The following is a 138,445-nucleotide window of genomic DNA, read 5'->3' as shown; positions in this document are numbered from 1 at the left end:
GAAAACAACAGTAGCAACTACAACAGAAGTTGAATACCCAACAACAATCCTAAGGGTGCATACCCAAACAGTAGCTAAGCTCCCACTCGTGAAATTTTCTAAATATTGTTTGGCAATTTTGGCTTGGAACGCATTTTATTTGGCAATTTTATAAATGTTAAATACCATTGAATGGGTTACCTTCTGTTGGCATTGAAAGCATATTACATTTTGGCAGGTTAAATACCATTGAATGGGTTAATGTTTCACAATTTAATGAATATTTCACTTATTTGATATTAAGAGATTATTTATGGTTAAACTCTTCACAACGAGATTAGAGGCGGGTATGAAATGCTTTTCAAAATACACCATTTTGGGTGTTGGGCCTTATTCCCTTGCTCAGTTCTTAGCCTGGCTTCTCATAATGGGGCATGTCAATACTCTGGATCAATGTCAAAAATAGGTTATTTATATTGTAAATAGATGTTGCTTATGTGAACAGGATTTGAAATCAACTGTGCACCTTTTCTGGTTCTGCCCTTTCATCCAGTCTTTGTTTAAGCCAGCTTGGTCGAACCTTACACTATAGTCTTGAGGATGCTCATCTTGGTACTTCCTTTTGTGAAATTCTCTTAGAAATGGTGTTGGGCTTCGAAGTGTTGGCTCATTTCAGTGTGGTGGCAGATTTCGAAAAAGAGAAATGGTAGACCTTTTAATGACAGAAAATCTGACGTTCAAATTGTGCTCTAAGCTATACAGTGTGACCTATATCATTCTGCTCGTGCGGTTTGGCCTAAGGATGATATTTCTTGGTTGGGGTTCGGTCGGTTAGGACCCTTTGTTAATATAGCTGCAACAGCTTCCTCCCTCATGTAAACTGCTTTTCTCTAGAAGATTTTTCATTGTCTATGCTGATTTCTAATAAAAAAATTCTTTGATTTTTAAAACAAAGGTTTCCTCCTAAAAAAATGCAATGTATTAGCGAGGAGTTTTGCTAAAAAATGGCTATGAATTTTAATGAATAAATCACCAAAGCTACTTCAATTTATAAAATGATACTCAAATTTATCTTCTTCTTCTCTTTGTACTAGTAGGAGTCTGCCTAACCTCAGCTTGCTTATCTTAGAAAACGAAAAATACCATAAAAAGACTATAATTAAACTTATATAATAAACCACTACAGCGGCATCAGTTCATAAATTATATGCAAATTTATCTTGTTCTTCTTCTCTATGTACTAATAAGGGTCTGCCTAACCCCAGTTTGCTTATCCTACAAAAACTAAAAATACCATAAAAAAAACACTAACTTTAAACTTAAATGATATGCAAATTTGTCTTCTCTTTGTACTAGTAGGGTTCGGGCTAACCTCGCTTTACTTATCCTAAAACACAAAAAATACTATGAAAAGAATAACATTAGACTTTTATTTTTAAAATAAATAGTTTTTATAAAAGTAATCAAATCCATCTCATTTTTCTCTAAATATGTGACTATGTCCTAACTTCTTTATATGCAACAATAACTCTTAACAAATCTCTTGTGCAAGCCTAAGCGTGGTGACTCTATGGGGGCAAGGAGTAAGCTCACAGAGTTTTACACTGTTGGGACAGCGATCATAAGTATAACAGGCAGAGCCAGCGCAACTAGGTCTCTGATTCTGGAGTGGTTTCTCCATGTAAATATTAGAAAAATATGAAAACCTCATTTTTTTTTAATGATATCGATTTTCATTAGATATAGAAAAATAAATTTACTTTGATCATAAAGAGAAAACTGTGCATACCTTAGTAACTTATTTTTACAACTTTAACTCCAAGTAATGTTGTTAGGGCGATAACGGTGTTTGCTTAATTGTGACAACTATTTTGGAAAAATGTTAAAACTTTAGTAGGTACATTAATTGGATAAAAAGTTTGATAGGTAATTTGAAATTTTCTCCCCATTTTATTTAGGGCTACTCGGTTCTTGTGTCAGGAGAAGCTAGGATCCTTTGGAGTCTATTAGATCTTTCTGGAATAGAATTTTTTTATTTATTTACACGGAAAAAAAAAACTCCTAAGACCAGGTCTGGCCTGCCGTACTTATGATCACTATCCTAGCAGCATAAAACTCAGTGGGCTTACCCCCTTTCTCCTAGGAAATCGCCACACTTCAGCTTGTACAAGGGGTGACGCCCATGGGATTCGAACCTACACCGCCTAAGTGCCTAGGCCCCATCCCAATACAGCAAACTGAGGGTTTGTGGTAGGGATGGCAGTGGGGCAGGGTGGGGGACAAGGTCTCCACCCCTGCCCCGCCTCAAGATTAGAACCTCCATCCCCGACGGGGATGGATTTTAACCTCCACCCCCGCCTTCATCCTCGTTTCATGTCCTCCATCCCCGGTTCAAACAGGGATATTACGGGGAAAAGTGACGGGGACGGGTGGGGATGGGGCGGGGCGGGGAAAAGTGTACATCCATCCCTGCCTCCATCCCCGAACGGGGATGGATTTTAACTTTCGTCCCCGCCTCCATCTCTGTTTCATACCCTTCATCCCTGGTCCAAACAGGGCGAGGCGGGGCCCGCTTTCCCCCCGTCCACTGCCATCCCTAGTTTGTGGAATAGAATTGCCAATAGTAATAGTCCACTCTGCCTTCCATGTAGTCACACAAATCTGGGAAGCTGGCTTCCAAGTTCATAGTGCATACAGATATGCAACGTAAATCTGTGGACCATGTCCAACTTTGAATGTGACTTGACGCCAAGTGGTAGGCCCGGGTCTGAAAAAATAGTGTGGCCAGTTGTATTAAAATGTTCTCATAAATGCAGTTTAATGCCATTTCCTTGTTGGATCCTGGTCACATGTAGTGATGAATAGGGATGGCAATGGACCCGGTCTCCACCCCTGCCCCGTCTCCACCTCCACCCCTGCCTCCATCCCCGTTTCATGCCTTTCATCCCCAATCCAAATGGGGCGAGGTGGGGCGGGGCCCCACCCTACTTACCTCTCACCCTTTTATATACAAGAGAGTGGGGGGCACCGACATCTCTTTCTGAATGATATGGAACTAAACTCCCGTTCATATGCGTTTGAATTTCAAACGTTCACCCAACAGAGTTTTCACCCAACTCTCATTCATATGGGACTAAACTCCCCTTCATATGAGGATGGGATGAGGCGGGGTGGGGCAAGGCGGGGATTGTGACCGGGTTGGGGCGAGGCGGTGGGAAAGCCTTAGTCCATCCCTACCCCCATCTCCGCATGGGTATGAATTTTAACTTTCATCCCCGCCCCTTCATCCCTGGTCCAAACGGAACGAGGCGAGACGGGGCCCCGCTTTCCCCGGTCCACTGCCATCCTTAGTGATGAACTGATGATCAAATCATATTACAAATATCGTTTTTTTTTAAATCTAGTGATTTTGCTATCATATTTTCAAAAACCGAATAATTATGAAAAAACCCATGATATTTTTAATTTTTGTTTATTTAAAAACTATCATATTTATTGTGATTTTTGTTTTTTTATGACGAGGAAACCTTGCCAAAAACCGGGTTGCTTAATGGGCTCACCCATGTGAGGTAAACCCCGAGTGGGGTTACCAACACCCAAGCCCTTACCGCATCCACCAGCTTTTGAATTATCAAGACAATATGTGTAGTTTCTGATGTTCATATGTTGCAATGGGAACTCAAAAATATGTTTTTTATTGTGATGTTATCATGTTGTTAATGTGCCTACGTGGGCTATGCTTATCTCGGCGAAGCAACTTGTGAATGTCACCGAAGTTGACGGGTTTGAAACCTGCCATAGGGTCGAAGCTAGGTGTACTCTCTAGTAGGGGTGGCAAACGGGTGGGGTTGGCGGGTCATCATACCTCAACCCGACCCGTTTATTAAACGGGTAACCCGACACGATCTGCCAACCCGTTTAATAAACGGGTTGGGTCGGGTAAACGGGTTGGTGGGTTAGCAGGTCAGGTTGGCGGGTTGACCCGCCTGCCTAACCCATTTATTAAACGGGTCAGCCGGGTTGTCAAAATCCCTAACACGAACTTGATCTGTTTAATAAACGGGTTAGGCGGGTCAACCCGTTTATTAAACGGGTTCATTTTTGCCAAACCCGAACCCGCCTAAGAGGCAGGCGGGTCGGGTCAGGTTTTGCCACCCCTACTCTCTAGTGGGTAGGATAACCTCAAACGTTTTACCAACCGGAGGCTAGCCAATGTATGTTCAGTGTTGGGGGGTTTGGTTGGACTATAAAAAAAAAATTAATGTTAATGTGACAATTTTATTTTGTAGGTGTTTATATTTTAATGTGTTTTTCTTTTATCTTATATATTTTTAAATTTAAAAACTGTTTTCTGATATCTTTTTGAAAAAATAGTTGTTTTTAATTTGTTGCAAGATTTTCCTTGGACAAGTAAATCCCAATAGTGAGATTTGTGACTATGGATTGAACTTGATTATGGTCCATGATTTCTTAAGGCCAGCTTGAACCTCACCTCTTGTTCTCCAAATCTGTTTTGAAAGGGGTTAGTTGGGAAGACGAATATATCAAATCCAACCACATCAATATCACTAGCTAGCTATTTGATGTTGGGGTTATTTGGAATACTTTTTGGATTTTCAGATTTTCTAGCTATTTGATGTTGGGGGTTATTTGGAAAACTTTTTGGATTTTCAGATTTTCTCAAGATTCTGCTACGGTTGATTACCAATGACAACACTTTCTGGAGGTTAGTGAAACATTAAAAAAGTATAATTTGTAATTATGATTGCCAACTGTGATTGTTTTTGCCATGAATGTTATGAAAGTTGGTCACAAGATTGAACTGTGATCAAACATCCAGAACTTTTACTTTCTCAGTTGTGATTGTTCATCTACGTGTTCTTTGAGTGCATGTGCTCATGCAATTAGTGATCATATGTGATTCAAAATCACAAGGTGAATATTGTTGGCATGTGATTTTGAATGTTGGGGTTGTTTGGAACATTTTTTGGATTTTCAGATTTTCTCAAGATTCTGTGACTGCAGATTACAATGACAACACTTTCTGGAGGTTAGTGAAACATTAAAAAAGTATAAATTGTAATTATAATTGCCAGCTGTGATTGTTTTTGCCATGAATCCTATGAAATTTGGTCACAAGACAACTTCTACTTTCTCAGTTGTGTCAGTTGTGATTGTTCATCAGCATGTTCTGAGTGCATGCGTTTACCTCTCATGCAAATCACACGGTGAATATTGTCACTCTGAATTGCTTGAGGGATTCTACCTCACGTTTGTTTGCATGTGAGAAATGGGGTAAAAGAGAATCATTGTCTTTCTATTGTAAAAGAAAAAATTTCATTTGCGGCCAAGTAAACATTTCCATTTATAAAGAAGCAGATTGCCTTTTGTGCCTCTTGCTACCAAAAATTGAGAAAGCAAGATGTTATAGCCATAAATCTCAGAATCCTGATTTTTTAGGAAAGGAAAAATCTTGCACGAAATTGAAAAACTTTTTGTTTAGAAAATATCAAGAAATTCTTGGCGTATTCAAAATCAAGAAAATATACTGAAAAAAAAAAAGTATGATGGCATAATAAAATTAGCGACCATCACAAAATTAAATTAACCTGGTTTCAGTGCAACAGAGCCAGGTTTAATTTTGTGATATCTTTAATTTATTGCACCTTCAAATATACAAAATAAAAATATGAAGGTATAATAAAATGAAAGATCACACAAAGACAAGTTATTCTAATAATATTGAAAAGGGCTTCATTTTCACTCTATCACGCTTTATCAAGGTTTTGTGGCACCAACCACCAAGGTGGTATCCCATGTGGTAAGGTGGTAAGTGGGGTGCTGTGTCAAGCTGAAGGCCCAGGATCGAATCCCTCTGCCGCACAGAGTGGCTGTTGTTCTGGTAGGGGTCCCCATAACCCTAGCTTGCCTTTCAAAAAAAAAGGGGTTTTGTGGCACCAACCAATGGGGGAGCTCTAGGAGCAGTTAGTGCACATCACCTTGTGTTAGGTTGTTGCAGGTTAGAATCCTAATGATATAGTTGTATAACTGGTAGGGGTCTGCCTAACCCCAACTTTAGGTGGGGGAGGGGGGGGACTCCCCTTGTTTGGTAAGAGTTGTTAATGCACGCTACCTTTGCGTTGGCAGGTTGCAAGTTCAAAACTCAATAGTGCAGTTGTATAACTGGTGGGGGGTCTGCCTAACCCAGCTTGTCTATGAAAAAGAAAAAAAAAACTTATTTGTAGCAATATCATCGTACTAAATAGTAAATACAAAAATATCAGTGGTAGTTGTGAATCAATTATAATATAGTCTAATTTGGTAAACTTTTTTTATGACAAGGAACCTTTGATGAGAATCGGGTTACTTAATGGGTCCCGCTCCAGGTAAACCAAAGGTGGGATCACCGACACCTACCTGACGGATAATTTGATAATATTTTAATAATAATACCTTTTCATAATAACCCTCAATGGAAGTAGGCCTTCGTCACAGATGCAAGATTATTTGTAGACAGTGGAAAAGTATTTTTTTCGTGCACTCAATATATTCACACGTTGGTAGTTAAGAAAAGTGCTTGTTAATTCTTCCCATATATCCCACCAAGCTCAACGGCCATCCCCATTGCGCATCTGGCATCTTAGGTATGATATCACGCATGAATCTCTCTCTCTCTCTCTCTCTCTCTCTCTCTCTCTCTCTCTCTCTCATGTAGGGTTTGATTCACAAACATGCAATAAAGTATAAAAAAACTGAAGAGGACTATATAGGGAATGACAATTTTTTTTTTTGAAAGGCAAGGTTAGGTTTAGGGGTGGCAAAATCTGACACTACCCGCCAACCCGCTTCTTAGCCGGGTTCAAGTTTAGCTTAAACGGGTTCGTGTCGTAAACGGGTCAACCCGCCTAACCCATTTATTAAACGGGTCGGGTTCGTGTTAGGGGTATGCCAACCCGCCTGACCCGTTTAATAAACGGGTTAGGCGGGCGGGTCAACCCGCTTACCCGAACCCAACCCACCAAACCGTTTACTCGACCACGACCCGCCCGTTTACTCGAACCCGACCCGCCAACTCGTTTACCCAAACCCGACCCACCAACCCGCCAACCCATTTACCCGACCCGACCCATTTATTAAACGGGTTAACCGTGTCAGGTTAACCGTTTAATAAATGGGTCGGGTTCGTGTTTGCCACAGCCAACCCATTTAATAAATAGGTCGGGTTCGTGTTGAGGTATGCTGACCCACCTACCCGACCGATTGCCACCCCTACTTGGGTTAGGCAGACCCCTACCAGTTATACAACGATAACATTGAGATTTGAACGTGCATCATCCCAACACAAGGTGACGTCCACTAGCTGCTGCTACGAGACAAGCCGAGCCGCATTGGTAAGGAATGACAAAGTTGGTGAGCGCAAACCAATTACACACTTTCTCAATAAATATATATATATATATATATATATATATATATATATATATATATATATATATATATATATATATATATATATATATATATATATATATATATATATATTAGTTTATATTTGGTATAATAGATTGTACCTATAATATAGTTTGAATCTCATGATGCACAATCTACCTCATAAATGTCTTCAGCAAGTTCTAGTAGGAATTGACTCTTGGATCTTGTTTTTTGACGAAAAAAACGTTGTTACCAGTAGTGAAAAAATGATGCCTTCATAGCCGTTGTTTTCTGGATCATCAAAAAAACTTGTATATAGGTTAGATTCCAAAGATCCAAAAGTCAGCTCTCAGTAAACAAGATATGTGGATAAAATCTACGGTGTTAGATGTAAGAAAAAGAAACAAAAAATGGGGCTTCACCCCATTTGCTAGGTTGTTTGCACCTGCCAAGGATTGTAGCAAATTTTAACCCCATATATATATATATATATATATATATATATATATATATATATATATATATATATATATATATATATATATATATATATATATATATATATAGTGAGAGTGTGTGAGTAATGAAATCATGTTAAATGAGTTTTTTATACTATTTTTATAATTATGAACCCATAAATGCGAGATAATCAATTTACAAGAAATTGACACATGAATCATGTGTTATATATATAGCCTAAATATTTATGAAGATTTTGGGCCTTCAATTTTTTGTAAATCTTATAAAAATCTACCCATGCATTAGAATCAAAGACAACAATAACTGATACATATGAAAATCAAACACTAAGATCACTTCTATATGATCAAAATAAAAAATAAAAAACCCAAAAAACTCATTTAGCATGTTTATATATATATATATATGGTCTAATTGAGATGATGCAATCTACAACTATGATTTCTAATAGGTGGGAGTAGGTGCTCCAGGTGTGATATATATATATATATATATATATATATATATATATATATATATATAGTTAACATGGTTTATTTGATAGGAATCGTGTTTTGGACCATATTTTTTTTACATAAAAATAAGATTTTTTAAATCATAAAATTTTAATACATTGTGAGCCATTGATTTTTGAAGATCATAAAAAACATGCATGTATGTCATAATCACATGATCCAAAACTTGTTTTCTATAAGGTCTGATCAACAAAAAATTCACAAAGTTTTTTAAAATTTAAATTTTTTTTTAAGTGAGAGTAGATGCTCCAGGAGAACCCTGTCATTATATAATATATATAGGAAAGTGCATATGGCGAAACGCTTTGAAGGTCAGACAAACATCCATTGTTGAGTTCATACCCAGGTCTAATCGGACCTACCATAAGAAAAACCATACCCAGATTTTATAAAAATCACATGAACTAGACCCGAACCATACGACATAAAACAATATTTTTATCATTTTTACATTGAAAAATTACGGATCTTAATCAAAACTCGGGTTGGGCCCGGGTCTGGTATGAAATTTCTCAAACCATACCCTGCTCCATATATTAATCCCCTAACTGAAACTCATGAGAAGCATATTTTTGTTGTTACTCTTTGGTGGACAGGAGGGACCTCAAGTCGAAGCTGGTTGTGCTCTTCGATGGAGCTCTTCGATGGACATGAGATGAGATGCATATTTTTGGTTTTTTTGTGCATGATTTTTCATGCTACTGGGAGGGCAATAAATTGAGAAAGGGGAAGATGGAAAAAAGAAAAGGGTTCTTTTTGGCCAGACAGAGTGCGACCTTCTAAACCAAGACTTGGGCTTTGCCGAGGAACCAAGGAAATTTCATTTTTTTTTTTTCTTTTGCCTTCTTTTATCCAATGAGACGGTAGTTTGCTTGAATGTAGTGCTCTCTCTACGGTAATTTGTTTGATTGTAGTGCTCTCTCTCTCTCTCTCTCTCTCTCTCTCTCTCTCTCTCTCTCTCTCTCTCTCTCTCTCTCTCTCTCTCTCTCTGTGTGTGTGTGTCCAGATGTGCTCTTGGTTTCTTAATTGCTCGACTTGTAGCACAAACTACATAAATTAAAATGTGGTTCACATTGAGCACAAATTACACATTATACAAACAATGTTCCAGTTCTTTATCCTCAGTCTTCTGGTCTTCTAGCTCTGTTTAGTGACGACAACCTTGATCAATAACACAACCCAAAAGTTTTCCAAATTTACCTTTAGATTTACATCCTGCAAATCACAGCAATGCATAGCCGCTGCATCAGTATCATCAATTCCCAAAGCTTTTGGCCAAGATGCCTGCAACGTAATGTAGACTGATGGGCAAGCACCAAAACCTTTGGATTCACATCCTATAAATCACAGCAATGCACAACAACTGCATCATGATCATCAATTCCCAAAGCATTTTTTCATTTAAAGGACTGCAAAGTCCAAAAGAGATAAAACATGGTCATAATATTATCTGATGTCACCTAAACCATGCTTATACTATCACATTTAAAAAAAAAAAACATTTTGGACAAAAAGACGTATTTCCCACATGAAGTAAATCAGTAAAAATTAAACGGAAAAATGCATAAAAAAACAAATGTATGCAAAAATTATAATCACCTGATTCATGTCAATTGTCTGAATTGCATTTCCTCTAGTAAATATAATTGCATGATTCTGGTCTTTGGTCTTTCTTTCAGCAGGTTTTGGTTTGATATTGTGCTTTGAGTTCATTCTCCATATGGATGCTTTCACAAATGATGCCACATGTTTTAGTCATCATGTTGGGAGTTTGAATGTATGATTAATGTATATATCATTAGAGGCTTCAAGATGAATGTTAATAATTTCTTCACTTTCTGTACAATTGTTTTCAAGAAGATGGCAACCAACATTTGGCACAACAGGCATATTTTCTGGCAGATTTAAATGCAAAATACTCAAACCTTTTCTAGATTGCAGATAAATGTGTATCATACAATAATCTTGGAACTTTATACTCATAAGTACTTTGGTAGACCTCAAAGAGGGCCTAATGAGACATCACAGTGGCTGGGGAATTGTCACAGTGGGATCAGCACCCCTAAACAGTCGGTTGGACCTTGTCTGAGTTCAATAACAGCTCCAAATGTAGAGAGTTGTGAGCATGTCCCCCACTTTCCTTTGTTAATGTTGGATCATATTTCGGATCACACAGTTTCACAATCGCCATCATGATATAAAACACAATATAAATCAGGAAATATAACAGTGTAATTAGCATAATTATCAGACGACCGAAACAATAACAGGGAGCAAGCATGACAGGTTCCGCATAAAACCAAAATCCAGACAGCAGCATATGAACAAACATATACATAGAACACAATAAACATAAGAGAAGCATGTTAATACTGTGCAACAGGCTAAGGCGTACGGAAGTACTCCACTTAGAGAAGATTTGCCCCCACATACAGTGCAAATCAGGGTCCAGCGTCTGTCTCTCAGCATGTCCATAACCTCAGCCCTTACCACGCTTTTATAACCCACGGACGGGTATGAAACGTGTAATGAGCCCGCTACGGAATCCGAGGGGACGTGACCCGTTAACGGACTTCGAAAGATCGAGATCCGTTACGGAATCTGAAGAGCCATAACGGGCACGGAATACGAGGAGTCGTGACCCATTATCCTTTCCCATAACCCGTTACAGAATCCAAATATCCAAAGAGATTTGGGTAAAAAGGTACTTTGTCTTGATTGGATATGGCCCTAAAGGGCCAATTACCCGAGCCCCAGCCCCAGCCCGGCCCGGTTCGGCACGACGGGCGCGTGTGTGTGGTGGTCATCCCACTCTCTTGTTCTCATGAACAAGTGTATGAGTTTACATGTGGCTTATAAAGCCCACAACAAACTCATGCACAATCAATATAAGACTATTCAAAACCAAAGCCTTTTTCCAAAATGTAGAAACAACCCACGTTTCTTCTTGGAATTCTCTCTCCCTCCCTTCTTACACCTAACAGTTAAATCACTGCTCCAGGATAATGCATAGGGGCAAGGTTAGAACGAACTACACATGATCTTAACATTTTCATAAAGAAACTTTTATAATCATTATAAAAAACCCTTTTTAGAAGCACTCACAATTTTGTTTAAATCTGTAATGAATGTGAAAAAATCCATAATGTTAAGATTTAAGATTCACCTTTGCATGGGAGTTACCTAGGAGAAGACATTCATATGGTATATGATGAAACATGTCTAGATCACTATTCAAATGTCCACCTTCACTAACCTGCAAGACTACCAGCTAATCAAGTCATCATATGAACATGGGGCTATTCACAGTGTTCTTATATTCAGATTAATAAAGCAACCTATTATTTGTATAACAGAACCTTCAATTCAGGAAACAACCCATAAAGCAAGCCACTTAAAACAAACAATATTAATGAGAATGGAAAAAAATAATGAAGAGATACCAATGTTGCTAATGAAGAATTAAAGCCCAACTGATAAACTAGTTACAACCAGTAAGGACCCCTTAAACAAAATCAATTAGAATAATAACCTTCATCTCTATTGAACCATGAAAACTCCATCGCATTACCACCAACCAAAAAACGAACGAAAGAACAGACCTGAACCCCAGAAATGCTCTGAAAAACATCACAATTGAACTTTTACATTTAGTGAGTGCTACCTCACATTGACATCAAACTAAAATGAGAACAAAAGAACAAAACTGGGCATAAGAAAAGCTCATAAATGCATCACCATTGAACTTTCCAATCAAAGGAAGAAAAAATACGAAATTGAACCTCGAAAACACTCTGAAAAACACCCACAATCCTGTGACGGTTTAGATTAGATAGAAAATTATGGTTCTAAACAAAAACAAGCAGAAAAAAATGAAAAATCAATATCATAAATCATAATCTTAGTAAATTTGGATTAGAAAATCATAAACAAGCAGGATGAGCTCTTGATACTGGTTCGAGAGAGAGATAGAGGACGACAACTCAAGATTCGGCCTGAGGGAGAGAGTCACGATCTTGGTTCTCTCCTACCGTTCATGGCGGGTGCGTTTTTTTTTTGTTTTGAACCAGCATATATAGAGAGAGAGACCCGAAAGGCACCTCGTCTTTCGGGGTCTCTACATAATTTTTGATTGTTTGTTTTTAACGTTCAAAATGTGTTAACGATGTCGGTTAACGAAAAGGGTAAAACAAAAAGAACACGTGGCACTCATCGGCAATCCGTAACCAAGGGTCACAATATTCGGATGAGCTCTAAAGTCATTTTAGAAATGACCTGATCTGCTTCCATTGGTGATGGGGTAGTTTTTCCCTTAGATTATCCAAAAAAAAAACCTATCCATCGAGCTAATTCTCATCCCAAGACAAAGAGTTTGCACCCTAGGATATTAAGTTTCTTTCTAAGCATCTCTTGCACAAGACCAAGTGTGGTGACTAGCTAGGGGAAAGGAGTAAGCCCACAAAATTTTAGGATGCTAGGGCAGTGATCGTCCCTGATTTAGGTGAGGGTGGTGTATGTTCCCCCTGATGATTCAATGAATCCCACGTCTGTGTTCGGGGCTTTGAATGAGCACCACATATACAAGCACATGGGGCTCGTATTCTCGTGTATGTTGACATCACTAAGCATTGAAGTCTGGTGTGGTTGCAAAGACTTCAGTACCCTTTCTTGCTATTCTTCTCATAAAGTGATTGTTTGAGAAAATAACAAAAATGCCCTTCATTCAAAAAAGAAAAAACAAACAGTTTAAAAAAAGGACAAACATGTTCTCCATCCAGAAAATTGATGATGATGTTGACTCTTCAAAGTCTTCTTCTTCTTTCTCCGTAAAACACTATAAAACCCTCTCTCTCTCTCTAGAGAAGAAATCAAGGGAGGCAAAGAGTTCTCCTTGAAGAAGGCCATGAACATCAACTCTCTCACTCTTTCTCCCTTCTCTCTCTACTTCTGTGCACATCCAACAGACGATCCTACATTGCTCTATCAAACACCGACTGACCTGCACACTGACTGTAGCATCGTTCAACTTGATGAGTTGTGGAGCTTGATTCGTAGTTTTTGCCCTTACAGGAGGGGGTTTGGGGGCTCCTCCCAGCGTGGGTAACATCATTCAACTTGATTCGTTGTGGAGCCTAATTTTGAGTTTTTGCCCTTACAAGAAGGGGGTCCGACCGGCGCGGATTCCGCTGCGCGGTCAGCGAGCGGGGGTCCAGGGGGGGCCGCCCCTGGCGGGGCTCGGGGGGCAGCGCCCTCCGGACCAAATTTTTTTGGAGCCTTCCAACAACGATTTGTAGTATTATAGGGCTTTCCTACATCGATTTGTAGTATTTTCGGGTCTCCAATGAGCCCCACAACGATTTATAGTGTTATTCGGCTTTTCAACAGCGATTTGTAGTGTCTTTCGCAAATCGCTATAGCGATTTATAGTGTTTTTGGATCTCACTATAGCGATTTGTAGTGTCTTTCGCAAATCGCTATAGCGTTTTATAGTGTTTTTGGATCTCACTATAGCGATTTGTAGTGTCTTCCACAAATCGCTATAGCGATTTATAGTGTTTTTAATCTCACTATAGCGATTTGTAGTTCACTATAGCGAATTGTAGTGTTATTTATTAAGCAAATCGTTGTAAATCGCTACCCGAATTAGGACAAACTTTTCAGGGCCATATCTCCCTAACCAAAGGTCATATTTCAAATCCGTAAAAAGTGGTGTCTTTGTTATTGAGTCTAGTTTATTCTTGTAAATTTTAAGCAATTTCTATTTTCATTTTATTCCTCATTTTAACTAAAAACCAAACCCCTGTTATTTTGTGTTATTTGAGTTTCACAACATCATTCTCGCTTGACATCCACATCTTGATTCTGGCATGCTCCTTGTTGGATTTTCCATTGATTTCTTCCATATGTCTTTCTCACCACGACACCTTGTGCATTTTTTGACCACGACATCTGGGACCCGTGCCGGGGGGAGCCTCCGGACCCCCCTCCTGTAAGGGCAAAAACTCTAAATCAGGCTCCACAATGAATCAAGTTGAACGATGGTACCCACGTTGGGAGGAGCCCTCAAACCCTTCTCCTGTAAGGGCAAAAACTCTGAATTAGGCTCCACAACGAATCAAGTTGAACGATGCTACCCACGCTGGGTGGAGCCCCCAAACCCTTCTCCTGTAAAGGCAAAAACTCTGAATCAGGCTCCACAATGAATCAAGTTGAACGATGTTACCCACGTTGGGAGGAGCCCCCAAACCCTTCTCCTGTAAGGGCAAAAACTTTAAATCATGCTCTACAACGAATCAAGTTGAACGATGCTATCCACGTTGGGAGGAGCCCCCAAACCCTCCTCCTATAAGGGCAAAAACTCTAAATCAAGCTCCACAACTCATCAAGTTGAATGATGCTACCCACGCTGGGAGGAGCCCTCAGACCCCCCTTTCTGTAAGGGTAAAAACTCTAAATCAGACTCCACAACTCTTCAAGTTAAATGATGTTACTCACGCTAGGAGGAGCCCCCAGACCCCTCTCCTGTAAGGGTAAAAACTCTGAATTAGGATCTACAACTCATTTAGTTGAATGATGCTACCCACGCTGGGATGAGCCCCCAAACCCTCCTCCTGTAAGGGTAAAAAGTCTGAATCAGGCTCCACAACAGTCAATGTGCAGGTCAGTCGGTGCTTGATGAAGCAATGTAGGATCTTCTGTTGGATGTGCACAAAAGCATAAATAGAAGGGAGAGAGAGTGTGAGAGGGTTGATATTCATGGCCTCCTCCATGGGAGATTTCTTTCTCGGATAATCCTGCAGTGCAGAGACTGGGTCTTAAATAATCATCTTTGGGGCACTTAAGTTTTTACAACCACTCTTTTTCGAGAATCGTCATTTTTTTTTTGCACCAATGGAGGAGAGGGTACTTAAGTCTTTGCAATCGCATCAAACTCCAACGCTAATTATTGCTGACAAACATGAGGATACGAGATGCACATGCTTACATATGTGGTGCTCTTTGGGACCCCCGAACATGAGATGTAGCTAACTCCCCTGTTCGGGGGGGAACATATAACCTGCTTCGCTGATTTAGGGAACAATTTCTTCCTGAAAATATTTAAAAAATTACTAAATTCATAAAATCAAGGGTTTTTTTTTTTGCAAATTAGTCCCTGACTTTTCAGCGACTTGCAAATTAGTCCCCCGCCTTTTGCTTTTTTGCAAATCCGACCAGGCCATTATATCGCATAATCGTCATCTTGTTAGCATGTCGTCGTCTTAACCATGGTTAGGATATAACCATAGTTTAATGTCATTTAAAATGGTGATCCTACCCCTACTTACAATACTAACCCTATTCTCACAGTCTTGACTTGACTATATGGATATAATCTCCTTAGCTGAGAACCTAAGAATCAACCCTTGGTTCAAAAAAAAATTAATGAATAAGATTTTATAATGTCCTGTAGTTCAAAAATTTTAAATTTTTTTAGATTATAAAAAATTTACATACGTATCAAACAAATGTGTACTAAGGATCGGTTCTTAGGTTTTCAACCATGGAAATTAAGAACACTTCTACACACTACAAGAAATTGTACCTTTACTGGCGCATCCAGTGGTAGCGCCAGTGTAAAACTTTTTTCACCGGCGCAGTTTAACTTGCGCCAGTGAAAGTCTATTTTTTGGCGTAATCCTACAGTACGCCAGTAAATTCAAAGTGATGTTTTTTCTTTTTCTGTAACAAATTTTGTTGTGCACATGTCCTCTATTTATTCAGAGTGGTCACCTGTGGTATAGATGAATGTGTACTGTAAAGATGGCTTTCAAGAGTTTTTTTGTATGACAGGGACTTGTTTTTATGAACTGTTATGGATACTCTTTTACTACCTCTTCTTTTGCAGTATAAGTGCTCTTAAATGTTAAAATTGAATGAATACACAAGTTGAATGCCAAAGCCTGGATAGTTACTGATTATATGCAGTTTTAAGAAATGCCCATCTTTGCATAATTTAGGTACTGGGGCTTCTTAAAATGCTATTCTCTTTGGAATTCGGACCTTGTTGAAGTATCTACGCTTTTGTAGATTAATGGATATTCCAAAAATTTTAGATTTGCTTGCATCTAAAAGAATATTTTGCATGTTAAGGACATTGTATGTTGTCATCACGTATTAATATCAAATTTCTATTTCCTGTTTCACATTTCACAATCTTGAAAAGGTTGACTCATGTGCCATGGTTCTTGATCTGCATATCAGGTAAGAGGTGAAGCTAGCATCTCATACATTTGGAGCTACAGAGTATACCACTTGCATTGATATATGGTCAGCAGGAAGCGTTTTAGCTGAGCTACTTGGACAGGTTAGACTATGTCTTGTTTAATTTTTGCTTCCTGACAATCGGTTTTTATATATCTGCATTTTGATAGCTTTTATTTAATTTTTCTCTGTTTTAGCCACTGTTTCCTGGAGAAAATGCAGTAGACCAGCTTGTTGAGATCATTAAGGTAGCTATTCTTATTTTGTCCATTAACAATCTGCCTTCCTGTAAGTCAGACTCAGTCATCAAAACTTGTTCAGGTGCTTGGCACACCAACCCGTGAGGAAATTAGTTGCATGAACCCTAATTATATGGAGTTCAGATTTCCACACACCCTTGGCACAAGGTATGATCATCCATTTGCATGACTTTGCTTCTCACTGAATTAGTGGGAAAGTTTGATCTTCCAAACATTAGCATAGATTGAACAAAGGGGTTGCTGGTCAAATATTCTTCATGTTAAAGACAAAAATTATATTGAAACATCGACTTCTTGGCCTGCAAATAACAAGAAACCCAGTTCCTCAACAAATCCGGGCACTTCCTCAGGTCATTAGCTGCATCTTGGTGCTGTGGAAGCAAGGCTTCAAGCAAATGTCATGTACCTTTTCCAACTTCAGGTCCACTCCAGTTTCACAAGGGAATTTAATTGTGTCAATCAGAAGGAAAAGTGTTACCCCTATACCCTGTAATTTTCTTACAAAAACATGTGAAAATCAGGTCCATCAGTTGTATAATCAATCTGATCATTTCAGTAGTTGTTAAGTGCCATTACTCTCAAAATGCTGCAAACTATAATACATTGTTTGATCCAATTTTTGGGAGACTCCTCTTGTTTGATAATTTGATATGCTAACTGTGAATAACCTATAGGAGTAACAGGAAAATATATTAAAAAATATATATGCAGTTTTTGTTGGCGCAATATTGCGCAAGTAAAGCTTTTTTACTGGCACAATATTGAGACAGCAAAAGTCCTTCCCTTTTGGGACAAGATCCTTACCGGCGCAATTTTGTGCCAGTAAAGATCCTTCTGTTTTATGAAATATCTTTACTGCTGGCCCAAGAAGTGCGTCAGCAAAAATTACATTTTCTGGTGGTTTAAAGTTGCGCCAGCAAATGCATTACCGGCAGCATTTTGCCTGGCGCTACTACTGGCACAATATTGCGCCAGCAATTGTTTTCACCGGGGCAATTAGTGCGCCAGTAAAGACGTGATTTCTTATAGTGACAATTGATATATAAAGGTGGTGCGGATAGTTTGTCCTCCTTGGCTTTTCTTTCTCCTGATATATATATATATATATATATATATATATATATATATATATATATATATATATATATATATATATATATATTGTAAAGTGTTTGATGATGGTTGGATGACTATCCGCCGCTGATCTGTGTGATCAGCGCAGAAAAAATGCTGTTTTTTTATTAAAAAATGTCTTTAGCCGCAAGCAAAACTGCCTCTAAAGACCAAAAAATTTAAAAACTGAAAAAAAGCAAAAAAAATGCTGAATCGGAGCGTTCGATGATACATGTTTTCCTATATATATATATATATATATATATATATATATATATATATATATATACCAAATCATATTCAAACATATTGGATTCAATTCATTTTTTTTAAATCAATTCAATTTAAAAACTGACTCTGACAGCATCGGTCATATCACAAAAAACTACAAAAACATGGAAAAATTAAATAGCTAATGAAGTTGGCCAATATTGACTTCTCTTTTTCCCTACTTTGGTGTACGATCGTTCACCACTTTTGGAGTTTCCAACATTTTATGACTTTATGCTACATTTTAATAGAAAGCCACATCTTTTTAAACAATATCCCATTTAAAGTAGTTCATCATGTGAGAATTGATTTTCCACTGCAAAACAAAGTGTGACATCACATGTCCACAATAATAAAGTTTCCTCAAGTCACTTTCTGCCGTGGAAAATGTTTGCCTTCTATCTTCAATCCCACCACCTTTTTTTACTCCGAGAAACCATCCCAAGCGAAGAGACCTTGCCGTGCTGACTCAGCCTGTCGTACTTACGATCTCTGTCTATGTTGGCATAAAACTCCGAGGGCTTACCCCTCGACCGCAGGGAGTCACCAAGCTTGCAGAGGGTGATGCCCATGAGATTTGAATCTAGACTGCCTGTCAAACGGTCTAGGCCGCATCCCACTATTTCAAACCCCTTGGGTCTCTTCAATTCCACCACTGCTTTAGTCGAAAAACTTGTTAAGAGGATCGTTCTAGTTTCTCACCATGTGCAGAATGCTAGGTTTAGTTTCAACAAGCTTTTTCTCTTCTTCATCAATTGGATCCCACCCAGGGTTTGCCCTGTGGCGGCGAGTCCATTAAGTGGTCTGGTTCTCAGTGAGGGTTCTTCGCCATAAAAAAAAAAAGAAAAAAAAGATCACCTGGATCCATGTACCTAAGGCCCTAACACCTCAAATCACTTCAGAACTGAGATCCGGACAATCAAATGCAATGTAAAAGATTTGGCTCGAGCCAACCCAATCTGCAAACTTGATTTCTTCAAAATAATAGACCATCTGGATTTGGAAGAAGGGCTATTTGTATGTGTGGACAAATAGTCAGCTGATGCCATTTGTCCTGATTTTGGCATCCCATGGACATTATAGTCTTTTTTTTGAAAAACTGGGATAAAGAGTCTTGCCCTTTGGTGTCTGACTTTTTTTTTTTATCATCTAACGGAAACACCCTCCATCACCAACTACACATTGACAGGCTTCCATCACCCAGTGCTCTCGCGTTCTCTGTTGTTTGATAGCAGTGATGTTGCCAAAGCACTCCATTAGAAATGGAGTTGACAGCCCAACACCAAATATATTTCAACATCATTCACAAGAAGATATTTTTGGCAACTTCATTCATTCTTTCTTTCTTTTCTTTTTCTTTTTTTAGATTTATAACCCCAAGAACCTGCACCCCGACCTGCGGAAGCAGATCAGGTCACACTGAACATGAGCTTTTTTGCTCATGCCGACATCGTGGCCACCAGATTTGCATTTTAAAAAGCTCAAAAGTCAACAAAACCACGTGGCATTCATCCAAAATGCAAACAGATGGTCACGATGTCAGCATGAGAAAAAATGCTCATGTTCAGCATGACCTGATCTGCTTAAATGGCGTGCTGGCTCAACCTGCCATACCTTTCGGCAACATAAAACTCCAAGGCTAGGACCCCTTCACCTGGAGCCTATGCAATGCGTTGGCTTGTGCAGAGGGGTGACACCCATGAGTATTGAACCCTGACTGCCCGTCTAGCAGCCAAGGCCCCCACCACACTACGCCAACCCTGGCAACTCCATTCTTGATATCACATTTTGGCAATGCCATATTTTGACAACACATTCAAATTGTCACGGGCTAACTTTCCAAGGCCAATTTTTTCGCATTTCAAGCCAAGGAAGCCCCGTGTGGCACTAGGCCTCACGACCTAGTCAGCCTCACAGCACGTGTTTCCCACACGTAACTTTCTTACCCAGCGGAACGTCAACTTAACAAGCTCTTCTTTTCAAGAGATCCTTCCGAACATGGTCCATCGTGCATCTGATAGCCACTTACGTGCATAGCCGTCCCATGTCGGCTAGCACCTTCAACCACCAAGCCAAACGTGCCTTACCGCTCCCACAAGCAAGCGCACGTTGACAAGGGCTGAAACGTGCCTTCGCAGCACTACCGACTTAACCAACATCCAACGCGGGTCATGGGGAGCATAACACATCCCAAAGCCTTTACCGATGCATGTCATGTCTCCAACCATCATGACAAGCCACCTTTCCTCAAGCCCAACCATCCGAGCCAACAACGCACGGATGCCTTAGCCTCGCGTGCCATGGAGCAGATAGCAGCCCCATGGGCACGCCTCCAACATAACCTCACCATAGAAGGGACAAGATCTTTCGACCCCCAGTCCGCAGACCAGTTGATGGTTATCTGCCATAGCGAACAGCACCACCCAAACTCGTTCGCCAGCGTTGTGCACTCACTTGCACAACCCCATGCCACTTGGCATGGTTGGGACCGCATCGCCGCACCAAGGGCCGCCTGCCTACGCACCCAAGGTCTTTGCCTATGCCCCATGGGGGATTTGAACTACACACGGACACCCCCATGCACTCCCAGTGTTGCCCGTGCGATATAGGGGGTGCCTATGCCAAATTGCGGCAACATGTGCCAGACAGCTCAAACAGGAGGCCCCCTATATAGGTGTTTTAGGAGCCAGGCCCCTGCCAGCAAGAGGAACCCGAATAACACTTGGGGAACCATAAATTTCTCAACTTCGGAATTCTTCAAATCCGCCTTCACCCACGTGTTCCCCATAGTCCATTTACACGGTGAATCTTCGATCTTGGCCCCAAACAACTTCAAATGCTCATTGGATTATCGCCTCAAAGATTGTGCACGCAACTGTGCCCACACTGTGCACATTGCTGCACATGCCAAGCTCCGACCATGCTCACCGCAACTACATGCCCACCGCATGCTGTGCTTCGCACGCCACATGCACCACGCACAACAATGGTCTGTGCAACACACGACACCACTGTCATGCATGTGCACCAAACTCTGCACACATGGGCAAGGCCTGTTTGTCACGGGGTTGGCCCGACTGCCTCATGCACGCCGCAACCAACCAATCCATCACTCTTGGGGCACTTCCACCGCACTTCACACACATCCATGCATCTGTTGCCGCATCTGCACTGCACCACACCAGGCACATGCCACACTCCTTGCACAGCCCTGTGCCCCACTCCAGCACACGACACCATCTGTGGCATGCACGTGCCTCTTATGAATGTGCACTGCACCTTGCCAGTGCACATGTCACACACTCCTTCCACTGTCTAGTGCCAAGCTCAGGCACATGACGCAATCAGTGACATGCATACACCTTTTTCAGCACCTGCGTTGCACCAACCCGTGCACACGCCACACCCCTTTGCACAACCCAGTGCCAAGCTCAGGCACACGGCACTATCAGTGGCATGCACACGTCTCTTCAACCCCATGCACCGCACCAAGTCCCATACCTATGGCACGTTGCAAGGCTCTCCGAGATTTTGGGTGCAACACAAATGGTGTTTCCCTTAATACAAGGCTCCCAAAAAGATTCTTAACGATACTATTTGCCTTAATACATAGTTTCTTTAAGTTATTTAATTTTTCCCTAGAATTTGTAGCCCCCAACTTCTTTAACTTTGCCCCTTGTGATAGGAACACAAATCAAATAATCGGCAAATCTGTTCCACTCATTCCCTATGTTGTCCCTATCTTTATACCCTTCTTTGAGATTTCATTGATGCAAGTTGTTTTTATCAAATTAGACTCTACAGATGAGATCTAGATCAACATCATGCATTTAGTGAAAATCGAAATTCAAATAAGCAAAATCTAACTTTGTGCAGGGCTTTTTTGGCTTTTCAAAATTCAATCATTGATAAAACAAAACAAAAATTGTGATTTAAAAAACATATTTTTCCATAAAAAATACAATCCAGAAATCTATTCTTACTAAATCAACCGTGCCAAATTCATCTATAAAGATCATGGCTAATCAAAGCAACTTGCATGATAAGATTTAAGAGAGGCATGAAAATGAGGGATGAGTAGAGCCAAACCGAGTAATTCAAGGAGATCACTTGCGAGGTGATCACCCCCTCTAAATGCCAATGCATATCCCCTTTTAAAAGGTTGATAGTAAGTATGGCAAGCATAGGTGTCTGATTTTGGGAATGGTTTCTCCGTGTAAATATATATATATATATATATATATATATATATATATATAAAAACTAACACCATGGCTTTTACCTATATATATTCTTATGAAACTTGTTAAATGAAAAGGGGTAAAATTAACAAGCTAGACAAATAGATGATTTTGAAATAAATCACTTCGTGAATGGTAAAATTTTACTAGCTAACACGAGTCGCAATGTGTTCACAGTCTGTTCATACGAAACTCACATAGATTGAAAGGAAAGTAAAATAGCCATTTAAACAAATAGGTAAGAAGGTTATGTTTTGGGTAGGGGTGGCAAAATCTGACACGACCCGCGACCCGCTTCTTAGCCGGGTTCGGGTTTGGCTTAAATGGGTTCGTGTCGTAAATGACTCGCCTAACCCGTTTATTAAACAGGTTGGGTTCGTGTTAGGGGTATGCCAACCGGCCAACCCGGCTGACACGTTTAATAAACGGGTTAGGCGGGTGGGTCAACCCGTTTACCCGAATCCGACCCACCAACCCGTTTACCCGACCCACCCACCAACCCGTTTACCCGACCCACCCACCAACCTGTTTACTCGAACCCGACCCGCCATCCCGCCCGTTTACTCGAATCCAAACTGCCAACTCGTTTACCTTACCCGACCCATTTATTAAACGGGTTAACCGATTCTTGTCGGGTTACCCGTTTAATAAATAGGTCGGGTTCGTGTTGAGGTATGCTGACCCGCCAACCCGCTGACACGACCCGCCAACCCACCAACCTGACCCGATTGCCACCCCTAGTTTTGGGATGGTATTTAATGAGTGTGTAATTAATACCACCAACCACCACAGGTGTTTGGGAACACTGTTTTGGGAGATGAGAATGATGTTGGGAGCAATGTTGTCAATATTGGTATCTGCCCCGAATCATTTGACCAACGATTCAGGTGAATCGGTGCCAATACCGATTCTCAAGTGAATAGGCTAAAAAATAGTTAAAAAGTATTCCATATCAACCAGAACATGGCACATGTTAAAACCATTAAAACAGTATTAAAATTTTAATTTTAAGCATTTTTACCTTTATTAAAAAATAGTTGATTCAGGTTAGTATCGTGTCGACTTTTTTTTTCGATACGACACATATCGTCGGACACAGGCAGATACGCACCAATACTGACAACATTGGTTGGGAGTGGAGATGGGTCATTTTCAACTACATCCTCCAGTCTCACCTCTCATTTTCGGAAGCAAATCAGGTCATGCTGAAAATGAGCGTTTTTGCGGACATCGTGGCCGTCTGTTTGCATTTTGGATGAATGCCACGTGGTTTTGTTGACTTTTGAGCTTTTTAAAATGCAAATCGGATGGCCACGATGTCAGCATGAGAAAAAACGCTCATTTTCAGCATGACCTGATCTGCTTCCCTCATTTTCATCTTCACTCCCATCACCCCTCTCATCTCCTCTCAAACGGCAGCTCCAAAACAGAGCCTAAATGTCAATTATAAATGACATATTTGGCTTGTAAGTTTTGTATACATGAACCGATAATGTTGACACAGTCACTGATTCTTGCGAAGAAGACATACATTCAGTTTATCACTCTAGTTACTTGATTTCATATGCAAGTCTGGGAAACAAACAAAGCAGCTCGTGGCTTGGTAGGACTGTGAAAGGGTCTGATACCCGACCCGACCTGAACCCAAATGCCTCCGTTTAGGCATGAAAGTTTTTTACCCGGAAAAATTCAGGTCAATCCAAACTTGACCCGAGTAACATGTAGACCGGGTTAGGGATATAAATTTTTTTTCTAGAGACCCAACCAGATCCGGCTGACCTGATTATTTTACTTTTACTTTTAGTGAAAATATGTATTTAAACACCCTTTAAATAATACGAATCAGGTTTGGGATTCATTTTCTTCACCCCCACATAATTCGGATTGGGTACCCAAACCCTCTTGGTTATTAATTATTCGGCTGGTCCCGGTAAACCCTGGCTACAGGAAAGCCTGACCAATTGACAGCTCTATGGGTCGGCTCAGTTCAGCTCTTCCCAAGCTCGTTCAAGTTTGGTTCTTCTAAATTGTGAACCATCATTATAGACATGAGTAGGGACTTGCCTCTCTAGGTTGTATAGGCTTGTTTATATGGCTTATATAGTATTTCCTAAATATTAGGAGAGCAGCAGCAAGGGTATCATGTGGGAAAAATTGAACTTTTTATAACTTTTTTTTAATTGAAATTGTTATCATGCGTCTTAAAATTGTTATTTTAAAATTGTTTGGGCATTTGTCTATCATATCTTTCAATAAACAAAAGTGTTACTAAAATGGCACTTTGTAATTTCTTAAAAACCAAAAAGGTTACTTTGTAATTTCTTGAAAAAAAAAAAACCTCTTTACCCTTTTAATAGCTACAAATTATGGAAACACTATGACTAGGGGTGTCAATGAGTCGGGTTTCACCGGAACCCGACCTGACCCATACCAAACCCTGTAGAGTCAAGGTTTGGGGACAAATAAGAAGGTCTGATTAGAATCTGGATTGGACCCTTCATCTTATTAATATATGAAGTCGAGTATGGTTTATGAAATTTTATACCAGACACTAGCCTTACTCGAGTTTCGATTAAGATTCATAATTTTTAATGTAAAAAAGATAAAAAAAAATGTTATTTTATTGAGTATGGTCTGGGTCTGATTCATATAGTCCTTATATGATCCAGGTATGGTTTCTCTTAGGGTGGGCCTGAATAAAACTGAGTTTGGACCCGGTACCATCATCTCAAATCAGGTCTGGTTTCACCTAAGTCCGAACCAAACCCGACGGATTGACACCCCTAAATTGAACGCCTTGATTCTTCAGGTAAGTTTCGTTTGTCATCCTTCCCACAAACTTTCTTTGGTCGAAAAAGTTGTGAAGAAAGTATGTTTTTAACTTGAAGGGACAATTGACAGCACTTCATTATGTGCATGCTAAGTCGGTAGAACTGCGTAGGAATTAGATTTGATACTCTCTTTTTTTTAAAGGCAAGCTGGGGTTAGGTAGACCCCCCACCAGTCATACAACTATACCATTGGGTTTTGAACTTTCTACGCCTCAACACAAGGTGACGTGCATTAGGTGCTCCTACCAGACAAGCGGAGCCCCGTTGGTAATTATATTTGATACTTCCTTTTGTATATATCACAACACGCTTTGTGGAGTTTTGCAGTGTTAACTAGAGGACGTATGACTAATGGGGGCTCCGCTTGTCTGGTAAGTGCAGCTAGTGCACGTCACCTAATTGTCGTGGGACATTGCAGCTTCAAAACCCAATGGTATAGTTGTATAATGGTAGGGGTATGCCTAACCCCAGCTTGCCTTTAAAAAAAATAAACTAAGGGGTGTTTGAACACACCCAGTAGTCCTAGAAGATGAGATAAGTTGAAATGTTAAATTCGTCCTCATAATGATATCCAAACTAATTTTAATTTGAGTGGTAGACAATTTGATGACTCAATTCTAAATGAGCTTTTATACTGCAATAAAAAGGTCTTTGCTTATGATTTTAGGTGAGTTTATATATATATATATATATATATATATATATATATATATATATATATATATATATATATATATATATATATATATATATATATATATATAAGGGAGACCACCCAACCAAAAAAAAATGCATAATCTACAATTAATGATAATCGATTGTGTTCCTTCTCTAACGATAAAGTTTTTCATCAATCAAACTTTATATATTGGATTTTTATCATTCATTTAGTGAACATGTTTTGGATTATGAATTTTTGATGTTTAGATGTGTTTATGAAAGCGCTAAAAATCAACAGCCCATAATACTTTGTATTATAAAGTTTTAAATGCATTGTGAGCCATTGATTTTTTCACGTTTTGAAAAATATATCTGTATGTTATAAAGAGTTTTCACATTTAGAAAAACACATATGTATGTCATAAAGTATGTGTAAAGCATATCTTACTAAATAAATTATACAAAATAAATATATAAAGTCTAATCAATGACGTGCTCAAGCATTGGAGAAGGGGAGTGGTCTGATCGTCATTGATTGTAGATTTTGGATCTTTTTTTGGTTGAACGGTCCCCTTTTCCTATATATACCTTTTTGATAAGCAATTTATGAGTCTAGCTCCCATGGGATTAGAACCTGAGATCGGATCTCAGTTTGGGTAGTATGACTAACGTTCAAAGGATAGAAAGTTATATCTCAAATTGGCTAGACGCAACTTTTGAAAGTGATTGCAGGGTAGTTGATTGCAAAATGGCTGCATATTGCTTGCCTTGCACAATAAAACTTCCCTAATTTTTTTGGGGTTATATTTATCAAGTAAATAAATAAGGAAGTTTATTCACATGTAGGAGAGAACTTGATGGGATATGATATACATGGTTTCTTTCATAGAAATTAACTTTTGCTATTCAAATCCCATGAGTGTCACCCCTGCACAAGCCAAAGCGTGGTCATTGACCAGGGCGAGAGATAAGCCCTCTGAGCTTTACGCTGCCAGGACAGTGACAGTACAGGCAGAGATAGTGAAACTAGGTCTATGATCTTGGGGTGGTGTCTTGGAGTAAAAATAAAAAAAAATTGTCGAATTATGACATGTAAAATAGTTTTTAAGGCTTTTAAAAATCAAACAGCCAATCAATTTGTATACTTTCACGACTCACAAAATTGTGTTTTTTCATCCAAATAGCGATTCAAGAGTTGGTTTCTAACAAATGCAATTACTTAATACATTTTTACACATTGAATTGCAAAAGATTCCTTGTAAAATCAAGCATTAGTATTGTCCCTACCAAGAACCAATTACTTTGTTCCTTCTATGTTCACAAGGCCCATACATATGGACAGGGCCTATCACTTGTACATCTTAACTGACCAAAGGAGGACACAGAAATCCAAATTACGATGGGCACAAATGTTTTATATATATATATATATATATATATATATATATATATATATATATATATATATATATATATAATCACTAGAATATGAGATCCGAAAATATGAAAACTAATGTGTGAACTACAATTTCATAGATTTTGTGTTCTTTTCTCTTGAATCTAACCATATGAATGATATAACATGCTTGGCTTTACAAGGACTCACCCTTGAATCATCCTATTTTGATGCATAAATAAGATTTTTTTAAGGCTTTAAAATCAATGGCTCATAACCTTCATAGCATTCAAAAATCACATTTTTCATTGAAAATACACGATCCAATAATTGATTCCTAGCAAATTCACCATGCCAAGCACATCCACGTGGTTAGATTTGCAAAAAAAGTGTTGAAATGCCCACATTTCTAGTTCTCATATTTCCGTTTTCATATTCTAATCTCTATATAGAAAATGTCATTTTTGAATGCTTGAATATTTATGAAGATTATGAGTCATTGATTTCAAGTCTTAAAAATCTCGTTTATGCATCAAAATAGGATGATTCAAGAGCGGGTTCTTATAAAACCAGTTTTGTAGATCATCACATCCATACGATTATATTCAAGAGAAAAGAACAAAAAATTCATGAAAATCGTGATTCACATTAGTTCTCATATTCTGGTGACTCATTATATATATATGGGTTAATATTTGGTACCTTGGAAGGGACACACTATTGAGTACAAGTCACCTTCTCACATTTTTTTTCTAGATCCAACCTAATGCATGTGATTTACAAGGTTTTTTTAATAGAAAATGAATTTTGAATTGTGTGATTGTGACGTGTAAGTAGGTTTTTTAAAGGCTTCAAAAATCAACATCCTACAATATACTAAAATTTCACAAGTCAAAAAATTATCGTTTAAAATCAAAATAATATGATCTAAAGTTTGATGCTTAGTAAACAAAGCGTGTTAAACACATTTATGTAGTGAGATTAAGTCGATAGGGCATCAACCTATGATTTCCGGTTTAATAGTTCCTTGCCTTCAATAATATTAACTGTATATATGGTTTATCTAACATTAAAGTAGTTGTATTCAACATTGTATGGATTTTATCCTTATTAAAATAACTAAAATACCTTCAAATGAATGACACTTTTAAAAGTGCATGGTTACTTTTATAGATCAAAAGCTTAACTTTGACATATTCAAAAAGTTACTTGAAAAAGATCTTTGACTCATCTCTTCAATTATAAAAGACCTACAATAATAAAAAAATGTATCCGTGCATTAAAAAATCAAAATTTTAAGGGTATTTTAGTTACTTTAATATGATTGAATGTAACTAATGTTAAAGACAATTAGTTAAATGTTAGATGAACTCACATATATATATATATATATATGAAATTAATTTGCTATAATAGTTTATATGTGCAAACTACTTAGCAAATAGTGTGAAACCCTCTTTGTTTAAGTTTTTTTCTCACATCTAACACCATATATGTACATGTTTTGTTTAGTGGGAACCAACTTTTGGATCGTCAAAATCCGACCTGTATTCAGGTTTTTCCAACAATAAAAAAAATCAACAGCTATGAAGGCATCGATTTTTTCAACTCATAAAAATGTGTTTTTTTGAACAAAACATGATCCAAGAGTTGATTCCTACTAACTCGAGCATGGTGAACACATCTATGAGGTTAGTTTGCATTAAAACAACTCAGATTATGAGATTCAAACTAGATTGCAAGTACAATCATTCGTACCAAATATAAATCCTTTATATATTACATAAGTGAAAATAGAATCTCTCTCTCTCTCTCTCTCTCTCTCTTTCTCTCTCTCTCTCTCTCTCTCTCTCTCTCTCTCTCTCTCTCTCTCTCTCTCTCTCTATATATATATATATATATATATATATATATATATATATATATATATATATATATGAGAACCTACTAAATTATTTTGAATCGTCCAATCATATTATAATCGAATGGTCTAGGTGCACCTTTTTTAAAGCCCTCATTTCTCACTCTCACCTTAAACTATTGCAGTCTTAGTCTCTCTCGTTGTTCATATATGCTTTACAAGCTACTCATACATAGGTCAACTCGTCGAGCTCATTTTACAGGTCCAAAGGAGTTTCGGCCAAGCAGAAGGAATAATCCCAAGTATTATTTGTTGGTTGAAAACAATGAATAACACTATTTACCGAAAGCTACCATGGTTGATCCGATCAAAGTTTTGATAGACATGGGTGGTCGATGTTATCCTCGATGCCCCAATATTAGCAATAAATGTGGTCTAAAGAATGATCAATCATATTTGTTTTGACATCGAAATTTAGGGCACATCTTGAAAGAAAGAGTCTAAAAACTTGTGAAAGAAGAGTTTTTTAGATTCCTTGACTTCACGAATATACAACCATGTGTTGATTGCATAAAGGTTAAGCAGTCTAAAACATATAAGAAAGATGTCAAACAATGAAAAAATAGAAATTGTGCATGTATATGTTTGTGGGTCATTTTCTCATGTTACACAGGTGAAAAATATTTTGTCACCTTTATAGATGGTTATTTACGGTATATGTGTCTCTACTTGTTATTTGAGAAATCTGAAGTCTTTTAGGTTTTTAAGAACTTCAAAAAAAATAGAAAAACAAACCAGTGAAGTTATAAAATTGGTTAAGTGTGATAGAGGTGGTGAATATTATGATCATTTCATTGAGATGGGATAAAAGGAAAGGTTATTAATGCATTTTCTAAAAGAGAAAGGTATTGTGCTTCAATACACTATGCCTGATAGTGCTTACCAAAATGATGTAGCTGAAAGAAAAAAATATACGCTTAAGGAACTAGTTTGAACGATGTTAAATCACTCAAATCTTTCATTTACCTTATGGGGTAAAGCTCTTTAGACAACTGTGGACATAGTGAATAAGGTTCCTACGAAGGCTGTCCAAAAGACTCTTTATGAGTTATGGATAAGTAGAATTTTTTTTTTCTTATATGCACATATGAGGTTGTTCGACAAAAGCTAAATTATATAACCCATGTATAAAAGTCTTTAATCCTAGGACAACTAGTGAATTTTTCATTGGTTATCAAAAAAGATCAAAAGACTTTATGTTTTATTGTCCATCCCATACACCATAAATAGTGAAAACAGATAAAGCGAGCTTTTTTTTTAAATAGTTCTATTGAGATAGATGCATCTTAAAGTCTTGCATTTGAAGAATTACAGGATTCAATTTTCATACATACAAAGGATTGTCCAGTTTTTTTAACCATTATCCCTTTGGATGATGTTAAAAAAAATCCAGTCAATGAATATCAATCTCAATTAGAAGAAGTTATTGATAAGGATATACAACAAGAAAAGGATACAAAGGGTTAATTTGAACCACCTGTAGCACGTGTATGAAGGTCGACGAGGACCAAAAAATTTGGCATCCATCCAAACTATGTGGTGTATTTACAAGAGCTTAGTGATTTAATAGATATTGATGATGATCATTTAACCTTTGCACAAACCATTAAAAGTAAAAGATCGATACATTGAATCAATGTCATAAAAGAAGAGTTTGAATCTATGGCAAAGAACGAAGTATGAGATCTTATACCTTGACTTGATAGAGTAAGAACTAGTAGTTGTAAGTGGGCCCATAGCCCAATATTAATGAAAAATAATAGAAAACCCTAAAGCCACCATAATCAATCCGATTGAAGCTTTAATAGACGTAAGTGGTCGGCGTTCTCTTCAGCCAATCGACGACCTCAATGAGTTGAGGCCGTTAGGTCAAATGGTGAGCAAGACCCTTGAACCAATGTGATATCCCTATCTCTGGGTTCAAGGGTCCTGCTCACCATTTGACCTAATGGCCTGAGCTCATCGAGGGTGTCAATTGGCTGAGGACCAACCACGCCTATTGAAGCTTTGACCGGATTGACCATAGGGACTTTGAGTGAGTAGCTTTCTCTATTGTTTTCACCAACATTCTCTTTAATTTCTTCTTTTTTCTTAAGTGTAGCCCTTTATTTGGATAATAAATCACATGATTATACGGCCCCAAACTAAGCTTGTAGCTCAACAAACTATTATAATAATGGTGGGAGTGGGAAATGGATAGCTTTAAGTAAATTCTTTACTCAATTGCCCAATATAAAATTAATTTTAAACCTTCACTTCAAACCTACCAAAGAAATAAAATCAAGACGTGATACGAGAATCAAAAACTTGAAGGAGAAGCAATTAAACAGATTCCTCGTCAAATCTAAAAAATAAATAAATTATTTTTTTATATTTACATGAAGAAACCACCTCCAGAATCAGAGACCTAACAGTGCTGGTTAAAACTTGATTTCTTGAAACAATCACCCTAATTAAATAACCTTGTGCTTTACACACAAAAATTAGAGGTGGACTCGGATCAAGTACCGAATGGGCTTTCCATTACACTACTCGAGATGGGCTAAGTTTGACTTTTCGATCACCATTGGCGTTTGTTTTGCATCGAACGCTAAATTCCCCAAAATTCTTTTGAATGGGCCATTTGGCATCCAGCCCTTGATCCACCAGAATGTGCGGTGGATATTGAAAATCCCCAATAACCCAATTCCATCTCCGGAGTTTTGGCCCAAAATTTAACAAGACAGGGTATTGACTCACCTTGAACAGTAAACTAAATTGACCTGGGGTTTGGGCCAAAAAAGAAAGAAAAACATTGGAATCAGGTAGGGTTGCAAACGGGTTGGATTTAGGATTGGGTTTCCACAAATTTTGGCTATTCTGGATCTAATCCGATCTGACTCCTCAATGTATTCTGTGATCCAAAATCCAAACCGTTCACATGGTCTAGCCTGACTTTAGCATGGCAGGGTTCGTCATGTATGTAAGTGCCTAGCCTTCACCAAACCTGGTACAACTTGGGCTCAACCCAAAACTAGTAAGGGTCAGGTAGAGCTGTTAGTGGGTCAAGGTTTGGGCTCGCTTCGAACTCCGACAGGAATCCGGTTGGGTCAAGTTGGCCAGCTTGATGTTCACCTCTTAAAGAAATTTTAAATTAAATGTAGAAAATAGTTTTTTTAAATCCTATAAATGTTACTTTTAATGGGAGCAATCTATAAGGAAATCATGAACCATACGGCTTCATAAGTATATTTTCCATCAAGTTAAGTTTCCAACTTCATAAATGTTCTTTTTAAGAACCAAGCTTTAACAAATATGGGAGTTGGAAGTTCTGTTATATTGGAAAGTCCTGCCGAGCTATGGTCACCATGTCTGATAGCATAAAATTCTGAGGTTGCCCTTCTTGCCCACCGGAGAGCTTGCTACTATAAGAGAAACATGACCTGCACCAATGGGGGCTCTGCGTGGTTGGTAGGAGCCGCCGTCTCCCTGTAATGGGATGTTTCGTCTTCCTGTAGTGGGACTTTGCAGGTTCAAAACCCCAGTGGTACGTTGAATTGTAACTGGTGGGGGTCAGCTTAACCCTAACCCTAGCTTGCCTTTCAAAAGAAAAAAACATGACCTCTTAATCGATGTATAAATGCATGATTACCATTCAAGAAGAAAAAATTATATTTTTTTCTCTCATTGTCTATTTAATGGCTCAACCCCAAGTGGCAAAAAAAGATCAGGCACAACTTGCTTTCACACTTTGAGTCTGCTGCTCCACCTAATCACCTATCATCTCTAAGATCAGTTGTCAAGCCCAACATCAGAAGGTGCATGCTCAAGTGCACTCAGCTTCGTCCTTTGCAGTAAGAGAAACCACCTGTGGGTTTTGAACTTGTGACATCTCATTGATTTGGTAACATTCACAAGTCGCCTATACCAGATGAGCAGATCCCTTATGAGTGCTTTTAATTTTTCTATTAGGGTTTATGATTTTCAATTATCCTTGACATAAAAATGTAGAATCACTCACGATGTTTTTTGTGGCTTTTGTCATCATTTTAGGAAAGTTATTTGCAAGGGACATCGTGGGAAGCACTACAAGAAATTGGGCTTTTACAAGCGCACCATGGCAGTGGCTCCATTGAAAAGACCCTTTTACCGGTGTGCCATAGCAGAAAATTCTTTCCCTGGCACAGCTTCTACATGCACCATAAAAACTAATTTCTTTGGCGCATAGTGGAATTGCGCCAGAGAATATCAAGCACTCGCTAGAATAATATCAAATTATAACGACTCGATCTGGGGCCTCTCGAGCCTAGGTTCATGGACGTTAGTTTCCAGAGGAAAATTACCCAATAATCTCAAAACCATGTCAAAAAAATAATTTTTTTATTTAATAATTGAAGGTCAACACATTCATTTTTACAATATCATAACCATCCAATTATATAAGCAGAATAAAAGAGTAGAGGTGAACCATACTTCTGATGTGGCAGAGTCATAGTCTGATACTAAGTCCTGTGAGTGAGAGCATTTCTTGAACCTACAGTTGTAACAAAAAAGAAGGGGTGAGTCTACAACCTAGTAAGATTTCATTTATAAATAAATGCGATTGTTATAACTATAGTGCGCTCTAAGCTCCTAATCTTAGTTTAGTTTGTTAAATATGCACGCATGTTATTTATGAGTTTTACTCCTTTTTTATCGTATCTCTAACGTAATTCTCAACTATATCTTGTACTCTAATCGGCTATTTCGAACATAGCCTCATTGGGTATAGAAACCCATGTAGACAACTTAGAGTCAATTATGTTGGCTCGACATATGAATCACTCACAACAACGTAGTCCAAACCGGCCTAGACTACGAACACAGGTGTTGCAGCTGCTCGCCGGGAGCTCAAGAGCTCAATCGGTAGTTAGCAAAAGAGCCAGGATGCCTACACCTGCCCCCAAGGTATCTCAAGAAGCTATACGTACCCTCAAGGTGTCTCAAGAAGCTATACATACCCCCAAGGTTTTGTGGTTCATGTTATATCCTATATGTGTCTAGTGAGCAATGTTTTCACCCCTAAGGGCCACCTAAGAACGTCTATGATATTCTCAAGTTACTCACAAGGCACACACCTCAACATTGTCCCAGACCATGCTTCCTAATAGAGCTCCTCACCATGTTCTGTGTGGTCATCCTATACACAACTTTCTCTCAATATTCACATCTTGAAGTCAGTGCGTTATACAATCATCAATGTATGTCTACTAACTACATTTTTAACATATGTTCACATGTTTGAACCGTTAAGGATGACAACCCACTACAGATTAATTCAAGATACTTACAATGTCCCTCTCAAAGCATAAGCGTGACATTCCTCAAGAGTAATACCAACCTTGAGACTCTGGAACTCTACCCTCAATGCTCACATAACACATCAATCTCTTACATGTAATCATGTCATGCCACATTTATATCATAAATTATAAAATATACATGATCAAGTTTAAGCATCACACTTGAATTTTATAGAGTCCTAAGCATGCAAAGCGGTGTCTATTCACAATAAATATAACTAGCATACTTAAAGCACTTGGAATCACATTGAAGGATGCCTAAACTAACTAGCATGTGTTTTAATCAACTAAAGAAGAATTTGCAAATGTTTACTTACTTGGAACGCTTAATTCCAATTCTTAAAGAATATCTTTAGCCTCACACAAACTTTGATATAAAATTAATGAATATCTAGTATCATCGTTAAATTTACCAAAAATATTCTTAGGCTTAAATGCCAAACTCTGACTCCATTCTTTCAAAGTTTGTCATCACATCTCCTATTAATGGATCTTACCCAAGAAATAGAATTCAAGGATCCAAAAATCACCTGAATCTGACTTTAGAGTAGTAAGTTATGCTTTGTTTACTATGTAGGCACACCAAGGGTAAAATGATATTTTTGCTCTTTCGACCAATCATAGCGACATCTATGTCGTCTCTACACCACGTCTTTACACCATGTCAACTTCATATTAAATTTCAGGTCCAAATCCATACTGATTTTAAAATGGATCACCAAGGTTTTTCAACCGAAATTCAAACTCGATCTTGGATCCGGTACACTCGATCCAAGCCTATTTGTGATGGTTTGGCACATGCATGGTGTCTATGCTAGACATTCTTGGATTTTAGACTAAACTCCACTAAGTGCACTTATTTTTGGGTCTACTTGTGTGTGTCTGATTCGATTTGAGTTTTTGGGTCCAAATTGAGATCCGATTCGAAATGAAAAATTGAGGTCTTTGTTATCTCAATTTTTTCACCCACCCGTTCAATCACGCACACACATATCTTTATATACATCAAAAGTCTGATTTATCTCGGTCTAGACTGACCCATATTGGGCCCGACTTTGGTCTGGACAGAATCATTCTACAAATACAAACTCGACTCGGTTTGCTAACTAATTTTGACCTGACTCGATCCGAACAGACCGAGACGGTCTGTCATAATACACAAACCCTGACTTGGTCTGTCCAGACCGAGTCAGTCTGTCAAAAAACACAGACCTAACTCGGTCAGTCCAGACTGAGTCGATCTGTCTAATAACACATACCTGACTCGATACGTCCAAATCAAGTCGGTCTGTCTCATAACATAGATCTGACTCATTCTGTCCAAACCGAGTTGATCTATTAAACAATTTTTTTGTTTGACTTGCTCTGGGCATACCCAAACTGAGCCTACTTGGTCAGACTCAGTCTTGTTCGCCAGGACCGGAGGCCGATTTGGTCTACAGAAGCGCAGACCGAGTCTGCTGGCTGACTCGGTCTGCAGAATCGCAGACCAAGTCTGCCTCAGACGAATCCTTTGACAGTTCTGGCAATGCCTATTGCCAGACTATCATTCGATCCCTTGAAAAGGGGCAGCATCGCTGGTGATCTCTGATCGCCAGCGAATACCGCTCCATCTCCCCCATTCTGGCGGTGATAGCAGAGGGAGACCCTCTGCTACTCCACCGGTGGAAAAATGCATGGACAAGGTTTCCCCTATCCCTATACCACCAAAACTCGCCGGCAACTATGGAGTTGTCGGTGACTTCCTATAAATGCCATACATAAAAACAAGAAAAAAGAGATGAGGGAGGGGGACTTACCTGTCGACCGACGGTTTGCTCCTCTTCCACTCTTTCTCCTATTCTCGCTCTTCTCTCCCACTCTCTGAGTAGTCGAATGGGGAAGGGAAGGAGCCTCCACATGACTTTTATAGCCATGGAGAGACGGTTACTTTCCCCATTGTCGCCCATTTTCAAATTAATTGCGGGGGGGGGGGGGATAGTTCCCCTCCCCTTTCCTCTCCCATGATCAAGTTTGTGGGAGAGGAAGGGGCGTGGATTCCCCCCTTCTCCCGTAATCGCTCCGCGACGGGGATGATGTTACAATTTCACCCTCCTTACAAAAAGATTCATCACGATTTTTTCTAAAAAGCAACTGGGAAAACTGTATGTGCATATCTGCCTCATTCTCTCATGTAGCCTCATCCTTACTGTGATGCTTTCATCTCACCAAGACCGTCAGAACAACCTTGTTTCTGAGCTTGTGCTTCTTAAATTCAAATACCTTAATTGGTTCTTCTTGAATACTTAAATCTTCTCGGATGTCCAACACAAATTCTATTGTATCCAGTATATGTGCAGGATCTGACACGTACTTTCTTAACATGGATACATGAAATATGTTAGGTATCCTGAAGAGCGATGGGGGTAATGCCAATTGATAGGTTGTAGACCCTATCCTTTTCAAAATCTTGAATGACCCGATATATCTTGGACTTAGTTTTCCCTTCTTTCTGAACCTCATTACCTCTTTAAATGGTGATATCTTCAAGAAGACGTGATCACCTAGCTCGAACTCTAACTCACATCGCCTCTTATTTGCATAACTTTTTTGATGACTTTGAGTTGCTTGTAGTCTTTCATGGATGAATTTGATATGTTCCTCTATTTGTCGCACCAACTCAGGTCATAAGGTTTTTCTTTCACCTACTTGGTCCCAACATAGAGGTGTTCTGCAACATCTCCCATATAAGGTTTTGTATCGAGTCATCCCAATATTGGCTTGGAAACTGTTATTATAGGCAAATTCAATTAGTGATAGAATTTTGTGTCATGAGTCGCGATACTCCAGTGTAAAAGCTCGCAACATATCCTCAAGTGTCTGGATGATTCTTTCTGACTGCCCATCTGTCGGAGGGTGAAAAGTTGTGCTCATTTTTAACTGAGTCCTCATTGCTTCTTGGAAGCTTTGCCAAAACTTAGAGGTGAATTTTGAATCTCTGTCAGAGACAATAGAGTCTGGCACTCTATGCAATCTTACTATCTCTCTAATAAAGAGACGAGTCAACTGTTCGAAGGAACATATTGTCTTACACGCAAGAAAATATGCAGACTTGGTCAATCTATCGACAATCACCCAAATTGCATTTAATTATTCTTTAGTCTTAGGAAATCCTATGACAAAATTCATTGTTATATCTGCTCACTTCCATACAGGGATAGGTAGCGGTTACAATAGTTCACCCGGCCTCTAATGCAAAATCTGTACTTGCTGACATATTAGGCACCTACTGACAAACTCATCAATCCCTCCTCATTCCATTCCACCAGAAATTATTCTTCAAATCGTTATACATCTTTGTATTTCTAGGGTGAATGAAATACCTGGAATGATGTGCCTTGGCAAGCAATTGTTTCCTAAGTTCCTCATCCTTAGGAATACAAACCCGATCCTGAAAGCTTAGCATACCTTGGTCATCTACTTTGAAATTAGAATCTTCACCATTAATTATTGTTAACTTGATTCTTTCTAACTCTTGATCTAAGAGTTTCTTTTCTTTTATTATGTCTCAAATTTCTGACCCTAAGGTCATCTGGACAAACATTAGTCAACTTGGAAGACATTGCACCCTTGCTTTTTGTTCTACAATGCTCACCAACAGATTTGATATTGGATAGTCTCATGACTGATTCTGCTTTTCAACTGAGTGTGTCAGCTAGTACATTAGCTTTCCCTGGGTGATACTTCAGTTCGAAGTCATAATCATTAAGTAGCTTCAGCCATCATCTTTGTCTCATATTTAATTTCTTTTGAGAGAACAAATATTTTAAACTTTGATGGTCAGTGAATACCTCAAATTGCTTTCCATATAAATAATGTCGTCATATTTTGAGTGCGAATATTATTGCAGCCAACTCCAGGTTATGAGTTGGATAATTTATCTCATGCACCTTTAGTTATCGTGAGGCATATATGATAACCCTGCCGTGTTGCATCAAGACACAGCACAATCATTTATGTGATGCATCACTATAAACGATAAAACCTCTAGTGCCAGAAGGCAAAACTAACATTGGTGCAGTGGTTAATCACTTCTTGATCTCTTGAAAATTTTTCTCGCACTTTTCATTCCATTCGAACTTCATATCTTTATTTGCCAGCTTCGTCATAGGAGTTGTCAATATTGAAAATCCTTCCACAAAGCGTCTATAATAACCAGCTAACCTCAAGAAACTTTGAATTTCTGTGGCATTCTTGGGTATAGGCCAGTTGATCACCACTTTAACTTTTATTGGGTCTACCATCACTCCTTTACTGATAATATGTCCCCAAAATGAGACCTGGTCAAGCCAGAATGCACACTTAGAGAACTTAGCATATAGCTTGTGATCTCTAAGTATTTGCAAAACAATTCTCAAGTATTCTGCGTGTTGTTCTTTACTAGCCGAATATATGAGAATGTCATCCATGAACACCACAATGAACTTGTCTAAGAGTGGTTTGAACACTCGGTCCATTAAATCCATGAATGTAGTTGGGGCATTCGTTAGCCCGAAGGACATGACCAAGAATTCATAATGACCATATCTTGAGCAAAACGTTGTCTTGGCAATATCCTCTTCCCGAATATTTAGCTGATGATACCCAAAATGTAGATCCAACTTAGAAAAACAAGCTGCACCTTATAGTTGATCAAATAAATCATCTATTCTTGGCAGAGGATACTTGTTCTTTATTATCACTGCATTTTATTTTTTGTAGTCGATACACATACGCAGTGACTCGTCTTTCATTTTCACAAACAAGATCAATGCGCCCCAAGGTGACACCGATGGTTGGATAAATCCGATATCCATCAACTCTTGCACCTGATCCTTGAGTTCTTTGAGCTCAGCAAGTCCCATCCTATATGGTGGAATAGAGATGGGTGTCATACCTAAAGCTAAATCTATCTGAAACTCGACTTTCTTATCAGGTGGAAGTCTTGAAAGTTCTTCAAGGAAAATATTCATGAATTTTCGTACAGTCTCTACCTCTGTGATTGAGAGTTTAACGTCAAATTCGGTTTTCATATAAGCCAAGTATCCAATACATCACTTTTGTAGGTAACAGTTGGATTGAAGACATAAAATGATTGTCGGTTTTGCAAGTTTTTTAACATCTTGAAAGGTAAAAGTAGGGGTTTCGGGGTATTGAAAACTGATACTTTTTCTGCGACAATCAATCATCGCATGATAGTTAGATAATTAATGCATGCCTAAGATAACGTCCACTCCCTTAAATTCCAATATCAGGAGGTCTACCAGCAATAGACATTCTTCGACTTGTACCATGCATCCTTGGATGACTTCATCTACATACACTCACTTTCCTACTAGTGTCTCTACTTGATACTTTATTTCTAGAAGTACAGGTGAAACGGGTAAAAGTATCACAAAAGTAGGGGTGGTGAAGCTATGTGTAGCACCCGAATAAAAAAAAATGTGCACTAACACTAAAAATTTGGAGTGTACCTTTCATCATGTCCGGGCTAGCCAAGGCTTCCTACAGAGTCGTTGCATAAACTTGGCATGGAGCAACTGGTTTCTCCCTGGGTTTTGTTCCTTCTTGCACTGGTTGGAGATATTTCCTCGCAATGTATCCTATATGATCGCAATTATAGCATTTGATATTATTTTTATCGCAACGGTCCTCTTGCTTGAAGCCGCAAGTCCTACAACTGATGTTTCTCTTGAAATGTGGTCCTCGATATCGAGGTTTCTTAACTTCTGGTTGTTCAGGGTTCTTCTTCTACTGCTTGTTGTTGTTTCCTTTATTGTTTCCCTCTTGTGCCTTCGAAAATCTGCTATTTTCTTACCTTTTCTTGAAAAACCTCTAGGAGGATAAGCTAGTTTGTCCCTATTGTACTTGCTTGGGTTACTCCTGCACCTTTGATTTTATTGTTCAGGTATCTCAAAACTCGTAATGTGATGTCATCTCCACCAGTCTGTCGAACCTCCCAATTTGTAGAGGTCCCACCATCCTCAGAATCTCAGGCTTTAATCCATGCTCGTATAGCTTGCATTTTTGCTTTTCTGTAGATATCAAAGCCTTTGTAAAATTGGATAGTGAATTAAACTTGAAGGTGTAGGCCACCACACTCGTGCTTCCCTACCTGAACTTCTTAAATTCTTTTTCTTTCTTCATCCTCTCAATCATGTGAAAGAAATGTCTATAGAACTTGTTCCTGAAGGTGATCTATGAAACAAACTCTCTGCTACCCAGAACATCTCTTATGGATAACCACCAGTACTCTACATCTCCAACTAAGTTGGATGCTGCGACCCATGCTTTCTGTTCCCCTGGACACTATATTGCATCTAGTATTTTTTCTGCTTACGACATCCATTTTTTGGTTGCTACTCCTCTAGGAGTTCCGTCGAAGGTGGGCACTCTCATATTCTTGAACTTCTCAGCCCAATAATTGCTTCCTAACGCTGCTTGGTTTTATCTTTAATGCAGTGAATTTTGTAATAACTCACACAAAATTATTTTTATAGTATAGCTTAGAGGCACACCACTATCAATTGTAGCACATTCATGTCGATGTGAAATTGGTTGAATACCTCCACCTTCTGCTCCCATGCTCCTTGGAGGCAAGCTGCCTTATGCCCGTGGAGACATAGGACCAATGAGACTTGCAACACTTCTCCTTGCAGAACCCTCATTCACATGTCACGCTTGAGAAGGGTTTGCTTGTCTCCTACTTACTTGGGAACCTCTTGACTGGTACGATGTTCCCTGATGAGTCCTCATACTGTAATATGAGTAGAGTGATTACTAAAAAATTACATTTGCTTACTCATTCACATTCTCGCAGGTTTGCACATTCGTCATAAAAAATTTACTATTTATTAAGAAAAATAACATTTTTATAACTTTTCACAGGTTCTTCCGTAATACAACTCATTACTTACTACAAACACTAGGCCACCATAGGCCTTTATTATAAGACTTAAACAAAAACATCATAAAAATACTAAGTTGTAGGGGTACTAGGGGTATAAATAGGGTCTTCTTCTTTCTTAGAGTCTGAAGGAACCTTAATTGGTGTTGGCACTGCCATGTTGCTAAAAGCACGCAGGTATGCATACCTATTCATATTCCCTCTACCTCTCCTCAATAGGGTCATTCCTCGAAGAGGTTGAGCAGATTCTCTTATTTGTTCTTCTTTTATGACATTAGTGCTCCTGTTTTGTTGCACCATCAACCTTTAAACACCCTTGTGATAGGATGTACTGGGTTGTTCCTGACTTCTCAAACTACTGGTATGTGTAGCGTTGCTCAACCTTGCCCCATTTTGGTCGATGTGAGGCCTGTTGCAACCCAAACAACAAGCTGCAACTCCCCTACCACCTCAAATTTTCAGTGATCCTCTCCTCACGTGACTGTATGGAGGATGTCCTCGTGACCCTGACGATCTCTTAATAGGTGGTTGGGGTGGTGCTACCCCTTCCTCTCAGTCATTATGCCCCTAGTTGTTGATTGTGACTAAAATTGACGCTGGGGAAGGAACAAAAGGTATCATACTCTTCATTGCCCTAGTGACGTCTAGCATGGCTATCACGAAGAGCGAAAGGACCATTTGATCTGTCTCGATCACTTTGGAATGTCTTCACCTTTCTGAGCTCCTACTGCTTTTATAGTCGCTCTCATTGCCACCATCAATGTTAGCATCCATTCCTTCTAACATGAGGCATTCATAAGTTCAGGACTTACATGGACCTTCCTATGCCACTTATTCGTTTGAATGGTTGTAATTATCATTCTTTTAGGACCTTCAAATTATTTCAAATCCAATAAAACTTCTCTTTTAAAATTCAACCTTTTTAAAAAATAACTTGGCTCTCATACCACTTGTAATGACCCGACCCGAGGCCTCTCGAGCCCGGTTTCGTGGACGTTAGTTTTTAGAGAGAAATTACCCAATAATCTCAAAAACAAACTCAAAACCATGCCAATTTTTTTTTCCATTTAATAATTGAAGGTGTATGGTGTCTATGTTGGTTTGGCATATGTATGGTGTTTATGTTGTACATTCTTAGATTTTAGACTAAACTTCACTAAGTATACTTATTTTTTGATCTACTTGGGTGTTTGTGATTTGACTTGGGTTTTTGTGTATAAATTGAGATCCAAACTTGGATCCGATTTGAAATGGAAAATCGAGGTCTTCGCTATCTCGATTTTTCTATCGCACCTGTTTAATCACCCAAACACATATCTTTATATATATATCAAAAGTTCAATTTATCTCAGTCTAGACTGAGTCGATCTGACTCATATTGGGCACGATTTTGGTCTGGACCGAATCGGTCCATAAATATAAACTTGAGTCGGTCTGCCCAGACCGAATCAGTCTGCTAACTAATTCGGACCCGACTTGGTCCAAATAGACCGAGATGATCTGTTACAATACACAGACCCTGAATCGGTCTGTTGAAAAATATATACTCGACTCAATCCATCCAGACTGAGTCACTCTGTCTAATAACACAGACTTGACTCGGTACGTTCAAACCGAGTTAGTCTGTCTCATAACACAGATTTGACTCGGTGTATCGATTTACACAGACCCGACTTGGTCTGTGCAGACCGAGTCGGTATGTCAAACATTTTTTTCGTTTGGCTTGGTCTGGACACACCCAGACTGAGCCTACTTGGTCAAGCTGACCAGGCTAAGTCTGGTTTGCGTGGACCAAAGGCCGATTCGATCTGCAAAAGTGCATATCGAGTCTATTGGCCGACTCGGTCTACTAAATCGCAGACTGAGTCTGTCTCAAATGAATCCTTCTACAGTTTTAGCAACACCTGTTGCCGGACTGTCGTTAGGTCCCTTGAAAAGAGGCAACACCGCCAGTGATCTTCGATCGCTGGCGAATGCCGCTCTATCTCCCCCCTTTATATGGCGGTAGCAGAGGGAGGCCCTTTGTTACTTTACCGGTAGAAAAATGCAGGGATAAGGTTTCTCCTATCCTTGTACCACCGAAACTCGCCAGCAACTATGGAGTTGCCGATGACTTCATGTAAATATCATACATAAAAATAAGAAAGAAAGATGATGGAATGAGACTTATCTGTCGGTCGGCGATTTGCTCCTCCTCTCTTTCTCTCATTCTCGCTCTTCTCTCCCTCTCTCTTTGAGTAGTCGAACGGGAAAGGGAAGTGCCCTCATGACTGAGAGGGTTGTGTATGTTCGCCCCCGATGATTCACTGAATCCCACGTATGTGTTCGGGGCTTTGAATGAGCACCACGTATACAAGCACATGGGGCTCGTATTCCCGTGTATGTTGACATAACTTTGCATCGGACTCTGGTGTTGTTGCAAAGACTTAAGTACCCTTTCTTGCTATTCTTCTCATAAAGTGATGGTTTGAGAAAATGACAAAAATACCCTTCATTCAAAAAAGAAAAAACAAACAGTTCAAAAAAAGGACAAACATGTCCTCCATCCAGAAAGTCGAGGATGATGTTGACTCTTCAAAGTCTTCTTCTTTTTCTGTTCAAAAAAAGGACAAACATGTCTTCTTTTTTCTCCGTAAAACATTGTAAAACCCTCTCTCTCTCTAGAGAAGAAATCAAGGGAAACAAAGAGTTCTTCCTGGAGAAGGCCATGAACATCAACCCTCTCACTCTCTCTCCCTTCTCTCTCCACTTCTGTGCACATCCAACAGACGATCCTACATTGCTCCATCGTCATCTTCTTCTTCTTTCTTCTTCGTAAAACACTGTAAAACCCTCTCTTTCTCTAGAGAAGAAATCAAGGGAGGTAAAGGGTTCCTCCTAGAGAAAGCCATGAACACCAACCCTCTCACTCTCTCTCCCTTCTCTCTTTACTTATGTGTCTGATTTAGAGTTTTTGCCCTTACAGGAGGGGGGTCCGGGGGCTCCCCCCCGGCGCGGATCCCGCTGCGCGGTCAGCGGGCGGGGGTCCAGGGGGGGCCGCCCCTGGCGGGGGGCAGCGCCCTCCGGACCAAATTTTTTTTGGGCCTTCCAACAATGATTTGTAGTATTATCGGGCTTTCCTACAACAATTTGTAGTATTTTCGGGTCTCCAACGAAACACTATAGTGATTTGCAGAAGACACTATAAATCGCTATAGCGATTTGCGGAAGACACTACAAATCGCAAATCGCTATAGCGATTTGTAGTGTCTTCCGTGAATCGCTATAGCGATTTGTAGATTCTTTCGCAAATCGCTATAGCGATTTGTAGTGTTTCCGCAAATCGCTATAGCGATTTGTAATGTTATTCAGTAAGCAAATCGTTGTAAATCGCTACCCGAATTAGGACCAACTTGTCAGGGCCATATCTCTCTAACCAGAGGTCATGTTCCAAATCCGTAAAAAGTGGGGTCTTCGTTATTGAGTCTAGTTTATTTCTGTAAATTTTCAGCAAATTTTATTATCATTTCATTCCCCATTTTAACTTCAACGATACATTACAACCACAATCATCAAAAGAAAGATTGCCCAAGCTAAGAGTCACCGTTCTCGCCCTCCTCCTCGACAGCAACCCAGTCGGTGCAGTCGCGCTGAGGATGGCCAGCAGAAGCTCCACCACGTCGTCTTCCTCTCCCTAGCGAGGAGGTCTCAGCGGAGCCATCGTTCCGGTGACGGGTGTTCATCTCGTTCCGGTGACGGGTGTTCTACGAAATGTAAATCCCCCCTCCTGTAAGGGCAAAAGGCCATGAACACGCTGGGAGGAGCCCTCAGACCCCCCTTCTGTAAGGGTAAAAGCTCTGAATCAGACTTCATAACTCTTCAAGTTGAATGATGCTACCGACACTGGTGATGATACCCACGCTGGGAGGAGCCCCCAGACCCTCTTCCTGTGCAGGTCAGTCGGTGCTTGATGGAGCAATGTATGATCTTCTAATGGATGTGCACAGAAGCAAAAATAGAAGGGAGAGAGAGAGAGTAAGAGGGTTGATGTTCATGGCCTCCTCCAGGGGAGATTTCTTTCTCGGATAATCCTGCAGTGCAGAGACTGAGTCTTAAATAATCATCTTCGGGGCACTTAAGTCTTTACAACCACTCTTTTTCAAGAACCGTCATTTTTTTTTGCACCAATGGAGGAGAGGGTACTTAAGTCTTTGCAATCGCATCAAACTCCAACGCTAATTAATGCTGACAAACATGGAGATACGAGACGCACATGCTTACATACGTGGTGCTCTTTGAGACCCCCGATCATGAGATGTAGCTAACTGCCCTGTTGGGGGGGAACATATAACCTGCTTTGCTCATGACTTATGACAGTATGTTACTCTCCCATTGAAAACCGTTTCTCTCTTCCTTTCCTCTCCCACAATTGATGGTAGAGGAAAAGACCGTTGATGGTAGAGGAAAGGACGACGTTCCCTCTTCTCCCGTAACCGCCCCTTGACGGCAATGGTGATACACAAACTGTGCCAAAAAAAACCCTTTACTTCTAGGGGTCTCTTAATAGTTTGTAGGAGGATTTCTTCCCTTTTTCTTTTCAGCCTAATCTGTTTTTACTCTCTCACTCTCTGTGGCGTCCGACTGCACTTCCCTCTCCGGCGTCCTTCAGACCGTGCTTCTCCACATCTTTCGTTGAGACGCAGACAGAGAGAAAAATGAACAAAAAGGAAAGAAGGAAGAAATAATGAGCGTCGATCCCGTCATTTCCAACCCTCGAGAAAATCTCGACTCCCAGATTGTGCAGCTTATGCTGTGCAAACCCCTCTGAGCAAGAGGTTTGGCCACCCTCCCTCTTCCTTTCTATTAGGGTTTCGCTTTTTTTCTGATTTTCTTCTTTGAATCTGCCTCTCGCTAGTTCAGCCATGGCCGTTAGGATTGATTCCAAATATTCTTGCTTGCTGCAATGCCAAGGTTTCTCTCTCTCTCTCACACAAAGGGTATAATATAATTGACATTTAACAGATGCAATTAGAGTATTACATCCATGAAGCAATGCAGTGCAAGCCTGTCCATTGTGAATGTAGACGCCTGCCATTTGGTGCAATTAAAATGATGATATGTAATCATAAAGTTATGAAACTTGGTTATCGTAAAAAAACTTGATAAAATGATGATTTGTCTCTATAAGGCGATGCCACTTGGCTATTGGAAAAAATTGATATAAGTGATGCTTTTAAATTCTAACATGATGTTCCAAGAGGTTGTCAAGTTTGGGCATCAATTGGTTGATGATGGAACCATCCAACTGTGACATTCATATATTTTTCTGATGCTGGCTCTTTCATGGGGGTTGGATTCTTATTCAGCAGGTGAAACACCCTGTTCAGCTCTGCCCTTTGATTCTGGAATCATAGCTAAAGCACTCTAGTAGAAAATTTGCTTAACTACTAAGCCTAGTATAAGTAGCATTTTGTGATCACAAGCATCGTATTAGTGTGTGTGTGTGCATTCTGCTGAAAGTTAATTGATTGTTTTGTACAACCACTGGAAGAAAATGGGAAAGAAAAAACTCTCAATTTTTTCATGTTCCGGTACAGTGCTCAGAGCCCTGATATTGCCTTTTTACCTTTATAGCTAGGTTGTTATACAAGGCAAGATTTAGTTTTTGTTGTTTTTAATTGTTTGTCTTAACAGTCTGAAAACATTCTTACTATTTACTGGCACATACTTCTGCTGCTAAGAGTAAGTGAGATGATTTAAACTCTTATACTGGAATGAGTGAAATATGACACTTGTTTTATTCTCCATCTTCCATTTTCTCTTTTATGGATTTTTTTCACTTAGTGAGGCATATACTTAATGGTCCTATGCAAACTTTTTCATCTTATACAAGGCTTTTTGGACAAAATTTTGGGTTTGGTTTGGACCCAAGCAGAACCAGACCTAGCCTCGATTTTCAGGTATGATATTGGGTCCGTACTCGAGTCTAATCGGACAAACCATAATAAAAACCATACATAAGAACTACATGAACCAGACCCGGTCCATACCCGGTAAAACCATATTTTGTATCATTTTTACATTAAAAATTTGCAGGTCTTAATCGGAACTCGGGTCAGGCCTGGGTCTGGTATAAAATTTCACAAACTATACCTGGGTCCATTTATTGATCGGACCTTTAGGTCCGAACTTGGGTCTTAATCGGGTCTTCTTAGTTATCACCATACTAGGACCTTATAGGGTTTGGTTCGGCTCAGGTCTGTGTAAACCCGACCAGTTGACACCCCTAGTAGGAAAAGAGTGTTTTGTACTTTAGCAACTAATATAGATTCTCTGTGACCAAAAGAGTTTTTTGGCTTAGTAGTGTGGTAAATAAAAGAAGTTACTGTAACCAGTTTTTATTTAGCAATTAATTAGAAAGCCTTTGAGTGTTGGGTAAGTGATGTGGATTTTCTGTTGCTGGGCTATAAAGAAGTTGGCCATATTTGAAAATTTTATGACCATAAATAAAAGATGGGATGGATTACCTAAGTGGAATTCTCTTGTGCAAGTGTAAGCAAGTCAAGATTGCTAACATTCAACCTAGCAATTTTAATATAGGAAATATTCTAGGTCAAGAATTTTTCCCAAATTTAAAAAATTTGACCTTACTTTTATGAATTTACTGATATGGGCCACAGGTTTCTTAAAAAACTGCCCAATAAGGTCTCATGATTTTTTTTAGTTTCCAATCGCAATGCTGTCAATATCGGTATCGGCCCTGAATCGTTTGGACACTGATTCAGCTGTATCGGCAGCATAGTGACAAATATCGTGAGAAATTGACTGAAAGTTTAAAACAGCAATTTCTCCCAAGATTTTCAAAATATCGTGAGATTTATGAAAAAAATAAATACCATGATTTAAATGTGATATTTACATTTAAAATGGCTATTTATTGTAAAAAAACTATGAAATTTTAATTTTAAATATTTTTTATTAATATTTTCTTATAAAAATATTTTTCATATTTTTTATTTAATTTTTTTTGCAGAGATTTTACCAAAAAACTCGAGATTTATGAAAAAATTTCAATTTCTCTCAAGTTTTTGAAAAATGAGATTTTGTCCAAAAAAACATTTGATACTATGATCGGTATATACCGATACTGAAATGAATCATTCTGTATCGGCCCAAAAATAATAAAAATTTATTATGTATCAATCATAACCTGACATGTGTTAAAACTATTTAAATAATTTTAAAATAATATTAAAAAATATTTGTTGGTATTTTTTACATTTATTAAAAAATCACCAATTCGCTTGCAGCGTATCAATATTCTGTGGATACGATGCATACTCACCGATACTGATAACATTGTCCAATAGTCCTTTTAAATTTGTAAAATAGTTATTTAACCTCGTAGGGAAGAGAAAATACACATCTTGATCATTTGATTATCAAGGGTATTGATATTTGATTCAATTTAACTGATATTTAATCTGAGTTAATGGATAATGGTAAGTGTAGGTCTATATTTAGCAGTTTCTATAGTACTGAGACCCATATAAATAAAGTGAGGCCCCTTTTTAGACTAGGGCCAAAAAAGTTGACCCAAATATACTTATTTTAAAGTGGCGAGCATGGTGGTTGTAAGGGTACTGAGATGAAGGCACCAGATCAAACTTCACTTGCGCACCTGTGTGATCAGAGGTAGGCCACGTAAGTCAGGGTGGTAGCAGGGACCCACCTGAGGTTTTTCTGGCTTTGGTGAGGGTTTCTAGTAGAGATGGCAGTGGATCGGAGGAAAGCGGGGCTCCGCCCCACCTTGCCCCGGTTGGGCCGGGGATGAAGGGTATGAAACAGGTATGGAGGCGGGGACAGAGGTTAAAATCCATCCCCGTTCGGGGATGGAGGCGGGGATGGACTTACACTTTTCCCCGCTCCGCCCCATCCCGGCCACGATCCCTGCCTAGCCCCGTCCCGCCCCGCCCCATCCCCATCCCCCGTCCTTCTAAAGGATGACAATAGACTAAGGGAAATGGGGCCCTGTCCCGCCTCATCCCCGTTTGAACCGGGGATAGAGGACATGAAACGGGGATGAAGGCGGGGGTGGAGGTTAAAATCCATCCCCGTGCGGGGATGGAGGTTCGGGGCGGGGGTGGAGACCCTGTCCCCTGCCTCCGCCCCCGCCCCTGTCCATTGCCATCCCTAATTTCTAGTCATAAAAAAAACTATTTATGAATTGACGCGATCATTTTATGTGTTAAATAGCAAAAGCAACTTTTTCATGCAAAATATAGATCCAAAAAGCTGATGTGGACCTTTTGGAAGCTACTGACTTTGCAACTCATGCATGTTCCCGGTAGAAAAAGAAAAATAAGAACAAAATTTGTAAGGAACTTGACGAGCAAGCAAGGACACAAGGAAAAAAGCCAAAAAAGAAAATAACAAAAATGAAGAGCTCCAAACCCGTGAGCCCCCTAGGTGAGATGCCCAAATCCAACCGCTACTAAGGTCGGATCCCATCCATATTTACACTTTTTTAGATAGAGAAAGCTGGGGTTAGACATACCCTACCAGTTATACAACCATACCATTGGGGTTCGAACTTGCAACGTCCCAACACGAGGTGACTAACTGCTCCTGCCAGACAAGCAGAGTCTCCGTTGGTATCCATATTTGCACCTAAGAAGATTTTCCGGGTCAGAGGATGGATCTGTGTGGGTTGAATTGGATCTATTTTCATATCTGACCCGATCCAAAGTATTACATTTCTTTTTGATGATCCTGTTGCATCTAGCTATTTTTAGCTGCTTGGATTTTTCAAAATATGAGGATGAAAGATAAACATGAACATCTCAAGTTTTTGAGAGATCTAAGATTTACTGTTTGTTTGTCTTAGATGTTGACAGGAATCTCAATACATGGATATGAGATCTAAGGCATTACAGTCCAAACACATAAGAAAAAGCCAATCCTGCTTATGCAATGAGTAATGAACATGAACCTTTGGATCTCAGTTAGATCCATTAGTTTTTTGCTATGTTGCAAAGATACAAGTAGGATCCGACATGTGATTCAAGTTCGAATTCCAAATGTTAAAAAGCCAAGCACCATTTAACATGTCTCAAGTTTGCGTCTAACGGGCCCAGACTTAAAACTTTGACCCAAACTCATCTCATGGTAGGCCGGGTCAGCTTGTCCCATCGGGTCCAAGCTCCTAAGTTTGACATATGATAGCAAAAGTTTGACCACTACCCGACCAGTACCAAACCTATAGCACCAAAGTTTGGTAATAAAGAAAGAGGCCCAAGGTCAGACTACCGAGTCAGGTATGGTTTGAGAAAGATCCGTGATCTTTCAATTAAAAAAAATATTATGGTTCATGTAATCCTTATAAGACTTTGGTATGGATTTTCTTAAGGTGGACCTAATTGAAGTGAGTAGGTACCAGCGCCTTAAAGTTAGATCTGGGTTTGGACTTACTTGAGTCTGAAATCGATTCGACCCGTTGACAACTTTACTTGCACCACGATGGCCTTATGCAGGTATACGTTTGGGGCTCCGCTTGTAGGGTAGGAGCAGTTAGTGCAGGTAACCTTGTGTATGGACGTCACAAGTTCAAATTCCAAGGGTATGGTTATGTAAATGGTGGGGGTCTGCATCGCTTGTGGGAGGGATCCGGATCCATTGTCGGTTCACCACCTACACAACCACGGTTCGCCGCTCCAGACCCGAGTTCGTCTCAACGGGTCCGTACGGACCAGACATTCCGGGAGGTCGATTTCTTTTTTCTCTCACGCGCTCCCATCATCCCCTCCTCCCTGGTTTCTGCTACTCTACACTGAGAGAGAGAGAGAGAGAGAGAGAGAGAGAGAGCATCTTGTCGCCGGAACAATTGTTTCTGGGCCCCATCATCTGGAAAATTCTGGCAATGCCGCTGTCTTTCCGGCCGTCAGATCCGCCGGAGAACTGAGATCCCTCGGCCTTGGATGGACGTGGAGGCCTGCGAATTGCAGCTCCGATCCTCCGCCGGAAGCTTCTCCGAGAAGCAGCATGTACGCTTACAGCAGGTTGGGGAGCGGACCCGCCGCGGCGGCGGGCGGCAAGCCGGCGTCGCCACGCCGGTCGCCGCGGGCGCGGAACGGCCGGAGCAAGTTCGCCGCCGGTGGGGGCGACCGGGGCTCCGGCTTCGAGTCGCCAGCGAAGCTACAGAGGGTGGCGCAGCGGCTGGCCTACCTCCTCCTCTCCGTCGTGTTTAGGAGGCACGGGGTGCTGCTCTTCGCCCCTCTCATCTACCTCTCCGGGATGCTGCTCTACATGGGCACGCTGCCGATCGAGATCCCACGCGTCATCCGCCGGCCGCCGCTCGGCTCGACGTACCGGAGCCCCGAGGTGTTCGAGCGGCTCTGGCCTCATATGCAGGCCGACGATTCGCGGACGAATGCAGTGCGTTTCCGTTCTTTTCTTCTTTGCTCTTTATCGATTTCTTAGTTTTTGTTCGTAATTCAGAGGCAATTCGGTGTCTTTGGATAAGAGTTAGAATTGCAATTTCTGAGAATTTAGATTATTTTGTTTCTTTTCTTTTTTCTCGTTATTATCTGCTTTGATTGTCTTATTGCTGTTCACAAGAGCGCTTCCGTTGTCTTTGTTTGAAGAATTGATCTTAATTTTAGATATTTTAGATGAATTATCGTTGGATTTGGTGTTCTTTTTTCTTGATTTTGCTTTTGCCGCAAAAACGTGGGGAATTTCATTGACTGATTGCTCAGGTTCATGATGTTTACGAGAAACTACTGTGGATCTTAAAATCATAATTTCAAGTAATTCTACCGAAACCAAACATCAATACTCAAGATAGTGCGTAATTCAGATCATGGTGGGTTTGATTTCAACGGGTAATTGCAGGGTTCTCGCTTATTTGTATATGATTGCACTGTTGGATGGCAATATTTGTGTTATAAGCGTCCCATTGTTTCTTCAGATGCTCCTGTCGCGGTTCATCGTGTTAAGCTTCTATTTATTAGATGTCTCTGTATGGGGTGTGTGGCGTGTTGTTAAGTGTTCTTGGAATTTCTGGCCGTTTTGATCCTATTTGGTGCCTGAGCTGTTGAGTTCTTGTTGCCCGGTAGCATTGTTTTTTATGTGAGAACCGTGGTAGTTCTGAGACCTTTTGCTCTATCCAATGTACTATGATTGGTGAGTTGGTGCCTATCAGCCACTTGTGTTGCATTCAGATTTTGTGGGTGCTACTTCTAAAGCTAATTACTTCTCTTAAATGCCGGAATGACTGGAAACATGCATGATACACAGAGATCTTACACAATTGGCACAATTAGTGGTAGATTATGAAACTGTGAATGCTGCTTCATTAAGTTGGTAACTGTTTTCTGTGGTGTCCTTAACGTGAATAAACACAATAAAAGGAATCGGGTCAATAGGCGATAGGAGGGTTGGAACATACACCACCACCAACATTGTCAATATCATCCAGCCTTGTATAGTATGCATGGGTTTGCCTTAAGCACTCCAATTTCACCATGTATTTCCATGAGTGATTAATTTTCAATTTTTTAAAGTAAATTTCACCTTTCACTTCATCCTCTGAGGTCATGCAAACGAGTGAATCAAAAAGTACTTGTTTGCCTATCTGGACAGATTCAGTTTAACTGGTATAATTTGAAGTCACTTTTCCCTGTATGAGATGTGATTCCTTACTAGGAGATTACAACAGGTTCTCTTTAGAACATTTCTGCATGCGGAAAGTCCTCTCCTGGGCATCACACCGGGAATAATGCAGTTGATTGACCAGATATAGGAAAAATTTTAAAAAATATGAAGAGGGTAACTTAAATTCCCATAAAAATTAGAAACACATTACAGTATCCTCTTAAAAATCTGCAACCAGGTTCAAGCAACCATTTCACGTCTTAGCGAGTGCAAATAGACACAAACTCTTCCTCATATGCTCAATCATTAAATCCTAGGCTGATGATGTTAAATTATACATATATATATATATATAATTGTATTCTGTGTGTATAAACTAAAATACCCATCAAGGGTATTTCAGTCATTTCACCTATGTAATAGGTGTCAGTCCACTAGGGACTGACTCGTCTTTTTCTTCTTTATTTTTCTATTTCTTTTTTCTTTTCTTTATGTAAGATATAGCTGTTGGAGCTGGTCCAACTAACCTTTGGACCAGCCCCCTCGTGTCTTGGAGTGCCTATTTAAAGGTACTCCCTCTCTTGAATTCTTCAATGCTTTCTTAAGCATTTTATAATCAAAGTTTATATTTTTTATATTTTGTGTTGGCATATTGTGTGCATGTGTTGTGCTGTTTAAGTTCATTCTCATTTTTGTGATTGTATTATCCCTTGGTGGATTAGTGCTTGGGCACTTCTTTTGTATTCTTGTTGAACTTTATTGAGTTCTTTATCGTATTTTCGCTTGTTTCTGTTAAAAATACATACATGTACCTATACATATATATCTATATATATATATATATATATATATATATATATATAATACCCATTAGGGGTTTTCTGTCTTTTCACATAGTTGTTTTAATAAACAACTATGTAAATAGATTAGGTTTTTTATTTTTATTTTATTTTTTGTTTTTTTATTTTTCTCTTTTCACGCCAAAAGGGCCCCCTCCATAGAGACATTGCCCCCCCCAACGGTCACAAATGTGACCGTTGGGGGCTCCCAACGACTCTATGAGAGCCCCCTTTTGGCCCTCCTTTTGAGGTGGTTCTTTTTGTATAAATAGGGTTGAACCCCTTTGTATTCTTTAAGCCTTGGTGCTCTCTCTCTCTCTCAATAAAGAGATTTTATATTTTTAGCTTGTGCTTTCCTTAAAGCTTATGTATGTATTGTCCCATAGTGGACTTGACTATTATTCTTTTTGTGTATTAGTCCATTGTGGGACATTGTGAATGCTTTTTAACATTCTTTATCTTTCCGCATACTTCATTACGTGATATCAGAGTCATTCAGTTCATAAAAAAAAAGACATGATATTCATCTTTACATTCATTGTCTCTATTCTTCACATACTTTGGTGGCATCATGGAATCCAAAATCGATCTGTCCTTCAAGCTCAATGGAAAGAACTACATGATGTGGGCATCGACAATGGAGAACAACCTTAAAGGTAAAAAACTTTGGGGCTATGTAATGGGTTCCATTCCGGAACCTCGATTAGAGCTCACCAAGATTGAAGGAGGTCAAGAAAAGGCTCTTGAGGGACATGCTCGTCTCAAAGCCATTGAAGACCACCAAAAGAAAGTTGAAGATTGGGAAAGCAACCACGCCAAGATCCTTGATTGGTTCATAAACAATGTTGAACTCAAGGTATGTGCAAATATAACTAAATTCCACCGAGCCAATGAGGCTTGGTTCTTTATGAAGGGTATGTATACCCAAAAAGACCTTGCAAAAGCATATTTTTTGCAAGAAAAAATTAGAACCACCAAACAAGGTGATTCAAGTGTACAAGATTATTATAGTGCATTAAACCCACTATGGGATGAGTTGGCTCTTTTAGAGCCAAAATAGGTGGCTGTGGAGGATGTCGAACTAAGACAAAAACAAATGGAACAAGACCAATTGTTTCAATTTTTGTTTGGACTACATCCTGAATTTGAGCAAGTGAGGTCATCACTTCTCCGTGGATCTATTTTTCCTCCAATAGAAGATGCCATAGCCGAAATCACACAAGAAGAAACTAGGCTTGGCACGAGTAAACACGTTGATGAAGTGCTTGCCGTATCCAAACCCGACAACAATGTCAAAATCTATAAACCACCCCATTTTGGAAAACAAGAAAACTATAATGGAGGAAGAAAGATGATTGTATGTCATCATTGTTATGAGCCGGGTCACATCAAACTCGCTTGCCCAAAGTTAAATGGAACATTCAAGCCTAAGGTGGCTTCTCTTGAAGAATCTACCACCAACAAAGAAGATGAAGGCAAAAGTAGAGACCTCAAAGAAACACTTGGTCAAATATCTATGACTCTACATCAAATTCTCAAAGCCACTTCATCTACATCGGGTGCGGCCATTGCGTCTACATTATCACCCGGTACCTATTCTTGGATTCTAGACTCCGAAGCATCCTTTCATATGACCCCTCATGAAAATGCTTTAACCGATGTATGCACCAATTCAAAAGGTTCATGTGTTTCTACGGCTGATGGAACTTTTTTAAAAATCACAAGTATTGGAACACTTAACTCTCAAAATTCTCAAAATCTCTTTGTTCATAAAGTGAGAGTTGTTCCAAAACTTAATTTGAATCTTTTTTCGGTTTCTCAAATTGCCGACCATGGATGTAAAATATCTTTCTCATCTAATGGTTGCTTCGTGCATGATCTCCAGTCCGAGAAGCGGATTGGGCAAGGCCATAGGAAGGGGGACCTCTATTATATGGATCATTTAAACCTTCCTACAAACTCTTTTTGTACTTATGTCCGAGATAAAAGCATTGAAACTTAGCATAAAAGACTTGGACATCCAAGTTATTCTAAAATGTATTTTTTTCCATTTGGAACCAAATTTTGTAAGGAAAAAGACATTAATTGCAAAGATTGCATTTTTGGGAAAATAAAGTCTATTCCATTTCCAATTAGAACATTTATTTCTACAAGACCTTTTGAATTGGTGCACTCGGATGTTTGGGGTCCATCTCCGGTCATGTCTAAAGGTGGTTACTCTTACTATGTCACTTTCATCGATGACTTCACTAGATATGTTTGAATTTATTTTCTTAGTCATAAATCTGAAGTGTTTTCCTTCTTTAAAGAGTTTCATATGAAAATACAAAATCAATTTCAAAGTAATATATCCATTCTTAGATCCGATTCTAGTGGAAAATATTTATCTACCAAATTTCAAAATTATTTAAAACAAAATGGGATTTGTCATAAAAAATCGTGCCCTAAAACTCCACAACAAAATGGACTAGCGGAAAGAAAACATAGGCATATTATCGAAACTGCTAGAACGTTGCTTATCTCTAAAAATATTCCAATTTTTTTTTGGGCCGAACTCTTGACCTCAACATATTTAATCAATAAAATGTCTTCTTCTAAACTAAAGAATATCTCTCTATATGAAAAACTTTTCAAATTCTCACCCGACTACAATCGCCTTCGCATCTTTGGTTGTAAATGCTTTGTCCTTTTACATAAGAGAGATAAGTTATCTCCAAAAGTGATTGAATGTGTCTTTTTGGGTTATGGGGAAAATAAAAAAGGCTATAGATGTTTTGATTTAAAAAATAACAAACTATATGTTTCAAAAGAGGTCACCTTTTTGAAAGAAGAGAATGGATTTGAAAACCTAGGAAAACAAAATGAAATTGACTACATATTTTTACATGATCTTATAGATGATATATGTGATGATTCTATGAATCATCCAGAAAATATAGAGGATACTTGTGATGTATCCAATATTGATATATCACCATATAATGGTGATATCAGTAATGACAATATTAATGTTTATACCCGAAGAGACCAAGAAAGGCCTATTAGTGCCTTGGAGAAATTTTCTCAACTTACAGAATCTTTAGAGGAACTCCCTGTTAGGAGATCTTCTAGAGAATCAATTCCACCCAATAGGTTTGTGTCATATGAGTCTCTAATACCTAATTATCGGGCTTGTCTGATAACACTACATTCATATTATGAACCCGCTCATTATGATCAAGCCAAAACTATATCACATTGGGTTGAAGCTATGAAAGTAGAACTAGATGCCTTACAAAAGGCCAATACTTGAGAAATAGTCAAACTACCTTCATATAAAAAACCTATTGGATGCCGATGGGTCTTTAAGGTTAAAACCAAAAGTGATGGATCCTTAGAAATATATAAGGCCATATTAGTGGCTAAGGGATATTCGAAAGAATATGGAATTGACTACGAGGAAACTTTCGCTCTTGTAGCCAGAATGACAAGTGTTAGAACCTTAATAGCTGTCACATCAATAAAAAAATGGCCTATATATCAACTCGATGTGAAAAATGCATTTCTAAATGGAAATCTCAATGAAGAAGTATATATGGATTCGCCACCCGGAGTTAACATTGGACAAGGTCAAACCCTTAAACTTTTAAAAGCTTTATATGGTCTTATGCAAGCCCCAAAGGCTTGGTATGATCGATTTAGTGATATCATGATTAAATTGGGATTTCATTCCTGTTATACTGACACTGCTCTTTTTGTGAAAAGTGTAGGTACTAAGATTGTTATCTTATTACTTTATGTTGATGACATGATTATCAAGGAAATGATCAAGATAATATTGTCAATGTTAAAAATATGCTAAAAGATAGTGTTGACATGTCTGATTTAGGTTTTCTTAGATATTTCCTTGGCATTGAAGTTGCATATTCTCCCCGAGGATATATCCTATCACAGATGAAGTCTGCATTTCAGATGATAAAAAGGTTGACTCCAGAAGTAATAAATGCCAAATTAAGGTTGGAGGATGGGGTTCTTCTAGAAGATCCCACACCCTACAGACAGCTCATTGGATCTCTCACCTATCTGACTATCACCAGGCCTGACATCGCTCATGCTGTTCACTCTGCTAGCCGATTTCAGCATGCACCTACAACTGTGATTATGGGTGTTGTGCTCCAGGTCATTCGATACATCAAAAACACTATAACTAAAGGGCTATTCCTATCCTCATCTTCTTCATTAAATTTACTTGCTTATATTGATGCAGATTGGGGAGGTAACCCTAATAATAAAATCTCAACTACTGGTTTCTGTGTTTTTTTAGGAGATTCCTTAATTGCCTGGAGATGCAAGAAGCAACAAAAAGTCTCACTATCCTCTATTGAAGCTGAATACCGGGCTATGACAACTACTACAATGAAACTTGTTTGGCTTCAAAGTCTTCTCAAAGATACGAGAGTTAACATTCCTGGCGCTTCAAAGCTTTGTTGTGACAACAAAAGTGCCATTTATATTGCCAGCAATCACACCTTCCACGAGCGGACCAAACATATAGAGATGGACTGTCACTATGTTTGTGATGAGTATCTACGTGGAACAGTTATATTGCTATATGTTATATCAGAATATCAGTTAGCGGATTGTTTTACTAAAGCACTTCCTCCTCCACGCTTCATGTTTCTCCTTGGCAAACTTTCGGTCATCTCCCCGTAAAGTTTGAGGGGGGGAGGGTGTTAAAAATACATACATGTATATATATATATATATACCCAATAGGGGTATTTTTGTCTTTTCACATAGTTGTTTTAATAAACAACTATGTAAATAGATTAGGTTTTTTATTTTATTTTTTATTTTTTTATTTTTCGAACTCCGCCTGTGTAGTTATACACTGCCGGTCCCAAGCCCGGATAAAGGAGGAGGGTTGCGGTAGGCCTGTGACAGCCAGCATAAAAACTTTGTCATATCCTATGAAAATGAACCAATATGAGAATTTCGTTGGGGCGTTCCCTACTGAGCGACGCGCTGTACTCTCTAGGCCCGGAGGCAGTGATAAATGTGCAAGGGTTGCTAGGTCGTCGCCCAGAAGCGACGCGTCACACCGGCGCCCGGGTGTGGTGTCAAATAGGCAAGGGTTCCCTCGCTTTGTTGGACGGGTGGGGGTAAAGAAGTTAGTCCAAGACCATAAAATTAGGTTAGCCACTTGGAACATAGGGTCTTTAACTGGTAAGTTGGTAGAGTTAGTAGATGTTATGTGTAGGGGAAAGATTGATATTTTATGTCTTCAAGAGACCAAATGGGTAGGTGAGAAAGCTAAAGTGATAGAACCTTGGGGATATAAGATTTGGTATACAGGAATAAATAGGAATAGGAATGGAGTAGGGATTGTTATGAGTCGTCAGTTTATAGATAATGTAGTTGAGGTCCGTAGGAAGGGTGATATATTATTAATATTATTAGTGTTTATGCACCTCAAGTAGGTTTAGATGATTCCATTAAGCATCAATTTTGGGAAGATTTAGATGGAGTAGTACAAGAGACATCTTATGGAGAAAAGCTTTTCATCGGCGGTGACCTTAATGGACATGTAGGCATTAGTAGGGATGGATTTGAGAATATCCATGGAGGCTATGGTATAGGAGAAAGTAATGAAAGTGGAGAAAGGATTTTAGATTTTTGTTTGTCCTATGATATGATCTTAGCAAACACTTGGTTTAGGAAGAGGGAGTCTCACCTAGTAACATTTAAAAGTGGGGTTAATACGAGTCAGATAGATTTTTTCCTACTTAGAAAGAGAGATAGGGGTTGCTGCATCGATTGTAAGGTTATACCAGGAGAAAGTGTAGCTACACAACATAGAGTCTTAATTTTAGATCTTAGAATTAGACAATGCCGCAAAAGGGATAGACATAGGATAGATCCTAGAATTAAGTGGTGGGCACTGAAAGGAGCTAAACAAGGAATGTTTGTAGAGCAGGTAGTTAAGGAAGTTGATTGGTGTCTCGAGGAGGATTCAGAATCAATGTGGAATAAGATAGCGGGTGGTATGAGAAAAGTAGCTAAGGAGGTATTGGGTGAGTCTAAAGGCGGTGCACCACTAGGTAAGGATACATCATGGTGGAACGAGGATGTCAAATTAGCTATTAAGGTTAAAAGAGAGTGTTATAGAAATCTAAGTAAGAGTCGTGATAATGAGAATTTGGAGAAGTATATGATAGCAAAGAAGGAAGCTAAAAAAGTTGTTCGAAACGCGAGGGCTAAGGTATTTAAGGAGGTTTATGACAAGTTGGATACCAAAGAAGGCGAGAAGGATATTTATAGGCTTGCAAAGATGAGAGATAGGAAATCGAAGGATTTGGGTATGGTTAGATGTATCAAAGATGAAACGCAAAGGGTTTTAGTCAAAGATGAGGAGATTAAGGAGAGATGGAAAGATTATTTTGATAAGCTATTTAATGATAGTCATGCTCAAGATCTTGGAGACTTCTCCATTCCTTTTCATGAGATAAATCGTGACTTCATGCGCAAGATTCAAAAGAAAGAAATTGCAGAGGCTTTGAAGAAAATGAAATCAAGAAGGGCAGTTGGCCCAGATGGTATACCTATCGAGGCTTGGAAATGCTTGGGAGAGAAAGGTTTAGAATGGTTGACAAATCTTTTTAACTTGATTTGGCGAACAAATAAGATGCCTAATGAGTGGAGGAAGAGTACTTTGGTGCCTTTATATAAGAATAAGGGTGATATACAAGATTGCACAAACTATCGTGGTATAAAACTCATGAGTCATACTATGAAACTTTGGGAGAGGGTGATTGAGTCTAGGTTGAGGAAGGTTGTCATGATATCGGAGAATCAATTTGGTTTTATGCCTAGAAGATCAACTATGGAAGCTATACATCTTCTTAGACAACTTATTGAAAGATATAGAGAGAGGAACAAAGATTTGCATATGGTTTTTATTGATTTAGAGAAGGCATACGATAGAGTACCTAGGGACGTTCTCTGGTGGACAATGATGAAGAAAGGTGTTTCTCTCAAGTACATTAGTATAATTAAAGATATGTATGAAGGAGTAGTAACCAATGTCCGCACTTGTGGAGGGGTGACAACCAATTTTCCGATAACGGTTGGGTTACATCAAGGATCTGCTTTAAGCCCTTTCCTATTTGCGATAGTGATGGATGAGCTTACGAGATCAATTCAAGAAAATGTACCGTGGTGTATGTTGTTTGCTGATGATATTGTTTTGATTGATGAGTCTAGAGCTGGGGTTAATGCTAAGTTAGAATTATGGAGACAGACATTGGAAGCTAAAGGTCTTAAGTTGAGTAAGAGTAAGACTGAATATATGGAATGTCGGTTTAGTAAGCAACGAAGTAGTGATGGGAGTGTAGTGAAGCTTGGTGAGCAAGATATACCGGTGAATGATTATTTCAAATATTTGGGATCCATCATTCAAAAGTATGGAGAAATTGATGGAGATGTAAATCATAGGATAAAGGTTGGGTGGATGAAATGGAAAAGTGCTACTGGAGTGCTGTGCGATCGTAGAATGCCATTGCGGTTGAAGGGAAAGTTTTATAGGACGACTATTAGACCCGCTTTACTTTATGGTACGGAATGTTGGGCTGCCAAGAGACATCATATTCAAAAAATGAGTATAGCTGAGATGCGGATGCTTAGATGGATGTGTGGAAATACAATAAAGGATAAGATTCGGAACGAAGAGATACGTAAGAAGGTCGGTGTTGCACCCATTGAAAATAAGATGCGAGAGAATCGTTTACGGTGGTTTGGACATATTCGGCGAAGGCCTAATGATGCTCCAGTTAGAAGGTTGGAGAAATGGGAAAATATATTAGTTAAAAGAGGTCGGGGTAGGCCTAGGAAGACTTGGATGGAGATGATAGGAAAGGATATGAATGCTTTGAACCTCACCGAGGACATGGCGTTGGATAGAAATGATTGGAGGAAAAGGATTCATGTGGAAGACCCAAAATGAATTTCTTTTTTGGTTCATATCGCTGACCCCAATTGTTTTGGGATGAAGGCGTAGTTGTTGTTTGTTGTTGTTGTTGTTTTTTATTTTTCTCTTTTCATGCCAAAAGGGTGTGACCATTGGGGGCTCCCAACGACTCTATGGGAGCCCCCTTTTGGTCCTCCTTTTGAGGTGGTTCTTTTTGTATAAATAGGGGTGTTCCCTTTGTATTCTTTAAGCCTTGGTGCTCTCTCTCTCTCTCTCTCAATAAAGAGAATTTATATTTTTAGCGTGTGCTTTCCTTAAAACTTATGTATGTATTGTCCCATAGTGGACTTGGCTATTATTCCTTTTGTGTATTAGTCCATTGTGAGACATTGTGAATGCTTTTTAGCATTCTTTATCTTTTCGCATATTTCATTATAGTTTCATTACATGGTATTAGAGCCAATGACGCTTGAGATTATGTAAGGCTTCTCCAACGATTGTGATTGCAAAGAAAGAGACTCCTTCCTTCTCTCTATCAAGATGAGCGAAAAAAAATTATGACAGTGGTTGCATTCAAGCTAAGCGACTGTAACTATTTGATGTGGGCCGCCGCCATGGAGCACCATATCAAGAGAAAAAAGTTATAGGGACATGTGAGTGGTACTACATGTGAACCACAACTTAATTTCACCAAAATAAATGTTGATGAAGAAAGAGAGAAAACACTCAAAGATCATCTCATTGCAGTAGAAAATTGGGAAGCCAAAAAAGCCTAAATTCTCTCTTGGTTTTTTAATAGTATGAAACTCAAAATTGTAGCAAGTATAGTTAAATTTAAAAAAGCATGTGAGACTTGGAGTTTTCTCAAGAAAATGTTTGTGTGAAGAGATTTGATACAAAAATATTTTCTTTAAGAGAAAATTTGTATGATTAAACAAGGTGATAAGAGTGTGAGATGTGAAAATATCTCAAAAGAGATAATGTGCATAAAAAGCACAACCACCATAAAGGGAAATGTGCACAAAGGCACAAGAACACTTAGAACAAGATGTACTCAAGGTACAAAAAGAGAACACAAATGCAAAAATATAAAGAATTTTATTGAACAATGGAGAACAATGCTCCAAGCATTGAATAACATTTAAGAAGGGGGTTCACCCCTATTTATAAGAAGAGAGAACCTTGGAGGGGCTCCCACTAGACGTTGGAGCCCCTCCAACGGTTAGAAATCTAACCGTTGGAGGGGTCCAACGTCTAGTTTAGACCCCCTCCAAGTTGACTTAGTCAACAAAGAAAAGAAAGAAAGAAAGAAAGAAAGAAAAAGAAAAAAGAAAAAAGAAAAAAGAAAAAAGAAAAAAGAAAGTTACAAACATATACACTAATGTGGATATGCGTAAAAAGAGAAAAAGACAAAAATACCCCTGGGGGTTTACATGATGTGAAAATAATATATATTTATATATATATATATATAACGATAGATACATATACATATATGTATGATATATGTATCTCTCTTTATATATATATAAATGTGTACAATAAAATGAGATACAATTTAACACCCTCCCTCAAACTTAGGGCGTAATGACCGAGAGTTTGCCGAGAAGAAAGTTGAATCTTGGTGAGCAAAGCGCTTTGGTGAAGAAGTCTGTCAACTGATATTCTGAGGTGACATAAGGAAGATCTATAACTTTTTGCAAATATGCTTCTCTAACGTAGTGGCAGTCCATCTCAATATGCTTTGTGCGTTCATGAAATGTGTGATTTTTAGCAATGTAGATTGCACTCTTATTATCACAACATAACTTTGTGGGTCCTTGGACTTGAATCCTCATGTCTTGTAATAGTTGATGAATCAACACAATTTTCATGGTTGTTGAGGCCATGGCTCGATATTCTGCTTCTGTGGATGATAGAGACACCTTATGTTGTTTCTTGCATCTCCATGAGATCAAGGATTAACCTAAAAAAATGCAGAAACCTGTAGTGGAGTGACGATTATTTGAGTCACCTCCCCAATCAGAGTCAGTATATGTAATTAAATTTAACTCAAAAGATGAGGAAAGAAAAACTCCCTTGTTTAAAGTTCCCCTTACGTATCTGACAATGTGTAGAACGATGCCCATATGGACGGATGTAGGGGCATGCTGGAATTGGCTTGCAGTGTGTACGACATGTGAGATGTCTGGCCTTGTGATGCTAAGGTACATTAGGGATCCCACGAGTTGCCGGTAGGGAGTGGGATCCTCCAAAAGTGTCCCATCATCGATCTTCATTTTTTATCCCACTATTTCAGGGGTTTCACAGATTTTATCATCAGTAATACCTGATCTGTCAAGAATCTCACGTGCAAGTTTAGTTTGAGACAAAAAATAGTCTCTATGAGAGTAGGCTACCTCGATACCAAGAAAGTATGTCAGATATCCCAAGTCTGACATTTCAAACCTTTCTTTTAAAGTGTTTTTAATACTTTTGATGCCCTTTATGTCACTACCTGTTATCAACATATCATCAACATACAACAGTAAAATCACAATACCTGCATCAGACTTTTTGACAAACAGAGCAGTGTCAGTATAGCATGATGTAAAACCATCTTGAACCATTACTTTATTAAATCAATCATACCAAGCCTTAGGAGCTTGTTTTAAACCGTAGAGCACTTTTTGCAAGCGAAGAACTTTTCCCTTTGGCACGACCATGCCAGGAGGAGCATTCATGTAAACTTCTTCATTAAGGTCCTCATTTAAAAAAGCATTTTTAACATCCATTTGGTAAATGTTCTATTTTTTAATAGATGCAATGGTGATCAAACATCTTACAGTGACCATCCGTGCAACAGGGGCAAAGGTTTCTTCGTAATCAATGCTGTATTCTTGACTATATCATTTTGCGACAAGACGGACTTTATATCTTTCAAGAGTGCCATCACTCTTGGTTTTGACTTTAAAAACCCATCTACATCCTATTGTTTTCTTTCCTTTTGGAAGACATTGAAAGACCCAAGTTTTGGCTTTGTTGAGGGCTCTAAGTTCGTTGTCCATGACATCCCTCCACTCTATCATTTCCTTAGCTTCTTCAAAATTTTTAGGTTCTTGATATGAATGAATGGCACTAAGAGATGCCCTATGTTTTGGAGAAAAAGACTCATAGGATATAAATCTATAAGGATTTTTCCTAGATCTTTCAGTTCTTCGAGAGTGGTTGGAAGGTTCACTAAGGTCACTATATTTCTCTATCGCACTTTTAAAAGTACTTTTATCTCTATGTGTATAGGTAATTGGTTCAACAATCATTTCTTCTTCATGTTGGATGGGTTGAGGAATACTTTCACTTATATCTTCATTCTCATTCAATTCATCATCGCTAAAAAAGTCTTCATTTCTAGATAATAGTTCAAACAAGAAAGAGTAATCAACATTATCTTCATAAGTTTTGTGTTCTTCAAAACCACTCATGTTTTCTAAAAAGGTTATGTTTCTTGAAACATATAGTTTATCATTTTTAATATCATAACACCTAAAACCTTTTTGTGTTTCCGAATATCCTAAAAATGCACAAGGAATAGCTTTAAGAGAGTTTATCATTCTTGTCGGTGATGACAAAACATTTACAACAAAAAATTCTTAACCTATTGTAGTCGGGTTCTTTTTTATACAAGGTTTCATATGAAGATATTTGATTCAAATTTTTGGATGGAAGTCGGTTTATGAGGTAAACCAATGCAAGAGCCGCTTTGGCCCAAAATCTTTTTGGAATTTTTTGAGAAATGAGCAAAGTCCTTATAGTTTCTATTATATGTCTATGTTTTCGTTCGGCTAACCCATTTTGTTGAGGTGTTTTGAGGCAAGACTTTTGATGAGCAATTCCATTATTTTCAATATAACTTTTGAAATCATTTAAGAGATATTCTCCCCTGGAATCGGTTCTAAGAATTTGTAATTTACTATTGAATTGATTTTGTATCATCATATGAAAGACCTTAAAAGTAGAGAAGACCTTATGTTTATGTTTGAGGAAGTATATCCAACTATATCTTGAGAAATCATCAACATAAATAACATAATATGAAAACCCTCCTTTAGACACTACGGGTGCGGGTCCCCAAACATCCGAATGCACAATTTCAAAAGGCTTAGTTGAAAACATAGTTCTTTGTCCAAAATGTAAGCTTCTCATTTTACCAAGAAAATGTAAGCTTCTCATTTTACCAAGAATACAATCATCACAATTGAAGTTGTCTTTACATAAAGTTTTAGCAAAATGTAAATAAGAAAGCTTGACAATATTTGGATGCCCAAGGTGTTTGTGCCGAACATTTATATCTTTATGTTGGGCAACATTACAAAAAGAGGGTTTTGGAATTTGAAGAAATTTCATAAGATAAAGATCTCCCTTCCTAGAGCCTTCCTCAATCAACTTCCCGGACCGGCGATCGTGTATCCAACATTTATTTGATGAGAATTTGATATCACACCCATGATCCGATAGTTGAGAGACGAAAAGCAAATTTAAATTTAGTTTTGGGATAAATCTAACTTTAGGAATAAAAAAACATTGTCTTTCAAAATCACAAATTCCTTTTATTTCAAGAGAAGCCCCATCCGCGGTAGAGACAAAAGAGGGTGACAAATTTTTTGAGTATTTAGAAAGTGCAAAAATATTTGGAGTCATATGAAAGGATGCACCCGAGTCTAAGAGCCAAAGAGTCTTACCGGGAGGAGAGAAGGTGGTCATGGCGGCTCCGGAGACGGATCCCTTGAGGAGAGGTTGAAGAGCTTCCATGATTTGATCTAGAGACAAAGTAGCATTGTTGGAAGTTGATGGTCCTTCCTCCTTAGTTAGTTGAAAAGTTGTAGACATAGCCACCATCTTTTTCCATTTAGGGCATACCGGTTCAATGTGTCTGGTTCTTTGCAAAAGTGGCATATGATTTTACTATAATCTCTTCTTTCATAATGCCCACCATTTTCTCTTCCTCCTTGATTTTTGTTGAAATGAGGGGGTTTATAAGTTTTAACATTATTCCCCGGTCTTGAGACGGCATAAGCACCCTCATCTTCATCCTTAGAGGGAACGACCAACACACTTAGATTGGTTTTATTCATTCCCAATCTAGTTTCTTCTCCACTTAGTTTGGTAAGCATATCTTCCAACGGAGGAGAAGAGAAAGAGGACAAGAGGGAGGATCTAGTTTGTTCAAACTCGAGTGTAAGCCCATTTAAAAAGTTAAAGAAATGATCTTCTAATTGCTTGGCCCTCAATTCAATAGCCTCTCCACTCCATTTAGGTTCTTGGAGAGCAAGTTCATCCCAAATAGTGGATAGCTCGGCAAAACATTCTCTAACAGACATTTCTCTTTGTTGAAGGGTTAAAGCCTTCTTTTGGAGATAGTATTTATGAGACAAATCTCTTGAAGTATACATTCTTTCAAGATACTTCCATACTTGAAAGGCTTTTTTGAACTTCAAAATATTGGCATTTATTTTCGTTTCAACGGAAGAAAAGAACCATGAAAGAATTTTGTAGTTCTTCATCTCCCATTCTTCATGCTTTTTGTTGTATTCTTCAAAGGCTTTTTCTCTCTCTTCACCATCAAAAACTTTGATTTCACCCCTCTCAATAATGGTGATCTTAGGTTCGGGTTCGGGAATGGTTCCTTTAACGTATCCCCAAAGACCTTTCCCCTTAATGTGAGCCTCCATATTCCCGGCCCAAACATGGTAGTTGGAGCCATTTAATTTAAAACCAAGTGAAAAATGAGACTCTTTTTCACCCATTAGAGAGGGAAGAGTGGAGAAAAAATACGTACCACTAAGGGTCTTTCAAATCTTACTTGGCGTAAAAAAACTTCCAAAATATTGAAGGAAGAGAAGCCCCCACGCCTTTCACCAAGACGCCAAAGGCACGCTTTTCGAGGCACTTGCAAATACGAGGAATAACACGATCTTCAAGCTTTAACCTTGCTCTGATACCATGTGAAAATATCTCAAAAGAAATAATGTGCATAAAAAGCACAACCACCACAAAGGGAAATGTGCACAAAGGCACAAAAACACTTAGAACAAGATGTACTCAAGGTACAAAAAGAGAACACAAGTGCAAAAATATAAAGAATTTTATTGAACAATGCTCCAAGCATTGAATAACATTTAAAAAGGGGGTTCACCTCTATTTATAAGAAGAGAGAACCTTGGAGGGGCTCTCACTAGACGTTGGAGCCCCTCCAACGGTTAGAAATCTAACCGTTGGAGGGGTCCAACATCTAGTTTGGACCCCATCCAAGTTGACTTAGTCAACAAAGAAAAGAAAGAAAGAAAGAAAAAGGAAAATGAAAAAGGAAAAGAAAGAAAAAAGAAAGAAAAAAGAAAGAAAAAAGAAAGTTACAAACATATACACTAATGTGGATATGCATAAAAAGAGGAAAAGACAAAAATACCCCTGGGGGTTTACATGATGTGAAAATAATATATATTTATATATATATATAACAATAGATACATATACATATATGTATGATATATGTATATGTATCTCTCTTTATATATATATATATAAATATATGTGTACAATAAAACGAGATACAATTTAACATGAGAGACTACTGTGGTACCCTCTCACCTCTTTGGGATGAACTAGCATTGATTGAGCCTAAGTGGGATGGTCCCGCTATTGAAATGAGGCAAAAGCAACATGAGGAGGAACACTTGTTTACTTTCCTAATTAAGTTAAGACCCAAATTTGAGCAAGTTAAATCCACTATCTTGCAGAGGACCGATACCACCTCTCTTGATGCTCTTGGAGAGGTGTATCAAGCCAAGACCCAACTTGGCATGACTAAGGAAAGTGAGGAGGTTCTCGCCGTGTCAAGACCCGGTAACAATGTTAAAGCATATAAACCTTCTCAATTTTGGAAAAATAACAATGGAGGAGGTAACTATTATAACAAAGGAGGAGGAAGGAGAGTTATTTGCCACTTTTGCCAAAAGCCGGGACATATCAATCCGGAGTGCCCCAAGCTCAATAAGAAGATAAAAACCGTTGAAGAAATACCACAAAAAAAGCGTGATAAGCTATCATGAAAGGAGAAGATTTTAATTATTTTATTCACCATCTAACGAAGGCATTGCATATATTCCTTAAGACTTCCTCTACGTCTACTTTCGACGCCACCATATCTATTTCTTCTCCTTCATGTACGCTTTTTTGGATTCTTAACTCCGGTGCCTCGTTTCACATGACTCCATTAGAATCCCTCTTATCCGAATGCACAAAATCCTTGTATAATCCTTGTGTTTGTACGACCGATGAAACTAATTTAGAAATTAAAATTATTGAAACATTTCAAAAGATTTTTAAATTTCTAAAGTTAGAGTTGTTCCAAAACTCAATTTAAATTTATTATCCATTTTCAAAATTTTGAATTATGGGTATGAGGTCTCCTTATAAAAAAAACGTTGGCTGCAGGATCGCCAATCAGGAAAGCTGATTGGGGAAGAACATAGGAAAAATCTCTATTACATGGATTTTCTTCATTTTCTTAAAGAATCATTTTGTAATTTTGTTAAGGAAAAAATATTTTTGTGTGGCATCAAAGATTCGTTCATCTTAATATATCTAAGTTAGCTCTTTTTTTGTTTTTGAAAGACTCTTGTTCTAAGGAGTTCATATTTAATGAATGTATTCTTGAAAAAATAAAGAAAATTCCTTTCGGCTCTAGAACTTTTATTTCTACCAAACCTTTTGAACTTGTGCATTTGGATGTATAGGCACCAGCTCCGATCATGTCAAAAGGAGGGATCTCCTATTATGTTATATTCATTGATGATTATACTAAGTATACTTGGATTTATTTTCTTAGGCAAAAATTTGATGTATTCTCATGTTTCAAAGAATTTCACAAATTTGTGCAAAACCAATTTCAAACTAATATTATTATTTTTTCGATCGGACTCACGGGAAAAATATTTGTCTAATGATTTCAAAAATTATTTGAAAGAATGTGAGATTTTACATAAAAAATCTTATCCAAATACCTGTCAACAAAATGGCGTAGCTGAGAAAAAACATCGTCATATCATTGAAACTACGAGAACTTTGCTTATTTCAAAAAATGTTCCAAAAAGTTTTTGGGCTGAAGGTGCCTTAACTGCGGTATATCTTATCATCTGAATGCCTTCATCCTCTTTACAAAACATATCCCCAATTGAAAAACTTTAATAAACTTCTTGTGATTTAAGATTTCTAAGAATCTTTGGATGTAATTGTTTCATACTTATTGAAAAAGAGACAAAATTTCTCCCAAAGCCATTGAATGTGTATTTCTTGGTTATGCCAATAACCAAAAAGGGTATATAGATGTTATGATAAGAAAAATGACAAATTATATGTTTGAAGAAATGTCAACTTTCTCAAAAATAAAAATGGTTTTGATTTTGATAAGCCTAAGGATGATCTTAAGTATGCCTTTTTATTTGATCTATTGCCAAAGAAGGCTTCTAATGAATTTATACATGTTGATACTAATCTTGATGATATGCATATTGATGACTCTGGGGTTTCCATAGAGGATAACCGGAATCATGATATTCAAAGCTATTCTAGAAGAATTGTTGAACACCCTCCATGTGCACTTGATAGGTATTCTCAAAACCAAAATTTAGGAGAAACTAGTGTTAGGAAATCTAGTAGAACCTCTAGACATCTTGAAAGATTTGTCTTATGAAAACTTTTCACCTAGATATAGAGTTTGTCTTATGAATATCCACTCCTTTTATGAATCCCCAACCTACAATGAGGCTAAAGAAATTCTCGAATGGATTGATGCCATGAACCTAAAATTAAGAGCCCATAAGAAAGCCAAGACCTGGGATATCCAACCATTACCTATAGGGAAAAGACTATAGGATGTAGGTGGGTATATAAAGTCAAAATCGAAGGGGATGGATCATTAGAAAGATATAAGGCTAGGTTAGTGGCCAAAGACTATTCCCAAGAGTATGAAATCGACTATGAAGAAACTTTTGCTCCCGTATCTCGATGACTTGTGTTAGAACACTAATTGCCTTAGCTTCCATTAGAAAATGACATATCTATCAACTTGATATCAATAATGCCTTTTAAATGAGGACCTAAATGATGTAGTATACATGGATCCTCCTTCCAGTTTTGAAATCGAGAAGAATTTTTTTTTTCGATTAAGAAAAGCTTTAAATGGGCTTAAGCAAGCCCCTAAAGCTTGGTATGATAGGTTTAACAAAGTTATTTTAAACCTAAGTTATAAATCTTGTTATACTCACAGTGCTCTTTTTGTCAAAGATACAGGTACTGACATTGTTATTTTTCTACTGTATGTTGATGATATGATCATTATAAGGAGTGACAAAAAGGGAATCAGTGAAATTAAAAATATTCTCAAAAAACATTTTGATATGTCTGACCTTGGTTTTTTGAGATATTTTTTAGGTATTTAAGTGGGTTATTCACCTAGAAGATATATCTCGTCTCAAATGAAGTTGGCGGCAAATATTGTTTTGGATTTTCTGATGATAAGAAGGTGGACACGCCGAAAGTTATAAATGCAAAATTAAGATTGAAAGATGAAACTCCTCTTGAAAATCCAACTCCATACCAACAACTGATTGAATTCTTGACCTACTTATCCATCACGAGACCAAACATTGCTCATGCGATACACTCAGCCATTCAATTTCAACATGCCAATCTACGATGCATGTGGGTGTTGTTCTGCAAATTGTCAGATATATCAAAAGTTCTATAACTAAAGGGCTATTTCTATCTTCCTCTTCTTTAAATTTAATAGCTTATATTGATGCAGATTGATGAGGTAATCCTAATGACAGAGTCTCTACTACTGGTTTTGTGTGTTTTTAGGAGACTCTCTTATATCTTGGAGGTGTAAGAAGCAACAGAAGGTATCCCTGTCATCCATCGAAGCTGAATATTATTTGGTTAAGGAGTCTACTCAAAGATATGGGTTTTGTCATCTCTAGTTCTTCGAAGATGTGCTGCGACAATAAGAGTGCTATCTACATTGCATTCAACCATACCTTCTACAAACGAATCAAGTGTATAGAGATGAACTGCCACTATGTCCAAGAAGATTTTTGTGAGGAACTATTAAATTGCCTTATGTGACTTCAGAATGTCAACTAACAAATTTCTTCACTAAAGCTTTAGCCTCACCTCGGTTTATATCCCTTCTTATCCAACTTTGGGTGATCACACCATAAGTTTGAGGAAAAGTGTTAAATTATATATACAATTGTATTATATGTATGTAAACTGAAATACCCATCAGGGTTATTTTAGTCATTTCACCTATGTAATAGGTGTTAGTCCACTAGGAACTGACTCATCTTTTTTTTCTTTATTTTTCTATTTCTTTTTTCTTTTCTTTATGTAAGATATAGCTGTTGGAGCTGGTCCAGTCCCAATGACTATAAATATAGCCATTGGGGCTGGTCCAATGGCTAGTTGGGCCACAGCCCCCTTGTGTCTTGGAGCCTCTCTTGTATTCTTCAATGCTTTCTTAAGCATTTTATAATCAAAGTTTATATTTTTTATATTTTGTGTTGGCCCTGTGTGGCTATTGTGTGCATGTGTTGTGCTATTTGAGTTCATTCTCATTTTGTGATTGTATTATCCCTTGGTGGATTAGTGCTTGTGCACTTCTTTTGTATTCTTGTTAACCTTATTGGGTTCTTTATTGTATTTTCACTTGTTTCAATACAGATGATACAGGCAGTGGATGATAAAGCTCTGCACTAACTCCTCAGACTTACCTGATCTTTGTATGCTCTTATATTTCTCCTGCTGAGTTTGGAGCTTCACTAATTAAAAGGATGAGCTAAGGTGTTGGTCGTTCAGTTGACTCGGATACCATCTTGACATTGAAGATGAATGCCGAGTTTAGTATCTTGAAAAAACTGTCTATTTCAGCAAGAATGAATACGATATGATAAGTGCTTGGCCCTAAATACAATAAATAAGAAGCTAAAATATCCTTGTATGAAAACTGTAAATACATAATATTTTTTGCACTCAATTAGCACTGTTAAGAAACTGATTTACGTGTTAAAATTCAGACTTCTTAATCAACTTTTGTTTAATTAAGTTACAGTCTTCTGGATATACTGTTTGAAGCCACATGTCGCCTACTTAGTAAAACTATAACTAATCGAAGCTTCCTTTGATGGGTATTTCTAACATTTAGCTCTTTAGAAAATTGTCAAAGCATGTACAGCATCAGAGAAATTATGAAAAAAAAGGACACATTTCAGTGAAATTGAAAACAGTTTACTGAAAATTGTATTTCTTGCTGTGAAAATGTTTATGCATTTGACTATTTGATGTGTGATTTTCTAATGACCTTCAATTGGTACCATATTACTATCACTATATATTAAGGACCGGTATCTGTCATAGAAGTCAAGCCTGGGTCTCATGCTGCGACTTGTAGAAGGGGTTCTTTTGGTAGGCCTTTCGTTTAATCTTTCCAAACTCAAAAGCTTGGTTACAAAATCATTTTCTCTATATGTTTGCTTTTATTATTACTATTGTCAGCTGTATTTAGGAAACATAAATTCCATTTTGCATACTTGTAATACTTCTTAGGGTCTTGTTCATGAGTTATGATGCTTGTTTTCTGTTTCTCCCCCTCTTTATCTGACGCTTTCACCTTGTGTTATGCGATCATGGTGCTTTACCTTTATGCTCTTCTTTTAGTTGCTTAAAAATACCTGTAAGGCTTTATGTTTTTGAAGTTTCTTATTTATGGATAATTGTTTGTTTTGCTTCACATATCTTCTTATGTCCATATTCTTTCTGGTTTAGCCTACTAAGTCATGAATTATGTAAACCACCGATTTGCTCTGCAGATATTCCCCCCTTCTTGTGATTCCCTTATTGCAATGTTCCTCGTACTGATTGTTCATTTGCATATGTTACACGTACTTCACTTTAACCTTCCTGTGACCTTTGATAAGGTTTCTTGTCACCCGTCCTTTCTATATTGGACAATTGCAGAGTTTGCTTGTATTTTTGTCTTCCTGATTCTGATTATTATGGATCAATTTACTAAGCAAAAATGATGACCAAAAACATAAATCAAAGAAGATCAAACAGTGAGTCATTGTTGTAGGATCTATTTGGAATTAATGGATCCTATCGTTAACCCTGGACCTTAATATTGCATCTTTATCTAGAAGTGAATGTTCAGAGTTGCATGTTGAAAATTCTTGAAGCTTTTACCTATTCAAAATAGTTTCGTATAATTTCTAGAATGAAATCCTAAAGTTATGCCTTTCCTTGCAGTTGGTGGCGGCGTGGCATGTGAGGGGAGGTCAAACGTGGAAGCCTTGTATCAACCAGAAGACTTCTCAAGAAGGTTTGACTTCATTAATATTTTCTTGGTTTTATTTGATTGATTATCTACTGGATTTTGTTTTAACATGATATGGTTATCATTTTGTATTGGTTTAATATTATGTAAGTATACTAACTAAACACATGTAGTGGTGAGCTGCTCTTCCTTTATCATCTGATTCATAAAGTGAAACAGGAAAATGATGCTAATTGTTGATGCTTTGGTGACCATGTTTCTTTCACTCACAGTGCTTCTTTTCTGTATGTTTGTGCGTTATGTTCACATTATTGTCTGTCGAGCCAACCCATGCCGAGTCGAGTCGCAAGTCACTGGATTTTAAAACTATGCTGCTAAATGCTTTTCCATAAGGAGGCACACATCTTAAAAATTTATCCCTGTTTGCTCTAGCAGGAAATTTCCCCTGTTTGAAGAAAGAATGAGTGACTCATCGTTTGATGAATCATTTCTTCGAAGAAGATTCTATAAACACTTACTCGATGTCTCACTTATCACATTCCATTATGGAAGAAACAACCATGATGGAATATGCATGATTAACCACAAATTTTCGACATTGGATTATTGGAATAAGTCACGTCTTCAACATCCCATGATAAACCAACAGAACAAATTACCTTCGGGAAGTTAGATGACTTTATAATTGTATGGACAGTATGATTGTTATAAATAATGTTCATATATGCATCTAGCATGGTTTACTTCAGTTAGATTGTCCATCCACTAGTGGGTCATTGTTTTGGAAAGAGGAAAAAAGGAAAGGAACAGAAAGAAATAATAATAAATGAAAGTATGATATTCTGTAATATTTAGAGATTTCTTATTGTAATCCCACCTTGTACTTATCAGTTGTTTTGGCCAATTTTATTTGTGGTGCAACAGAACTTCCTGCCTCAAATGGTTACCTCATTATCGAAGCAAATGGTGGTTTAAATCAGCAGCGTATTTCGGTATGATATGTTGACATTGAATACCAGAGCTTTTTAAAATTTCCAATGTTTATTAAGATTTTTTTTCTTTAAGTTTTCTATTTTTTCTATTTATTGTTTTCATTTAGTGGGATATCTTCAAAACTGGAATTTTTCGAGTTAGACTGGAAAACATCAGATGTTGTCATGCAAAATGAGGATGTTTTCAGTTCACGCCTCATTTTTGAATAAGATGGCAATAGAACAAAAGCTTCTTGGGAAAGACAAGCATATTGCAAGATGCAGTGGTATGCTTTGGTTGAAATTGGTTATGGTGTAACTTGATCCTATACAAATTGACAAAAGGAGAAGAAATTGTAAAGGTTGTGCACCTAATCCAGATTAAATGCAATTTAGTCATCCAACAAACTGTCTCCTTCCAGATTCTTGAAAACACTGTTTTGACCAGAATCGCCAGATTTTCTAGTTGTGGATTGCGTGTTGTCAAGGCCAGAGACCCTGGCATTCTGAGATAGGATCATTAAACTGAAAAAGATTCCAGTATGCTCAGAACTTTGATCATGTTTTATGATTTGCTGCCCAATGTAGAGAATCTGATAAATATGGTTTTGATAGAATATCATAATTGAGTATCATTTGTTGATACCAAGTTGCTAGGTTCAAGTGTTTTACTTTTACATATGCAGCCTGAATACAGGATGACCTGAGCTGTTGCGAGGATCATCTACTAGGCCTCTTTCATTTGGTCTGGGTATTTGAATACATTTTTTTATCTTTTTGTTGCAGTTTTCCTTGTTATATCATTATCATGTTCATAATTGATGGAATAAATAAAAAGATGCCTGTCCATAATTATATGCACATTCTTCTGAAGGTTTCTTGTTTTTTCTTCTGATGAGCATGCATGAACATATATGATTATTGTATCATTATCATGTTCATAATTGCTGGAATAACTAAAAAAGATGCCTGTGGCCATAATTATCTAAAGCTTTCTGAAGGTTTGTTGTTTTGCTCTAATGAATACATGCACATGAATGCTTAAAACTACTCTCATGATGTTTCCTTTTCCCTTTTTTGTCTTGTCATATTGTATATTTGATTTTTATTTGAATTCTGAAACTTGATATTATTCTTGAGAGACTATGACCATAATTTGGGCAAGTAATTCCTGTATAGGCTAATGGTGCTTGCCGTCTCTAACATGTATGATCATAAAAAATATGGTGAAAAAGGCAATGATTACTACATTTTTCTTTTGTTTTTAATGAGCAAGGTGGGGATCAAGGTCTTCTCCGTATCATTAGAATACAAAAAGATTTTACTGTAACGACCCCAACTCATACCCCTTGAAAATGCAGAATTCTTTTTTTTTTAAACAGTGCGGAAAACTTCCCAGAGATCCGGGGTTCTCACAGTTTCAATTTCAACTGGATAGCCAATCACCAGAAAGAAACTTACAATCACCATCCATAAGAGTCAAAACAACCTCTTTATTTATGAATCAATAATCAATTTCAGAGACAATGTTTTACTCAACAGAAAGTAACGAAACAACTGACTGAAACAAAAAAACTGAAAAGAACATTAGAACTAAAGGACAAAAAGAAAGAGTCACTCTATCCACAGGTGAAGCTGTTAAGAACCAAGTGTGACTCTCGTGCCCTCACAATAGCTGCCGACTTCACTGATCACCTGTTTCTGTGAAAAAACAATAAAGTACGGTGTTAAAATCGAAATCCTGAGCACAACTACTTCTTAGTGAAACAAGTGAGACAAATGGTTAAGATAAGATATGCAATATTTCGAAGTAAATGCAACATGACATTTATAGCATTTAAGAAATTTTTCATGCAACAGTTATAAGTGTTAGTAAGCAAAAACATTAAAGCCGTAGCAAGTAACAAAACTTCAACATGCAATAAGAATTAACCGTTACACACTCATCATCATGTAATGATTAAGAGAACAATTAAAATATGCATGATCTAATGCATAACAGGAAAATGCATGATTTTTGTGCAATGCATGAATTCTTTTGTTATCTTTCATTTAAGTTTTCTTTTTTCCATATGCATGCCCTATTAAATGCATACAACTTTAAGTTCCTCTTTTTAATTACCTTTGCCCGCGGATACACCAAACGGGTACAATCCCCGAGGATAAGTTAGGTTCACAGGGTAGCTTAACACACAATTTGTATTTTATTACTGGGTTCCAAACTTAGCCCTCGACCGAATCACCTTCGAAACATTAGACCTCCACATCTAATGTCAGGGACACAAGGGACACCCCACGCCCACATATGCCACTTTCTTGGTACCCATACAACAGTTGTGTCAAACACACCACCCCCAGGTAAAGTGACAGACTCTCCCTAAAACCGTGGCCAGGAGAAGGAACCTCAATATTGGGTTTAGGGGACAAAATAAAGCATACGTAGTTTTTGTATCCTCACAGTCTCCTCAAGACCGGATCTCTAAGATCCCCATTCTCCAGATGGGAGATCCTAGAACGTATATTACACTGTTCTTACTTATCTTTTATTAAAAGTCAATTCTTTAAGTTTTGCAACATCATATGCAAAAAGTAAAGGCAAAAGCTCGCATCCACCCCTGCGAGAATCCTTTCGGGACTCCAGCCCGTGAAGACAACTAGAACAGTGTAGTAGTGTGCAATACCAACATGTGTGGTTTAAGTGATGCAATAAAACATATAAGAAAACAACAAAGTCCACGGCTCTCCGGGCCGGTGATGATCCATTAGGCCATCAATGCATCACACAACAAAACCAAAGTGATGTGTTATATAACATCAGACTAATGTGCCAAATGCACGTGCGCCCATGCAAAACAAAGTCAATCACAAGCATGTAATTTCCCACATCACATGCATTTTTGTCATGTGTATTTCATACATCCATAGACACGTATCCATGTCAATGCATACTCCTTTTGAGTGTGTGTGCAAGTGAACAAAACTGTTTATTATGCATGTCCATGTTAAGTGAAACCTCAATCATTTAGCATTTGCATAACAACATAATTTTCATGATTTGATGCATAATTAATAGCATTACATGTGTCAGATTTAAGTTCGGCATGTATAGAATTCACCTTTCTCCCTTTTGTCCAACAGTTATATTTTGCACATCCTTAAACTGCTGGTCGAGTAGGACGCTCCCGGACTAGACAACCTGTTGGCCAACTAGTCATAACAACTCAGCCAAGTGGACCTGCCAACCAGTCCGGCCGACTCCCTGGCTATATCACCCCATACCCCTATGCTTCGAATATAACTTTCAAGCACATTTATGGTAAATCAACAGTTAACAGGGTATGAAGATGTAAATATATACATTAGTTTGACTGTCAATGCTTAAATAAAATCAGAGATAAATTAGGTGCAAGGAAAGTGTAACAGTCCGTATTACAGCTACATACATGATTAACCAGAAAGCGAATGCCCGCGGGCCAGCGTTAAACCCCCATATAATTTTTTTTTCTTTTCACCAAACTATCCAGCTCATACACAACATACAGATTTTCTTTGCTGAAACTAATAAAAATACCGAAAATACAGATAGGTAACAGTGGAAATCGTAGATCCATTGCTCCTCCATGGATTTTCATCCAAAGATTGCATGGAACCCAATCTCTACCCGATTTCTCATCCATTTCAAGGACCCGTACATTAAAACCGACGCTTGAAGGAAAAACTCAGAAATGCCGATGGTGAGGAACGACTCCGTCTAGCGTCGTCGGAGTGTCTGCCAAACACAGGAAAGAGGTCACCACAAGCGAAACACAACCCTAGCCTGGGTTGCTAGTCTGAGCTAGGCCCCGAGTCGGCGAGCACCGAGCGAGAATATTGAGGGCGTCGACTAGGCCCCCAATAGAGCCACACTCGGTTGGACCCCAATTGAGCTGAGATCGGCTCAACAAAAAGGAAAGGGTGGGGTTAAGCAGACCCTACCCGATTACTAGTCAACTTACCACTGGGTTTCAAATTTGCGACGTGCGGTTAAGCGAACCCCTACCAGTTTTATAACTATACCATTGGGTTTTGAACCTGCCATGTCCCAATACAAGATGGCGTGCACCACCTGCTCCTACCAGCCACCTGGAGCCCCCGTTGGGTCTCCTCGAAAGAGGGGGATCAAGTCGGGGAAAACCATGCCTGTTGGCCGGAACTGAGGGGAAAAGGGGAGGCAGGCCCCCCCAGCCCCCCTGCCGACCCCCTGACAGGCCACAAAGGAGGGGTCAAGGGCGACAGGGGCCACCGGCTACCTGCCGATCGTTGGCAGGGCTCCAGGAAAAAGGAAGAGCGATGGGAGGCACAACAGGGCCTCCGGCACCCTGCCGGCCTCCTGGCGAATGCAAAGAATGGAGGGGGAACAGGACAAAGAGCGACGGAAAGGGGAAGAATCGTCGCAGAGGGCCCGTCGGCTCCCTGCCGACCTCCGATAGGCAAAAGAGAGGAGGCACACGACAGGGGGGGTCGCCGGCCTCCTGTGGGTTCCCCGACAACCAACTTAGAGGAAAGGGGGAAAAAGTTGCCGTAGGGGGGGCCGTCGGCTCCCTGACGGCATCCCGGCTCGGAGAAGAATCGCAGCAGGGAGCGACCGCCAGCTCCCTGCCAGCCTCCCGACGCACGCAGAAGGGGGGAGTTAAGGGAGAAGACAGAGGGACAGAGAGGGGAAGTGTACCTGTATCTCGCCGGCGCCGTTGGCTGCTGCACGCAGGGAGACGAACGATAGGGAGGGGGAGAGGAGTTGCGCGTGAGGGCCTCCTCTCCCTCTACGTTGCTTAATAGGAAGGCACAGGGGGAAGGGTGTGATCGTGGCCCCGTCGGTTACGGGGAGCCCCTTTCGTGCGAGGCGGCTACAGGGAGGAAAGAAAACTCAAGCCAGGGTTTTAAAACCCTACCGGGTTACGGATCCGGGTCGGGTCCGACCCGACTTCCGTTTTTTTTTTAAACACTGGTTTTTACATTTAGTGTGTGCCTAAGCCATGAAGTGATTGCTTCAATTTGACCTTTGACCTAGAGTGATTAAAGTTATTAAACAACTTTCATAACCTTGAAGCAGTCAACATTGCCATCCCCTCCATCGAGCCGCTTGTGGAATCACAAGAATCCCTTGATTAATCCTGTCTAAGAAAGCTAAACAAAAACCTCTAAAAGTTTTCTTTTGGATAATAAAAACCTCTGAAAGTTAATAGACACATGTAAAGAGCTAATACGGCTAATGAAGCATGCACCAGAGTTGAGTAACTCTTAAATGTGTATCACATTTGTTGTTATGGAATGAACTATGGTTGGATTCATTAACTTCAGAAAAACTGTCATCATAGTCACAAAATATCTCCTATAGTTTGAAAATGTCCTGATATTATCATGAGATTTTCATATTAATGGTGTCATATCATGATCTCTTGAAAATGTCACAATTTTGATATATAATATGTTATAATGATAAGTCTTCTGGTGAAATATTTTTCTTAGTCCCATTTGTTCTCTAAATTCCAATGCTCTCTGATTTTCATGTTACTATAAGGATTTCAGTGGTCATTTCTCTTTATTTGTTTCTTTCGTCTTCAAATTTTGTTTTGAAATTTCTGCGATCTTTCTGAGATTTTCCAGAGAAATAATTTTGCATAGATTCTCTCTGGAATTTGCCTCACTGAAAATATCAATGCCATTGTTGATGATAAGGGTTCTGCAGTATCCTAAAACTTTTTAGGTAATGGAATTCATAAAATTTGAGCCCCTCCAGTTTGCTTAAGCCAAGATCTCATACTTTAAAACCAAGCAAATGATTGTAGATTAGGACCAAGGTTGACAGACTAGGAAGTAAAAGCGAAAAAGGTGACATTTTAAAATTTATTGAAAGCGAGAACCAAGGAATCAATTTAAAAGCGAAACAAGAATAAACAAGGAAGCAATATGGGAACTGAATAGGAGTCAAATAGGAAGCAAATAAAAACTAAAGTGAAAATGGCTTTTTATTTTTCTTGATTTTTTGTGCGAGAACTAATTTTTTGTTAAAATTTAACAATGATGATTTCCAATTTAGAGCACATGGGAAGTGAGAGTGGTAGCGTGAGAGGAAGCACATGAAAAACATAAAAAGAAACATGGGAGAAACATATAGGAAGCTTGTAGGGAAGCATGGATGAAGCGTGTGGGCAGCATAGGAGAAGCATGGAAGAATTGAGATTCCCATGAAATTTCAGAAGCGAGGAGTATCATGCTTCCGAAGTGAGTTTCTGGGAAGTGCGCTTTCCACCTACCTAAGATGCTTATGGTAATTCTGATTAAGACACAAACATCAAAAGTCTAACTGAAGTTGTATTTTGGATAAGCTGTAGGTTCCAAAAAATGTCAAAAGGCATTTAAATGCCACATAACCTTCCTATTCAGAACTACAGGTTTTTGTGTGTTTTTGGGAGATTCTCTAATTTCGTGAAGATGCAAGAAGCAACAAAAGGTATCCTTGTCCTCAACTGAAGCTGAATATCGGGCAATGGGTAGAATAACAATGAAACTTATATGGTTGAAAAGTCTTCTCAAAGATATGGGCGTAATCATCTCTTCTTTTTCGAAGTTGTATTGTGATAACAAAAGTGCAATTTACATTGCAAGCAATCACACATTTCATGAGCGTACCAAACACATTGAGATGGATTGTCATTATGTTAGAGATGAATATTTGAAAGGAACTATTATATTGCCGCATGTCACATCAGAATACCAGCTTGCAGATTTCTTTATTAAAGCTCTTCCTGCACCTCGTTTTATTTTCCTCCTTAACAAACTTTCGGTTATTTCACTGTAAGTTTGAGGGGGAGTGTTAAAATATATGTATACACGTATGTATAAACCTATATATACATACATATATACATATATATATAGTTATTAATCTTATAATAGTTAAATGCCATATAGGGGCATTTTAGTTATTTCTCCTTTGTAATAAAACTGTTTATGAAAACAATTTATTTTTATTTTTATTTTTTTGTAAATTAGAGGAGCCATTAGGGACTCTATGGTCTTTTTGACCATGGAGTCGTTGGGACTCTCAACGACTCTCTTGGGAGCCCCCAATGGTCTCTCTCTTCTCTCCTTTTTCTCTTGTATAAATAGTAGTGTGATCCCTCCTATTCTTTAATGCTTTTACTCAAGCACTTACTCAATAAGATCTTATATTTTTTACTCTTATATTTGCCCTTTGTTGGCTATTTGTGTTGTCCCTTAGTTGACTTGTGCTTGTGCACATTGTGAGTGTGATCTTGTTTAAAGCCCTTAATGGCATTGGCTTGTGCTTGTGCACTTTTTGTGATATTGTTTTTATCATTTTCACTATTTCATTACAACTCCCAATTTAGTTCATACGAGAGCAATGATGAGAATTATTAGATACATTAAATTTTTTTCTTTTAGGGGTCTTTTTCTGTCTTATTCTTCTTTATTAGAATTAATTGCATATACCGATGTAGACTGAGGAGATGATCCCAATAACAATCACTCAACTACAAGTTTTTGTGTTTTTATAGGTGATTCGTTGATCTCGTGACAGTGTAAGAAGCAACAAAAGGGCTCAACTGAAGCAGAACATGGAACCATGGCTACTACCAGTGTGGAAGTAGTCTGGCTTAGAAGACTACTTGCTGACATGGGAGTCAAATTTTCTATAACATAAAAAATGTGTTGTGACAACAAAAGTAGCATCTACATTGCCAACAACCATACGTTCCATGAGAGAACAAAACATATTGAGATGAACTGTCACTATGTTAGAGAGAAATTCCTATGGAAGACAATCGAGTTGTCCCATGTTACATTGGAATATCAATTGCCAGACTTCTTCACAAAGCCTCTTTCCACTTTCATTTTCTCCTTTGATAAACTTTCGGTTATTACACTGTGAGTTTGAGGGAGTGTATATATATATGTGTTTATATATACACTTATATATATACATTCTTATGTATGTATGTAGATATGGTATATATACATATATACATTATTTTTATATATTTTTTATTGTATGTATTTTGTATTTTTTTTCTTTTATTTTTTAGCTAGGTTAACTAGCCGTTAAGACTAGTCTAACAACTAGTTTTTGTAGCCATTAGACTAGACTAACTTGGGATGTTTATTGTGTATAAATAGGGGACTCTCACCCCTCTTGTATCATGTTTGTTTTTGTTAGAAACTGGTACTCCATCGTAAACCACAAGAGGGAGAGGAATAGAGAGGGAGAGAGGGGTCGGTGGCTGCAGAAAACCCAAAATTAGGGTCTGCGATTTTTCTCATTAATTATATACACGTACAGTTTTAATTAGGGTACAAAAATACCCTTTACATAAAGTATGGAATTTACAACATGCCATTAATGAGCATGTGTTTAAATAAAACTAAAATAGATTGTACATGGTTTTGAACCATGAACAACTTGCCTTTTAACATCCAAAATTTGTCCTTGATAAGTCCTTTTGTAAACAAGTCAGCAACTTGATCAACAGTCCGAACGTATTCTGGTTCAATTTCCTTCTCTTCGACCTTCTGTCTTATAAAGTGTTGATCAATTTCAATATGCTTGGCACGACTGTGGTAGATAGGATTGAATGACATGTTGATAGCACTTTGATTATCACATAAGAGAATGCTTTTAGAAATCGATTCTTCTACTTCTGTCAAGAGGTGTCTGATCCATGTTACTTCGGCTGTAGCAGCTGCCATTGATCTATATTCAGCTTTTGTGCTCGACCTGGCTATGGCCTTTTGTTTCCTACTGCTCTAGGAGACAAGATTTAGGCCAATAAAAACACGGTATCCTGAGACTGATCTACGCTCATCTGGATCTCCTGCCCAATCTGCATCTGTGTAAGTAAGAAGTTCATGCATGTGATGGCCATGCATACTCTTTTTGTATAGAAGTCCATCTCCAATAGTTCCCTTCAAATATCGAAGAATGTGTTTAACAGCTTCCATATGTCCAATATGCGGTTCATGCATGAACTGAGACACCTGATTGACCGAATAAACAATGTCAAGCAGAGTGAAGGTAAGATACTGAAGCATTCCTACTACCCTGCGATATCCTGTAGGGTCCTCATACAAATCTCCATCTTGGGAATTGAGTTTCTGATGAAGTACACTGGGTGTGCTTAGAGGCTTGCAATCTGTCATACCTGCCTTGCTAAGAACATCAACAGTATACTTATGTTGAGTGAGTTTCATGCCTTCAGGAGTCCTATCAACTTCTACTCCAAGAAAGTATCGCAGTTTACCAAGATCTTTCATCTTAAATCTATGGTTCAAAAGTTCTTTGACATGTTCAATATATTCATTAGAGTTACCTGTAATGATAATGCCATCAACATATATCAATAACAGGGTAACTATATCTTTGCATTTGAATATGAAAAGAGAATGGTCAAGGAGAGACCGATTAAAGCCATATTTTTCTACTTCAAGGGAGAAACTGTCAAACCAAGATTGAGATGCCTGCTTCAGACCATATATAGCTCTCTTTAACCTGCACACGTATTCTTTGGAATTTCCTTCGGCATACCCAGTGGGTTGCTCCATGTATACTTCCACCTTCAGAGTTCCATGGAGAAATGCATTTTTTACATCCAGTTGACTGAGAGTCCACTGGTGCTCAACAACCAATGATAATATGATGCAGATAGTACTCATTTTCACGACTAGATTGAAGGTCTCATCATAGTCTTGTCCTTGCTCCTATGTGAATCCTTTGGCAACCAATCTAGCCTTGTATCGCTCGATAGTATCATCCGACTTATACTTTATCTTATACACCCACTTTGAACCAACCACATTTCGATTGTGTGGTCTGGGAACAATATCTCAAGTGCCACACTCATGAAGAGCATGCATTTCTTCGTTCATAGCTTCAATCCATCTTTTAGAATTTATTGCTTGATAAAACGTGGTGGGTTGATCTTCCTTGTCCAAAGAGGTTAAGAAAAGTTGAAAATCCATTGTGAAGTTCTCATAACTAACCCACCTATCAATAGGATGTCGAGGCCGGGTAGACCTTCTGTGAACAAATGATTGAATGGAAACAGAAGGAGAATTCAACTCCTGATTAAAGCTGGGGAATATCTCCTTCTCACGTTGAGAGTAAACAATGCCTTTATACCTTTCGGGGGGCAATGATGGTTCAGAGATCACACTCTTCTGAGTTCTTTGCGCAACAGTAGTCATGTTTCCCTCATCTCTTTGATTACAGTCTGAAGAACAAACACCGTCAATACTAGAAAAGAGATCTGAGTTCAACCAAGGGTGATAAATTTCAATTTCAGGAGTGTCAACATTATGACCAAAATTTGATTCATCAAACACATTTCTGGATATCTTGATGCGCCTGCTCACAGGATCATAGCATCTGTATCTTTTGTAATCATCAGCATATCCCACAAATTTGCATTTTAAGGCCTTATCCTGAAACTTGTGTCACATTGAACTATCAACATGAACATAACATACACACCCAAATACGTGTAAATCATGATAATTTGGATGCACACCATACAAAGAGAAATGGGGTGATTTGTTTTCCAAGATATTCATGGGCAATCAATTTATGACATAGACTGTTGTATGAAAGGCCTCTGCCTAGAAGGTAACTGGAAGATTACTATCATGCATCATGCTCATTGCACTTTTGACAATATGGCGATGCTTCCGTTCAGCAACTCCATTCTGTTGAGGTGTATGGGGACAAGACACCTGCCTACTTATTCCATTTGTTTAGAGGAAATTAATAAAGTCATTTGAAGAGAACTCACCCCCTCCGTCACATTGGAAACAAGTAATATTTTCAGAGAATTTATTTTGAACAAAGGAATGAAAATTCTGAAACAATTTGAAGGTTTCAAATTTACTTTTCATAAAGAAGATCCATTTATATCGAGAATAACTATCAACAAAAATGAGATAATATCTAGTGCCAGACATGGAAGGAACTGGAGCCGGACCCCAAACATCAGAACATATAATTTCAAATGGTCTTGAAGCTCTTTTATTAATGGAATGAAATGGAAGAACATGACTCTTACACTGAAGACAACTAGAACAATTTTTATTATCGACACTTAAATTCAGACTTGACTTGGGAATAAGACTGCTTGATACAAGCTTATTAATAAAACGACTACTACAATGACCCAGACGACCATGCCAAAGATTCAGCTCAATACATTCAGAGATATTAAGGACACTCTCAGGCGGAACTGAAGATGATGACGTGAGCTTCAAGATGGAATCAACAGGTTGAACATGAGAAGAAGGATCCTCTTGGAACACGTACATATTCCCTTGTCGTTTTTCTTCAGCGAACGTTTCCCTCCGGAGAAGTTCCTTAACATAAACAGAAAAAGGAGTAAACTCAACTGAAGCATTAATGTCATCGACAAGCTTAGAGACTGAAACAATATTTTTCTTAATATTAGGAGCATGAATAACATTTGAAAGAGCAAGGGAAGAATTGAACATAGGAATTACAAAATTTTCAATGTGCGAAATATGGTGATGAGACCCATCTCCAGTGACAATACTATTTCTACCAACATAAGCAACAAGGTTTAGGAGCTTACCATCATCACCAGTGACATGAGTGGCTGCACCAGAATCAACATACCAAGTACCTTGATCATTCTGTTTGATGTTCAATTCAGCCAAGGCAAATAATAACAACTCTTTGACTTCTCCAGTATTCTTCAATGTATCTGTGCCTTTTCTTGTCTCCAATTGTTTTTCTTTATTTTGCGGGTTATGCAAGCAATTTGCTTTGATGTGCCCCCTTTTGTTGCAGAGAAAGTAAGTAGGTATTGTCCTTTGCCTTTGTAGATTAGGAGGCATACTGCAGATTAGAAGGAAAGAAAGAAACGATCTTCAAGGAAGAGAAAAAAATACCTTAGAAGAGGATGAAGGGGCTGAAACGATCTTCAAGGAAGGATCTGATGCTCTGATACCGTGTTAGAAACTGGTACTCCACCGTAAACCACAAGAGGAAGAGGAATAGAGAGGGAGAGAGGGGTCGGTGGCTGCAGAAAACCCAAAATTAGGGTCTGCGGTTTTTCGCATTAACTATATACACCTACAATTTTAATTAGGGTACAAAAATACCCTTTACAAGTGTTGAATTTACAACATGCCATTAATGAGCATGTGTTTAAATAAAACTAAAACAGATTGGGTCTGGATCCAGAGATCCAGACCCGGTTGTGACATCTTTTCAGTTTTGAGCGTTTTACTCGCATTAATAATATTTATTTTTTCAAGTGTGTATGTGCACTCTTGTGATTCTTGTCTTTGTGCCCTTAGTGGCCATTGCACTTGTGCTCTTGGTGGCACAATTGTGCACTCTTGTGCGTGTGATCGTGACATTGGTGCTGGTGAACTCTTTGGTGACATTTCATTACTCATCTGTCCATCTGCTATTCTATCAGACAAATAAAGGGAAAATTTTCAAGTACAAGAAATGTTAGGGATAACAAACTGAATACTTGAGATAAGAAATTGATAAGTTTGATATGAATATTTTGGATGTGATGTTTTCCCTGTTCCTGCTATTTTAATTGTCAAATACTGACTTGCTTGGCCATTGAATGTCTTCTTATCCCACACGCCACCTCCAGGGGTATTTAATCATGGATCAATGTCTCTCTTTAAATCTTTCACATACAGTGTGTTTTGCAACCTGCATTATATCTAGGATGAATGTTTTTGGCCTTAATGCTCTAAAGAACTTGCTAAGATGTTGACAAAATATTATAAATTTTGCAAGCTTGTGGCATTGAGTTGTAGAATGTCAAAGTACTCTCGGGTAGGACATGATAGGCACTGTGGACAGGATAATCCTTCTCGTTTTTTTATGGATATGTAATTTTTCTGCTCTCCGTTTGGCTAATGTTTGCGGTATCTTATTCCTCATGCAGATTTGTGATGCAGTTGCAGTTGCAGGCCTATTGAATGCTACACTTGTCATCCCAACATTTCATTTAAATAGTGTCTGGAGGGACTCGAGGTAAGTAGTGTCGTTGCTAATCTGCAACTTGTTAAATAAAAATGAGTGTTGCCTCAGTGTGCTTAGTTCTAACTGCTTTTTGATGTAGTATAATTGTTTATTCCCGTCATAGTCTAAAAACCTAGTGTCAACCCAATGTCTTGTCCAAGTTGACCTGATTCTGCACTTAACGTGGTCAACCCAGTGTCTCGACAAGGTTTTTACTAACACTCGCCTAATTTTCACTTCAGTTGGCTCAGTCACTGTCTTGACCCACTTGAACATGTCTGGGTTTTTACCTTGATTTCCATTATACCTCTATATTTTGGTTCTTCCTATGAATGCATGTTGTGTAGGAATTCTTGAACTTGTGCTGTTGGGAAAACCATAATAGTTTGTGAGGATGCACACATACTGTTCTTGTAATTATCATCATATTGTGTAGGGGTTCTTGAACTTGTGCTTTTGGGAGGACCATGATTGTTTGTGAGGATGCACTCGTACTGTTCTCATAATTAACATACTATTTTTGTAATGGCATGTTTACTGTTTTTCTTATTTGTTAACTGAATTTTCTTTTTTGTTATACTGTTTATTAACCATAATTCTTTTCTTCCATTTCAATGTTCTTAGTTGCATGGTGTTCTAAAAAATAACATTTTTAGTTTTTCTTTTTCGAAGTAATAATGAATTATTTCGTTTCTTATATGATGCAGCAAGTTTGGGGATATATTTGATGAGGAACACTTTATTGAGGTCCTCAAGAATGAGGTGAAAGTGGTGAAAGAGCTCCCAGAAGACATTCTTCAGAAATTTGACAACAATATTAGTAATATCATAAATTTGAGGGTTAAAGCATGGTCAACTGCAAACCACTATTTGGAAAAGGTCCTTCCAAAGTTGATTAAGCTTGGGTATGACATACTTTTTCTCTTCCGATTTGTCCTATTTGTTGAATTTGTATCGTCACCACTGCTACAATTTCTGCCTAAGTTTGCTGAGATTTCTGTAGCATCTTGTTGGAAAATTATTCTCCAAAATGTTGGCATTCTCTTATGCTAGTGCCTTCAATAAAAATCTTTCCATCTGCGGAATCTATGATGTATTATTCTGTCCATTTCTCAGTGCAGATTTATTTCATAGAATGTACTCTATGAGCCCGTCTGTTATGCACGAGGGGAGAGTGTTAAAATGTACATGTGTAAATATGTATATCATATATATATATATATATATATATATATATATATATTTCTCCATTTATTATTTTTATTTTATTATTTTTTGTATCTAGTTCAGTTTGAACTAGATAGGCTGACTAGTCAACTCTTGGAGCTGTTGGAGCTAGTCCAACGACTACAAATAGAGCCGTTGGACTAGCTCCAACGACTCTATTTGAGTCCTTTTCCCCCTCATCTCATGTATATAAATAAGGGTCACCCCCTCTTCAAATGTATGCTTCTTGCATTTTAGTGGCTGAATAAAATATTTATTTTTAAGTGTTCTTGTGAATACCCCTTGTGTGGGTTTTGGTAGTGTGCCCTTTTGTGGACACTTGTTATTCTTCTCTTGGATCCTTGAAGGACGTATTTTGTGTGTTTGGAAGATTCTTGTTTCTTTACATGGTATCAGAGCAAGGTTGCTTTTGACTCTTGAGGATTGCATGTTGCCTCATTTTTCGTGCTCGTGGGAGAAAAAAAGAACCTTTTGGCGATTCAAAGTATTCATATAATTGTGCAAGCATGGCTCGTGTGATCGTGGTGGTGTGCTCGTGATATTTCTCTATTATTTCTTATCTATTCTTTTTCTTATCTCTCTTCTCTTCATTTTCTCTCCTTTTGTAAGAATGGATGACAATGAGAAAGTCACCATCATACCCATGAAACTCAATGATACTAACTTTGTAATGTGTTCTTCAATAATGAAGCACCATATATGGGAAAAGGGATTGTGGGGTTTAGTTGATGGCTCCGATCCGAAGCCTAAACTAGTCTTCAAAAAGGTCGAAAATGAAAAAAAGTCTCTCTTACGGATGGTGAGAAGACTAAGGCACTAGCAACTTATGAGAAAAAGTGAAAAGAGTGAAGAATGGGGCATACTAAGATTATGTTTTGGCTCATCAATAGCGTGGATATTAAAAAGTACTTTAGTCTCACCAAATTTGAGCATGCTAACAAAGCATGAGAATATCTCAAAAATATGTATTCCGTTAAAGACATTGCACATGTGTGCAACTTACAAAACAAAGTTCAGAAAATGACTCAAAAAGAAAAGTATTAGGGAATACTACAATGAATTGTCTGAACTTTGGGAAGAATTATCCATTCTTGAGCCCAACTGGCATTGTTCGGAAGATATATGAATTCCGACAAAAACAACTTGATGCATAACACTTCTATCAATTTATAAATGGTTTGAGACTGGAGTTTGAGATTATTAAATTGGCTCATCTCCATAATGGAAAAATTTCCTCTATTGTTGACACTATTGAAGAGTTGAGTATGGAAGAGAATAGGCTAAAAGGACATTCTTTGAAAAATGAAGATGACTCAGTTTTAGCCATCTTTAGACCTGAAAACTACATGCGCCCTTACAAGCCACCTCATTGAAAACAAGAAAATGAGTATGATAAGAAGCCTTATAAAAAACAATGTAGTGAATATGACAAGAAAAAAATTATTTGTTATAATTGTCATGAGTTGGGACACATTAAACCTCAATGTCCTAGATTTAGAAAGAAAGAAGAAAAGAAGGTGGCTTCGGTTGGATCGATTCAAGAATCAAGTGAAACTAACAAATCTCATGATGCATCCGTATTTATGTGACAACTTATGGAGATTCCCTAACCGTTACTTAAAGATATATCTTCTTCAAGTGGAGCATCAACTGAAGCTGTGGTTTCTTCCTTTTTCGATCCCGGTAAATGTAAAACCTGTAAATTTTGGGTATTATTAATAAATAAATAATTCATCTTTATCTTCGAGATATAAATGTGTTTCTATCGTTTAAATCTCATTTATTGGTGTTTAAATGCTCAATTACTTATTTCTGGCTAACAAGGGTAAATTTGGTATTTTTAAAACTATTTCAGATATTTAACAATTAATTATATTACTTCTGATCAAAAACATGTTTTTAAGAGTTTTGTAAAATATTGGTGTGATATTATTGAATTTTGGTATTTACTAGATGAATTTAGCAAGTTAAAAATCTTAACTTTTAATTAAGAGGCATTTTGGTTATTTTAATCAAAAGTACTATTTAAAATATTTAATTTATGTTTTGCAGTAACCAAATTTGGTGAGATGGAGATGGTGTATGCAGCATTTTCTGCTCAGCAGTTAATATTTATTGGTGGTTCACCCTATCTTTCTGGATTTTTGGAGATTTTATATTTTTAGAGCTTTTGGCATTTTCGACTGTGCACCAAGTGTTCGGTGCATCGTTGCTTGAGCGGTCTTTGCGGATTTCGAAACCTCTCAGTCTTTTGGGTTTTGATTTGTTGTTCTTTACATTATTAAAGTAACTTTCCTTAATTGAACTTATAGAGAGCATGTTTAGGCACTAATTGCGTAAGCATGATGTTGTTGTACTAAATACTTCACTTAATTACAAATACAAGTTATGCGCACACACCACACTTAGTTGTGGATGTCTAGGGGTGCTATGGTTGCCTATATGTTTAACTGCTTTGAGTACAAGATATACTAAAAATGTGATACTTATGCTAAGTATCAAAACCGCTATAAGCAAATGTGCATTGAATGCAATGCAATGCGAAATTCCAATCGGGTAAATGGCCATAGTAAGTACGTAGTGCAAATACATCACCCAATAAATTTATTTTTATTGTATGCAACACTTTCCTGCTCACACACACCACTTAGTTGTGGATATCTATGACTTGTGATTGTAGTTTGGAGATCATGCTGAGCATGATTTGAATGTATGAGAATAAAAGTGATTTTCTTGTCGTAGTTCGGAGATCATGCTCGTCATGATTTTAAATAGCTGAACACGGAGTGTGTTTGTTGCAGGTACATGCTTTAGCATGCATTTGTGTGAATGAATTTTGCATAAATTGATGTGTTTGACATGACCATATTGAATGCTAGTGTGAAATAATAATTGTGTAATCATACACGAAAGCATGAGTGATAAAATCATGTTCATGATGGGATTATGCAAATACCGTTATGCATGGACTGATACGTTTCATGCTCTCATGAACGAACCATGATTTGTGTGAATGCTATTAATATATGTATATATACTATGTGTGAGATACATTATGCATGAAATGCTTGCTTTGCATATTGATTCATGTGGTGAAACAATACATATATGACTTGAATCCTGTGTGCACAACTCGAACTACGTAGGAGTTAGGTATATTGAGGTTTAGTTGCTTCGTATTATGAAATGTGCATATTCAGGTATGCATGCATAAAACTCATGTTTTGTTTACACATGCTTTGAGGTTCAATTTACGAAATGCAATGTTCTTTGTGGCGATAATATGATTCGTAGGATAATATGCTTCTATATGGTATGATTTAAATGTCACGTGATATAAAATTATGAATGTATGCGATAAATGTTTAAGTTCAATAGTGAACTATGGTTCATGGAACCTTATTGGTTAAATGTGTGATTTTATGATTTAAGTGTCATATAAAGTGATGTATGATGTGATGCATATTGATTGTATACATGCTTGTGCCCGTGTTGGTGGCTATCGACCTTGAGAGTGGTCAATTGGATTGATGCATGTATCACAATAGTTTTCACTGGATATGGTACCCGTTGAGGAACTATTCCCAAAAGATTCTCTGAGAGGGTGTACATGACCAGATCAGATAATCTGGCTAGAGCGGTAAGTCTCTTTGAGGAAGTGCATTGTCCAAGAACGGGTAGCCCGCGAAGACGGTATATTCCTGTGAGGAAGTGTATTATCCAAGACCAGGCAGACCATTCGTCTAGGGCGGTAACTCCTTGTGAGGTTGTACATTTTTCAGACCAGGCGATCTGGCGTGGGTCTTGTGAATATGTATATGATTAAATGAAATATTATGATGAATTGTGTTGATCTTCTGAGTTGATTGAGATAGCCAGTTATGAATCTATAGATTTGAAATTTCTGTTGTAGCATGATTATATACTGAACTCAAATGTGGGAATGAGATCCTTATTGAGTTTAGATCTTGATATGAGGTTATGATTATGATGTTTATATTAGCGTATAGGTGAATGACTAGTTTTGACTTATTAGGTGAATGATACATTTTCCCTAAATAGTTTCATTGCAAATGATTGCATTATGATTGTTTAAGTGAATATATCACACCTATGTATCATGATTGATGTGTATCATGAATATCTAACTAAGTGTTTCATGCTGGAATGATCAAATGTGATTTGATTTATTATTTATAAGAATTATAAATGCATATGAAATTAATGCAATGATCTGAATGTCTTAGATGCATATATATATTTATGCGATGACTTGTATGACTTGAATGCATATAGATTATGCTTTATTATGTGAGTTAAGGTTGAATAGAATATTAAGTGATGAAATGCTTTTAAATGCTTTATGTCCGAATACTTGAAATGAACGACTCATAGGACGTTGTTCTCTTGTCTATCACTTGACGATTGATGAATAATATATCATGTCTTTACCTTTAAATGCTTGATATGTTTTCTTTAAGTTTGAGTTTGAGTTACTTTATCAGACTTTAACGAGTCTGATCCCGTTTTATGAGGAACAGGTAATGCAGGTAAAGTATGATGAGTAGTTAGAGCGAAGGACTGGTCGAGCTGCATCCTCGATGGTCCATTCTTACCTTGCAATCTTGGTAGACATGATCTTTTCGTTTTAAGTACTTGATCATGTAGAGACTGAATTATTATTTTTATACTCTGATTTGAAATAAAATTAAAACTCTTCATATTTTAGTCTTATATTGTACGCGGTTTGTAATGTATATATCCCGTACATTTTGATTTGATTGTTATCTTTAGTATAACCCCGCCCAAAGTCTTAACCGTTTTTTAAAATCGTTTCCGCATTAGAAGATCTGATTTACTTATACTTATAAAAAAAAATTGGTCTCGAAATTTTAATATTTGAACAATACTTAAGGTTAAAATTTGGGTGTGTTACAAATGGTATCAGAGCAGTTTGGTAACAATGATCACGAGATTCGAGTAAGATGACCTTCGCAGGTATGATATCCGTTTGTAAATCTTGTTGATGCACATATATGAAATATGTCGATATTGAATGTGAAAAACCTGTATGATATGTGATATTTGAAATGTTGTTGATGTGGACCTAGAAATATTCTTAGGACTTATATTTATTGTGTGATCTTTTCTTCGTCAGATAGTTTGGGTATGAAGGGTCAATGACCTGATGAATACTCTCACCTGTTTGAATGATTATATAAATTTCAATGACGATTTTTTTTAAGGGCGGTAGAATGTAAAACCTGTAAATTTTGTATATTATTAATAAATAAATAATTCATCTTTATCTTCTTGTTAGAAATGTGTTTCTATCATTTAAATCTCATTTATTGGTGTTTAAATGCCCAATTACTCATTTATGGCTAACAAGGGTAAAATTGATATTTTTAAAACTATTTTAGATATTTAACAATCAATTATATTACTTCTAATCAAAAACATGTTTTTAAGAGTTTTGTAAAATATTGTTGTGATATCATTGAATTTTGGTATTTACTAGATGAATTTAGCAAGTTAAAAATTTTAATTTTTAACTAAGGGGTATTTTGGCTATTTTAATCAAAAGTACTATTTAAAATATTTAATCTATGTTTTGCAGTAACCAAATTTGGTGAGATGGAGATATTGGTGTATGCAGCATTTTCTGCTCAGCAGTTAATATTTATTGGTAGTTCACCCAATCTTTCTGGATTTTTGGGGATTTCATATTTTTAGAGATTTTGGCATTTTCGACCGCGCACCAAATGTTCGGTGCATCGTTGCTTGAGCGGTCTTTGCGGATTTCAAAACCCCTCGGTCTTTTAGCTTTCGATTTGTTGTTCTTCACATTATTAAAGTAAGTTTCCTTAATTGAACTTATAGAGAGCATGTTTAGGCACTAATTGCGTAAGCATGATGTTGTTGTGCTAAATACTTCACCGAATTGCAAATACAAGTTATGCACACACACTACACTTAGTTGTGGATATCTAGGGGTACTATGGTTGCCTATATGTTTAATTTATTTGAGTGCAGGATATACCATGGTTGTCAGTCGAGGAAGCGGGAGCGAGAAGCGATACGGGAAGTGGGAGCGAGAAGCGAGGCACTTTCGAAATTTTAGGAAGCGGGAAGCATGGGACGACTTAGAAGCAAATCACGAACCGTCTCGGAAGCGACCTAGGAAGCGAACACGAAGCGACCTAGGAAGCGAGGGGGAAGTGAAAAAAGAGGAAAAAAATAAAAAAAATGGAAAAAAAATTAAAAAAGAGGGAAGCACGTTCGCGCTTCCCATAAATGGGAAGTGTACTTTCCAAAAAAGGGAAACTCTTCCCTGTGCATTTCGGAAGCACGATGTTTCGCATTTCCAAAATGTGCTTTGGGGAAGCGCGCTTCTCCATATGCCTAGGCACTTTCGGTAACTCTGGGATATACTAAAAATGTGATACTTATGCTAAGTATCAAAACAGCTATAAGCTAATGTGCATTGAATGTAATGCAATGCGAAATTTCAATCGGTTAAATGGCCATGGTAAGTACGTGGTGCAAATACATCACCCAATAAATTTATTTTTATTGTATGCAACACTTTCCTGCTTATACACACCACTTAGTTGTTGATATCTATGACTTGTGATTGTAGTTCGGAGATCATGCTGAGCATGATTTGAATGTATGGGAATAGAAGTGATTTTCTTATCGTAGTTCGAAGATCATACGAATACGGAGTGTGTTTGTTGCAAGTACATGCTTTAGCATACATTTGTGTGAATGAATTTTGCATAAATTGATGTGTTTGAGATGACCATATTGCATGCTAGTGTGAAATAATAATTGTGTAATCATGCACGAAAGAATGAGCGATAGAATCATGTTGATGATAGGATTATGCAAAATACCGTTATGCATGGACTGATACGTCCCTTGCTTTCATGAACGAACCATGATTTGTGTGAATGCTATTAATATATATATATATATATATATATATATATATATATATATATATACTATGTGTGAGACACATTATGCATGAAATGCTTGCTTTGCATATTGATTCATGTGGTAAAACAATGCATATATGACTTGAATCCTGTGTGCATAACTCAAACTACGTAGGAGTTACGTATGTTGAGGTTTAGTTACTTCGTATTATGAAATATGCATATTCATGTATGCATGCATAGAACTCATGTTTTGTTTACGCATGCTTCGAGGTTCAATTTACGAAATGCGATGTTCCTTGTAGCAATGATATGATGTGTATGATAATATGTTTCTGTATGATATGATTTAAATGTCACGTTATATAAAATTATGAATGCATGCGATAAATGTTTAAGTTCAATAGTGAACTATGCTTCATGGAACCTTATTGGTTAAATGTGTGATTTTATGATTTAAGTGTCATAGAAAGTGATGTATGATGTGATGCATATTGATTGTAGTATACATGCTTGTGCCCGTATTGGTGGCTATCGACCCTGAAAGTGGTCAATTGTATTGATGCATATATCACAATAATTTTTACTGGATATGGTACTTGTTGAGGAACTATTTCCAAGGGATTATCTGTGAGGGTGTGCATGACCAGATTAGGTAATCCGGCTAGAGCGGTTGGTTTCTTTGAGGAAGTGCATTGTCCAAGAGCGGGTAGCCCGCGAAGACGGTTTATTCCTGTGAAGAAGTGCGTTGTCCAAGACTAGGCAGACCATCCGTCTAGGGGAGTAACTCCTTCTGAGGTTGTACATTTCTCAGACCAAGCGATCCAGCGTGGATCTTGTGAATATTTATATGATTAAATAAAATGTTACGATGAATTATGATGATCTTCTGAGTTGATTGAGATAGACAGTTATGAATCTATAGATTTGGCTTTTTTATTATAACATGATTATATAATAAACTCAGATATGAGAATCAGATCCTTATTGAGTTTAGATCTTGATATGAGGTTATGATTGTGTCGCTTATGTTAGCATATAGGTGAATGATACATCACGCCTACAAATGGCTAGTTTTGACTTATTAGGTGAATGATACATCACACCTATATAGTTTCATTGCAAATGATTGCATTATGATTGTCTGAGTGAATATATCACACCTATATATCATAATTGATGTGTACCATGAATATCTAACTAAATTATTTAGAAGGTATGTGCGTGTGTTTCACGCTGGAATGGTCAAATGTGATTTGACTTATTGTTTATAAGAATTATGAATGCATATGAAAATGATACAATGATCTGAATATCTTATATATATATATATATATATATTTATGCGATGACTTGTATGACTTGGTTCATTTTCATAGGATATGACAAAGTTTTTATGCTGGCTGTCACAGGCCTACCGCAACCCTCCTCCTTTATCCGGGCTTGGGACCGGCAGTGTATAACTACACAGGCGGAGTTAAAGGATTGAGAACACGGCCACCGAGCTTTATATGCCTCAACTGTGATAATGTAACGGCAGCTCCCATGTGCTAGCTGGATTTGATCCTAGGCCTTCAGCTTGTCACAGGACCAAACTGGGAGACTTCTCCATTCCTTTTCCTGAGATAAATCGTGACTTCATGCGCAAGATTCAAAAGAAAGAAATTGCAGAGGCTTTGAAGAAAATGAAATCAAGAAGGGCAGTTGGCCCAGATGGTATACCTATCGAGGCTTGGAAATGCTTGGGAGAGAAAGGTTTAGAATGGTTGACAAATCTTTTTAACTTGATTTGGCGAACAAATAAGATGCCTAATGAGTGGAGGAAGAGTACTTTGGTGCCTTTATATAAGAATAAGGGTGATATACAAGATTGCACAAACTATCGTGGTATAAAACTCATGAGTCATACTATGAAACTTTGGGAGAGGGTGATTGAGTCTAGGTTGAGGAAGGTTGTCATGATATCGGAGAATCAATTTGGTTTTATGCCTGGAAGATCAACTATGGAAGCTATACATCTTCTTAGACAACTTATTGAAAGATATAGAGAGAGGAACAAAGATTTGCATATGGTTTTTATTGATTTAGAGAAGGCATACGATAGAGTACCTAGGGACGTTCTCTGGTGGACAATGATGAAGAAAGGTGTTTCTCTCAAGTACATTAGTATAATTAAAGATATGTATGAAGGAGTAGTAACCAATGTCCGCACTTGTGGAGGGGTGACAACCAATTTTCCGATAACGGTTGGGTTACATCAAGGATCTGCTTTAAGCCCTTTCCTATTTGCGATAGTGATGGATGGGCTTACGAGATCAATTCAAGAAAATGTACCGTGGTGTATGTTGTTTGCTGATGATATTGTTTTGATTGATGAGTCTAGAGCTGGGGTTAATGCTAAGTTAGAATTATGGAGACAGACATTGGAAGCTAGAGGTTTTAAGTTGAGTAAGAGTAAGACTGAATATATGGAATGTCGGTTTAGTAAGCAACGAAGTAGTGATGGGAGTGTAGTGAAGCTTGGTGAGCAAGATATACCGGTGAATGATTATTTCAAATATTTGGGATCCATCATTCAAAAGTATAGAGAAATTGATGGAGATGTAAATCATAGGATAAAGGTTGGGTGGATGAAATGGAAAAGTGCTACTGGAGTGCTGTGCGATCGTAGAATGCCATTGCGGTTGAAGGGAAAGTTTTATAGGACGACTATTAGACCCGCTTTACTATATGGTACGGAATGTTGGGCTGCCAAGAGACATCATATTCAAAAAATGAGTGTAGCTGAGATGCAGATGCTTAGATGGATGTGTGGAAATACAATAAAAGATAAGATTCGGAACGAAGAGATACGTAAGAAGGTAGGTGTTGCACCCATTGAAAATAAGATGCGAGAGAATCGTTTACGGTGGTTTGGACATATTCGGCGAAGGCCTAATGATGCTCTAGTTAGAAGGTTGGAGAAATGGGAAAATATATTAGTTAAAAGAGGTCGGGGTAGGCCTAGGAAGACTTGGATGGAGATGATAGGAAAGGATATGAATGCTTTGAACCTCACCGAGGACATGGCGTTGGATAGAAATGATTGGAGGAAAAGGATTCATGTGGAAGACCCAAAATGAATTTCTTTTTTGGTTCATATCGCTGACCCCAATTGTTTTGGGATGAAGGCGTAGTTGTTGTTGTTGTTGTTGTTGTTGTTGTACTTGTATGACTTGAATGCATATAGATTATGCTTTATTATGTGAGTTAAGGTTGAATAGAATATTAAGTGATGAAATGCTTTTAAATGCTTTATGTCCGAATACTTGAAATGAACGACTCATAGGACGTTGTTCTCTTGTCTATCACTTGACGATTGATGAATAATATATCATGTCTTTACTTTTAAATGCTTGATATGTTTTCTTTAAGTTTGGGTTGCTTTACCAGACTTTAGCGAGTCTGACCCTGTTTTATGGGAGATAGGTAGTGCAGGTAAAGTATGACAAGTAGTTGGAGCGAAGGACTGGTCGAGTTGCATCCTCGAGGGTCCATTCTTACCTTGCAATCTTGGTAGACATGATCTTTTCATTTTAAGTACTTGATCATGGAGAGACTGAACTATTGTTTTTATACTCTGATTTGGAATGAAATTATAACTCTTTATATTTTAGTCTTATATTGTACGTGGTTTGTAACGTGTATATCCCGTATATTTTGATTTGATTGTTATCTTTAGTGTAACCCCGTCCAAAGTCTTAACTGTTTTTTAAAATCGTTTCCTCATTATAAGATTTAACTATACTTATTAAAAAAAAATTGGTCTCGAAATTTCAATATTGAACAATAATTAAGGTTAAAATGTTGGGTGCGTTACAGTAAAACTCTTTGGCTTCTTGACTCTGGTGTTTCTTTTCGTATGACCTCCAATCACAACATTTTATCCGACTGTCATATTAACTCAAACATATCAAATCTTTTTACAGCCGACGGTATATCTCTTGAAATAAAAGGAATTGAAAATTTTGAAAATACTTTACAAGATTTTAAAAGGTTTATTATTTCAAAAGTAAGGTATATTCCTAAATTAAATTTAAATCTTTTGTCTGTTTCTCAAATATCTGACCATGGATGTAATGTCTCCTTCTCTTCTGATGGTTGTTGGGTGTAGGATCACCAGTTAAGGAAGCTGACCGGGGAATACCATAGAGGAGGCCTCTACTAGGATTTTTTTAAAATACCCAAGGATACCTTTTGTTACAATGTTTAGAACATTGATTTGGATTTATGGCACAAACGACTTGGCCATCATAATGTATCTAAAATTCAATACTTTCTAAATCTGAAAAAATTTTGTAGCTCTGAAAATTTCAAATATAAAGACTGTATTCTTGGTAAAATGAAGAGATTACCATTCTATGAAAGAACTTTTATTTCCTCTAGACCACTTGAATTAATACATTCAGATGTCTGGATGCCAAAACCAGTTATGTCCAAAGGTGGATATGCTTACTATATGATTTTTGTTGATGATTTTTTTAGACATACTTGGATTTACTTCCTCAAGCATAAATCTGAAGTCTTTTTACACTTTCAAATATTTCATAACTTAGTCAAAAATAAGTTTAAAAATAACATTTCTATTTTTTGCACTGATTCAAAGAGAGAATTTTTATCAAAAGAATTTAAAAATTATCTGAACTTACATGGCATCACACATCAAAAATCTTGTCTTCACACACCACAACAAAATGGTTTGGTTGAATGCAAACAAAAACACATTATAGAAACAACTAAAACTTTACTAATAGCAAAAAAAATTTACCAAAGGATTTTTGGACTGAAGTAGCATTATCTGCCACATATCTTATTAATAGAATGTCATCTTCTTCTGTGAAAAACACAACACTAGTTGATTTTTTTTTTAAATTAACTCCTGATTACTCTAGATTGAGAAATTTTGGATGCAAATGTTTTATTTTTACTAACAAAAATGATAAACTCTTTCCGCGGGCTATTTCTTGTGCCTTTTTAGGTTATGCGGATAACCAAAAAGGTTATCGGTGCTTTGATCTCAAAAGTAGAAAGTTATATGTTTCAAGAAATGTGTCATTTTTAGAAAAAGAATGTTTCTTTGATTTTGAAAAGGCTGAGGAAATAACTGATTATTCATTTTTATTTGATTTGATTCCAAATTATGAAAAATATGATCATGAATGTGCTTTTGATGATGGTATTGATATAATGGATGGGTGTAATCTTGATAATGGTTCTATAATTAATGAAGAACATTCCCATAGGAACCAAAACTATTAAGCATGCTAAACAATATGAAGTTCAAACCAGAAGATCATCTAGGATCTTTAAACCACCTGGAAAATTCATATCCTATGAGTCATTTTCCTCAAAATATAAAGCATTCATTGATTAATTCACTCATAGGTAGAACCTTCTGTTAATATATATATATATATAGTATATTTTTTACCATTTTTTATTTTCTGTTATTGTCAGGGTATTTTGGTCTTTTCCTCTTATAATAAAATCTGTTCTCTAGGGACAATCTTTTATTTTTTTTATTTCTTATTTTTATTCTTGGTCATTTTCCCAAAAGACCAAGGGCTCTTTGGGTATTCTCCCAATGACCGTTGGGAGCTCACAACAACTCCTTGTGAGCTCTCAATAGCCTCTCTTAGTGGCTGCTCTTAAGCATCTATGCTCAATAAAGATGAATATTTTTATATTTTGTTTTTCTATTTAGTTCCTTAATGTGTTATATGTACTTGGTGCTTGTGTTGTTGCCCCTTGATGACTATTGTTTTGTCCTATAGTGGACTTGTGCTTGCATTGTGATTGTAATCTCCTAAGCCCTTAGTAACATTGGTTTGTGCTTATGCACTTTTGTGATCATGATCTTATAAACCCTTTAGTGGTATTGTTTTTGTATTTTTCACTAATTTATTACGTGGTATCATAGCCAAGAATTTCTTTTTGGCATTTTGCCTTTTTTGGGTCTTGGGATTCTTTGGTTCGAGTTTGTGCTTCGTGAAAGATTCATGATCGTTGTGTGGCTTGGATTTAAAGAAAAACTAGACCCGGTATGCATCTTATTTGTGTTATCTTTTTTATGCATTATGCACGAGGAAACACTTATTTTCTTTAATCTTTAAATAAATAAATAAATAAATATATATATATATATGTTTGCCTTTTTTTATTAAAACAAAAAAAAGCTTTTAATGTTTTTTTTTAATTATTGTTGGACTTGTTCTTATAAGGTTTATTTGTTTAATCTTGTGAAATTATATATATATATATATATATATATATATATATATATGCTTTTTTGAAATCATATTTGAATATTAATTTTTCAAACACTTGCTTTATTTGATATATATGTATACAATTTTGTATGCTTGAGTATTTATAAAAATTGTCATATTTTAAAATAATTTAAGAAATTTTAAAATAATGGTGTTGTGTGTATTTCATAAGTATGATCTTATGAAATTTTGCTTGAACTTATTTTTAATTTTTCTCTTTACTCATTAGTGTATTAAACGTAGCATATGAAGTGTTACATATTATGATTTAGCTTATGAAAAAATAATTTTTATATTGATATTTGATCTTTATGCACTTATGATTGCCTTACATGATGAATAAGATTGTTAATTCGTGCATAAGGTATTGAGCATAATTTCTTATGGGAAGTCATTCACTTTAATAAATGCCTTTTATGGTCTTTTTGTCGAACAATAGTTATGATATTGGGTGTTTTTCTTGTTGGTCTTTTTTGTGGCTCTTTAATAAATATTATCTTACATGTTTTGCATGAGATTTAAATATTATGTTTATAGTGAACACTTAGTTTTTGATAAAATATTATGTTGAGAATCATTAAAAACTTCTTTGTGTTTTCCCTTTGTGGGTATAAGTGTTTCCCTCATGCTTCACTTTAGTACTTGTCCTTTATTGGTAGACGTGTGCTTTTAATTAAAGACTCTTAATCCATTGCATACTTGTTATTTATTATAAATTTTTATATTGTACTCTTAGTTCCTTTAATATATCACTTGCATGATTAAATTTGCTCCTATGCATGTCTTGTGTAAATCAACGAATCTTAAGGCACTGTGTATTATTAACAAAAAGTAGAAAAGCTTCAAAGAAGCAATAATATACAAGAAGGCCAAGAGGCCTTTAAATATGAACAACATGAGATAGCTGTTGGAGTCCCCAACGGCTCTAGCCGTTGGGGAGTCTAACAACTCCTATAGCTGGCACAGTCAGCAAAAGAAATACAAAAAAAAGAAAAAAGAAAAAATACAAAAAAGAGATACAAAAATACAGAAGGACAACAACATATATATCTATATATATTAACACCGCCTCTCAAACTCACGGGCCAAGGACCGAAAGTTTGCTGAGAAGGAAATTAAAGCGAGGAGCCGCAAGGGGTTTGGTGAAGAAGTCAGTCAGCTGATGCTCAGATGTAACAAATGGCAGTTGAATGAACTTCTTCAAAAATTCTTCCTGAACATAATGACAATCCATCTCTATATGCTTGGTTCTTTCATGAAACGTGTGATTGCTGGCAATATAAATAGCACTCTTGTTGTCGCAGCATACTTTTGATGGAGAATTTAGGCCTACACTTATATCTTTTAGGAGACTTTTTATCTAAATAAGTTTAGAAGTTGTAGTAGCCATCGCTCGATATTCTGCTTCGGTTGACGTTAAAGATATTTTTTGTTGTTTCTTGCACCTCTATGATATCAATGAGCTTCCCAAAAAGATACAAAAGCCAGTAGTAGAATGACGATTGTTAGGATCTCCTCCCTAGTCTGCATCAGTATATGCAGTGAGTTCCAACAATGATGAAGAAGACAAAAAAAACCCTTTGTTAGAGTGTTCTTGATATATCTGACAATGCGAAGGACAACTCCCATATGAACCGCAGTTGGAGTATGTTGAAATTGACTGACTGTATGCACAGCATGAGAGATATCTGGACGAGTGATAGTAAGATATGAAAGTGCTCCAATGAGTTGTCTGTAAGGAGTGGGATTGGATAGTGGTTCCCCATCATTAATCTTTATTTTTACACCCAAAGCTTCAGGGGTATCTACAACTTTATCATCAGTGATTCCTGAACGATCAAATTTTTAACAAAAAGAGCAGTATCAGTGTAATAAGATTTGAATTGAAGTTGATCTATTATCTTACTGAATTTGTCAAACCAAGCTTTAGGAGCTTGTTTCAAACCATACAAAGCTTTCTTAAGTTGAAGAATTTTTCCTTGAGGAAGATTCATACTAGGAGGATGTTCCATATAAACAGTTTCATTAAGGTCTCCATTTAAAAACACACTTTTAACATCCATTTGATAAAGAGACCAACCTTTAATGGAAGCAATAGAAATAAGAGCTCTAACAGATGTCATACGGGCTACAGGAGCAAAGGTTTCCTCATAATCTATCCTATATTCCTGAGCATATCCCTTCGCTACAAGTCTAGCTTTATATCTCTCAAGACTTCCATTACTTTTAGTCTTAACTTTATACACCCATCGAGACCCTATGGGTTTTTTGTCCTTTGGAAGGTTAACAATCTCTCAAGTTTTACACTTTTCAAGAGCATTCAATTCACGTTTCATAGCTTCCTCCCATTCGGGTTTGCCTTTGGCATCATTGTAATTAGTGGGTTCAAATAATGTAAAGCTATATGACAAGATCTATGTTTTGGAGAAAAAGAATCATATGAGACAAATTTTGTAGGTGGCCTAGTCATTCTTTGAGATCTCTAACAAACTCTTGTTCATTTCTAATAGGAGAATCACTAGTAGACTCATTCAGATCAGAGGGATCATCAATGGATTCACATCTGATAGGTAAAATCTCTACATTTGTGGTTTCTTCATCAAATGGATCATCACTATTAGTATCAAAGTCATCATTAGTCAATACAGGTATATTTAGAAAAGAATAATCATTGGAGTTTTGGGAGATACTCTTATCAAATCCATTTTCATTTTCAAGAAAGGTCACGTTCCTAGATACATGAAGTTTGTCATTTTTTAAATCATAACATCTGTATTCCTTTTGGTTTTCAGCATACCCTATAAAGACACAAGGAATAGTCTTGTTAGAAAGCTTGTCATTTTGATCTGTTAGGACAAAACATTTACATCCAAATACTCTAAGACGATTGTAATCAGGTTCTATTTTCAAAAGCTTGTAAATAGGAGATATATTTTGAAGACATGAGGAGGGCATTCTATTTATTAAGTAGACAACCGTAAGAGCAGCTTCTGCCAAAATTTTTTTTGGAACATTCCTTGAAATAAGTAAAGTTCTAGTTGTTTCAATGATATGTCTATGTTTTCTTTCAGCTAAACCATTTTGTTGAGGAGTTTTAGGACAAAACCTTTGATGAATAATTCTATTTTCTTCTAAATAATTTTTAAATTCATTAGAAAGATATTCTCCTCCTGAATCAGATCTTAGCATTATAACATTAGCATCAAATTGATTTTGAATCATTTTGTGAAAAATCCTGAAGTAACCAAAGACTTCAGATTTAAACTTGAGGAAATATATCCAAGTATATCTAGTAAAGTCATCAACAAAAAAAATTACATAATAAGAGAAGTCTTCTTTAGAGACCACGGGTGCCGGTCCCCATACATCTGAATGAATTAATTCAAAAGGTTTAGCAGAAAGAAAATTCCTTGAACCAAAAGGTAGTGCTTTCATTTTCCCCAAAATACAATCATTACAAACAAAATTTTCCTTACAAAATTCCTTAGCAAAGGATAAGGTAGACAATTTTTCTATGTGGGGATGCCCTAATCTTTCATGAAGAAGATTTATATCAACTTTCTTTATGGAATTACAAAAAACTTTTTGGCCTAAGTCAAGAAAATCCATGTAGTACAAATCTTCTCTTCTATGGCCTTCCCCAATCCACATCCCGGACTGACGATCCTGCACAATGCAATCTTTGGATGAGAAGAGGACATTGCACCCATGATTGGTTATTTGTGAAACAAATAAAAGATTTAAATTCAATTTGGGAATGCATCTAACATTAGGAACTTTAAAAAGTTTGAGATTTTGAAGGTTCTTTCAAGTTTTCCAATACTTTTAATTCTTAAATTTGTTTCATCGGCCGTAGAAACATATTTGTCCAAGTAGATGGGTTTACATTCGGAAAGAATAGTTTCATTGGGAGTCATATGAAAAGAGGCACCCGAGTCTAGAAGCCAAGAATTCATACCTTGATTGGACGAGATGATGGCTCCGGTGAAAGAATTTCCCTTGATCAAAGGTTGAAGTGCTTGAACAAGTTGAGAGATAGAAGCTTGCATCCCTCCCATAAAGGCTTGAATGTCACTTAAAAAATATTCTTCCTTACTTTCAATGGTGGCAACTTTCTTTTCTTCCTTCCTTAGCATAGGACATTTAGGTCTAATATGTCCCGTTTGTTTGCAATAATGGCATATAACACTTTTGTAAAAATCTTCATTGCTTTGCTTGTTGAAGTGCGGAGGTCTATAAGGCTTCACATTATATCCCGGTTTAGACCATGGTTGCCAGTTGAGGAAGCGGGAGCGGGAAGCGATACGGGAAGCGGGAGCGGGAAGCGAGGCACTTTCAAAATTTTAGGAAGCGGGGAAGCGGGGGACCACTTAGGAGCGATTCGGGAAGTGTCTCGGAAGCGACCTAGGAAGCGTCTCGGAAGCGACATAGGAAGCGTCTCGGAAGCGAGGGGGAAGCGAAAAAAATTAAAATAAAAAATAAAAAATACAAAAAAAATGAAAAAAACAGGGGAAGCGTGGGGGAAGCGAGGGGGAAGCGTGGGGGAAGCGAGGGGGAAGCGCGCTTCCCATTAAAGGGAAGCGCGTCCCCCATTAAAGGGAAACGCGTCCCCCATTAAAGGGAAGCGCGCTTCCCAAAAAAGGGGGACGCGCTTCCCAAAAAAGGGGGACGCTTCCCCCCACGCTTCGGAAGCGCGACGTTCCGCGCTTCCGAAGCGCGCTTCCCCTTTTAGCTAGGCGCTTCCGGTAACTCTGGTTTAGACATGGCAAGGACACTATCATTCTTGAGATTTTGACTTGTCAACCTTGTCTCTTCCATTGTTAACTTGTCCAGTGCTTCTTGAATCATAGGTGGTCGTCTATGTCACATGGGTGCGGGTGCGGGGGTGCGGCACTTTCAAAAACCTTGGGTGCGGGTGCGGCAAAAACATATATATATATATATATATATATATATATATATATATATATATATATATATATATAGAGAGAGAGAGAGAGAGAGAGAGAGAGAGAAGGGGGTTCCCCCGGCGCGGGTCCTCTCTCTCGTACAAGTGAGTGTAGAGCATGCAGTAGCCGGCCCGAGGCCATCGCAGCCCCGTTCACATGTATTTCCAAATATTTAGCAGCGGTTGTAAATTTACTGTTGTTTGATGGGGGCGTGTGGGCTTCACTGAAAACAGTTCTCCCCGCGCAACTTCTGCCCCCGTTTTCAAACATGCCCTAAAAGTCTACAATTTTAGCAGGATTCAAATTCAGACCCGAATCGAGTTGGGTAGGGTAACATCTCCGAACAAAACCAGACTTGAACCGACACTTGTACACCAAGTAAAAGAAAGTGGATCAGGCGAATCCTCTAGATGAATGTTGTCAGTATCGGGCCAACGATTCAGGTGAATCCGCTGATACCAACCCTTAATTGAATCACTCTGAATAGGTTAAAAAATAATTAAAAAATATTTCATGTCAATCAAAATGTGACACGTGTTAAAACCATTAAAAAATATTAAGAATTAATTTTTAGCGTTTTTTATATTTATTCAAAAATAGCCGATTCAGGCTAGTATCGTAATCGTATCTATTTTCTGCTGACACCGATAACATTGCTCTAGATGCCGTCAATCTAGATTAATCTGAAAATTGAACGGCTGAAAAACATTTGGTGGGGCTCATCTATGTGGTTGATTCTTGGACCAAGCTGCATATCCCAAAATGTTTCATTTTTTGTTCATGAAAGAGACGAAACTTTCCATAATCCAGCCTTAGTGATGTAACATTACCAAAACGCATGGTTCCAGTTGTCCCATCAACGGACGCGTGGCATCAGTTCATTGGGCTGACTACCTTTCAATGTACGCTAGGCCCAGAGCACCTTTTAGGCATTGTCATTCATCTTCTTCTTTCTATAGTAATAGTATAATACCCTGCAACCTATGGATCTTTACCCTCCTCAAGTGCAGAAATAAGACTGGCTGAACTCTCTCTCAGAACCCTTCATCTTCTTCAACTACTTCTCTTATGGAGGAGGAATTCAGAGTATTCCTGAGCTTTAGAGGAAAGGACACATGAAGGGGTTTTGCAGGAAACCTCTATGAGGCTTTCGTTCAGAAAGGCGTTCATACGTTCATTGATGATGAGAGACTGGAGATCGGAGAGGAGATAGGAGACAACCTTTGGAAGGCGATTGAGGGGTTTGCAGTCTGCATACCCATCTTGTCCAGAAACTATGCCAAATCAAAATGGTGCCTCAAGGAGGTGGCCAAGATGGTTGAGACCAATAAGATGCTCATTCCCATCTTCTACGATGTCAATCCTTCAGATGTACGAAAACAGAAGGGTCCCTTTGAGGCAGCGTTTAATAAACATGAGCAATGCATTGAAGAGAAGACGGTAAAAGAATGGAGGGAGGCGTTGAGGCAAGTCAGTGAAATTAAAGGGTTCGATCTTCGGATTGCCGCAGATGGGTCTCTCTCTCTCTCTCAAATTTCAATTTGTCCAAAGGCACAGTATTTTTGCATTCTTTTATATATCATTAGTTTAACAAAAGTGCTAACTTTACCTGTAACCAAGTTTATTGAGGCCAACCCCCCTTCACTCCCTCAGGCTCAAACTTCCAGCCATTTATATTCGAAGTGTCAGGCCTGAAAATGGCCCAAAATGATCTTTTCTAAAAAATTTGTTTTCGTCTGAAGATTTTCCAACCAGCCACCACCTAAAAAAATGTCACGGCCTGAACGTCTTTGTTGATGACGGTACCAGAACAACCATTTTTTACATTCCGCATCCCATTTCCCAGGGCAATTTTTAAAAAAAAAATCCAAAAATGAACCAAAATGACCCTGGGTGCGTTGACCGCACTCATGGACGGGTTGACCGCACCGGGTGCCGCACCCGCTCCCGCACCCGCGTCGAGTCGCGTCGACGCGGGTGCGGCACCTGTCTGGCCGAATCCCTGTGACATAGGTGGTCGTTCTCTATGAAGAAGGGTTGTTGTTACTCCATCAAACTCCGGTCGAAGGCTATTAATGAATTTAAAAAGTTTGTCTTCTTCTAATTGTTGCCTTTGAAGAGCTAAATCGGTTGTCCATTTGGGTTCACATAATAAAAGTTGATCCCATAATTGCATTATTTCTCCATAAAATTCCCTAATAGTTTTGTCTCCTTGTTGTGCAAGCATAATACCTCTTTGGAGATTGGCCTTGTGAGCAGCATCCTTTAAAGTAAGGTTTCCTTTATATAATCCCAAGCTTCATAAGCTAATTGAAAATTGGATATTTGAGCTTGTGTGGCCGAATCTACACCTGCTTGAAGCCAATGAATGACCTTATGATGACCACACTTCCAAGCTCTCCATTTCTTATTGTATTCATTGAAAGCCTTTTCTTTTTCTTTTTCATTTAACTCCACTTCTTTCCCTTCAACTTTCTTTGTGAGAGAGTTGAGGTTCCTCATCGGATCCATCTATATATCCCCAAAGATTTCTTCCCCAAAAAATATGTTCCATGGAAGAGGTCCATGTTCTATAATTGGTAGAAGAAAGCTTGGGAATGGTAGACAAGAAACCGAATTCTTTCTCTTCCATTTCAACAAAGCAGGATTTAAAATAAGAAGAATCACACCTTATAGATTTGAAGAAGAGTATGACTTTTGAACACAAGAATGCCTTTGAAATGCAGTAGTCTTTAAAATCTCAGCAATACACCAATGATGACAGCACAAGAATCTTCCGCAGCAAAGTTGGTTGCTGCAGCACTTCAAACAGATATCTGTAGCAGCAGATTATGCCCACAGCAGCAACGTAAGAACAGAATCAGATCAGAAACTGATCTACCTTTGATCAGAGGCAAAACACCAAACAGTTGGTGTTCAGAAACCAGCAAACCGAGGTGCTTCAAAACAAGAAATAGTTGTTTACAGGGAACCTGGCTCTGATACCATGTAAATCAGCGAATCTTCAACACAATACAGATATAAATCTGTATCTCACTCAAGACAAAGGAAATAAGTGCACTAAGGCACCGTGTATTATTAACAAAAAAGTAGAAAAGCTTCAAAGAAGCAATAATTTATAAGAAGGCCAAGAGGCTTTTAAATAAGAACAACATGAGATAGTTGTTGGAGTCCCTAACGGCTAGAAAACTAGCCGTTGGGGAGTCCAACAGTTCCTATAGCTGACACAGTCAGCAAAGGAAATACAAAAAAAAAAAAAAAATACAAAAAAGAGACAAAAATACAGCAGGACAGCAATATATATATATATATATATATATATATATATATATATATATTAACAGTCTTGTGTATAAGATATATGGCTTTAAGTTATTTAGATTATTGCATATACATGAGTTCTTTTAATCTCTTTGTGAGTATCCATGATTAGTTGTAACTGTGTATGCACTTGGCTTTCTATATGGTTCTTTGAGAATCTTTATATATATATATGTTTTGGTCCTCTTTAATGTTATATGGCATTGATTGTCTCATAGTAGACTTGTAATCTAGATTAATCTATCTCTCTATATAGCTTGCTTATATTAACGATGCTTATGATTGCATCCATTGACATCTTATTGTGCATATGATTGCACTATATTCAGTCTAAGTTTTCCATTTACCGTTATTAGATTTGATTTGAAACTTTGTTTTTTCAAATTGGTTCTTTTATTTGAACTCACTTATTTGAAAAATGATTTTCGTGAGTATTTATTGCCTTCTTATGGCATTTGTTGTGTCTATTACACAATTTTATATGTTGCATCATTTCTCTTGGCTTTATTATTGGTGAACCGGAGTTTGTTTGAGGGGGTGAGTTGTGTGCACCTCGGTTATGTTGGTTTAGATTATCAACTTATAATTTGGCTCTAAGTGATTGTTGTTTGATCTCTGGTTTTATGAGTGAGTTGTATTACTCATTTGTTTATTTAGCCATTATTATGTTGGATGCTCGTAATTATATTTATCTGTGATGACTATCTATTTTTGAAACCATGGTATTTCGAAAGATTGTAGAAATTGATGACATTAATTTGTTTTCATTACAAACTCTCTTACCTTTTGTGTTTTCTCCTATTATGCTTCTTATTTAAGTGTCATTTTATGTGGACAAAAAATGTTTATTTACACTTTTGTATGTTTTTAGCCCATTAGTGGCTTTATGATTATCTTTGGTTTTAGTCGCTGATACACTTTTTTTAGTGTCATTGTATGTAGATAAGAGATGTTTATTCACACCTTCGTGTGTGATTTTAGCCCATTGTTGGCATTGTGATTATGCTCTTCTTCTAGTTGTTGATACACTTGTGTTGAATGTCATTATATGTAGACAAGAGATATTGTTTTCAATGTGGTGAGTTATATGCACTCATTGGTTATGTTCTTGGTCTAGTTGCTGATACACTTGAATTTTGAGGTTTTGAGGTTTAGTGAGGTAGTTGCTTGTAGTGGTCGAACTGTTGTTGAAATTTGCAAGTATCATTCCCTTTGTTATGTGGGATTTTTTAGAATCTCTCCATGAAATTTCAAAAATGTCTTCTACTTGCGTCCCTTTATAAGGAAAAATGTTTATTCATGAAAATTTCATGGATTTTGCATACTTGTGATGTTTAATAAAAATATTATTCTTTATATTGTGAGCCTCCTTGGGTGTGCCCCTTTGTCGGTATTGAAAGTGTGTTCCTTACAAAAATACTTGTGTGTTGTCCACTTGATATTGGTGGATACTTTTGTTCGTAATTAAAGACTATTTGATTCTTACATTAAAATGATGCATTTTATGTGCATGTTATTGATAAAAATAGTTTTTTTTTGTGTCATCTTATGTGCATTAAATATGCTTTAGTTGCATGTTGGATATGTGTGTGTTTCATATTGATTATCTTGTTCACATTGTTGCATGCATAAATTTAATTAACTCTTCTTTTCTTGAAAGTTTTTTTTAGTGTTATACTTTATATGCATGTTGCTTTTAGTATAAATTGATGATTTGTTTTAATTGAAGAGTTTTTCTAAAAATTTGGAATATTATTAATGCATCATTGTTTATCTATTTTTTATAATTGATATGTTTTTTAGTGATTAAGTTCTCTTATGATCAATACTTATGCTTTCTTGAAAAATATGTTGACTTTGAGTCTATGATTGTCTAAATTTGATTTCATAAAAATTTCTCTTTTGAGGTATGCTCCTCCTATCTTTCTTAATGGTTATCTAATATTTCTAAAAATTATCACTACTTTGCTTAAAAAAATTTCCTTGAGTGTTATTCTTGTTCAAAATATATATTTTTGTTTTGAAACTTCATAATTATTTGGTTAGAATACCTTCTTTTTGTAGTTGGGACCTTTGTTTTATTTTCTCTACAGGTTCTTAAAGATGCGATGGATTAAGAAAGAAATATATTTGATGCATCTTGAGGATAGAAATAGCCGATGAAGGCAATTGGGGATGATCACCAATAAACGACATTTGAAGTTTTGTATTTGCAAAACTCTCTAATATGTCAAAAAGATGGAGATTTCTGTTGAAGACACTTGAAGACTTGGATCCTTTCCATTGAATCTTTGTTGTATTTCAAAACTTTCGGTATATTACATCGTAAGTTTGAGGAGGGGTGTTAAAATATATGTATATATATACTTATATATATTCATATATATATATATAATATATTTTTTTACTCTTTTTTTTTTCTGTTATTGTCAGGGGTATTTTGATCTTTTTCCCTTGTAATAAAATCTGTCCATTAGGGACTATGTCACATGGGTGCGGGTGCGGGGATTCGGCACTTCCAAAAAACCCAGGTGCGGGGGTGCGACAGGGGCAAAAATGTAATATATATATATATATATATATATATATATATATATATATATATATATATATTTGTATATATATATATATTTGTATATATATAAAGGGGGGTTCAGGGGTTCCCCCCGGCGCGGGTCCCGCCCCTGACGGGGGGTTATAGTGGGGCAGCGCCCCCCCACCCCCCAAGATTTTTTTTTTTAAATTCCGCGGCCCATTTCATAGGGCATTTTTTTTTTAAAAAAAAAATCCAAAAAAAATGGACCGAAATGACCCTGGGTGCGGTCAACGCACCCGGTGCCGCACCCGCGTCGAGTCGCGTCGACGCGGGTGCGGCACTCTGCTAGCCAAATCCCTGTGACATAGATTAGGGACAATCTTATTTTTTTTATTTCTTATTTTTATTCTTAGTCCTTTTCCAAAAAGACCAAGGGCTCTTTGGGTATTCTTTCAAAGAGTTGTTGGGGCTCCCCAACGGTCATTTTTATGATCGTTGAGAGCTCTCAATGACTCCTTGGGAGCTCCCAATAGCTCCTCTTAGTGGCTGTTTTGTGTATAAATAAGGCTTGAACCCCTCTTGTATAGAAAATGTTTCTCTTAAGCATTTATGCTCAATAAAGATGAATATTTTTTATATTTTGTTTTTCTATTTAGTTCCTTAACGTGTTATATGCACTTAGGGCTTGTGTTGTTGCCCCTTGATGGTTATTGTTCTGTCTTATAGTAGACTTGAGCTTGTGTACATTGTGATTGTGATCTTATAAGCCCTTAGTGACATTGGTTTGTGCCTATGCACTTTTGTGATCATGATTTTGTAAAGCCCTTAGTGGCATTGTTTTGTATTTTCTGCTATTTCATTACATCTTTAACCTATGCTCAAGCCAAAGAACATTCTGAGTGGATCGAGACTGTGAGAATAGAGTTAGAAGCTTTAGAAATGGCTAATACTTGGATCATCCAAGATGTCTCACAAGGGAAGAAACCTATAGGTTACAGGTGGTTTTATAAAATCAAAACCAAGAGTGATGAAACTCTTGAAAGATATAAAGTCAGATTGGTTGCTAAAGGTTATTCCTAGGAATATGACATACGAGGAAACTTTTGCACCAATTGCTAGAATAACCATTGTTAAGACTCTAATAGCCTTAGCCTCGGTTAGAAAATGACTTATATTTCAAATGGATGTCAAAAACGCTTTTCTTAATGCAAACTTAGTTGAAGAAGTTTATATGGAGGCATGTCTTGGTATAAATGTTCTTAAGGGTAAAGTTCTTTATCTAAAAAAGGCTCTTTATAGCCTTAAGCAAGCATCAAAAGCTTGGTATGACAAGTTTAGTTGTGTTATGATTGATTTTGGATTCAGATTGTGCTTGATTGACTCTGCCTTGTTTATTAAGATTTATGATGTAGGTATTATTATCTTATTTCTCTATGTGGACGATATGATAATCATCGGATGAGACAAAAAAGGAGTTAAAAATATTAAAAAAAAATTCAAAAAGCATTTTGAAATGACTGATTTTGGACTCTTGAAATATTTTCTAGGAATTGAAGTTGCTTACTCTCCTGGAGGGTACTTGTTATATCAATCTAATTTTTTTTTTTATTGTTTTTAGGTATGGAATCATGGATGATAAGAGAGCTGATACTCTTGAGATTGCCAACACCAAAATGCAAATTGATGATGGAGAACCTCTTGAAGATCCTACTCCTTATAGACAAATCATTGGAGCACTCTCTTATCTTTCAATTACTAGTCCTTATATAATACACATTGTACATACAACTAGTCAATTTCAACATGCTCATACTTCTGTTCATATGGTAGCAGTTCTGCGTATTATTAGATATATTAAAAATGTACTTACTCATAGACTTTTTATGTTTGCTCCATCTTCACTAGATTTAATTGCTTACACTGATGCTAACTAGGGAAGTTATCTCAATAACAGGCACTCAACCACGTGTTTTTAGGTAAATCGTTGATTTCATGGCGATGTAAGAAGCTAAAGAAGGTTTCGCTTTCATCAACTGAAGTTGAATATCGAACAATGACAACTACAACAATGCAGATGGTCTGGCTCAGAAGGTTATTGTCTGATATGGGAGTTCAAATAACTGATGCCTCATGCATGTATTGTGACAACAAAAGTTCGATCTATATTGCTAGCAATCGCACCTTTCATGAATGGACTAAACATATTGAAATAGATTGTCACTATGTTCGAGAGGAGTATCTTCATGAGACTATAGATCTTCCTTATGTCACAGCTGAATATTAGTTAACAGATTTCTTCACCAAACCTCTTGTTGCTCCCAAATATCACTTTCTTTTAAACAAACTTTCAGTTATTGTACCATAAGTTTGAGGAGAGTGTTACATATGTAAATATGTATGTATAATATATATATTGTATATATTTTTCTTTATTTCTTATTTTTATTTTATTATTTTTTGTATCTAGTTCAGTTTGAACTAGATAGGCTGACTAGTCAAGAAAAGTTGACTAGTCTTGGAGCCGTTGGAGCTAGTCCAACGGCTACAAATAGAGCCGTTGGACTAGCTCCAACGACTATTTGAGTCTCCTTTCCCGCCTGATCTCATATATAAATAGGGGCCACCCCCTCTTCAAATGTATGCTTCTTGCATTTAGTGGATGAATAAATTTTTTTTTTTAAGTGTTCTTGTGAATATTCTTTGTGTGGGGTTTTGGTAGTGTGCCCTTTTGTGGACACTTCTTCTCTTGGATCCTTGAAGGACGTATTTTGTGTGTTTGGAAGATTCTTGTTTCTTTACAAAGAGGATGCCCTTTCCTTCTGGAAAATGTGTGACCCACCGCCCACTGCACTGCCACATGGGCTGCACATTTTCATGTGAAGCTGATTGTTAATTGTCCCACAGAAAGCTCCCTTTTCCTGTGAAACAAACAGGCCATAGTAGTCGAGAGGGTGTTGCGTCTTCTCCCCCGAACATGCACTGTAGCTACAGTGCGTGTTCGGGGGGTCCCGACTGAGCGCCGCGTGGCGCTCAGTCGGGTGTACGGGACCCCCCATACACCATCGTACACTCGCCTGCAGGTGTAGGGGGGGGTCCCGTACACCCGACTGAGCGCCACACGGCGCTCAGTCGGGAACCCCGAACATGCACTGTACTACAGTGCGTGTTTGGGGGGGGGCATATAACCTCCCCCGATAGTAGTCTATCTATCACAAACACATGCATACAGTGTTACACCATAGAAATTTTTTAGACTAAAATTCTGCTAAAACATGTTACACCAGATTATGGGCAGGAAGCTCTTGTTGCTTAGCATATTTGAATGTACATCACATCATCTTATTCTAGGGAGAATAGTTTTGAATGCCCAGTCAATGTTTTGCTCCATGTTATGTTTGAATTACGAGTTAAAGCAATGCCTCTTTTGTGATTTGATTTTGGTTTGATATCGATGTCTAGTACTTTTGTTTGAAATATAGTGTTTTTAGGTCCATACATGTGATTAGCTACATGCACATTTTTCCATTAACTTTTTTTGAGCAATTCATTGTAGTTAATTTAATGCTTGAAACACATTATGAGGTAGAAATTAATTTGGTTTGATCTTTGTATCTAGAGATTCTTGTTTGAAGTATTCATTTTTTACTAACTGCAGGAAAAAATTTCATATACTTCTTTTCTCGAGGTGATTCTTTTAAGTTAATACTTGAAACACATTCTGAAGCAGGAACAAGCATTCATGAAATTTGCTGCTTGCTTATTGTATCTGTAGATTTGGCATGCTATTCATGTGAACTGTCTGGTCTTCATTCTGATTTGTTTAGCAGCGTATTTCCATTTACAGGTCTAGCTATCCTCATATAGCAATACTATTATTTTATCCTATTAGCATGATTATTTTTTTTAAAATTTCTCCATTACTATGCTTGGAAACATTATTCAGTTACACATTGATTGTTTAGCTACTCTCTTCCATTGCATGTATTTACTTATCTTATTCTTGCCGTTCTTTGTTCAAGTTTGAATTTTCATTAATTCTCTTTCAGAATAAAAAGAATCTTTTTTTTTTGGGTATTTGATCATCACCTGGCCTTTTTTTTGTTTACAGTGCTGTACGCATTGCACCATTTTCAAATCGCTTGGCGAATGAGGTTCCTTCAAACATCCAATACCTGAGATGCCTGACTAACTTCAAGGCACTGAGATTTTCTGAACCCATAAGATTACTTGCAGAACGAATGGTAGATCACATGGTTAAGAAGAGCTCTATGAGTGGTGGAAAGTATGTCTCAGTGCATCTCAGATTTGAAGCGGTATTCACTGTTCTATTTCCCCATTCTTTACTTTCTGCTACATGTTTGTGAAAAACAAATCATATTAGATGCTCTTGGGCTTCTATGTCCTGCCATGATTCTCTAAAGGTGATTGCATATTGTAGGACATGGTAGCATTTTCATGCTGTATTTATGATGGTGGTGAGGAAGAAAAGCGTGAAATGGATAATGCACGTGAAAGAGGATGGAGAGGAAAGTTCATAAAAAAAGGTCGAATAATTAGGCCTGGAGCGATAAGGATGGATGGGAAGTGTCCTTTGACCCCACTTGAGGTTTGTTTCTTCTGTGAACTGTAGATTTGGAGACACTTTTTTGCATATTAGTCTCTCATGTAAGCAAATGTTAACATGTATGTTGAATGTTTTGGTTCTATTTTTCATGCAAGAAACTCCAATATGGTCTGGTTCTGGGGTGAAGGTTAAAAATCTTGGCCAATAATCAGTGCATTGGTCACCTTTAGTGATATCTTTCCTTGTTATGATGACCTTGGAAATTGATTATTATTAATTGATGTATTCTTTGTTACTCTTCATATTTTTTGCAAAATTCATTATGAACCACAGAAAAAGTGGATGATGTTGAAGTTCACTCCTTGTTTGCTGATCTGTATTGTTTTTCTATACCTAACCATACTGTGTTGCTTGTATGTGCCCATACTGTGCATCTTTTGAATCACTCCATCAGGTGATAGAATTATGTATCAAATTTAAAAGGTGTACAGTGGTTATGCTTCCTTTTGTGCAATTCCTGTTTCACGTGATAGTTACTGTTCTTGTTTCAGAATGTTTGTGAAATTCTCAAACAAATTCCATATTGCCATTGAACATTGGAAAATGCCAATATGGTTGAAGAACTATTGGTATCTACTACCTTCCAGGATTCAAAATGTACTGTTATAACTTGAAAGTAATTACTAGTTACTACGCGCTAAAGAAAATTGATTCCACACAAACACCTTCCTCGAAAGAAAGTTACTGGAACTTAACAGGTCATCTATATCGCCATGTGTGATATCATCACCAGTGTTGCTGAGGGAAGTGTCCTTTGTACTCACAAGTAGTAATAAATTCATGATGCTTGCTACGAAATATTGGAGAAACTCTAAGCTCTACAGTTCTTTCTATGCAATAGCTGGAAAATAATGGCATAAATGATTCAATGAATCAATAAATTTGTGGAAGACATGTTTTGCTAGGTCATGTGCTATCAAGTTGAGTTCTCTTTTGGTGTAAATTAGAGTTGTCTTGGTGACTTTAACCTGTGTTGTTTTTTTCATCTTGGCAGGTTGGAATGATGCTCAGAGGGATGGGTTTTGACAATACAACTCATGTTTACATTGCTGCGGGAAAGATTTATAAGGCTGAAAGATATATGGCCCCACTTCAGCAAATGTTTCCTTTTCTAGAAACCAAGGAGTCTCTAGCATCAGAAGATGAACTTGCTTCTTTCGAGGTACTAGAATTTTCACACCAAATTACAGTTATTTTTCTCAAGGAAATACACTTTTTGACTTATTATTTATATGTTTTTCTTCACTTAATACGTTTCCAGCATCATTGTGGTGGGTGACATTATTTTTTCCTGTGATGATGGGTGCATTCAAATTGAACAGTGGTTTCTTGATGTAGGGTCACTTGTCAAGGCTAGCTGCACTCGATTATACTGTGTGTCTTCACAGTGAAGTTTTTGTGACAACCCAAGGTGGAAACTTTCCTCACTTTTTGATGGGTCACAGACGTTACCTTTATGAGGGGCATTCAAAGACAATCAAACCTGATAAGAGGAAACTAGCACTCCTGTTTGACAATCCAAGGATCAGGTTGGTGCTTGTTGAGCCTTGTGACATAATTAGTGCAATATGATGGATTCTTTTTCATGCTCTGTGCATATTGTGTATATGATAGTTAATATGGCACTATCTATAAGATTTTCAACTGTTTACATTGTGTTTGTGGCTTAGAATTAGAATTTTCTCTTTTATGTATATCCGTGTAGCACAAGTTCAACTTTGTGCATGGATATTCATGTGTATGTAATGACATGCATAATTGGCTGAGGACATGATTAGATAAATATTTGAATAACTGGATCTCTGATGCTTAAATCTGAATTACATGATTTCCTTATTAAAAAAAAATCTAGATTACTTGCATGACACTGGAAATTCACTCATCTTTTACCAAGAGTGTTGTAAGACATAAATGCCCTCAGAGTAGGACAATGACTTTTGATACTTTTTCCTAGTAAACTGTTCCTTCTTTTTTTCTTGATGGCATATACTTTGTCAGCTTCTCATTATACAAAACCTTTTCGTCATTCTATTTTATCTTTTCCAATTGCATCATAGCTTGTTCAACCATCAGTGCATTGGTTGCCATGTCTTATCCCTGGTTAAGCAGTAAGCTCTCCTAATGCATTTTTCTGCTTGAACCAAATTTCATTGTTGCAACTATGGTGGCCAAGTACGACTAGTGATCCTGTTTTCAAAAAATACATTTTATTATAAACACAGTACCTTAGGTAGAAAAGATGATACCTTAGGTAGAAAGATACTGTTTCTTTCACTTGCATGCCTCTAGCAGAGATGGTAAGTGGTGTAATGAAAAGAGGCGGAAGCACCAATAGAGCAAAAGGCACTCTTTAAGAGTGACCACTAGAGCCAAGCACACAAACACCAAATGTGCACACACAAAACTCTCGAAAATAGAAAATGACTTAAAGTCATAAGTTGGATATTATTGAAGAAAAGAAGAGAAGGGTGAAAAACCCATACATTTACAAGGAGGAACCTCCTCTTTATATAGAGGAGGAAAGCAATAAAGGAGGACCATAAAGGGGGCTCCCTTCTAGTCGTTGGGAGCCCCAACGGTCATAAATATGACTGTTGGGGCCCCAACGACTAGATAGGTGGGGCCCCTTTATGGTTCCAAAAAGTAAAAACAGAAAAATTAAAAAGGAAAAAGAAAAAGGGGAAAAAGGAAAAAAGGTAAAAAAGAAAAAAGTACATGTGGAATTACCAAAACACCCCTATCGGGTTTTTGGTTTATACAAAACAGGAAAAAGCTATATTATTATGTATATATACATATATACGTATATATACTTATATATATATATATATATACGAATGTATATATATAAGTATATGTATATATATATTTATATATACATAATTTAACAAGTGGTTTATAAATAGGTAATTCATTGCTTATGATACAACCTTCGAAGATGTTTTGATATTAATACATATGGTTAAATAGATATTTTGATACTCAATTTTGAATATATTCACATTTATCCTGGTATAATCTGAATATGTAACTTTTTATAACATTGTGTATGATTATATTTTACTAGATATACCATGTAAATGGGAAATAGAAAAAAAATTGTACATTTTGCTCTGCATCTATAATATCCCATCAATGAGTACACCAATGCCACGTTTGGAGTTTAGGATATGTTAGCCATCTATAGGAGAGGAATACACTGCTATAGCTCTTCTAATGATCCAATTGAATTTACTGTTAGTTTAGATTCATTTATAGCCATCTATTGGTTTAGATCCAATTGAATACACTGCACGTATGATGTCTTCTAACAAACCAATGGAATTTAATGTTGGTTTAGAGAGTCAATGGAGAATACAACCCTTAATTGAAACTCAAAAAGACAAACATTTTTCAAATTAGTGAAAATTGATAATGTTCTTCAAAGTAAATTAAAGTTGTCAACTTGAAAAGAAATATTGCCAATAATTCTAAAGAAATAGGTATTTCTACCCTCAGAGATCTAAAACCACTTAATCTTTTTTCTGATGATTTCTAGACTACAGAATGCCATGTTGGGTAAATCCTAGATTGCCAATTTCTAGGCAAAAGCATATGTCCACCGGCTACTACAGGACATGCTTTTTCCTAGGTAGCAATCCAGGCAAAATTGATATGCTTGGTCTGGCCAACTCGCTCCTGTTTGCAGCATGCCAACCTCTTGGCCATCTTCACTGTAGTGTGACGGGATGAAATAGATCCATTAATTCTAAGTCTGATAGAGATGACACTTTTTTTTTCAATATATATTGAAGTGTGCCATGAAAAATTGTGTAAGACATGATGCTTAGCCTGTTTCACATATCTTAGTTACAAAGGGTTTGTATTTTGAAGGGCTTAGTCTAATTGGAGAGAGTGGCCAAACAATTTTGATTGTTTCCTTTGGAATGGTAACCGCAAGCTGTTTGTGGTACACTCTTATAGCTATAATTTAGGCATCCCACGCAAAGAACTTTCCCTTTATGTTTTATACCTTTTGTTTGTAGTTCTGTGCAGTCAAAAGTACAAGCGTTCCCTTAACCTGCAAGATGTAATATGCCTGTCTGATGAGCTCAAACGTGTATTTCTTGTAATGATGATCACTTCTTTCTCAGTGTTTTATGGCCACTTTTTCTTTCTACTTTTCTTTTATTTGAGTTTTGATTTTTTCCCTTTCAGATGGGATTATTTCAAGAAGACTATGCATTCAATGCTTCATCACAGTGATTCAAAGGGGGTTGAGATAAGAAAACCCAATGGTTCCTTATATACGTTTCCAATGCCAGATTGCATGTGCCGTTCAGTACATACCAACAAAAACACAACCACAGCTCAAAATCGTTAGTTCATATTTGCATCTTTCTGCTCTGCTTGTGGTAAGCCAACTTGTAAAAGAAATTATTTATGTCAAAATTCATTTTTTACAGAAATTCAAGAATCACCTTCTAGGTTTTTGATTGTCTGAGTTCAATCGTCTCAGTTGCCATTGTAATATGAGAGATTGAGTTGCCATTGTAATGTGAGAGATGACATCGTTTTGTATATGTAACATTATCAATTTATAAGATGAAATTCTTTGTCAAAATCATGGTTTTTGTCATCTGACTTTTTGTTTACTGTATTGCACGATTGAAGGGAAATTCTACTCTAAGATCATAACTTGATCAACTGTGCATTTTTAACCTGTTCTTTTCAGAAGTATAGAATCTTCCTATGTTGGTTGATCTGGTAAACCCTGCCTCCATAGTATACAAAGTCTCAATTCACTTCCTGTCAAATACTTCAAAGCTGCTTGCTAGGGATAGAATGAATCAAAGACATGGATAGATGGGCAACACCATATCCATCAAATGAGGGTTTGTGTGCTGCTTAAGTATGGAGCTCATTTGGATGGGATAATTGCATCAGATCATGATGGTGCAGTTCTATCATCCTTCGGTCTTTGCTGCATATCTTTAAACCACCCACATACAGCAAACCTAGATCCAATACGGCTTCTCCAATTGCCATTCTGATTGTATTTGCTAGAGAACCTACCCTAGCAGATATGAATTTCTTCCCTGGGTACACTCCACTAGCAGGTTTCACCTTGTTTGGCGAACAAACAACAACAACAACAAACAACAACAACAACTACGCCTTCATCCCAAAACAATTGGGGTCGGCGATATGAACTAACAAAGAAAATCATTCTGGGTCTTCCACATGAATCCTTCTCCTCCATTCATTTCTATCCAATGCCATGTCCTCGGTGAGGTTCAAAGCATTTATATCCTTTCCTATCACCTCCATCCATGTCTTCCTAGGCCTACCCCGACCTCTTTTAACTAATATATTTTCCCATTTCTCCATCCTTCTAACTGGAGCATCATTAGGCCTTCGTCGAATATGTCCAAACCACCGTAAACGATTCTCTCTCATCTTATTTTCAATGGGTGCAACGCCTACCTTCTTACGTATCTCCTCGTTCCGAATCTTATCTTTTATTGTATTTTCACACATTCATCTCAGCATACGCATCTCAGCTACACTCATTTTTTGAATATGATGTCTCTTAGCAGCCCAACATTCCGTACCATATAGTAAAGCGGGCCTAATAGTCGTCCTATAAAACTTTCCCTTCAACCGCAATGGCATTCTACGATCGCACAACACTCCAGTTGCACTCTTCCATTTCATCCACCCAACCTTTATCCTATGATTTACATCTCCATCAATTTCTCCATACTTTTGAATGATAGATCCCAAATATTTGAAAGAATCATCCACCGATATTTCTTGCTCACCAAGCTTCACTACACTCCCATCTCTATTTCGTTGCTTACTAAATCGACATTCCATGTATTCTGTCTTACTCTTACTCAACTTAAAACCTCTTGCTTCCAATGTCTGTCTCCATAATTCTAACTTAGCATTAACCCCAGCTCTAGACTCATCAATCAAAACAATATCATCAGCAAACAACATACACCACGGCACATTTTCTTGAATTGATCTCGTAAGCTCATCAATCACTATAGCAAATAGGAAAGGGCTTAAAGCAGATCCTTGATGTAACCCAACCGTTATAGGAAAATTGGTTGTCACCCCTCCACAAGTGCGGACATTGGTTACTACTCTTTCATACATATATTTAATTATACTAATGTACTTGAGAGAAACACCTTTCTTCATCATTGTCCACTAGAGAACGTCCCTAGGTACTCTATCGTAAGCCTTCTCCAAATCAATAAAAACCATATGCAAATCTTTGTTCCTCTCTCTATTTCTCTCAATAAGTTGTCTAAGAAGATGTATAGCTTCCATAGTAGATCTTCCAGGCATAAAATCAAATTGATTCTCCGATATCATGACAACCTTCCTCAACCTAGACTCAATCACCCTCTCCCAAAGTTTCATAGTATGACTCATGAGTTTTATACCACGATAGTTTGTGCAATCTTGTATATCACCCTTATTCTTATATAGAGGCACCAAAGTACTCTTCCTCCACTCATTAGGCATCTTATTTGTCCGCCAAATCTTGTTAAAAAGATTTGTCAACCATTCTAAACCTTTCTCTCCCAAGCATTTCCAAGCCTCGATAGGTATACCATCTGGGCCAACTGCCCTTCTTGATTTCATTTTCTTCAAAGCCTCTGCAATTTCTTTCTTTTGAATCTTGCGCATGAAGTCACGATTCATCTCATGAAAACGAATGGAAAAGTCTCCAAGATCTTGAGCATGACTTTCATTAAATAGCTTATCAAAATAATCTTTCCATCTCTCCTCATCTTTGACTAAAACCCTTTGCGTTTCATCTTTGATACATCTAACCATACCCAGATGCCTCGATTTCCTATCTCTCATTTTTGCAATCCTATAAATATCCTTCTCACCCTCTTTGGTATCCAACTTGTCATAAACCTCCTTATATACCTTATCCCTCTCGTTCTGAACTACTTTTTTAGCTTCCTTCTTTGCTGTCATATACTTCTCCAAATTCTCATTATCATGACTTTTACTTAGATTTCTATAACACTCTCTTTTAACCTTAATAGCTAATTTGACATCCTCGTTCCACCACGATGTATCCTTACCTAGCGGTGCACCGCCTTTAGACTCACCCAATACCTCCTTAGCCACCTTTCTCATGCCACCCGCTATCTTATTCCACATAGATTTTGAATCCTCCTCGAGACACCAATCAACTTCCTTAACTACTCGCTCTACAAACATTCCTTGTTTAGCTCCTTTCAGTGCCCACCACTTAATTCTAGGATTTATCCTGTCTATCCCTTTTGCGGCATTGTCTAATTCTAAGATCTAAAATTAAGACTCTATGTTGTGTAGCTACACTTTCTCCCGGTATAACCTTACAATCGATGCAACAACCCCTATCTCTCTTTCTAAGTAGGAAAAAATCTATCTGACTCGTATTAACCCCACTTTTAAATGTTACTAGGTGAGACTCCCTCTTCCTAAACCAAGTGTTTGCTAAGATCATATCATAGGACAAACCAAAATCTAAAATCCTTTCTCCACTATCGTTTTTTTCTCCTATACCATAGCCTCCATGGATACTCTCAAATCCATCCCTACTAATGCCTACATGCCCATTAAGGTCACCGCCGATGAAAAGCCTTTCTCCATAAGATATCCCTTGTACTACTCCATCTAAATCTTCCCAAAATTGACACTTAGTGGAATCATCTAAACCTACTTGAGGTGCTAAACCTTGTTTGGCGAACATACCCAAGAATTTCAGATGCAGCTTTTCTCAATGATATTCACGTCATTCTCTCTGCTCTGTGTGAATTATTGTAAGCAAAATGAAGGAATCATTATTCACGACATAAGATCTTATTTTTCAAAATTTTAATATACAAATCATAGGACTAGATATCTTTATCAATGCTGGAAACATGATGAAGCAGAAGATACATCATAGAACATGAAACTTGATCAACAATCCAATCCAATCAAATCAAATCACAGAAGATAATTAAAATACGGAAAATGATTGTACATAACGGTAAAAATGATGTGTTTCCCTAAAACCCCTACAATTTGCAATATTCTCCTCATGTCCAAAATCACAAATAACCAGCATTGAAATGTTCTTTTTACCCTTCACATGCGTAGAACTGATGATGTTCGAGCTATATATCACTCCGCTCTTCAAGTGCCGCATACACCCATTTAAAATGAGGTCTGCAAATTTTTTTTTGCGGACTTCAGGAAGTTTGAGTAATAAGATTTGCGAACATCCTGTCAAACTTGAAAAAAATGAGGAAGTATGCATATATTTTATGCAAACTTCTTCAAGTCCGCCTATATTTTATGCGAACTTCCTCAAGTCTGCCTATATTTTATGTGAACTTTCTCATCTTTGCATATATTTGTTTTTATGCATATTTAGAAGGAAGACTCTATCTTCTATATGACATTTTTTTCCAACTGCTTATCAAATTAAGGTGATCTTGATGGTAATGGAAGGCTAACGTTCCAATCTGTTTTTTTTATTTTATTTTTAGTACGGTGACCAGAAAATAGTATAGAATAGGTGAAAAATGCGCAACTTTAAAGGGTGTAGAACATGTTTCTATTTTGGTTTTAGAACTCAAAAATGGTAACCCTAAAAGGGTTTTCAGTTTTGACTCGAAATATGAAAGTTATAGGCCTATGTCGCAGCTTTCTAACGATTGTAAAAACACAAGTTTTCGGCATCTGATAAGAGATAGATAGATATAGGAACATAGATTATTTTGTAAAAAAATGGCATATATTTGTGACTAAGTTCGCATATATAGGAGTTTGCATGTTAAGAGTGTAAAAAGGTCTTTTTAAATCTAGATATTTGCAATTTTGGACACGAGAAAAATATTAAAAATTATAAAGTTTTTAGAAAAATGCAACAAATTACCCATACAGTACATTCATTTTTTGATTAAAATATGAGTCATTTCCAAATACCCACCAAATCTTTAGATCAAATTTAACAAACCCAAGATAGTTTTCACACTTACTAACTGCCTTAGTTGTATAGTGACCAGTAGGGCTTCTCTACAAGAAAGAAGTGGGGGGCCTTAATCCCCATCATGAAAAAAGAAAACGAAAGAAAGAACCCAAATTTTCTTTCACCTTTTTTGGTACCGGGTTAATGTTAACTATAGAGTCAAAATTACCCACAGGTGGTGTCCCTTGCCACGAGGTTGAAGTTGGATGTACTCCCTCGGTGGGCAAGGGGAACCTCAAAGGTTTTACTAACTTGAGGCCAGCCAATGTGCGGTCAGTGATGGGGTTTGTTTCCCTTGGACTATAAAAAAAAAAGTCAAAATTACCATGTTATTCATTTTTCTACCCTTTAAGACATACCAAATATTCATTGTTGATGAGCATTGAAGATTACTGGAGCAAGTTATGTGAGACAAACAAGTTGGAACATGGATGAGTTGGTTTGATCTACAAATTTAATGATACTGAATTTGTACGGACTACTGATCAAGTGGCTGATATATTCACAAAAGGATTGACTAAAGACAAGTTTTGGATGTTAAAAGGCAAGTTGTTCATGGTTCAAAACCATGCACAACTTGAGGGAGGGTGAAACGATGTGTATTCAGATCTCGGGTCAAGGTCCAGACCCGAATACGTAATCACATGTTATATTATCTCATTAATGGCACCTATGTAATTGTTTTGTATTATAAAAGGGTATTTTAGTACCCTAAAATCTTTTGTATCACTAATAGCATATAATGAGAGGTTCAATAGCTGATTCCTGTATTAAGAATTAGGTTTTATCTGCAGCTCCTTCTCTTTCTCTGTTCTTCACTCTTCACGCATGATAAAACTTTGGGTTTTATGAAATCTAACAGTTACCTCAGGCGGCCATTTGTTTAACCTCGGTTGGAAATCTAACAGTCATTTTAAAACTATCAAATCAATATGGAATAGTTACCTCATGGAGTCACTCTATCCTCTTGCCTCTTGTTTTCTTCTTTTTTCCACTTTTCTATTTACATTAAACTCTTAGAGGCTATCACGGGTTCAAAACATGTGGTGTGCATACCTAGCCGCAAGGCCAAAGCTGGGTGTACTCCTTGAGCAAGAAACTCCAGGTTTAATGCCTATTAGGGGTGGCAATTGGGTCGGGTTGGCAGGCCGGGTCGGCGGGTCAGCATACCTCAACACGAACCCGACCCGTTTATTAAACGGGTCGGTTGTGGCAAACACGAACCCGACCCATTTATTAAATGGGTAACCCGACACGACACGGTTAACTCGTTTAATAAACGGGTCGGGTTGGGTAAACAGGTTGGCGGGTCGGGTCAGTAAACGGGTTGGCGAGTGGGTTCGGGTAAACGGGTTGGTGGGCGGGACGGCTCTGGTAAACGGGTTGGCGGGTCGGGGTCGGGTAAACGGGTTGACCAGCCCGCCTAACCCGTTTATTAAACGGGTCAGCCGGGTTGGCGGGTTGGCATACCCCTAACACGAACCCGACCCGTTTAATAAATGGGTTAGGCGGGTTGACCCGTTTACGACACGAACCCGTTTAAGCCAAACCCAAACCCGGCTAAGAAGCGGGTTGGCGGGTCGTGTCAGATTTTGCCACCCCTAATGCCTATGGATGTTATGAACAAGACACATGCCAACCTATTGTACTTAGTAGAAAGAAAATTGATGGTTCTTCTTTGGCTATCCAAAAATACAAAATGTCATAGAGGTTATTCAAAGGTGATAGTGTTGAAACCCCTTAGGAGTGTAACTCGAGACCCCTTGGTTATGATAGTGCCATCTAGCTGTCACAGACCGGCCAGATTAGGATTGTATCTCGAGACCCCTTGGTTATGATAGTGCAATCTAGCTGTTAGGGACCGGCCAGGTTGGGTTTGCCTGGTGCTGCAAGGGTTCACAAAAAATTAGCCCGTGACACTAGCCTTATACTCTATCCCAACTTCTACCTAACCTTCTAGCTATCTAGGGATGGCAGTGGACCAGGGCAGGGATGGGGGACAAGGACTCTACTCCCGCCCCGTCTCAAAATCCTACCCTCCATCCCTGCATGGGTCTTGATTTTAACCTTCATCCCCGCCTTCATCCCTACCTCCATCCTTGTTTCATATCCTCCATCTCCGATTCAAACGGAGCCAGGTGGGGTGGGGCCCCTTTTTTCCTTGGTCCACTGCCATTCCTAAAGAAGGATCGGGGCGGGGCGGGGATTGGAGACGGTGATGGAGGGTGACGGGAAAAAGCATAAGTTCATCCCCGCCCCCATCCCCGCACGGGGTTTGATTTTAACCTTCATTCATGTTTCATGTCCTCCATCCCCGGTCCAAATGATGCGAGGCGGGGCCCTATTTTCCACCTGTCCACTGCCATCCCTATAGCTATCTCACTCCATCCCAACTTCTTCCTAAGTATAAGTTGCTAAGTCATAGACAAAGGTACAACACTCCTGCAGTTTTGGTCAGCACTACCCATTATCGGTCTTTAATATGGATTTGCAATGTCGGTGAAGCTACAGAGGTACTTGGGATTCCTCTAAAACCTTTTTTTTTTCAAAAGGCAAGCTGGGGTTAGGCAGACCCGTCCCAACACATGGTGACGTGCACTAACAGCTCCAACCAAACAAGCGGAGCCCCTGTTGGTGATTCCTCTAAAACCTAACCTGACGAAGGGTGCTGATAAATGTGGACTTCCTCAACATTTTCTCTTTGGTCAAACCAATATATAAGCTACTCTACTCTTACTAGGGATGCAAATGGGTCAGATCCAGGATGAAAGTTTTATAATTTTTAGCTGTTTCAGATCCCATCCCAGTCTGTCTCCCCATGTATTTAGTTGTTCCTAATCCGACCTGTTTGCATCCCTATCCAAAAAAGGTCGTTCGATACCCTGGATGCAGTGGTCCAGGACAACTCATTATGGACCACCGCATCTAGGATGCAAATGCCGGAGGGGGGGCGGGGGGGGAGGTCCAACATTTACATTCTGATGTGTGCTGCATGCAATAGTCATGCATTTGATGCAGGACGTGGTTCCCACTTGGAACGAGACACAATCATCCAACGGACAATTGTGTCCCGGGATTCAAACGCCACCCTAGTTTTCAACTTTGTGATCATACATCTTAGTGAGGATGTGTGGAGGACAAAAAAAATGTTTAACATGGCTAGGGGTGTCAATTGATGCAATTTGGGCCAAACCAAACGCAGCATAACTGGGCTCAGTCTCAGGTCTGACCATATAGACTACTCAAACCAACAATTACGGTTAAGAAACCTCATACCAAATTCGACCATTTATGTAATATATCACTATGCCTTTTCAAAAAAATGTAATACATCACTATAGATTTTAGCACTTCATTTGTTCATCTTATAGGATTGATCGTTCTGAGTGGTAGATGACATGTATATTATTACGTTGTGGGATCATAATTTTTTATGAATTTTTTAGTTTTCTGATAAAACAACTAAATTTTTAGAAGATCCATAAATTAATCAGTAATTTTCTTCTGTCTCAACTAAGGAGTCAATGAGAATTATTCTGGCCCTCGTAGCTCATTATGACTTAGAGCTACATCAGATGGATGTGAAAACAACATTCCTCAACGGGGATCTAAATGAAGAGGTATACATGAAACAACCTCTTGGTTTATCTGAAAATGATCGTTTGGTTTGTAAGCTTAACAAATCAATATATAGACTTAAACAGGCCTCCCGACAATGGTATATTAAATTTTCCCAAGTCATTGTGACTTTCGAGTTTACAGAAAACATTATTGATCAATGTATATACCTTAAGGAAAGTGGGAGTAAGTTCATTATATTGATGTTGTATGTGGATGACATCTTACTTGCAACCAACGATATAAAGTTACTTTCAGAGACAAAACAGTTTCTTGTATTACATTTTGATATGAAAGATATGGGTGAGGCTGCTTATGTTCTTGGCATTGAGATTCGTCGAGACAGAGCAAAAGGTGTTCTAGGCCTCTCTCAGAGATCCTATATAGAAAAGGTGTTAAAGCGATATGGGATGGAGAATTGTTCTCCTACTTCTAGACCTATATCAAAAGGTGACAAGCTAAGCCTAAAGGATTGTCCACAGAACGATATTGACAAAGCACAGATGAATGTTTATCCATATGCATCAGTTGTTGGTAGCTTGCAGTACGCGCAAACATGTTCTCGACCAGATATTTCTTTTGCAGTAGGGGTACTTGGCAGATTTCAGTCTAACCCAGGTTTACCCCATTGGAAGGCTGCCAAGAAAGTCTTGCGGTACTTGCAAGGGACAAAAGACTATATGTTAACGTATTATAAAGTTGATCACCTCGAGGTCATTGGCTACTCAGATGCGAATTTAGGAGGATGCCTTGATAGTAGAAAGTCTACTACTGGGTACGTCTTCTTACTTGCTGGGGGAGCGATCTCTTGGAGGAGTGGAAAGCAAACGACCACTGTTGCCCACACCATGGAGGCAGAATTCATTGCATTGTACGAGACTACTTCGCAGGCTATATGGTTAAAGAACTTCATATCACAATTAATGGTGGTCGATTCCATTGGGAAGCCACTGAAGGTCTACTGTGATAATGAAGTTGCGGTGTCCTTTTCGAACAACAACAAAAGTACTACGTCATGCAAGCATATGGAATTGAAGTATTTTGTTGTTAAAGAAAGGACGGAGAATCATTTAGTGCATATTGTCAATATTGGTACCAAAGAGATGATCGTTGATCCTCTTACTAAAGGGCTAGCATCGGGATTATATTCCGAACATGTAATGAGGATGAAATTGTTAAACTCTTTTTAACATATGCATATAAATAAAGTGATCACTTTCAGTTTTTTATTCTCATTATGGTTGTTGTCAATCTCCTAAGGATTAGAGATTCAACTAAGGACCTTTAGAATAGATTATAAAGGTCAATCTATTCATCAAGTTATTTCCATAAGGTTTTCTGGTTAAAAAGATTTATCGTCAGATCAAGTGGGAGAATGTTGGATTAACCACCACGATTAATGTGGTGGTTATCCACAATGTGGATACATCCCCGTTGAGGGATGATCCTGCCGATAAATCAGCATAGGATGAAGGGGAACGGTTATGCAAACCGTTCCCACCCTATGCGTATAAAAAAAGGGTATCATGAGCGACCCTGTGACGAGAAATCGAAGGTCTACTCACCGACTGCATCTGCTAGCCTGGGCTCGTGAAGGGCTGCAGTCCGGCTGAGCAGAAAACTCCGGCGACCAACTCTGGCGACCACAGTAGCTCCACCAATGGCGGCATCAGGTACGCTCTGCTGTTTTCTTTTTATGCAAGGCCATCGCCACGCTGCGGAACGCCGATTGAGGCTTCGCCGGAAAAACCCCCAGTCGTCCCAACATCTTCTTCATATAAATTAACTTTGTTGCTATAATGAATTAATTCTTATTGGCAGGTAAGGACTTCGCTCATCTGATAGGGGTCACTTGTGAATGTTATCAAGTTGGCAGAAAGTCACAAGTTCAAAACTTATGAGGGACGCCCCTTGCTGCAAGGTTAAAACTGGGCATACTTTTTGGGAGGACAGATTAGATGATTTGACATAATAGAAATTTTTGGGTTTTTAATTCACAACCATCAGGGTTGGCAAAGTGGGGTGAGGCATCTTATGGGCATCATCTCTCTGCACAAGCCAACAAGTAGAATCGGCCTTGGGGGCAGCGGTCATACCCTTGAAGATTTACGCTGCCAGCATGACGACCGTAGGTATGGCAGTTTTTTCCGTGCTGAGTTCTGTTTCTTCGGGTTATGAATCTAAAAAAAAGTCACCACCATCCATAGATTAAATCACCATTCGTTGTGAAATAATGACATCAGCACTTTTAGTGGGGCCTCATTGTTTGCAAAATAAGTGGTGGTGATTGAAGTGATGGACGGTGGCGAATTCAAAACTCAAAAAAATTGTCTTTTTGTCAAATCACCCGATCTATCCCCGACTTCTTGGTGGGCAGGAGAACCTCGAGTTTTTACCAACACAGGATCAGGATGCCAACATGTGGTCGGTGGAAAAGAGAGTTTAATTCTTGCCAATATGCCGTCGATGATTTTTAGGATTAAAAAAGTTTAATCCTTATTATTGTCAATGATAATACGAGTTCTTATTGCTATCAATGACACAATTCAGAAAAGGATCTTTTATTTTCGTTTATTACAGGAGAATCCCATGTTGAGACTCGAGATTTGTCGTGCTGGATGTGCTGCGGAGCAACGATCGCAAAATGGGATATTATTTTTTCCCATGATCTCAAGTGTTTGGAGATACCCACTTATCTAGATAAACAAGAAAATGTGGGAAATTGCATTATGGAGCAAGATGCATTTTCCCTGCGTATTCCAAAACAAAATGACTCCTCCCCCCTTCATCAAAACACAAAAACGAGATTTTTTTTCCGATGCAGTGCCTTCATTTTCGGATATTCTCTCTCGTTCCATCCACAATAAACATATTCATAGGGAAAAAAGAAACAGAAAACAAATCAAATGAACCAAACTTTCAAACCATGGTTTTGCTCTCGTCTGTTTCTAAATTGACAAAAAACAAATCTCGATAAAAACAGAAAAACTGGACCGATTTACGAATCATGGTAACAGAAAGAATCATTTCCACAATCACCAAGTTTCACATATTGGGGAATATCATCACCAACATCACCAGCATCACTCCCAAATTCATGATCTTCAAACTCAAAGAGGAAGCCCAACTCACCAACCAAACACAATTGGTCCTCCAGGTACTTCTGCAACAGCTTTCCCTCTGGAATGGCAATTGGCATTATCAATGGCACCCCATCACCTTCTGTCTTCTGTTTCTTCTGCTGCTGCTGCCTCATGTGGAAACTGAGCTTTGGCCTAAAGCAGAGGTAGAACAGGGAGAAGAAGAAGAGCAAGGGGAAGAACAGAATGACGAAGAGGGGAACGATGAAGGGAGAGCAGCAAACCACCACAGCAATCAGATGGCAGCGGCCTTGCCACCATCTTTCCTGCATCTCTCTCTCTCCCTCCTTTCTGTTTCTTCCTCTTCCCTTTTCAATCACATTCATTAATCCACGATGCTAACTTGCAACTACCTCTTTCTCTTTTTCTTTTTTCTTTTTTCTTTTTTCTTTTTTCTTTTTGCTTTTTTAATAAAAAAAATTACAAAATTAAGTTTAGCTTTTATCTTATTTGTAAACATACGCCTAACTTTTGAGTGATTACGCATACACGCTTAATTAACAAAGCAATTCGTATTTATAGTATTTCAAAAGTTAAGCGCATGTTTGTAAATAGGTCAAAAGTTAAGCGTGTGTTTGTAAATATATATTTTATAATTTATTATTAGTGCACGTTAGGAACGTGGAGTGGCGTGTGGGCAATGGATAAGAATGCCACGCTTTAATTATTGATTACCTACACAGTAAACAATGTCAAGCTGCTTTGTCTGGTGGGCCCACATGTTGAGAAATATCAAAAACCAATGTTATCCAAAACCATTCAGGTGTATCGACCAATCAGATATGGCACGTGTTAAAACCATTAAAATAATATTTTAAAAAATTATTTTTAAGTTATTTTTTATATTTATTAAAAAATAACCGATTCAGGTCAGTATCGTATCAATTTTCTGTCGATACGATATGTATCGGCCGATATGCACGATGACAACATTGTCCAAAACAGAAAACTAATCACTTGGGCAGGGAGAGTACTCATGGAGTTTTACACTATGGCCGGCGGCCGTCAATGTGGCACCTTTTGACCAGTAACGGGCAAGGTCTCTTTCGCCGAAGAGAGAAAAAAATCTAGATATTAATATCAAAGAAAAATATCTAAAAATTAGAAGTTCATGCTTTTTTTTCAAAGATCAAAGAAACCACCGCCGAAGTAAGAGACCTGTTCATACTGGACTATACCTTACAACCTTAGATCATTTTTTCGACCTCTTAAAATTATAACATACCCACTTCGACTATAACGCAAAGGACTTGCTCACAGGATTTGAACCTAGACTGCCCATCTAGCACCCTAGTGTCATCCCATAGAGTTAAACCCTTTTAGGGCAACTATAAGTTCATGGTTGGGACCATCGAGGTGATATCTCATGTGGTCCTAGGACAAACTGAAGGCCCAGGTTCGAATCCCGCTGTCACATGGGGCTTAAAAAATATCTAGTAGAGGGGTCTGCCTAACCCTATCTTACGTTTCAAAAAAGAAAAAGTTCATGGTACATTGTTGGGTGGTTTTATTGTGGAGCAGCAAAGCACCTAAAAGTTAAGGATGAGTTTATAGGCACCACAAAAGTAAAGGATCAAGTCTCCCTTGCCAACTAAACGTAGGCATCATGACAAATAACAGACACCCATGGGTCATGAGCTTGCGATGTCTAATCCACTTAGTGACATTCACAATTCGCCCCTACCGGATAAGCAGAGCCCTCCTCGGAAAAGGTTGGTGGTTTAGAAAATTAAGAGAATCAAAGAAGGAAATATCATGTAAATTTTCTTTATTTTTTCTTGTTTAGACAGAGAAAGCTTGGGTTAGGCAGACCCAAGGGCGTAGCTAGGATTCATGTGAGGGGGGGGGGCAAACAGGGGTGTAGCAAAAAAAAAAAAATTTGTGTGATAGTCGGGGGTCCGGGGTCAGCGCCCCCGAATTTTTTTTTTTGAGATAAAATAAAAAATGGCCACAATTATTAATAAAAATTTATTTCATATGGACGAATCAAACTATTTGCTGCAGTCAGGACTGGGCTAGGTCTGTTTAACTGTTTCGGGAGGCAGGACTGGGCTACAATCATTTTATGTTTGCTTGCAAGATTGGTGATTGTCTATGGTGTTTTTTTTTTAAAGACAAATTGGGGTTAGGCAGACCCCTACCCCTACCAGATATCTCTTAAGCCCCCATGTGGCAGAGGGATTCGAACCTGGGCCTTCAGCTCGGCATAGGACCCCGCTTACCACATGGGATACCACCTTGATGGTGATTGTCTATGGTGTTGATGATGAAAGAATGACTTCCTTTCCTTGAAGAAGAAGACTTCAAGATGATGAGTGTTTTCAAGGCAAAATGTCACTTTTAATTGTGAAACGCCTGTGGTGAACCTAGATGCTGATGCCCTAAAGCCATGTCAAGATAGGGATGCAAATGGGTCGGATCCAGGATGGAGGTTTTGCAAATTTTTTTACTGCTTTGGATTTGATTCTGATCTGAATTCCTATGTATTTAGCTGTTTGGGATCCGAACCGTTTGCATCCCTAAGAAACAGGCACAAGTTGTCTTTAGTGACAACATTACGTAGTGTTCACATTACTCCAAATGTTGGTGACAAGCAACTGATTGGTTCTGGTTATGCATTATGTGACTAATTACACCATAGGTTGCAATTAGGTTGGATTCGGGCTGGATCATGTCATATCCAAATCTGAAATGTAAACAGTAAATCCAAAATCAAATTCATGTCCAATGATGTAAGGCTGAATCTAGATCGCAACTATAATGCTGGATCCGATAAAACAAAAGTAAAAAGACATGCTATTACATTTGGAAAATACAAACCGATCGGATTTTGATCTAAACCCATCCGAATCTGAAAAAAAATACAACTTAGCATATTCAAATCCAATCTGAATGCGTATTCGGATCTTAATACAAGTATCCAAGACATAACATGCCAAGCTCAGATTGGATATCTGACCATATCCAATCCTTTTGCTCCCCTACTAAACTACCAGTGTAATTGGTACATGACTCAAGAGATCAATGGGGGTCCAGAAGAAGAACATTGGACTGGACCACATTGATGTGGCATGTTAAATAAATATCAAGTACTGTTCCAAAATTAGTTGGATATGGAATTTCACATTGGAATCCATCATTGACTAATAAAAGGAAAAAATTAGCCATATATATCGGACAGCATCTGATGCCCAAAATAATAGGTAACGTCTCTTTGGCCACTAGTGCATGGCCCACACCAGTGCCAATTGCAGAGCAAATTGGTTACATCCAAATTTGTCCTATTAGTTTTTGGAGACAGGTGTCAATGGGTCGGACTCGGCTAAAATGGGTGGGTTTAAACCTTGATCCGATTAAGCGCTGCGAGTATTGGATCCTGACTTGTGTCTGACCAGATTTTTCATAAGAAAAACCATACCCAGATTTGATAAGAATTACATAAGCCGAACTTTGTTTATACTTGGAAAAATAATATTTTTTAAGCTTTTTATAGCAAAAATTGTGGATCTTAACCGGCACTCAGATCGGATAGGATTTTGGTATAAAATTTCATAAATCATACCCAACCCATTTAATAATTGGACCTCATGGGTCCGACCCAGACAGTTAACCGTACCCCTTCTTTGTAATCAAACCTTAACCCTATAGGATCGGGCATGGGTGGAGATCGGGACATACCTGAAGCATTAACACTCCTATTCGGACAGAAAACTAGGTTGTTTAGAAAAGAGAGAGGTTTGTTCATACTTGGGAAAATAATATTTTTTAAGTTTTTTTTATCAAAAAATTGTGGATCTTAATCAGAACTCACGTCAGATCCGAGTTTGGTATAAAATAATTGAATTTGGATCTCTTTGCTATGGTGTTTGTGAACCTGATAGCGATAGAAAAGGCTGGCCTATAAGACAGGTTTACTTTTTTTTGTCTTTTCCAAAATAAAAAACAATGCACTATTAAGCCCAAATGCAACTAAGGAGGAGTGTCGTGAGCCCGACCCAGAACCAACCTTGACCCTATAGGATCTGGCACGGGTCAAAAATCAGGTCTTACCCAATCCATTGACACCCCTGTTTGGAGAGAAAACTGCATTGTCAAGAAAAGGGAGAGGTTTGCAGCATCCATCAAGCACAAAACCCTAAAATCCACCTTGGCCACTAGTGTCTATACCCAGTTTCAACCTTGCAACAAAGGACGTGCACCTAGGGATGGCAGTGGGGCGGGGCGGGGCGGGGCGGGGGACAAGGTCTCCACCCCCGCCCCGCCTCAAGATTTTATCCTCCACCCCTGCCCCGCCTCCCTGGCGGGGATGGATTTTATCCTCCACCCTCGCCTTCATCCCCGTTTCATGTCCTCCATGCCCGGTTCAAA

The 138,445-nt window shown here is 37.8% G+C and overlaps 1 protein-coding gene across 1 annotated transcript; it reads left to right on the top strand.

The window, feature by feature from the left end:
- Nucleotides 1-51,422: 51,422 nt before the first annotated feature.
- Nucleotides 51,423-122,906, top strand: LOC149847335 (O-fucosyltransferase 9-like). Its single transcript, XM_089996938.1, has 10 exons — nt 51,423-51,997; nt 74,342-74,414; nt 75,294-75,361; nt 88,318-88,406; nt 89,102-89,299; nt 117,788-117,992; nt 118,118-118,285; nt 119,298-119,465; nt 119,642-119,832; nt 122,501-122,906. The coding sequence occupies exons 1-10, from the start codon at nt 51,605-51,607 to the stop codon at nt 122,664-122,666; spliced, it is 1,719 nt and encodes a 572-aa protein (XP_089853064.1). The 5' UTR covers nt 51,423-51,604; the 3' UTR covers nt 122,667-122,906.
- The last annotated feature ends 15,539 nt before the right edge of the window (nt 122,907-138,445 follow it).

This window comes from Nuphar pumila, chromosome 2 (genome assembly GCF_984573655.1).
Source record: "Nuphar pumila chromosome 2, dmNupPumi1.hap1.1, whole genome shotgun sequence".
NCBI classification, from domain to species: Eukaryota; Viridiplantae; Streptophyta; class Magnoliopsida; order Nymphaeales; family Nymphaeaceae; genus Nuphar; species Nuphar pumila.
This window is presented reverse-complemented; position numbering and strand designations above follow the sequence as displayed.

Coding starts and splice junctions, on each gene's coding strand:
- LOC149847335 (XM_089996938.1), top strand. CDS start 51,605: ATGTACGCTTACAGCAGGTTGGGGAGCGGACCCGCCGCGGCGGCGGGC. Junction 51,998..74,341: donor ACGATTCGCGGACGAATGCA/GTGCGTTTCCGT, acceptor CTTTCCTTGCAG/TTGGTGGCGGCGTGGCATGT. Junction 75,362..88,317: donor TAAATCAGCAGCGTATTTCG/GTATGATATGTT, acceptor TTCCTCATGCAG/ATTTGTGATGCAGTTGCAGT.